Genomic DNA, 101,091 nt, shown 5'->3' with positions numbered 1-101,091 from the left:
AAAGAACCACCGTTCTTGTACGCTTCTTAAGGAGTGGTTGACTGGGGAGAGCGGGTGGCGGCACGAGCGGAGAGAAAGGGCTTCTTTATCGCCGCCCCCACCGCCCGCCTCACTCAAGTATAAGCCGAGGGCAGCTTTTTCAGCACAAAAAATGTGCTGAAAAACTAGGCTTATACTCAAGTATATACAGTATATAATTCTTGCCTTGTAATTATTAGACTTCACAAAATTCTCCTGTGTGTTTTGAGTTTTATACCTGAATCTTTCAAGGCCAGCAGTATTGCTAACCTCACAATTTGGAAACCGTGAAGCATTTCCTTAAAATATATGTATATATATCAGAAGACCTGAACAATATTGCAGTTAGATAGCACAACCAGTTTTCTATTAATTTTCCTCCCTGTTTTACTGCATATGCACCATACATTTAAAGCATATTCCTCCAAAGAATCCTGGGAGCTTAAATTTGTGAAGGGTGCTGGGAATTATAGCTGTGTTGAGATAAAGTGCAGTTCCCAGGAAACTTTTTCTGGGTGTATGCTTTAAATATATGGTGTGTACTTCTGAGAACATGAGAAGTGGAGACATTAAAAAGTCAGAGGCGCCCAAGGTGTAATGAGTCTGGTGAGCTTACAAAAACAGCCCACAGCAAACAGAACCCAAAACAGGTATCAGATTTTGAGTAGCAAAATAAAGAACCTCAACCCACATAATACCCGACAGATTCAGGGGATGCCATTTCATGACATTTGGCCTGATCAGATAATGACAGGTGTTCTGGACTATTCCCAAAATTGCTTCTGCTACTCACTGTCACAGCAGCAACCATCCTCAGGTGGGAGCAAGTCAGGTCATTCCAGGGTTTTCCAGCCAGATGGTCTCAAAGCCTAATACAGAAGAACTTTGAATGTGGACTTGAGCAAGCAGCAGATGGGAAGGTGACCAAGACAGCATCTGAGAACAAGCTCCTGCTTGTAAACTGGCACTCATTACACAGACAAGTGAAAAAAGAAGGGCAGAGTCCAGGTAGGGGAGAAGGAGGTTGGACAAAAGCACACAGAGCAGGAGGTGGAGCTCATTTCCTGAAAAGCAGCTCTTTGGAAGAAGGAGTGCATAGGTGGAATACAGCAGTTGAGAAAACAGCTATGCCATCTAGGCAAGGTGGCAATATTTTAAGATGCTGCATTAGTACTACACTGTGGGAAATGAGAGTTGCCTCCTCCTCAGTAGGATCTGCTGCCAAACACTCCCAGAGAATCCAATTTGATGGAAGTTCCAGATTGCTGTCTTGGGAGTTCAGAAGTTTCTCGGTAATTTCTAATGAGGCTTCTTCTCTTTGCCTTACTTTTGGTGTTCCCCTGAGACTGGTTGTTTTCATGCTCCAGTGGAATTCCTCACCCCCACCTCTTTTGAAATGTGCTAAGCAGAAATTCAGCCAGTGAAGCTTTTCATAGATGCAAAACTGGGGAAAGTTCCAGGCTGATGCATCCCATGAGATGCATGGTTCTAAGTACATGTCCACTTGCATTAGGAACAGCATGGGAGGGAAGCAGCTGGAGGGAAGCAATTCACAGCAGGAAAATTAGTGACAGGGAAGGCTTATAATGCAACACTTCCCACCTGCTGTTTTTCTGCTAAAAATGGGATCATCCCCAAGCAGTTTTTCTTCAGAAAAAAAGTTGTTTCCAGATGAAGGTTTAATATTGCAAATGGATTGTTCAGCCAGCACAAACTGGTTTTAGGTCAACAAGTTATTTCAACTTACCAAATTACTTCCTGGAAAGGATAGGTCCAGATTAAATTGGGAAATATGGGCTGGCATTTTGATGCCAACAGCATTATGTGAACACTTATCCAGGCTAGCAGGGTTCAAAGGGCAGTGTAACCTCAACAAGCCCAGGTCAAGCACAGGGAATCAATTTAACAGCAACGGAGTCCCTGAAAGAATCCTGGAAACTGTAATTTGTTAAGGATGCTGACCTCGCAGAGCTACAATTACCAGTATCCTTAGCAACTGCAGTTCACAAGATTCTCCATGCATGTTAACATGGTATAAGAATGCTTTAAAGGTATGGTGTGGATGATACAAACTGATCTGGAGACTGGATCAGACAACAGTACAAGGACAATAGTGCAAGGTCAAATTAATTACAGTGGTACCTCGGTTTACGAACTTAATCTGTTCCAGAAGTCCATTCTTAAACCGAAACCGTTCTTAAACCGAGGCACGCTTTCCCTAATGAGGCCTCCCACCGCTGGTGCTCTTCCACCGTTCAGATTCCGTTTTTAGACCGAGGTAAAGTTCGCAAACCGGGACACTACTTCCAGTTTTGTGGAGTTCATAAACCGAATTGTTCATGAACAGGACTGTTCTTAAACTGAGGTACCACTGTAATCACTTTTACAGTCCACTGATACTCAAACAAGGTACAGTCAAACCTTGGTTGTCTAATGCAATACATTCCGGAAGCCTGTCCAGCTTCCAAAATATTTGACAACCAAGGCATGGCTTCTGATTGGTTGCAAGAGCTTCATGCACTCAAATGGAAGCCACATCAGATGTTCCGTTTCCGAAAAACATTTGAAAACTGGAGCATTTACTTCTGGGTTTTCAGCATTCGGGAGCTGAAACGTTAAATAACGGAGCCGTTCAACAGACGAGGTTTAACTGTACAACACAGGCAGGAGGGGAAATTATGAACATGGTGCCAAAGTACCAGGAACCAGTCCTGTTGGCAGCAACAAGGCGGCTGAAGAGGGAGGCCTTTGTGGTTTCCTAGACCACACCCTAACCACAGTTACTGGTAGTCAAGGAGTTCCAGGGATTCCTTACTCATGAGCCATGCAAAAACTCTGGGTCTATCAGTGCATGCTATGATATTGCTCTTCAGGCCCAGGCCTTTTGGCACCAGCGTTCTCCAGAATTGAAGGGTGGATCCAACACTTCCTCTGACAGCTTCATGGGTTCTTCAGTAGGTACCCTGGAAGGCCCCTCAAGGGGATTCTCAGCACTCAAACCTGTGGGGTGCCCAGTTTGGCCTCTGATGTGTCAGTGTTTAGTACCAGGTCAGGGCTAGGCATGACAGCAGCTAAACTGACCCAGGTGAAACAAATTCGTTTCTGCTCTATGGAATGTCGTGTAGGAACCACAGCTATCGGTCAAGTCAAAGCTTGTGCAAAAATGCCATTGCTGAATCACCAAGCCTGTCGGTGTGAAAGTTGCAGCCTGCTTGAATATTCTTGCAAAGGTCTTCCCATTCGGTACTCTCAGAGACAGAAAGAGGAAATTGCACAAGACACAGCTTGGACTTTGATATACTTTGCTGCTACAAGCAACTGCATTAGCCAAGGTGTGGCTCACACACAAGCTTCCTTACTGATAGTCCTCCTCCATATTGGAGCAGCGTTGTAATTAGAAGATTTTAGGCTCTGGAGACTTAATGGTTTTACAGCCCCAACCCCACCCACTTTTAATGGTATTGCGTATTGCGTAAGTCACTTCAAAATTTGGTAAACAAGTTCTCAAAGGAGAAATAGTTCAAACTTTATCTAACTTGAGAAACAGGAAGCCTCCTTGTCTGCATCTACAACAACAGCCCCTCTGCATGCCAAACATGGCGTAACCCAAACCAATTCATATTTTCTCAAAAGGCACGCAAAAGAAAGATGGCTCTGAAGCAGAAAAGACTTAAATATTAGTCCCATAGTGCAGATGTGAAAGAGAGAAATACTCATGCCTAAGGCCACCTAGGAAGTCCTTGTTAACAGTTGTTAAGAATGCACCACCTGACTCTATATATACAAGTTAATGACTCCCAAAGAATTAAATACTTGTGGAGTGGTGGGGGCGCTAGGTCAAGGATGGACCGGAGGAGGGCACCAGCAGCTACGGGAGGTCCTTGGGACTTAGTTCAGGAGATCTCAACACCACTGTGGTACATCATAGGAGCTGGTGGAAGAGGGACCAGTGGAAGAGCAGGAAGACAGCACGGAACACCAGGAATACAGGGAAGAAGAGATCACACAGCCTTCCAGCATAGAGGGAACTAGAACCGTGAAGGAACATGACTCTTTGCCATCCCAACTCTCTTGAGAGCCAGGAGGAGGATTAGGAGGGCAGAACAACTGCCATGGCTAGTACAAAGGAGTGCAGGATTGAGAGCACATGACTCACCACCTGAAACCAATTAAGAGTCAACACCTGGAACCAAAGAAGTCAAAACTCAGGTGGTGAGTCTCTGCCCCCAGCAACTAAGGGCTATATAAGAAGAGAGAGAGTAACTTACCAGGGTGGATGCTTGCTTGACATGAAGGTTGTACAGGAAAGGGAGACTGGCAGAGGCAACAGTGACAGAGGGAAGCGGGGAGAGTATTGCCTGAACAGCAGAGGTGTACGTGGGTCATGCCAGGAAGTTGCTGTGATGCCAGACAGGAGGAGGATGCGAAGGCAAGGTGCAATTGGGGAAAACCATTGTTGCCAACATGTAGGGACCACCCATGTAGCTAGCTGGTGTATAGGAACCACCAGTTATGCTGCTGGGACTGAGAACATCCCCAGGATCAGCATGACACATAGGCTGCTGACCCTCAGCACAGAGTGCCTGTGGGACACTGCTTCAGGGCACATAGCTATAAACATCACTGTTATTTTACGTGTGCAAATACAGAGTGTCACAACTGCAGCAAAGAAAATATGTGTATTTTACGGGATGTGTAAAGCTACAATCTGCAAACATCTAAGCTTATTAGATAAAGGAAAGATCTATAGCTGTTAGCCGCAGCCCTCTGCATACCGACACATATACAAAAGCAATTAAATACACTGTAGACATAAAATATGAGCAACAAAGCTTCCTGGTTCTAATTTCATTTACAGAGCAAAGCTGAAATAAGTCAGAAGTTACTTCTGAAGCTTTTCCCTTTGTTCAAATCAATCACCTTTACAAGGTTGTTGTAAGGATAACCGCAAGATAATGTATCTGAAACACTTTGAACGTTGAAAAACAAGATACAAGTGCTAAGTAATGCCAAAATGGTATTTGTTCTTACTGGACTTCAAACCCATGTTATCAAGCCAATAGATGGAATAATAGTTTGAACAAATAAATGGATTTTAGAGAAAATGGAGCAGAAGATTGCATAGTCTCTTTGCCCTTGCATAGAAGACAAAGAAATAATTTTTTTAAAAAAAGGAGGAAAGGTACTGTATCTCAAAAGAAGTGTGTATTAAAAATCGCCATTGAAAGTTTATTATGAGTTGCCCACATCTTAAGGCAAAGAGCATTATGTTTAAGAGGGATAAAGCAAGAACTTGGATCTCATCTCATCTACTCCTACACTTATCTTTATCCTTTAGGTGCAGGCAACAAACAGAATTGTAACCAGGTCTACTCAGAAAGAACTCTAATTGAATTCAATGAGGTTTACTCCCAGGTCACTGGAGTTAAGACTGCAGCCTAAATGAGGGTAATGGATGCCCATTTCAGCAAAATTTATGGCATTTGCTAGACAAGACATGTGGCTTCTTTTTTTAAGTCCTAAGACAAGGCCTGGGAGCCTTTGGCCCTCCAGATGTTGCTGAACTACACTCCCATCATCTCTGGTCAATGGCCATGCTTGCTAGGGCTGATGGGAGTTGTAGTCCAGCAACATTTGGAGGGCCAAAGGCTCCACACCCATCATAATGGAAGGTCAGGCCAGTTTTTCTCCTCATTAAAGCTGTACCTCGGATTACGTACGCTTCGGGTTACGTACTCCCGTAACCGCACATGCGCAAAACACGTTCGGGTTACGTACAGCGACCCTGAACCAATTAAGTACGTAACCCGAGGTACGACTGCAGTTGGCAAACCTATCCCCATTAGGCTGACTGCTTTAAGATAAAATGTAGCTGAATGCTAGTGAAATTATTGCTCTTTAGGTGCCCTGGGTTACGACTTTATATATCTTTGTACTCTCTCAAATGAGGTTTTGCTTACGCTTACTACTTTTGCATGAACCCATACGGGGAGGTGGTGATTAAGCTAGAAAGGAAAGTCATACCTGTTTAACCAGTATAAGATAAGATTCTGCCCCTAAGTAGCTCCTCAAAAATGTTTGAGGACATTTCATCACAATCGGATCTGGGGGGTTGGGGTCGCCCCCTTCGTTGCTCACTTGGTGTGTGCAGCCCTCAGCTGCTCCCTCATGGATGCCTTTCTGTTGTGTGATGATATGGTGCTTTCATACAGCTGTATTAGTTGTCCCTTCCTCAGGAGGAATATACTTCCTGAAGCCAGCGATGGCTCGCTATGGCTAGCAGAGACTTGCAGTCAAATATTTTCCCATCGGTATGTAACTTTGTTTTCCTCAAAACTTGCAAAGTTTGTTTTAAAAAAGTACTTTGATATGTCCCAATCAGAACTAACTAAAGTTCTTCATCCCTTTACAAAACAAACCAATTCAGCTCACATTCAGTTCACAGTTTGAGTCCAGCAAATTTTCTTTCTTTCTTTCTTTTCAGCATTCAGAATGTTACCAAGCTGCTGCGCTTAAGTATAAAAGGTAAAGGGACCCCTGACCATTAGGTCCAGTTGTGGACGACTCTGGGGTTGCAGCGCTCATCTCACTTTATTGGCCGAGGGAGCCGGCATACAGCTTCCGGGTCATGTGGCCAGCATGACTAAGCTGCTTCTGGCGAACCAGAGCAGCGCACGGAAACACCGTTTACCATCCTGCTGGAGTGGTACCTATTTATCTACTTGCATTTTTACCTGCTTTTGAACTGTTAGGTTGGCAGGAGCAGGGACCGAGCAACGGGAGCTCACCCCGTGGCAGGGATTCGAACCGCCGACCTTCTGATCAGCAAGCCCTAGGCTCTGTGGTTTAATTCACAGTGCCACCCGCGTCCAGCGCTTAAGTATACTTAAGACTAATAAAATATCAAAACTCACACGCAGTAGAATGTGAATGGTTTAATATGTTTTCCCCAACAATAATGATCTTTGGGCTTAAAGGTCCAAAGAATCTAAACTCTAAAAAGAAAAAAGAAAAACACACACACACACACAACCACACATGTAAGAGAATGAATGTGAATATGAACTAGATATTGTACAAAGTGCTACCAAAAGCAAACCTAATTTATGTTTGGTTCACCTGGCAATTATCGGGACTACATGTTCAGTAGTACCGTAGTTCAGATTTTTGAAGTAATTCAGTGAACTTTGTTAAACCAAACAGGTTCGTTCCAAGCACTGATTTTCCGCACCTCTGCAGTCAGAGGCACCTTTTGAGATTTTGAAAGCTCTGTTTCCTTGTAGTTGCACCTGGACTTTCTGTAAGGGGAGGAGTTATTTATATATTTAGTTGAATTTCAACTCTGTTCCTTGTTTGTTCTCATCAATTGTAATCACTGAAACAAACAGCCTGGTGGATTCTTTTGCACAGTTCCAAATTCCATAACCTTTCCAAGGCAGGTCTGTAAGGCATTATTTTCTTTACTCAAGATTAATCCACATCCGGAATAAGTATCAAGGTGCAAAATAGTTCTCATTCCAACATGAGAATAATCTAGTTATAGCTAGCCAGAGACAACACTTGAAAAAAAAAGTTTGCACAGTACTTGCTTCTGACTTTACAGGGTTCACATTTCCATGTTTTCTTTAAAATTGTCAGGATCTGCACCATGAGCAGCTGTTTGGGCTCTAACTTTGATGAATTGGGCCAGATCCAGCAGGCCAGTGGTAGAGCAACAGGCCTCATTGTGGTGCAGCCAGATCCCATTGAATCAGCAGCTTCTGAGTCGGGCGCTACACAGCTGGGATCTCCAGAGTCTCTAGGAACCATCTCCCTCCACACAAGAAACCCTCATCTTCATGTTGAACTGGTAGGGTGGCCATGTGTTCTACTTTCAAATATCTTGGGCAGGCCCTGATCTTGCCATAGGATTGCCCCAACAGTTTATAGTACTTCCTGATGCCAGCTATGGCTTCTATGGAAACAGGAGGGGGAATTAAGCACTGGAACATCCACTTGCCTGATTACTCTGCTTCAAATCGCCTCTTTCTGAACCTGATTTACTGTAGTAGAAGCAGACACTGGGATTGTGTTACATGGATTTGCTTATTGTAGTGTGCAGTTTCCTCCTCTTTGTAATAACTATTTAGCATCACCTGGAAAAAGCTTAATAGTGGGGTAGGAGAGCTGGGGGATAATTCACATCTGGCAACCAATGTGTCCCTTTGGTTTTAGATCGCATATAGGTAGATGAGTCTGAAAAGCCTGGGACACAAATTTTCATGGCCCTCTATGGTGGCCCATTTACCATAAGTAATGTACTTTGCTTTAACTCTGGAAATGTAAGCCTCTGATATTTATTTTGCTCTAGCAAGCTTAGTTTGGTTAGATTTGCATATACACTTCCAGACTTAATGGAAGATACATTACTTTTGGTAAATGAGGCACCATAGCTGCTAAGAGGGCCGTGAAAATGTGTGTACCAGGCTTTTTATGTTTGTCTACCCATATATGATCTGAAACCAAAGGGACACATTGGTTGCCAGATGTAAAAACTTTTTCCAGCTCTCCTACCCCACTATGAGGAGAGCGAGAGAGAGAGAGAGAGAGAGAGAGAGAGTACATAACATAACATATAACATATAACACATAACACATAACACAAAAATGAATATTTGGCAACACTGCAGCTTCCAGGAGGGCTCAGTCACCAACCTGTTAGAGGCAGCTCCGCACCTTATCTTAGTTTTGGTTAGTACTTTAAAAGTTTTGTTTTCAAATGTCTGAGTTTGCTGGGCTGCAGTAAGCAGCAGCTGCATTTTATCCAGTGCTCCCCCCCTTCTCCATTGAGGATTCAATTAACAGTCGTACTTTGATCAGTTTTAGCTGCCGTGAGCTCACACCTATAGTAAGAGCTGCCCTCTGCTTTTAAACAATTACAGGTGAAACTCGAAAAATTAGAATATTGTGAAAAAGTCCATTTATGTAAGCAATTGTTTTCATTAGCTACTGGAGTTTAATATATGAGATAGACTCATGACATGCAAAGCGAGATATGTCAGGCCTTTGTTTGTTATAATTATGATGGTTATGGCTTACAGCTGATGAAAACCCCCAAGTTGAAATTGTTAATTTGGGGTTCTCATCAGCTGTACGCATTAATCATCACAATTATAACAAATAAAGGCTTGACATATCTCGCTTTGCATGTCATGAGTCTATCTCATATATTAGTTTCACCTTTTAAGTTGAATTACTGAAAGAAATGAACCTTTCCACGATATTCTAATTTTTCGCGTTTCACCTGTATATATTTTAGCTGCCTGTGCCTTATGCTTTATTTTATTTTCAAAGCTGTGGAGCTATTTGGTTTCTTCTTCCCCCACCCTTTCTTCTACTCTCTGGCCAATGAACTTAAAACGCCCCAGAGAAAGGAGTTCCCACCACTCCTTGGAATGTTTACAATCTAAGCTTCACAAAGCATTTACTCCTTTGATTATAACTACCGAGAACCTACTTGCTGAGACCTGTGGAGGAGGTGGTGAACAGGTGGTCAGAGCTCCAGACTGATGTGTGGATCTGTGGTCTGGTTGAAAAGGAAGAACACACGTTAAAATTGTTGTGAAAATGCTTTCTTAAACAATCATTTTGAAAAAAGCATTGAATTTGCTGTAGCTCACAGTCGCCATCTAGTGTCACAGTTGTATATTGCACTTTGCAACACATTCAAAACGTTTTACAGTACTGTGTTTGCAGCTGTGTAGCTGAGTCCCCAGAACACGGGTGGTGCTGTGGTCTAAACCACAGAGCCTAGGACTTGCCGATCAGAAGGTCGGCGGTTCAAATCCCCGCAATGGAGTGAGCTCCCGTTGCTCAGTCCCAGCTCCTGCCAACCTAGCAGTTCGAAAGCACGTCAAAGTGCAAGTAGATAAATAGATACCACTCCGGTGGGAAGGTAAACGGTGTTTACGTACTCCTCCAGATGCAAGAGGAAATGCACCCCTCCCAGTAATCCACACAAGCACCCTCCGATCAGTTGCCATGGTAGCAGACATCCTCCTAGGAGTTTTCTATTGTTCTTCCCCAGTGGAAACTTTCAATGTATATTGCACCCACCCTAAATCCATTCACCGGTTCCTGCCATCCCTCCTGATATGTAAAACTTGTTTACCTGTATGTAAATCTCACTAGAACCTCCTCTCTCCCCCTCCCTTCTCTGACGTTTCTATGATGTATTTCGCTATGTACTCTGGGCAATTGCGGGAACTTTTAAAAGTCCGGGACACCCTTTGTTCGGGGTTCGGATCCTCCTGAACCTTGTTGCGCAATAAACTCCTTTGCTTTTGCTCCAATCTCCGGCTGGTCTCCATTGCCTCCGCAGCGAACCACGGGCTTCCTCCGTAGGACCGGGAGCTGAGCAGCCTCGACCCGGTAATTCCCGTAACAAAACACTAGGACTTAAACCCGAACTGGCCTGCTCCATACAGGCAAAATCACTCCTTTCATATGGTGAGGTCCTATAGCCCTGTCTTTTGCATTTATTACTAATTGTTTCTCCTCTGATTGATAGGCCTAAGCTGAGGTAACAGACTTAATGCATTTCTTCCTGAACAATTTGTTTGTTTTAAATTTAATTTTTCTAGCTATAGCACTTGATTATATGTACGTGTGTGTGTGTGTGTGTGTGTGTGTGTGAATGTATCTGTGAATATATTCTGTTAAATGACACTTAAACAAAAGCGCTAAAACAATTCCAACCATTTCCCTGCCCCCTATACTAAACAGCTTTAAATTGATGAGATTTTTAGACCCAATAGGTCAATACCAGATGATAGTAAACCTACAATTCCTGTCTTTAATAGATTTGACATTATAGAAATAGAAAGGCCAGAGCCCCAAAAATTATGTCAGGAAAACTAATAACACTAATGATATCAATCATACAAATTGAAGTGGAGAGGAAGGTTTTAAAAATTCCACCTCTTCTCCAAGTGATAGGGTACTTCTTGCTGCACAATGTAATTTGGTGGCTGCGACAATCCAAAATATTTTTAAAGAGCTCTGAAACATCTGAAACATCCCAAATAATGTAAACATCCTGCTATCTGTGATAGCTCTACATTCCCTTCCCAAGCCAATTACTGAGAAATGGGACAGTATTGAAACATCAAATAATAATGCAGTTGGTCAACCTTTCCAACTCCGCATAGTCAATAATGCTTCTCCAGGCTAACTAGGTACATCTAACCATTTATCCTCACAGGAATACATTCAGGAAATTGCTTGCAAAAATGTGTTAATAGTCAAAACCGCATACAAAAATATGTTAAGAGAAATCTGCACTGAAATGCTGGTGAATTTTCATGATTATTATTATTTAATTGCAAATTGCTGGAGAACTGATATTTAAACCAGAAAAATTAAAAATGTAGGGAACAGAAAGCCCTACACATGCAAATTAACAGTTCTACTCTTTAGGGTGCCATCCACTTCATTCTTCTGCCAGTCCATTACTCAGTAAGCAGCATTCCATAGCCACTGAGCATGCTTAGCCCTCATTTGGCTGTTTGATTCCCCCCTAAAGATGTTTGTGTTATATTATTTCTGGAAACATTGAGATTCCCTCTGACCTGCCTGTTCTTATCTCCCTCTTGTTTATGAGTGGTGCCACTCTGGTTACATAAAGAACAGTGCCTTTAGACCATTAGAAACAGAGGATTCCATTCCCATCCCTGCACTTACCAGTATTTTGCAAGCATATTCAGACACATTTCATTCTGTTTGGGGCTCCAGATTGTAATCCAAAAAATCCAGTCTCACAGAATCAGCTTCCAAGGATGGCTTCTGAAGAATTTGCACCCGGTGGAGTATTTCAGCAAAACACAAGGATGCACCTCCAGAAATCTATCCATTATTTTGTCTCCCCACCATTCCCACTTACAGGGAATCACATGAAAACAGCAGCGGGGATATCTGGTGAAGAGAGCAAACCCTTTCATCTCCATTTGGAGGGAGAAAGCAGGTTATATACATTATTCTTGTTGGGTCTCTGGACCGTAATAAAGATTTTATTTATTATTCCATCCTGTTTGGGATGGAAGGCGTAGGATTTAAGTTCTCTTCTAAATAAATGACCAAGTAGCATCTTCCCTAAATAATGTGATGTGCCAAATATGGACTTTGAGTGCCTTTGTATGAACCTGTTGGAAATAGAGAAAAATGTAGATTTGCTACAAATAAAATCATTCAATCGCTAATTCCATCATTATTATTTTTTAAAGACGCATTAAATTATAGCACCAACCACTGCCAGGCAACTCTGTTCAGAATGCAAATCTCCACAGCTGGCCAGTGCAAGGGTCATGTGTGTTGACAGAGGAACCTAATGGCTTGTGTGCGTGCAAAGCAGGAATCGGTAGCCTTGGTAAGCAAAAACAACTTTCAGTCACAGAGAAAGTGCACTGCTGCTCATAAATCTATTGAAGCCTTGAGTAAACTGCTACAGTAGGTTACATTTGTATTTCTTTACTTATTTACGGTATATTAAATGACACCAGGCAGGCGTGTAGAATGTGAATGAGTGTTTTAATATGTTCTCAGTTCATTGCTTCTTTCATATTTTGAACGTTTTAAACAGTAGTTTTGGGGGGATGTGGGTGGCGCTGTGGGTTAAACCACAGAGCCTAGGGCTTGCTGATCAGAAGGTTGGCGGTTCGAATCCCTGCGATGGGGTGAGCTCCCGTTGCTCGGTCCCAGCTCCTGCCCACCTAGCAGTTTGAAAGCACGTCAAAAGTGCAAGTAGATAAATAGGTACTGCTCCAGCGGGAAGGTAAACGGCGTTTCCATGTGCTGCTCTGGTTCGCCAGAAGCGCCTTAGTCATGCTGGCCACATGACCCGGAAGCTGTACACCAGCTCCCCCGGCCAGTAACGCGAGATGAGCGCCGCAACCCCAGAGTCGGACACGACTGGATCTAATGGTCAGGTGTCCCTTTACCTTTACCTTTAAACAGTAGTTTTATGTGGATTTTTTACTGATTTTATTTTGTTGCTTTTGTAAGCTGCTTTGAGCTGCTGCTGCTGTTTATTAAATTTGCAAACAGCCCTTCATTCGTAGATCTCAGGGTGGTTCACAGCATAAAAATACAAGATTAAAAACACAAAATACATAATAAAAACAAAACAATAATCCTTCCCCTCCCACAATAAATAAATAAAATAATAAAGCTGTTATTCTACCTAAAAGTGGCATACAAAAGAGGCAATTAAAATGTTGATGAAAATCCGTCAAGAAAATAAAATACAACAAATGTCAAAAGACCAGCAGAAAACAGGAGCAAAACCCTCAACGAAGGAAGAGATTAGCTCCCTTAGGGAGAGACTTCCACAGCTTGGGGGCTAAAACCAATAAGGCCTCGTCCTGCATTCCTAACAACTGCACTTCTGACAGTGTTGGGATGTGAAGCAGGACAGTTCTAAAGGTATCAGCAGTGAGGCAGGATGATGTAGAAGCGGGCAGTCATTTATTAAATACCCTAGTCCCAAACCATTTAGGGCACAGTGGCTAGCCTGTGGTCGGCCAGAGGTGACTCAACATCAGCCTCAACCAGCACGGACAACTGTCAAGGATTATCTGAGCTGTAGTTCAGTAACATATCACCACTAACCTACAGTCCAGGTTAGCCACCCCTGGTTTAGGGCTTAAAAACTGACAAGTAGCACTTCAATTTGGACTATGAAACAAACCAAGGACCAACAGATATCAAATAATAGCAGGATAACACTTTCTGATAAACAGGCAGCTGTTAACACTCTGGCCATATCATTCTGCACTAGTTGCACTTTCACTTCAAAGGCAGTACTTTGATTTAAAAAAAAAATCTTTTGCAGATAATGTTGGTGCTAAGTTGCAATGATAAGCATACTTATTAAGGCATCCTTTTTCAGCCTTAGGCCCCCAGATGTTAAGCAAACCTGCAAGGATGACTTTGCAACAGTGTGAAGCTGGAGTGTGAAATGACAGAGAGGGAGACTGGAATGGAGTATCTTGAAATAAGGCATTGACTAGCTTGCAGGCACACTAAACCGAAGCACCTCATCTGGGAAAAGTATGTTTCTGTACCACCTTTCTGTTCTACGAATTATTTGTAAATATTATGTGCAACAAATTGAGTCATATACTAACAGCATTGCAAATCTGTCCTGAAGGATTGCTAAACCTTTGGGTGTAGGCTGTGTTGGAATGAAAAACTGTTAAAATACAAGGTAAAAGTTACAATTTTTTTTTTATGTGACTTGCTTTATGACACTATTCAAGCCAGCGCCCTCTGCTGTCATCTCAGACATTATACCTGTTTCATACACAGGTGTCCTAGTAATTAGAATGCAGGAAATTGTTTTTCCCATGAGTGAAGTCTCTCAACAAAATCACGGCTTGTTGTTGGCTGTATTCTCATGCATTTCAGCTTCTTCTCTACAGTACGGTATTGAAAGTTGTGGAAGCTTTGCAGCAACTTTGCAAACCCTTTTTAGAATGCTAATAAACACCTTTATCTCCTTTTAAGGCCAGTGCATTTAGCCTGTGCTTCAGTTTTACTGCCTACTCCACTTCTGTTGCTGGAGAGTTATTTCCCTCAGCCACAGTCCAGCTTTGGAGGAAATTACCAGAGGGTGCCTTCAGGAGTGGCCCAAGACCAGGGCCTTCTTAAGTAAATCCGGTGCCCTGGCCCAAAGATCCCTCCGGCGCCCCTTGCACTCCGCTGGGCAGGGCCAGGCGCAGCGGGCAGCTGGAGGGCGCAGAGTGGCGGGTGGGGACGCTGCCAGCTGTGCTCCACCTCTGCCTGCTCGGCCGAAGCGACAGCACAGCACTGCCATCCAGGGAGCCCTGGCTGCAGCGCCGACGGCTCGCCGATGGCCTCCCCGCACCTGCAGCCCAAGAAGAGGTGGACTGGAGGGCGCAGGCGCCCTCCTCAGGCTGTGGTGCCGTAGTGCCTTGCACCAGTAGCCTCAATGGCTAAGATGTCCCTGCCCAAGACATTCTGCTGCTAGAGGCAAAGGCACTGGAGCTGCCCCCCACCCCTTGTCACTGCCTGGCGGCCACTACTACCAAACATTTGCTGCTGCCTGGTGCTCCGCTCCTCCACTGCTACAGCCACACACCTACCCACCCATGGCTATGCGCCCTTGACGCCAGCACACCAAGGCTTCCCCAAGCAACCTTCATGCATCGGAGGAAGCAATGCAGTAGAGGAGCAGCAGCACCTGGCAGTGGCAAAGCAAGGGTGCACAGCAGCGATCAGCAGTTGGTGGCATGTGGCAGCACCAATGCCACCCCTGGGATCCTGCTTTCTTGAGGCCACAGCCTCACTGTGCCTCATGGAGAAGCTGGCCCTGGGTGCCTTCACATTTTGTCTCAGGTGCAAAGTTATAAGGCACCAGTGCACCTGCAGCCTTTATGGCAAATTGGGCTGGGGAGCTGTTTTGGGTGGGATATTTTTGGGGGTGCAATTGGCCATTTAGAGGTTTCAGTTTGTTTAAGGCTTTTTGCCCCCCCCTTTCCCTTTTGGTACTTTTGGAGTTTGGCAATTTTGGTAGCAGTTGGCTTGGCAGGGGTTCTTGGACTTGTTGGGCAGAATTTTTTGTCACCAGGCACTTTTTGTTGTTGCTGGACAGATGTTTAGCATCTTCTGCCCTCTAGGTACTTTCCCCCCTTTTTAAAATTCTGTTTTTTATTAAAGATTTTCTTGATTCACAAAAGTATTTGCAGTGTCTCTCTCTCGTGTTTTTTTCCAAGTAACATTTTTACAAATCAGTTTCATTTGTTGAGACATTAGGAAGGAAAAGGGGTAAGGATGTGGGCGGGAGAGATGGGTGGAATGGGGTGACTATGTTTCTATTTTACTTAATTTATGTAGGGTTTGGTGTCATCATTGCTTGTGTAGGTTCTCTGTTGTTCGCTTGTGTTCCTTTGGTGGTGAGAGGTTGGGGTTGGCTTAGGGTGTGCTCGTTCATTTGTGGTTGGCTGTGGTGGTCTTTGTTTTCATGTGTGAGTGGGGTGGGTGGGTGTTTTGGATCAGGTTAGTCATATTGATTTGTATGCTGTTGGTGGATTTTTTTGTCTTTGTCTTGTTGGGCTGTGTGTGTGATAAAGGGGAACCATACCAGGGTGAAGGCGTCTTCTTCTATTTGTCCCTCTAGGTACTTTTAACTGTTTGTTTTGGGTCTGTGGGTTTTCAGGCTTTTAACATCTGCTTTATCATTGTGATCTTAACTGCTAGTTCATTTCCTCTGCAATTTTGAGTTTCGTCCTGCCACTCTTTTTATATAGTCTTACTGTTAATTGTTCTTTGCAGTTGCAGTTGACCTTTTGCTTTGGCTCCTCAGAAGAGAGGGCCAGCTCGAGTACAAGCAGCCTCATTTCCCTGTTGACTTTTTCGTGGGCTCTATTAATCCCCAAAGGGTCAAAACTATGTGACAGAATTTCTGACCAGACAATTTTAACATCAGTCGAAATGAGCCTGCGTCTGGGTGGACAGACATACTATTGGGCACCAACATCCTTTAAAAGTAGTATTGAATACGAGCACTTACCTGTATTCAAACTAGGCTCGTACACAGCCGATTCCACACAGTTCTTCCTACCCTTGTGGTGCAACCACTCTCTGCCTAAGCCTGAACTGCTACAATATTCAGAGTAAAACCAGCCCCCTTAGAAGTGCTACACATTAATCATGCGCCTTGCAGCTATCTGGAGGAATGCACAAGGTTGCTGTATGCTTTGCAAAGAATTGTAGGCATGCCCATTTTCTTCTTTGTAATCATCCTGGTGTTTCTGTGTAGTTTTCAACAAGATGATTTCAAATACACCTTCTCCCCTCAACTAGATGAAATAATTTTTACTGTTAGCAGTTAAACTGCAAGTAATTAGCTTTGTCATTTGTACTACTGGTATTTCTTGTAGTTTTGTAATTACAATTCAACTACATGAAAAATTAGTTTCACTGCTGCCCATCACTGGATAATCACTGCAAATTCATTTTTGCTTAGTTTTGATGACTTCACATATACAGTACTATGATGACTGATACAGCACTTAAAAAAACCAAAATAAAGGGCTTTTCATAGTTGTTCTTCTAGTGCTATTTAAAATGTAGAAACAACATAAGGATCTAGTTTTACTTACTTTTTCAGATATCCTAAACCAGGGGTGGGGAACCTATTCCGCTCCTGACATTACTGGACTGCAACTCACATCAGTTCTAACCATTAACCATGTTGGCTAGGACCAATGGGAGTTAGTTCAGCAATGTCTGAGGGCCACAGGTCCCCCGCCCCTGCCCTAATTGAGCAGAGATTGGCTGGCAACACCGGTCGGATGAACCCCAAACTGTACTACTGCTAACCTGCACTCCAAATCCAGCTGCAATAATATACCTTCATTGAACTCTGCATTACATTGTTGTTGAATGTTGCAGCACCATGCAGATAGAACATTAACTGGCTGGAAAAACCCAGCCAGATGGATGGGGTATAAAAAATAAATTATTATTATTATTAGAGACCTGCAGAAATCTGGACTGTGTTCACCTAAATGCAGCATCATCGGTACTTAGTGAGGTGGTAAAGAACAGTCCCCAAAGAAGGCCTAGTGAAACTACCATCTAAGCACATAGCAGCCACATTTCCCCCCACCAGGGTTGCAATGGACTGAGTTGGTTGTCTGTTAACAAAATATATTACACTAAGCATTGGTCAGGAGCTGGTATCCAACTGTCACAACTGAGCAGTTTTGATTGATAGTCAAAACACAAATAACCAACAAACTCAGTCCAAGTTAATACTGTCATAAATTAGCATGAATAGATGGGGAAAGTGCAGCTGCTATGGGCTCAAATGGTCATGTATGTCCCATCAGATTACATCTAGGTAAACTGGCTAAAGTAGTTGTGATTTACTCCACTGATGCGAATAATCTGCCATCAACCTCCAAGAACTCAGCCTAATTGTCTTATTGCACTAAGCTGAAGAGCAGTCTTTCCAAGGCAGCATTCACTACTCAGAATTGAGTAAGTGGCAAGCTGCAAGTGGTCCAGATGCCATTTCAGTTACTGTTCTCTACTGTAGTAGCAATTGCGTTGTATGATGTAGTTCTACATCAAGCCTTGGTCACTGCATTGTCCATGAATGGCTCAGTGTAAAAAAGGGTGTGCTGGCAGAGAGAAGGAGTGAAATTGTTTTAGCAAATCTGTATTTAAAATGTGTTGTAAGACTTTAACACCTTTTGAATGAACACCATGAATTACTGAGAATTACTGTGCAGCTGAATAAGAGGATTCTGAGCAAGTGCAGTGAGAAATAAAACACACACATTTAAAGCAATAGATGGTGGCGACAGGGCTCTTGAAAAGAGAAATAATTGAATGCTGCTAACTCGAAACTGCTATCAAGATGAACAGAAAAATGGAAACAACATACCATTTTACTTTCCCGGCTGTTAAATACGAGGAATAGGTAATAAGCAAGTCAGACCACATTTGTGAATGGTTTTTATCAATGCACACATAAAATGCATATATTTGCACAATCAGAAAAAATTAACATCTTCAGTCAAAACACTGGTGATGGAAAAAGCAGTTCAAGGAAAAAAGGAGAGATCTGTTAAGTCAGCTATCGAAAATGCAAGCAAGTAACTAGCATTATCTCTTCACAGTCACTTTGCTAAGAAAGAACTGAATCTGTATTCATAATTTCAGTTTTAGGCTGAAATTCAATGATTCAGAGGAATGATGTAAAGTCTTAACTTTAAAAATGTTTATAGAACTAAACACACAATGGTCTTCCAAGTCAGTCAAATGAGGGATGCATAAGAGAGAAAGTGAACAATCAGAACTCCTTCAAGATTTCAAGAAATTATTTGGTCTTGGTAATCTTTTTTATGAGCTTCTTTTAATGTTCAAGCCAAGCCTATCCTCTCTCATGGCAGTGTCTACTCATCAAATACAGTACTCCACTTTCTGAAGACAGAAAGAAATTAAAGACTAACATTAAGGCATACACAGAGCTACGCTGTCTGCTTTTGTTGAATTAGAATCAGTTTACTTGGACTTGAATACGTGGAATGTTGGCACAAAACTAAAGCAGTAGTGAACACAGCTGCCAATCTCACTGATTCTGTTAGGTCCTTGTGACTTGCATTTCCCTTACACGCACACATTCTGAAATGGCTTTTAATTATACAAATTGAAAACTGGATAAATCCTCCAAATAATAAGTAACAGGTAAAATAAGGGGGTTGCTTTATTTGTATGTTATGTACAGAATACACTTCTTGTATTATGATGGGGCAAGTCAAGACAAGAGCTATAACCTCCAAATTATGCTCCCCCCACCTGTTGAAGATGACTTCTTTGCTCTGAACCAGATGGACAGAACAGTCTGGATTTCCTAAGTTGGTCACACACAGTTAAAAAGTTTAAAACCCTACAGCCAAGTCAGCATTAACTTATATGTCTTAAGGGGGGGGGGGATTCTTAAACAAAAAGTGCTAAGAAAAGTCTTACAGTTTTATGAGGATTAATAACAATATAAATAGAATGAACTGAAAAGTACTTTGTTGTAAGTATCAATCAAATTAAGCTATTAGGAATAAATGCAACAGGTGCCATTTTAAATTACTATTCTGGAAAAGTGTAGTTACTGAAAACATGCAATTTCCCAAAATATTATTAAAAGAACTACCTTCCTCCGTATATTTGATGACTTAAGCAGACCAAAATATCTGACTGACAAGTTGTGAAACAGATGGCCTTTGTAAGCGTATATTAGATTACTTACAACAACTATCAAGTTAAGTGGTTTTCTTCTGTTTGTAAAAAAAATTAAGAACTATGTTATAAAGCTGTTTGGCTAAGCTGCATCTGTATATTTCAGCAAATAAGGAAGAAATGAATGCTATCAAGATGGTGTAGCAGCCAACATAGAAAATCCAACTGTCTGCACAAAATTTAGTCCCAAACTACAGCTGAATTAAGATTGTTCATGTAAAGGCCTAGTATCTTGCTCCTCCTCCTCCTCTTCCTCTTCCTCCTCTTCACAATCCCCTTCATCCGTTTGCTGGTCAAGTTCCTCTTTTGTGATCATTTCAAAATCATTTCCATTGCCACTACTGTGCTGGGACCGGTCATCCTCCCGCCTATCACTATCTGTGTCCGAATTCCGCTCTCCGCCAGAAGCTTCTGATCCCAAGCCTCCCAGTGGATCAGCTTTGCTGTCCTCATCTTCTTTTTTCTCACTATCAGATTTCTCCTCACTGTCAGATTTTGGTTGCTTTTTGGATTCAGACTTCTCATCTTTCTTTGAATCAGCTTTTGGTCCTTTGTACTCATGTGTATACAGGGGCCTGAAGGAGTCAATGAAGCCAACGTCAGCAGTCAGGTTTGGCAAGAACCAGAAGTGATGTCTTCCGCCAGTTATCAGCCAGATGATAAGGAAGAGGATGCAGCGGGCTACAAGAAGAAAATATACAAATGTCTTAAACAGGGTATTTACAGAACACAGAGCTACATTTATGTTTGCAAATGACAAAATGCCTGAACTGGCAAAACAGAAAATTCTGAGTGAGAAAAATTAGGTAAGCCACTGCAACCTTGGGCCCCACACTTAAGAGGCAGCTCAGGAATTTAAAGGGCTCCGGGTTCTCCCACCTCCAATTATTTCCCAAAAATTGCTTTCCATATCTATTAGTTACATTAAAATCAAGAGTTAAAACGCAAACTCAACTGCTGAGTTCTAATTAAGGGCCTGACATTCTCAAACTGCTTCACCACTTGTTGAAAATCTGTATGGTGTACATTCTCTACCGGCAGATAATGACCAACTTTGGTTGTTGGCTAATAGTTCAAGCTACAAGGTAAAGGTTGAAAACATTAAAATATAATAATATTGAGTAAGCATTCCCTTTCGATTCCACCAACAAGCAATACCTAAATGGTTAAGATGCTCATTGGTTTTTGTTTACTTACATTTCTAGACCACACTAAACCCCACAGGACAGATAACAAAACATGCATTACACATATACCATATAATAAAACATTTAAAATCAAATTGCATCATCACCAAACAATTTTAACCCCTATTTTTGCTTGGCTGCGGATACTGCAAGCCAATGAGGTGGCTTAAGCACATTCAAAAGGAGACTGATTAGCAAGTCTCTAGAAGAATGAAATTACGCTGCTGGGAGTAAGCCCACAACCACTCTTTACGTGCTCTTGAGAAATAGACATATACAGCAGAACCAAGAGGGAATTCTGAACAATCAGTCAACACAACTGGAAATATAATAGTAATAGTAATATATTAAGGTAAGCAGGGACCAAGACATTTATAAAGTTTTGGAATCTGAGAGACTGTAGGTATGTGGAGCAGATGCAGGAATATCTGGAATAAAACCTGTTTCTAGAGAACCATTTCAGTTAATTGTATTTACTGTTCTGTCTGTGCTCAGTAATTTAATTAATTTGCACACTACAGTCTCAAGAATGTTAAAGGGGTATCATTCTGTCCCTTAACCTTTTCCCCTGCCTTATACATTATACATATATATGTTTTCTTCTAGCTTCCTTTTACTACCAAATATAGATTCAGCAGTGAATACTTTCACTTAAGTAAAGGAACTGCTTGTAGCCAGTGGCAGATAGTTAAGCATAAAGCTATACAATCATGTGCCACCCCATATAAAACATGGTTCCATGAAGTGATCATATGTGCAATAAAGCATAGAATGCTGTTTTTATGCTGTAAATTAAGCCTCACAGCAAAGCCTCACAGAATACCCCTTCTGTAGGTTTAGCACTTCTGTCAGTAAGGAGACAAAAAGTCTCTCATTGAAGCAGTAGTCACTGCTGCAAGAGCAGTCAGAGGAAATGTAAGAAAGACTTCTGTACAGGGACTGGTGCACTTAGCTTCTCCCATGAGACAGAAATGGCAACACAAACATGAGAACTGCTCCCACTGTGTGAAAGCAACCAGAATGAATGCACACTTGCAGTCAGCTTTATTACAAATGGCACAATGGTGACATATGGTGGCCACCTGGGAAACATTCACATGGCGCAAGGCAAGTCTATGAGATACTTAAATCTGAACTGTGAGAGATGGGGAGGAAGAGAAGAGGAAACACACACTTACCAACAGCCAGGAGGAGAATACTAGCCACAAAACATCCCGCACCTACGCTCAAATAATAAACTCCTACTCGCATCTCTGCAGGCCAGAGTGGGAAGAGAGTTGCAGCTATAACAGCAGTCACTGTTAAAAGAAAGACAGCACAAGCATAAGAAATACTGGGAGCTTTAGGACTGAAATAAATGCAACAGCACCACTCGTAACTGCTTGAACTTTAATTTGGGGGGATTGTTTTGAGCCCTTACAATTGCCTTGTAAAAGTGGGTGCTGTGTCCTCTACAGGATATGGGTGTAATCAACTGCAGTGTTTGTCCTGCCCAAAACATACAATGACAATAAAGTATCTAAAACCAATTAACATCTATTGGAACTTAACAAGCCCCATTTATTTCAATGGGAAGGGGGGGAATTACCCCTGTGAAAACCACAGATGTGCTAAGAGGCAGACCGTTTGTTGGGTGGGTTGCCAGTTTCACCCAACAGTGCTCACTTACTTACCAAGTATGAGTCCCATGGCAAATGTTTTAAAATGAACTGGGTCATAAATCCACACATATACCTGGAAGGAGAATGATTACGTAAGAATTAAACCAGTTTCTGAAAGCAAATGTTTATGAGGAAGCTGATTGGAAATAATATATTCTGCTTGCAATAGTTCATCACTGTAGCATGTAGAGAAGTCTAAACATTTTGTCCGTGACCTGAGACAGCTTATTAATGGCCTGAGCTAAAGTCTTGTTCTCTGTGCAATAATAAATCTATTTATTTTATCTATGCATTGCAGCGGGTTGGAACAGATGAGCCTCAGGTCCCTTCCAACTCTACAATTCTATGATTCTATGTCTGGGGCTGTGCAACTTCAGCCTGCAGATGGAAGTTTATATCCTTTAATGTTCCTCCATACAAAAAGTTGCTGGCATGTAGACAACTGTGCATCAGGAAGAAAACGGCAACCTTTCTCCATGACAACTAGTGCGCTCTCTCCCTCCCTTCTCCTGTACTAGAGTATTGCATTGTGAGGGAATGAAACTCAGACACAGGTCTAGTTCCACAAGGAGAACTAGGTCTAAGTATGGTTATTAGCACAGATCTGAGAACCTGATCAGCACTTCTCTGCAAAGTGGGATGGGGATGAATGTATAGGGGGGAAAGCAGGGCTGGGTGAAGATGCTTCTGCCTGCCCATCACTGTTTCTGCACAACACCCATCTACCATTGTTTTCTGAAACAAGAGCAGTAAACATACATCTAGGATCAAAATGGACCCGGGGGGGGGGGGTAGACAGAGAAACCAGTAGGAGAACACTTCAGTCTCCCAGGACATTCTATACAAGATCTCAAAGTAGCTGTCATATTACAAAGGAATTTCAGAAATAGACTAGAAAGGGAAGTTGCTGAATTGTAACTAATTACCAAACTTAAAACCATGGAGAGACCTGGTCTGAACAAAGACATTGGATTCTTATCTCATTATACATGACAAAGCTATTTTTAGCCATCTCATCTCACCCCTTGCTTTTTCCTGTAAGACCAATTGCAGTTGTTAACAGTCGTCAACAGGTTTTCCACACCTATCAGCCAATCACCCATTCCCACCACCCTTCTGCGTAATCCCCCTCCCCACTCTCTCACTATATATAAGGGTCTGATGACTTCTGTTTCAGTGTATCTGAAGAAGTGTGCATGCACACAAAAGCTCATACCAAGAACAAACTTAGTTGGTCTCTAAGGTGCTACTGGAAGGATTTTTTAAATTTTGTTTTGGGGGGGGTAGTGTGTAGGGTAGAGAGGTGTCACGTGAAGAGCTACATCTCCCCTGCAAACTGCCTTTCTCTTTGCAGAGAAACAGTGGTGTGGTTCCACCACCAAATGCTCAATTAGCCTTATAACAACATTTGAGATTGCATAAACCCACAATGCACCCGTGATTTGAAGGGCAGGCCTAGAGATGCAATCTACTGAATCCAGCCACAACAGGTAATTCTTGTCATGGCTATGAAGAACAATTGGAAGGTGCTGTTCCTTATTTCAAGCAAGACTAATGGTCCACCAATGGCAGCAGCTTTTCAGGACTTTAAGGCAGCAGTAAACCTGTGCTTCTGAATAAGCGCACACTTTTTGGGGCGCAATAACCAACAGTACCAGGACATAAGAGTTGTCCTGTTAATTCAGACCGAAATCTATCTAGCCCTGGTATGGAATTTATGCATGTTGTGATTATGTGATAAGTAAACTAAATATGAAATCTTAACAGAAAAAAGCCCTTAGATTATGACTCCTATTTTATTTAAAAGATTTATATCCTGTTCTTCACCTAATGGTCTCAGAGGAAATTACACTCAAGTAAACTACATCACAACAGTGTCTCCCAACCTAGTACTCTCTAGATGTTTTGGACTACAATTACCATCTACCTCAACCAGCATGGCCAATGGTCAGGGATTTGATTGATTGATTGCACCTTTCCTTCAAGAAGTTCAAGGTGACATATTGTAGTCTGAAACAGTTGGGGGCACCAGGTTAGAGAAGACTGCAGTAAAACAACAGAACAGAAATATACAGTATTTTAAAAATAAAAAAATAAAACCAAGAATTCCCCTATATTTATTTAACAGAACGTATAAGCCACTTGATTGTAAGAAATTCCCTAAGCAGTTTGCAAAAATATTTTTTAAAAAAATTACTGATAAAAACAGCTAAAACAGGTATTTTAAAACATTACCAAACACTCATAAAACCAGAGCCGATGCCTCCAATTCTGACCAACTACATCAAGATAAATCTAGTCAGATTAGTGGATTTCTCCACATTTTTATTACTGGTAAACATTATAGACAGGAAAACATTTCAGCAACAGAGATTATTCAAATACTGTACCTCATTTCCATCCAGAAAAACCTGATCTTCATGAGGCTCAAGTTTGAATTTTCTCTTTGTCTCCTTCTTCTTAGGCGTGCCAGGAGTCTCATCCTAATGACATATATTGGAAACAATTGCCAGTGAAATGGTGCTCATGAGAACACCTCATGTAGCTGGGATACAAGAGAGCCTTCCCTTCTGCCTTTGTTCCCACATACTGATTCGAAAGCAACATTGAGGATAAAGACATGGTTCCACTTCAGACCATGGTCTTTGGACTGAGATAAACCTTTATAACTAGGCATTTCCTTTTAGGGAACCTCCATTCTGTGTCTGTCTGGCAGCACCATTTGCCACATGGGACCATGTTGGACAAGTCATGCTCACCTGCCGTTCAACCTGATGTCATATATGACATCAGACAGAGAGGCAGGTAAAGGTGGGGCCAAATGAGGCTTTGCAGGCACCACCAATCCAAGGTGCCTGTAAAGCCCTTTCTGCAGCAGCTCCAAAGCACCTGACAACCAGCAGGTTGTCAGACACTTTTCAAGCAGAGTTTGGAATGCCCCTTGTGCTACACTTCCCAAGCACTGGGTGTCGAGTACATGGACAAAGGAGCTATGCAACCTCCCCTGAAAGAAAGAAAAATTGTCCCATAAAGAATTACAACACGTTGACACTTAATCTTCTAGAGATAAATTTGACAGGTGGGTAGGCCCTGCCAGGACTGGAGATACAAAGATCTTATACACTGAACTGAAAAGGTACCCCATCCCAGCCTTAAATCCATTAAAATTTTCCCACTGATTTCAGTTACATGCAAATCAAGGAATGCAACATTGACAAAAAGCTAAACATTTTGTTAAAATTTATTATTTAGTGTTATTGAGCACTCAGAAAGAAAGATACAGACGCCAATTGTTCTGACTGATTCTCTTTTCTTCCTTAGAACACAAAGTTCTAGAACAGGCTATTTATACTTTAACCTCCTCTTTATTAGACTAATTCCCCCCAAAGATCTTAACTCAAACATGCCTCTATAATATGTGTTATTTAATGTGCATCTTTTCAAATAAATTCTTAAAACTTTCTTGCCTGTATGTCTGCCTAGCTTCTTACTCTCCCCCTTCTCACATTCCTTGCCCTGGCACATCCCTTTGCGATTCCCCAGTAACATTCCATCACTATGGACTGAAAGACAGCCGGGGTGCCATGAATTCTTACCTGTGCTATGGAATCTCTCACGTATGTGTGTTACAAAAAATAAGTGCACAATGTAGCCAAAATTAATCCCCTTTTATTTTCACTTATTTCAAAAGGAAAGATTTAAGCACCTGTTAAAATATTTAATTAAAACCAAGGACTTTTTATATGCTGAGCTACAGCTGAATGCTGTTAATTATAATTTACAGATAGTAAGTGCAGAGACAAAAAATGAAGCACGCTCAAAATAACTACAGTTAGCTCACAACTTGCACTCATTTAACTTGTGCACATTCAACTTTACGTGTTTGGCAAATTTTAAAATAAATAAATAAAAAGGGGCTGAAAGTGGGTGGGTGTCTGGGGAAAATATATTTTAGGCAATACCACCTGCCAATGCACCCAATGTATTTTGACTATACACAATTTTGGCTTTACATGCTATCCCCAGAACATAACCCCCACATAAGTTGAGCCTTGCTTGTACAGTATTACAATCTGGTTTCCAGTCTAGCTATAGCCCTGAAACTATCTTGATCATTCTAGCTAATGACCTTCATCAGGAGGGACCGGAGGAGCACAACCCTGTTGATTCTTGACTCTCCAATGTCTTCGATACTGCAGACCATGGCATCCCTCTGAACTGCCTTGCCTGAATGGGGCTTGGAGACACGATGTTACAGTTGCTCTGGTTCTTTCTGGAAGAGTGAGTCTAGAACATTGTGTTGGGAGACTAATCACTGGATGAGCTCTGCTAGAGTTTGGGGCTGGCGTGTCACCAAGATGCATAGAACACACAGTTCTGCTTCTCGTTTCAATCTACTAATCTCAGAAAGGCAGTAGAAACCTTATCAGGCATCTTGGGGCAGTTATGGGACAAATGAGGTCAAACAAATGGAAACTTAATCATGATAAAATGGATATATAGTTTGGAATCTGAATAGAGGTTTGCAAACAATTTTAGACTGGGTTACCCTGTCTCTAAAGAATCAGGTATGCAGTTTGAAAGTACTCATGGATCCAGTATTACCTATGGAAGTATAGATGGTAGACATGGAGGGGGTGGGAGGAGAGGGAGTTATTGGTTTATGGGTTGGTTTGTGGGTTTTTTGTTCTTGTTTTTATTATGCATTTTTTATTTTTATCTTGTAATTTTATGTTGTGAACCACCTTGAGATCAATGGATGAAGGGTGGTATACAAATTTAATATACAGTAATAATAATGCTTTTTACCAGCTGCAATGCTGTCTAGAGAAAGCGTCAGCTACACACACAACATTAAGGCTATACTACTGTAATATTATCTACATAGGGCTGCCTCTGAAGAGAGTCCAGAAACTTCAGCTAGTGAAAAATTCAGCCACCAGAATACTTGCCAGGGCATGGGGTGGGGTGGGCAATACGACCACACCACACAAACTTTGCATCAGTTGCATTGGTCAGCCATTCATTTCCAGGGTCAATTTAATGTGCTGCCATTAACATTTAAAGCCTCAAAAGGGTCAGGACCAGATTATTTGACGGACTACCCAAACTCACAGGAAGCTGCTCAGGCCCTAAAATCAACCTTAGAGGACCTGTTCTTGCCATTGAAGACAATCACATTAGTCAGGAGCAGGACCCTTTCAGGAACGATCCTACATCTGTGAAATGTCCTGCCCTGAAAAGTCTGCTTTGGGCCCCTTTTGTATTGCCTTTAAATGGCCCCTAAAGTGTCTTTATCTTGTCAAGTTTTCTATTGATTTTCCCGTGACAATCCTACCCCAGATATGATTTTATCTGTTGCTAGTTTATTATACTACAGTGGTACCTCGGGTTAAGTACACTTCAGGTTAAGTACGCTTCAGGTTAAGAACTCCACTTAAGAACAGAAATCGTGCTCTGGCGGCGCAGCGGCAGCAGGAGGTCCCATTAGCTAAAGTGCTGCTTCAGGTTAAGTACGCTTCAGGTTAAGAACAGACCTCCAGAACGAATTAAGTACTTAACCCAAGGTACCACTGTATTTGTCAGTTGGTTTTTTGAACATTTTTATTGTAAGGGGCTATATAACGATTTGCCCTAAAAGGGGTGGGGGGAATAAATAAAACTGTAAAAATTAGGTGAATAGGTAATTATTGTACAGTAATTGTGGTTCTTATTGGGCCAAACGTTACTCAAGCAGAAGGTTGCTTGATTTCCCGTACCCTCCTTCTTAATGTGCCCCAAAAATGATTCTCTGTAAAACCAGAGAACACTCAAAATAGGGTTCACCCTGGATTGTTGTGCTGGGAGGTGGGACATGGCCAAAAGACAGAGAGAGCTCACAGAAGTGGAACTGCTTTTGCCCAATGTCTGATGATTTCCCCATCTGTAACCTTCCACATAACATCCTAATTCTGAGGGTTCCCTGTCCACAGGAGTAGCTTTTCCAGGACACAGAAAACAACAGTGAGGAGAAAGGGTATAAGAAAGCTAGGCAGTGCAAAAGGTCTTTTACTCATGAAAATTTGGAGGCAGCTTGTTGTTCTAGTACAAGACAAATGGAGTCCAGTTCTCTAAACCTATCTGTCATTTGGTATACCTCACTGGCTCAAATATAGGTTGTGAGATTCATAACTTGTTACTTGCCAGATTTCAGTTGAATGGTATGAATCCTAAGATATGTTCTCTGAAAGACATTCACAGAATGACCGTCTCCTCTCCTCTCCTCTCCTCTCCTCTCCCTTCCCTACCTTGCACCCCCTAAAAAGCTTATCTGAAGAGTTGGTGGGCCCTTCTAAATAATGTAGTTTGTGATGTCTGGGGGTCTTCTGAGGGAAGGGGAGAATCATCCATAATCTGTTTTAGATCCTAGAATAAGTTAACAAAGTTCATAGAAGGAAACCATTTCCAGTAGGATAGCCATGATAGTTGATTGCAGCAAAAACAACAAAGCCTTGAGGCACTACATCTGCTCTGACCCATCACATAGACTCACAATTTAAGGATTTACACCAGGCATTTCTCAGATTACAATACAAATCCAATGGAGTGAAAGAGCAAATCAGCAAGGTCAGACTGATACCCAGAAATAATCAACTACAGGACAGATGAGGAAGAGAAAGCAACAGACCACCATTTATAGCCACCTACAGCTCCCAGATATAGCCACTCAAGCATGAATAATCTACAGCCCATTGCTTCCTTCTCACAGGTCTTGGGTAGTAGGCCTGTTCTTGCTTACACACAACACCCATAACAACTACTCGTCAACAAGAGCTCATATAACAGAACACAAAAACAGGAACCAGGCCCTGCAACTAACCAAGATGCCAATTCTTTTCCCATACCTTCTCTGGCAACAGTATTACAGGACCTAAAATAACAGCAATAGTTCGTTCACCTGCTCATCTTCCAATGCAATATGTCATCTGCCATCAATGCCCTTCTGCATTCTACATAGGACAAACAGGCCCATCCCTACACAAAAGAATCAATGAATACATATCTGACATAAGAAATGACAATATTCATAGACCAGTAGGAGAATGCTTCAATCCACTAGGCCACTTTGCCAATGATCTTAAAGTAGCCATACTCAAACAAAGGAATTTCCAAAGGAGGCCACAGCATGAAACAGCTACATTATAATTCGCATGATCCTCCAGACAGCTTGGAGGGGGTCTTCTGCACACAGCAGGATGGGCAACCTTCTTTCCTTCCACAAACCTCTTTAGCTGACTTATCTTCAGATTCATGCTATCAATTTTAGCAGCTGAATTTTTTTTCAGCTGACTGTTGCATCTTTTGCAGAAATACAAAAAACAAAACTAAAAAAAAACCAACCAAAAACCTGTAGGGAAAAATTCTAAGGCCCAATAAGGACTAAACATTCTCAGTTGACTAGATGAAATGTAGTGTCATGGAAAAGGGCATGGCTGACATCTGAATAGGAAAACTCCAGGAAAGGAATATGTGTTTCAAACAAATTGTAAACTCAGTTATTTTATGTAACCTTCCTGGGTATATTGTATTTCTAAATAAGAGACCTTGTATTTTTAATGAAACTGATATTCATCCATGGTTAAATTCACCCCAAGGATTTCAGTTTTCCTTAAACTTAAATCTGGAAATAATACTAAAAGAGGTAGTTATCAAAAAAGTAACTTTTTAGAACTTGAAACTGTTTACAGTATGCATATGGTGCATAAGCACACATATTAGTATTTATTCTTGAAATTTAATATTGAACCTAATGATGAAAAAGAGCAAAGGAAATTATGTCTAACCATGTCTACTGCCTCTTCCCAAATTAGAGTGCTCCGACAGAAACACATTTATTCATATACACATTGGGATGAAGATTACTGTACACTGCAGAAAATACTTCTCACATATCTATTTCAGAAATAAGTAATAGAAAGGGCCACTGGAACCTACTGAACACCTTTTGAGCATCCCAGAAAATTCACAGAACTATCTCTGTAATACTAGTCTAATTAAATGTTTTATTAAGCATATCTATTAATATGACAGCAAAAATGCTAAAACTCTCTTGAGTGTGTACCTTGCACTATGTATTCTTTAATTTCTTTTAGCTTTTTTCACTTCTTCCTGTAAAAATAAGTCCATACTGTTAATGTCCTCCACTGAACCTGTACAGTTTTTCTCATCAGGAACTATATTACAAAAAAACCCCAAAGTATTATGAGAAAAGCTATGGTAAGTAAAGAAATCCAAACTAGAAGTCTTTAACATTAATCTTTAACATTAGTTCTTTGCAGTTTTTAATTTTCTGTCACTCTGAATGGAATGCTATTTAATCCACTGTTTATATTATGGTTTCATCTCAGCTGGACTTGGGGATTTGCACTGACCTTTTTGCCTTCTTCTTTCTCACCATCCTTCTTCTTTTCCTTCTCTTTCTCCTTCTTAGCTTTTTCTTCTTTTCCACCATCTTTTTTGCTCTTTTTCTCATCTTCTTTTCCACTTTCAGTCTTTCCTTTCTCTTTTTCCTTTTCTTTCTTTGCATCCTTGTCTGGCTTCATCTTCATCACTTTTAGAGCTCGGTGGAAAAACTGTTTCTTTAAAAGTCTTAGAAGAAAAATTCAGTTCATGCTTAATTTGGGAGTCCACTGCTAAAGTGGAGTCATATGGTAAAGTAAACTCAAACTACTACTTTGATAAAATAAGCAATCCATTCTACAACTATGACCAAACAAACTCTCAAGTCTACATCACATTTGGCAGGTTATTAAGAAAGATGGCAGGAGGAATCTCTTAAATAAAAATTATTTTTAAAAAACAGTCATTAGAACAGTGCCACAGCTTGATTAGTCCTTGAAATTTTTGTAAGCTGCCCAGGAAATAGGATTAAAGAGCAATATAAAAATACTTGCCATACATAAACTTATTTTCTTATAAGCACAGATTTTACATATCAATGTTCCCTATCAGTTGCCATTTCACACTGGATATATGCACGTTATTAATTTTAAAAGTGACAAATGGTAGATGACAGTGAAAATTAGACCACTATTTCCAACACATTTTGACAATATGGTCATACCTCGAGTTGCGTATGCTCCATGTTGTGTATGTTCGACTTTTGGACCTCCGTGACCCAGAGGTCCTTCCCAGAGCGCGCGCAACGCGCGGGTGCACAGAAACATTCTGCGCACTTCGCGCATGCGCAGAAGCACAAACACGAGCAAACTTCTAGGTTTTTTGGTTTTTTGGGGGGGGGGCGTTTGTGTTAAGCATGCCCGTGTTACGTAGCGCGATCCGGAACGGATCGCATGCGTAACACAGGGTACCACTGTATACCCTAACTCTCAGTTAAGCCCAAGGGAACTCTTCATAAAATGCTAATAATAAAAACCAGTGAACTTTAACATTTATAGGCAGTTTCTGCTATTTCTACAAAGCATAAAAATAAAATCTGACAAGGTAATAAGGTCTTGTTGCTGAGTTTTTGGAGTTCTGCAACTACAGTCACAAAGTAATTTTCAACTGAATGTTGTAATTCAACTAGAATAATCCTAGCTGCATAGGCTGTTGGGATATGGGTAAAGCCATACAGTAGTAACAGAGACGAAAGACAACTATGAGGTTCTATGGTTCCATGGCTAGTCCCGATATAAAAAGATTTTCTGATTACCTGGACATAACACAATGAAAATACATTTTAATTCATTCTGTAACATTATATTTAGGAGTATTCATAGTGTTTACAACAACATTAAAACAACCAGGCCTACCTGTTGCAATAATCAACTACAGACTCTCGAGTGGTAAACAGGGCTTCTTCTCCTTTCTTGGCTTTTGCCCACTTAGAATCCAGAAGGCAATCCACAGCTTTGGAGGCTAAAAAGAAAAACACACCATATCTCTCACAAGAATGCTACACTGGAAAAATGTGACCAGTGCTAAAGAAAATGGAAATTTTGGAACAGTAATAATTTTATTCCTCATTTGATGACCTGTCGGTCTAAAAAGCTCACCCACAGTAGAACCCAACAATTTTTGAGTCCAAAGAAAACCTAGGGAATGATTTTGATTTGACTAAGACATTTTCATTTTTCTTTTTTTCTGGCTTCAGCCTGAATAAACCTTGTACACATAAATCCAATGTCTGGAAGTATTTGAAGCCTTTTAGTTTTGACCAAATTTCTATACTCTTGAAGGAATGGGAAGCTGAGGGCTTTTTATTTGAACCACACACTGTTATGTCTACTCAAAAGTAAGTTGCACTGAGTTCAGTGGAGCTTACTCCCAGGTAACTGAGCAAGAGGTGCAGCCAAAAGCTTCCATCTGCTGCAAGTGATTATGAAGATAAACTGCTTAGTGGATTAAGTAGGCTGAGGACATTTTGTCAGAAAGCAGAGTACCTCCTCCATATCTTTTTTATTTTTCTAACATAAAAATGAATTGTTTTACAGACTTGCTGCCCTGTGGTAGTTAGATATTCAGGGTCCTACACAGTGCAGCAGTTCCACAGAAGTACAGCTAGGATATACATTGTAGTATTAGATACAAGTTGTCACAGTTAATGAGATGGCATCAATGGTTAGTATGGGAGAAGGCAAAACTATCTTGTCTGTCATCACTGTTGTTGTCATAAGAGGATACCAACCATCAGCAATCCATTTTCCACTGGATTATTATGACTAATACCATAGGAATATTATGTTTCTTGTGTTATCATCACCGTCACTCACTCAGGCTTTCAAATCTGAATAAAAATAAACACAGTCTGAACCAGAAACTTCTACACTCTGTGGAAGATAAAGATTCTACTCCTACCCTGGAGTTCAATGAGGTGAAGTGCAGACCATAAAATGCTCTTATTAAAAAACAAAAAAACAAAAAAATTGAGGAGGGGGGAATCAGGCTGTGATTAGTTTTAATCAGATTCTCATCCCCACTTATCTCCCAGGTAAAAGCAAGAATAAAAACATTTTCCTCCAAGTGCTACAAATATTGACAATCAGGTTGCCACATGATTTGGATAATATTTAACCTTACCAATGAAGTAATCCACTCTGTGACCCATCATATTGGTAGACTTGGTTGGACAGTTGAAACGCAGGTATTTAGCAACAGCCTTTTCCTCCTTGAATGGTTCACCCACCTCCTTTAAGAGAAAACAGAGCAAATGCAAATTTAGCGCAGAAAGCTACAGTATTTTAATTTGTACTGAAATTTTACAAAGCTCCTCAACTCACTTTCATAGCGTGTGAAACACGATGCCTCAGATAAGTACATGCTAATATTTTGTAAATACCTCATTATCCACGAAGACTCTTGTGAAATCTTAAAGACTAACAAATTTATTATCACATAATCTTTCAAGGGACTACAGTCCATCAGATGCATGATATAGGAAATATAGGAAATTTACCTCCCAAGACCAAATAGTGTTGCCTTGTAGTTTAGAAGTTAAGAATGGGTGCCCACATCAATTTTTGTTAGTGCGACACTATTCTAGATTCTTGGCCTCTATCAGCAGGTCAGCATGCTAACACAACAGAAGCAACCACAAGGTGGGAACAAAGCTGGCAGAATATTTGAACACCACCATGCTTTATTTTTTGACATAATTTATGTACCAGAGTGTCCAAATGAAGCTGGTTGATTGTATTTAGAAACTTCAAAGACTGGGAAAATGTTGGGCAGTTTTCTAATTTGGTGGCTTTGGAGAAGTGTAAAGAAATGTGATTCTGTCATCCCTAGATGTGTTCCCCTTGGGACACAGGTTGTGCTGTGGTCTAAACCACTGAGCCTCTTGGGCTTGCTGATCAGAAGGTCAGCAGTGTGAATCCGCGTGACAGGGTGGCTCCATTGCTCTGTTCCAGCTTCTGACAACCTAGCAGTTCAAAAGCACACCAGTTGATAAATAGGTACTGCTGCGGTGGGAAAGTAAATGGTGTTTCCATGCACTCTGGCTTCCGTCACAGTGTTCCATTGTGCCAGAAGTGTTTTAGTCATGCTGGCCACATGACCCGGAAAGCTATCTGTGGACAAATGCCAGCTCTCTCGGCCTGAACCGAGATGAGGGCCACCCCATAGTTGCCTTTGACTGGACTTAACTGTCCAGGGATCCTTTACCTTTACCTTTTATACTCCCCCTTAATGAATGGGGTAACTGTGCCCCTGAAGGACTAGGTGCGCAGCCTGGGAGTCATTTAGGACTGACAGCTGTCCATGGAAGCGCAGGTTAATTCTGTGTCCAGGGCAGCTGTCTACCAGCTCCACCTGGTACGCAGGCTGAGACCCTACCTGCCCGCGGACTGTCTCACCAGAGTGGTGCATGCTCTGGTTATCTCCCGCTTGGACTACTGCAATGCGCTCTATGTGGGGCTACCTTTGAAGGTGACCCGGAAACTGCAATTAATCCAGAATGTGGCAGCTAGACTGGTGACTGGGAGTGGCCGCCGGGACCACATAACACCGGTCCTGAGAGATCTACATTGGCTCCCAGTACATTTCCGAGCACAATTCAAAGTGTTGGTGCTGACCTTTAAAGCCCTAAACGGCCTCGGTCCTGTATACCTGAAGGAGCGTCTCCACCCCCATCATTCAGCCCGGACACTGAGATCCAGTGCCGAGGGCCTTCTGGCGGTTCCCTCACTGCGAGAAGCAAAGCTACCGGGAACCAGGCAGAGGGCCTTCTCGGTAGTGGCGCCCGCCCTGTGGAACGCCCTCCCATCACAGGTCAAGGAGATAAACAACTACCTGACATTCAGAAAAAAACCTGAAGGCAGCCCTTTTCAGGGAAGTTTTTAATGTGTGATATTTTTGTATCTGTTTTTTGTTGGAAGCCGCCCAGAGTGGCTGGGGAAATCCAGCCAGATGGGCGGGGTACAAATAATAAAATATTATATATATTATTATAAAGTAAATAGTCTGGAAATGATTGTGGAATCTTCGGTATTGAGGGCTTCCCAGGTGGTAGCACTAATAACAGGAGGCCATTTTACCAGCTTAAGACAGGTAAGCATATTGAGGCCACTTCTGTCATATAATGCCCATTGAAATGTGTTCTACGCAAGGCTAGTTTGGAAAACAGTTCAGAAGTTGCAGGTGGTTTGTAGTTTACCTGACAGGGACACGTTGCAAAAAGCATGTCACTCCTATCATTGCTCAACTTTACTGGCTGCATTTTTGCTTTGGGCATGCTGGTGATTGTTTTTAAGGTCTTCATCTGTCTAGCTTAGGTCCTACATCTCTTTAAGGGCATTTCCTGCCCTGTTTCTCCATGTTCACAGGGAAAGCTCTATGTCCCCTCAATTTAGGGAACCAAAACTGTGAAGGTGCAGAGCTTGATATTCTCTGTGGGGGAACACAACATGAACCATTATTTGATCCCTATAATGTTGGTCCTTTAGTAATAAATGAAAACCCCAGCTCTTACAAAATGCTAATTGGGTGTTTTAATTGCAGTTGCTTTTAGTCTAGTTATAAATTCTTTATTTTGCTGCACTGGAAACTCATCCAGATGGGCAGGGTATAAATAATAAATTGTTGTTGTGGTGGTGGTGGTGGTGGTTTCTATTAACTGCTTCATTACTCCAGATGGGTGTTTTATTTAAATTATTTTATTTGATGATTGTAGCTTGAAATCGGTTTTATTTTCTGCTTTGGTGTGTGATCTTTTGGCAGTAATGCAAGCCTATAAATGGCTAATAAATAAATAAAAACCAAAAGGGCTGTAGCTAAATGTTTTTGTCAAAAAGTTGTGATTAGGGATTCTTAAAACTAACAAGATTTTAAAACAATGTATTTAGCTCTGTTTTCTACCTTTTAATGTTTCACCTATAACAAGGCAGCTAAGTAGTAAGAAGGAATGGAAAAAACATGCAAGCTGGTTAAAACACATACACACTTGCTAAATAATATAAAAAGTTATTGTACTGGACAGTTCCTGTTTGGTTGAACAAAGTATTAAAATGAAGCAACAACCACGCTGAAGCCACAGAACATTCTCCAACTGCTACAAGACAGAAAAATCATGTTGAGCCTGTGAAGCAAGTTTATTGATGACACAGCTGTTTCTTCCCTTTTTGCAAACAGGTTAGAGCGTCCAAAAACAGTCCTGCAAAAACTATAGAATGTTAAGAGAGATAAATCCTGGAAATTTTTGCTAATCAAACTAATGGGTAAGAGGGAGGAAGGGTTAGTTTCCAAATTGCTTAAAGTAATTTATGGATCTATGGAACCCCTTAAAAAGATATGGCACAAAAATTCTTCCAAATGATTGGAATAAAACTTGGGAATCATTAACCTCAAAATCTGTTTCCAGTTTTCTTGGGGGAAATGCCTTAACACTATTACACAGATGGTAATAGTGTCAAAAATATTTCCTTCTAGATCAACTAATTGTTGGGAGGGTTGCAATAAACTTGGTACTTATTATCATTCATGGTGGGAATGTTAGTTGGTACTATTTTTGGAATGTAATTTTGACAGAAATGACAATTATTACTAAAAAACAAACAAACACTATTCCATCTTGTCGAAAATTAATGTTACTGAATGTTTTTGATGATACCAATGTAACTATATTGTCAAAACAACTGGTCTTATACAGTACAGTATATGATCTTGGCAGCATGAATAGTAACTGCAACTCAATGGAAAACAGTCAAAAATCTTAAACTGGACACTTCATACCAATCATTCTGGAATACAGTTATAATAGGGGGGGAAATAACACATAAATTGACATTTCAATAAGGACTAGAACCTTCAGACACTTTTTATATGATCTGGCATTCCTTTGTGACATATACAGAGGAACCTTCATTTTCAAGACAACCCTTGTCACAAGCCTGGCAAATCTGGTACTATAGAGCTGATGAAGTTGATGGTCTTTACTTGGGTTTTGTTATTTTAACTTATTTTACATGCCTACTTTATAGTTTTGTTTTTAATATTTTAATTTTTATCTGTTATAATTGTTTTCTCTGTTTTATATAAAATTATAAAATGAAATAATAAAAACCAAATAATAATAATAACAACAATAAAAATATTCTTAAAAGAATGTCTATTGGATAGAACTACCGTATATATGAACAGATGCAAAAAGCCAATCCCTCCCACTCCCCATAAAATTACTAAAACCAGCACCTCATTTCCACATAGATCAGAAGGAAGCTGCGGGAAGAATGGGACCGTGTCCTCTGGACTCTCATCTTCATATCCCCACATGAAATCTTTGTGCAGAAATGAACCAGTGGAACAAAGTATGTCCAGATGAAACCTTAACCACTACACTGAGCAAAGAAGGCACGTTTGCTCTGAAGTCGTAGCAAAGACAACAGCAGCAGCTGCTAGAAACTATTGGGAGTCTATTCTTTTCCCTATGCAAGCCACTGCGGGTAAGGAAGTAATGTTATGCAAATAAGGAAACAATGTCATCATATCTTAAATTCTTACACGTTCACCTTGGTATGTTAAAATCTCTTTTTGCAAGAGGGCTGTTTAGCAATGGTGCAATATGATAGGCTAACTCAAACAATAGTCGTTTCTGTAATGTGCTGTCTCAGACACTTAATTACACTTGCTTGGAAAATATTGTTTGTACGTCAAAGGTAGGCAACTTGTTGTGCACAGAGGCTCACATTAGAAAAATACAATTAGCAGCTTTTTCAACATATTCTAAGTTCATGTAATTAATAATATGATAGACTACTAACTACCTACTTAGAGAGCCAGTGCAGTGCAGTAATTAGTATTCAACTAGGACATACCTATCAACAACCTCAGATATGCTGATGACACAACCTTGATGGCAGAAAGTGAGGAGGAATTAAAGAACCTTTTAATGAGGGTGAAAGAGGAGAGTGAAAAATATGGTCTGAAGCTCAACATCAAAAAACTAAGGTCATGGCCACTGGTCCCATCACCTCCTGGCAAATAGAAGGGGAAGAAATGGAGGCAGTGAGAGATTTTACTTTCTTGGGATCCATGATCACTGCAGATGGTGACAGCAGTCACAAAATTAAAAGACGCCTGCTTCTTGGGAGAAAAGCAGTGGCAAACTTAGACAGCATCTTAAAAAGCAGAGACATCAGCTTGCCAACAAAGGTCCATATAGTTAAAGCTATGATTTTCCCAGTAGTAATGTATGGAAGTGAGAGCTGGACCATAAAGAAGGCTGATCGCCGAAGAATTGATGCTTTTGAATTATGGTGCTGGAGGAGACTCTTGAGAGTCCCATGGACTGCAAGAAGATCAAACCTATCCATTCTGAAGGAAATCAGCCCTCAGTGCTCACTGGAATGACAGATCCTGAAGCTCCAATACTTTGGCCACCTCATGAGAAGAGAAGACTCCCTGGAAAAGACCCTGATGTTGGGAAAGATGGAGGGCACAAGGAGAAGGGGATGACAGAGGACAAGATGGTTGGACAGTGTTCTTGAAGCTACCAACATGAGTCTGACCAAACTGCAGGAAGCAGTGGAAGACAGGAGTGCCTGGCGTGCTCTGGTCCAAGGGGTCACAAAGAGTTGGACACAACTAAATGACTAAACCACAACAACAAAAGACCTACAAGACTAGAGTTCAAGGGGGGGGCGGGCTGAAGCTGACTTGAGCATGAAGCTCACTAGGTGTTAGGCCAGTCACTATCTCTCAGCCTAGCCTAACTCACAGGGTTGTTGTGGGAGAAATGAGAAGGTGGAGAACCATGTACAGCACCGTGTGCTCCTTAGAGAAAAAGGCATTTGGTATGGAATAGGACAGCGGGTGACGCTGTGGTCTAAACCACTGAGCCTAGGGCTTGCTGATCAGAAGGTCAGCGGTTCAAATCCCCACGACGGGGTGGGCTCCCGTTGCTCGGTCCCAGCTCCTGCCCACCTAGCAGTTCGAAAGCACGTCAAAAGTGCAAGTAGATAAAAAGGTACCGCCCCAGCATGAAGGTAAACAGCGTTTCCGTGCGCTGCTCTGGTTCACCAGGAGCGGTTTTGTCATGCTGGCCACATGACCCGGAAGCTGTACACCGGCTCCCTTGGCCAGTAATGTGAGATGAGCACTGCAACCCCAGAGTCAAGACACAACTGGACATAATAGTCAGGGGCCCCTTTGTTCTAGTTAACAATTTCAGGATTGAACTGGTTTGGCTCAGGCCCAGGGTAGATCACCACTGCTCATCTGAACATATAACCATATGTAATTAAATTTCATCTCTTGCATTACTTACTAAAGCCCATATGCAAGCAATTTATTAGAGATTTCTAGGGTCCAATCAACAACCTATAAAGAATCAACAGGACACAATGTCCACCCTATAGATATATTTCCATATATATTCTATCACAAAGTTGCCTACGATACCACTGTACTAACAATATTGATAGTTCATCTCACAGAAACTGCATAGAAGGCTGCCTGCACATTTTGCTCCACAACTTATTTCTAGGAAGTCTCTAGATACCTTTTTTTTAAAAAAGAAAAGAAAAGAAAAGAAAATTCAGCAACTGGAAGCGGGTCCAGTACATCAGTACCTCTGTGTCTGCCTCTCAGCAGCACTGCATGTAACAGATTTTGCTTGAATCGGAAAGTGGCTTGTCAGCAGACCACTTGCACTTACCACTTGCACACAAATAGCAGTGCTTATGGCAAGCAGCTGAATGTAGGTGATGGTTACAGGGGACATGGTCAACTGCACCAAGGGCACCTGATCACATCTCTAAAATGGAATGGAAAGATAGGAAGAAGAGCATGTAGCTCCTTTCCTTGTCCAAGCAACCATGGCCTACTTTTCCAGGTGACAATATTTTGGTCCTTTCAGGCTAATAAGCATCAGTGGCGGAGCTTCATGCTCCGACACCGGGAGCAGGGAGCAAGTGGGGGTGGGGATGGCACATGTCCTGCGGCGTGGTACGCCACCCAAAGGGGCGTGGTGCGTGTTCTGGGGTGGAGCGTGCCGCTTGCAGGAGCATGGTGCGTGTTCTGGGGGCGTGGTGCGCGTTCTGGGGGCAGGGCACACTGTCTGCGGGGCCGGGGCACCCAGCACGGGTGGGGGGGCAGCTGTGATGGAACCCCACCGGGATTGCGCTGCCCTGATAACTGCGGAAGTGTTGTGAATTTGAGGCAGAAATCACGTTGCCTTGGCTTCTCCAGTCTCTTATCAACAGAAAATAGCTACCCACTACCAGTGTTGCCTTTGTTTGCCACAGCTGTTTTTACAGTTTCTTCAAAGAAACTTGAAGCAAAGGTCAGTTTAACATAGTTACTCATGCAAAAAGCTGGCAAGCACAGTTTGTTCTTAAGAGCTTTTTTGTACTAACTTCCCTGCTTGTGAGATGAACTGCCCTCCAAGAACCAAACTAACTTAAATGACTTGAGATTTCAGTCAATCATGTTTGTAAATCATATATCCTGTTCTTTCAAGACAGAAATGAAAATGTCTGAAGTTTAAATCTTAACTGAAGATGCTCAATATATATGACTAATTTTTGATGGGATGGATTTTTCTATGTCAATTAATGGCAGTGTGGCCACAAATGTGACACAAAGGGAAACTTCAGTTTTCATTAACCAAGACCATCAGAAGAGTATTACAACACCAGTTTTTTCTGTATTTATATAAATAATTATACTAATACAGAGATCTGTATTTGTTTTACTTCTATGATTCTAATACATCTCTCAGTCACTGTCCCTCTGGTGCTACTGCTCCAGGTGTAGCTATTAAGAATTTATGATAGTATCATTCATCAGCCTACTATTCATTATGATACCAAACAAAATATAAAATTGATATATATATTACAAACCTTGAAAAGAGCAACGTGACAATCAGGGGTGTATAAAACTGAAATACAGTACAGTATAAAAATATTAGAAAAGTGGCAAAAGCAAATGGCGTAATCAGGGGCAAAATTAGGTCGGCTATATTTCATCCAGGTCAAAGATCTGGTTTGGCACCCCTATATGTATGTATTTATGTACATACATGCACAAACAGGCTGGGAGTCTCAATGGCATCCCTGGGGGGGGGGCAGCTAGCCCCCTCCCCAGCTGTGGCACTGGACATAATTCAAGAAATAGTGCTACTCTCGAAGAAAAATAATTGCTGTTACTATTTGATATAAACTTATCTGAACTAGTTTTTCCTCATTAAATAAATTTTAAACCATCCAGCACCCAAACAAAATATATTTAGCAAGAGATGACTGCACAATGTATTACACACTAAACTAGCATATTACTAATAAAACATATGCTAAGTATCCAGAGCTGTCAATAAATGTTTTGCATGAGATCAATGTCCTGGCAATCAAAGATGCAACATACTCATACTGTGACACTAAAGCAAAGGTCCGTAAACATTTGCAAGAGATTATTCCAGCTTTATCTAGGAACAGTTTGTGAAATGTTATCTCTGCTGGCATGTAAAAACAACAAACAGTACTGTATTTTAAAGAATCTTTTCAAATACTGAAGAGCTTCTATCATCTAAATAATATACAATATTTTTAGTGTTAATTATGCATAACTCAGCCTTCAAACTGTCCTACAGCTTAAACCTTCTTTAGAGTACAGTATATATTAATGGGGGAGGTGTTGAGAGAAGCCTCACATTTTGGAGGCAATGAGGGGGAGGGAATCTCAGAATTTTTTTAAAAAACAAAACAGGAGGAAGAGAGGTATATAGTGTGTCTCTGCAGCTCATTCACAATCTTTATGGTTTGGTGAATAGTTTTACCAAAGCCTCAATGAAACAGGATGGTAGCTGTCAAGTTGGCCATGAATATTTTAGAATACATTTCTCAAATATTTGTTGGCATAATTATTACAATCACATAAACATTATGCTTAGGCTGCACAAAATTATAACTGCCAATAATATCATATTCTTGTTTTTGCCAAGAGTTGTTAACTGTAAAAACAATGGTCCATCTAGTGTTAATATTCTTTATAGACTTTGCATATTCTTACCCTGCACACGACATAAGTTAAACTTTTTTCAATATTGTCAGTACCGGTATATAGGCCTCCCCACATTTGAACAAGTTTTGGAAGATACTGAATTAAATAACCTTAACAAACATAGCACAGCTTCATTGACACAGATACTTTTAAAGATATATTTGTTCACCACAGAGCACATAACTATGTGGCATACCTAACATATGTCATCTATTGCAGAAGACTTTATAGCATAGCTTTGAAGTGAGAAAAACTTCCCTTCCCTTCCTCTCATAATGAGACTACCAAAAATAATTACTGCAGTTGACTGCAGAAAAAGTGACTCATTCATATGCTGTCACTACATCTGGAACATCCAAGAAGAAACACTCTTTTAGGTGTGTGTGAGGATGCCTGTGAACCTAAGGGCATCGCAGAAGATGATAATGAATACAGGTCATGTAAATGAGCAAGCGTGCTAGAATTAGCAGGACTGAGCAGAAGTGAAAAACTGATATTATAATGCAACAGGGTGGCATCCACTAGCATGCAACAAGCAAACGCCACATGATGCAGAGGTGATTAAACAGCATTAAATATAGTGCTCACCAAATAGGAAATTCTCACAGTTACAGGTTGTGTGATAACCATGCATGCTAAGTCTATATTTTAGATGTATGTGAAGTAGATAGCCTACTATGCTGGTGTAAAGAGAAGACAGTATATTGGGGAATTCCCTCAGGGTTTCACAGGTACATATGGCAATGAAGTGGGGGTTTTTTGGGGGGGGGTTCCATGCCACAACATGGTGCAATAAGGGTGTGGGTGGGTGGGTGTGTAGACAATTAACAGGGGAAAGATGATTGCAAACAGCTGTTGTGATGGTAGAAACGTTTACTGTATACTGTTTGTAGGGTGAGCCTGGAAAAGAGTGCTGGGCAGCCATTTGTGGGAACACTAGGCTTCGAGCCAAATACCCAAGAAATGCGAAGGGATGCCCCTCTGCGGAGGGAAAACCACCCGAACCGCAGAACAGAAAGGGGGAAAGGATGCGTCGTGGTGGGAGTGTAGGTGGGGCACTGTGAAGACGCACCCAAAAAGAGCACGGCGGGGAGGCGCAGATGAGAGAGGGGCTCGCTAGTGGTAAGAGTCCCTCGGGCCACAGCGCCTGGAGAAGAAGCAGCTGTGTCCTGGCGTGTGGAGCTGGGGCGCCCCATAGTCCTGTGATGTGTCACCATCATAGGGACTGTTCTGTGTGTGTGTGTGGGAGGAGGTGTTTGGTGGGGTGAAAAGGGCAGATGGACATCCTGGGCTGAGGAGTATGGAGCTACTGGAGGGTGGGGTGGGAATGCGGGACTGGGGCGCCTATCCGTCTCCCACTAAGGAGAGAGGAGCGAGTGGAGGGGGGGGGGAGAAAGAGAGAGATGCCCTGAAGAGAAGGGGAGAGCAGTGACGTAGCTGGCCCTGTGGCGAAAGGAAGATGGAGGGGGGGGAGAGAAGAGAGGGAATAAAAGAGGCCGTAAAGAAGGAAGGCGAAACTACCACAAGAGGCACTGAGGGGAGGGGGACTCCGTGTGGAAGGCGGGGGGGACGGAGATAAAAAGGGAAGCGGTTCCCGCCGGCGGTTGGCGAGGAGAGGAGCGAGCGAGGTACCTGAATCCGCTTCCTGTGTCTCCTCCGCTCCGCCATGTTGTCCCCGTCTGGTCTCCCGGTGACGTGGGGCTGAGGCGAGCGCGGGGAGGGGGGCTGGGAAGAAGAGGAGGAGGAGAAGGGGGGGCAGATTTTGTCTGTGTGTGTGAGTGAGAAAGAGAAGCACAGACACAGGGATGGGAGGGGGGAGGGGAGGGACAGCCGGCCGGCAACCTCGCGAGAGGCCGCGCGAGCTATTATGTAACACGAGGGGAGGGGACGATAAAGGAGGGCGGCGAGCCGCTTGGCGTCTGCTGGGCTCTTTCCCGCCCTCCGGTTTTCCTTTCGCGCGGGAAGGGAGGGGGCGTTGAGGGCAGAGGGGGGGCAGGGAGGGGAGCAACGGGGTCGCTGAGGGATTGGGTTGGAAACTAAACACGATGCGGCGCTTCAAAAAAAAAATTGTGTGCGAGAGACTTCCCCCCCACACACACTTCTTATTGCATGTGCCGGGATGGGTTGGTGTTGAATATGCCTGAAGGTGTGAATGACCAGGTGGGCGTCAGTCCCTGAGGAGAAGCCGCTGCTCCCCACAGCAACTTCCGCTCGGGGATGCTGTGTTATCGCGTCGCCCTTCGCGGTGTTTTTACTTGTTTTGGTTATTAAACCAAATTTGTATGCCGCTGGCTACTGGAACAAAGACTTTGAACAGTCCAAAAATGCTAATCGAAGTGTAGGTAAAAGCAAACGAATTACATTAAATTATTAAAGCATAACTGCTAAAACTAGGCGTCAGGGTTAAAGTTACCATTATTTGGTAGGCTTGATGGTACAAAAATCCCAGTACAGGAGAAGCTGGAATAAACAGGATGGTGCATAGTACACACCTGATCCTAACTCCTGAAGGAGCGGGGCTGCTGGTGGCTGAACCTTTAAAATAGCATTTGACTTAATACCACTCTTTTTGCCAGATCTAAGGCAGGGCTTGCCCACCTATGAGGCAAGGTGAGGCAAACACCTTGTGTGGTGGAAACCTGAGGGGGCCCCCCTCTGCCAACCCCTGATGCTGCCAGTGGAGAAGTGGCAGGGCCTGCCCACCCATGAAGCAAGGTGAGGCAACCACATTGGGCAGCAGGATCCACAGGGACAGCAGATCCTGATGTAGGTGTTCGCTCACCCCTTCTTCCCTTGAAAGGAGGGGATGCCATTTTGTGGTTTGCCTCAGGTGCAAAAAAAAATGTGTTTGGCCAGCCCTGAAAAACTGCTTTCAGCAAGATCTCATAGAACTGCTACAAGATATTATCACTGCTGCAGCTTCTCAAGTCTCCCGTGGCGTGGGGCATCTTCACATTTCACCTCAGGAGGCAAAATGGAATGGGGTGCCACTGACATCATAGTACCCAGGTCACATGAACTTCCTGCTCTCTGTTCCCAGTCCCACCAAACCTCCACAACACCTTGCAGTGCTTATGCCAGCTTAAAATCAGCAGGGCTTGACTCATCTGGGATAGGGAAAATATGTCAGTGTATCTCTGGCAGAGCCACAGTTAAGAAATTACACCAGCAAAGCCTGGCTAACCCAGAACCTCTCAGCTCGGAGATCTGCTAGATCCTAAACACTGTGTTGTAAATCATCTAGGATTTTTAAAGAAAGGGTGGTAAAGAAAAAGTTACAAATAAATTACCGTAATATTCACAGAGATGATATAGTTCTGTTATCCTAGCCATCAGGTTTTTGAACAAAAAACTTGATTTCTCTGTAGAGGTTTTCTACAACAATAGAATATCTATCCCATATAAAAGCTTATTCCTAACCATTGCAATTTATTGTAAGAATGTTCACATTCTAGAGATGTATTGTTGGACAGGAAGGAATATAATGCGATAAGAATTGCAGGTTTTTAACTGAAGCAACAGTTGTAACAGGGGAAGTGGTTACAAGAGCTTACTCAAGTAACTGATTAAAACCCAACAACCTTGTTGAAATATCTGTCTAGGTTAGACAGTGGAAATTTACGTTAAAAAGTACTTGCTCTTGGTAATGCCCCAGAGAATAGTAAACATATTTATTGTTCTCAACTTTGGAGAAACCACAAAATAAATATTCCACAACTGTTAAAAATGCACAACTATGTGGTGCCTTACAGGTAAAAGGTAAAGGGACCCCTGACCATTAGGTCCAGTCGTGTCCGACTCGGGTTGCGGCACTCATCTCGTGTTACTGGCCGAGGGAGCCGGCGTACAGCTTCCGGGTCATGTGGCCAGCATGACTAAGCTGCTTCTGGTGAACCAGAGCAGCGCACGGAAACGCCATTTACCTTCCCGCTGGAGTGGTACCTATTTATCTACTTGCACTTTGACGTGCTTTTGAACTGCTAGGTGGGCAGGAACTGGGACCGAGCAACGGGAGCTCACCCCGTCGTGGGGATTCAAACCGCCGACCTTCTAATCAGCAAGCCCTAGGCTCTGTGCATGCATATAAATAAAGTGTAGTTTGCAGCTTCTGTCTTGGTGTTACTTGACCACTGCATATAATGCTTGCCTTGCTGTTATAGATGTTGGATTAAGGTTGGGGCTGTGGTATCCCCTTTAGGGTTGTAGCTTTGTGGTAGAGCACCTGCTTTGTATGCAGAAGGTCCCATGTTCAGACCCCAGCATCTCCAGCTAGGGTTGGGAATACCCCTAGTCCAGGCATAGGCAACCTTCGGCTCTCCAGATGTTTTGGCCTACAACTCCCATGATCCCTAGCTAACAGGACCAGTGGTCAGGGATGATGGGAATTGTAGTTCGAAACATCTGGAGAGCCGAAGGTTGCCTATTCCTGCCCTAGTCTGAAACCCTAGAGAGCTGCTGCCAGTTAGTGTAAACAAGCTGAGCTAGATGGACCAATAGCCTATCTCAAAATAAGGCAGTTTCCAGTGTTCCTAAGTAAGCCACTTGATGCCCATTCCTTTTTTGTTGTTCAGCCGTTCAGTCGTGTCTGACTCTTCGTGACCCCATGGACCAGAGCATGCCAGGCACGCCTATCCTTCACTGTCTCTCGCAGTTTGGCCAAACTCATGTTAGTAGCTTCGAGAACACTGTCCAACCATCTCATCCTCTGTCGTCCCCTTCTCCTTGATACTTATGACTAATGACACATGGTTCTTATCTTTCCTGTATTTTTACTTTTCATGTAGACTTGACGGGCAGAAAATAATTGCATGTCCTTGCACACAACTCCCAAGATTTCTAAATGCAATTTCCCATGAAAAGAAAACATTTGAAAAGAAGAATGGAAGATGAACCTGTTTACACAGCCATTTCTTTGATCTATTGACCTGAGTCACCTGTTTCAATTGATGTATTGTTTCAACTGGATTGTTTTCTTGCATATTTTAAATATGGATATTTATATTTGAATGTATGTGTAATTGGCTTTATACTTGTAAACCACTTAAAAGCTATTTCCACATTAAGCAGCATACAAATTTAATAATAATAATAATACAAATCTTAAAACTCTTTTTCAGAGAGAAAGAAAAGTTTGTAAATCAGAGGTGGGAATCTTGTGGCCCTCCAGATGTTGTTAGACTCTTAACTCCCATTGGTTCCAGCCAGTATGGTCAGTGGTGATGAACGTTATAGTCCAAAAACATTTTGAGGGCCACAAGGTTTCTTATTCCTGCTGTAAGTAGATCTGTATTCAACCTCCCTTTCCTCATTATTTCATCATTATTTGGAAATAATGAACCAAAAACCTTTTATGAAACTTTTCCAGATAAAAAATTGTTACTTCAAAAGCAAAGGAAAAGGTAAAGGTACTGTTTTGCTCACTCTTCCATGAGCTCACTTTTCCATGAGCAGCACAATAATTGGGTAACTTTTGTAGTGCCAATTTCCTTTCACAGAGAGAGCCCATGTTATGTTTAAAATCCTTGTAATAAAATAGTTTTGTTTATATCTACAGTTCAGAGGGGGAAATTATTATATAGCTGGCCACAAAGCAACATTCTTTGAGACCCTCAAGTCTAGCAAATACAGAAAACATAAGCCACTAACTGTAAGTAGCTCAACCAGAAGCAAAGAAATGGCATGGTCATTATAGACAGGTAGGGGACTAGCAGAGGCTGAATTCACAACTGATAAGTGTGTCCTGTTCATTAACAAAAGCCTTGTGAACAACCTAAGGAATAATCCTTATTTACAGAGACAAAGACAAAAGATGTACCACTTGAAATAACAGCATATATCCACAAACTAAATAAAATATTAGAATTGTCAGCTACAGTAACTTAATAGCATATTTACCCATTTTGAGTGAACAAATGCACTTATCAGTTGGTGTTTACCGGCAAAGCCACAGTGATGTTGCTGGCAGATGCAGTGATGTTGCTGGCAGATGCAATGATGTAAATACAAGGTGGTGGTAGACTGGATTGTTTAAAAGAACAAAGTCTTCATATGTTGTAATGTCTATTCACAGCTCACTTCCAGCAGTTATCCTTATGCAACTTTTTTTAAAAATGGAAGATTTTTCTTTTTAGGAAAACAAAATATGTGGACTGCAGTTTAGCTTGCTTTCTCCTGGTGGGTTTCTGTTCATTTTTCCAATGCCATTATCCTTCTAAAGCTTGTGGGAAATGCTTGTAAAATACATCACCATTTTATTGTTTTTATTTTTATCCTAATTATTTTGCATAGATTCACAGAACTTTTAAATGGCCAGTGACAGGAGAAGGCTGAACCAATTATTGACACACAGCAAATCTGAACGTGAATCAAATATCCAGGGTAAAAATTGTGGGTTCACCAGACAGAAGGTGTCCTTGTTTGTATCCTTAGAACGTCCCTTTTGTTTGTGAAAAAGGCTGCAGTGTTGTGTAAGGTCCTGCCCCCACTTGCCCTTAGCACACACACCCCAGGAACACTAAGGACAGTAGTGGAGCAGGAGGCCAGCAGTATACAAAGTTTCCCAGCCACCCTTTATTGAGGACTTAGGAAAACTCCCTTGATGCATTCATGTTTACTAAATAAATTGCACAGATTTTAGTTCTTTAAAAAAATAAATTTAATAAACTGTAGTGAACACAGGTTACTTCACATTTCCAAAGTTTACACTTTTTTCTTTTTACAAATCCACTGACTTCATTATACTGCCTGTTCTACTGTGTCTCTTGCTTCAAGGTTTCTGGTAGTTGATCATCTGGAAATCAGTCTGAGCTCCAGCTACATCAGATGTATTTTCCCTGCCTTCTGCAACAATCTGTTCAACTGTTTTTGAACTTTCAGGGTCCTGGGAGCAAGGACTGGTAAGAGCATCGTGAGGACTGTTGCACTGAAGAGGCAATGGTATATCTGGAGGAGGTTCAGAAGTCTTGCCCGCAGCAGATGGAGTGGGCATGGACAAAGGAAGATTCATCATGTAGAATACATTGCCCAGACGCCGGGACACCTTTAGAGAGACAAGCAATTACAGTAATTACTTTTAAAAATAATGATTACCAGTATATTTGATGCCCAGCTTAACTTTACACAATACACATACATTCTATAGCAAATTGTCCACAGGACTGATAAGGACATGACATTTGGGCCTTCTAGGTCTGGGTGATCCAGCCATTTCATGGCAGCAAATTGGACTAGTAAATTAATCAGGGATGTCTTCCATTGACTCTCCTTATCCTCCAAATCTAGGCATGGCTGAAATGCTTTGGCACAATTTACACTGAAAAATGAAAAGTGGCACTTAATAGCGGCGGTGGAGCAAGCCGTTTGGGCGCCTGGCACAGGACACTCCGTGGAGCCTCCAAGGAGTGTGCCTGCCTCCCACTCAGCCGCCCTACAGCTGAAGGGGAGGTGGTGGGTGGACCATTTGGGGCAGCGTGGAGCCTGTGGGCACCCAAGCCACCACGTCACTCATAGGAGAGACACGTGGCTTGGGCACGCTGCAGGCCCCGCGGTGAGTGCCACCTGCGGTTTTGTCAACCCCCCCCCCAGTGGTGACACCTGGAGCGGCCCATCTCCACCACACACCCTTTCCTCTGCCCCTGCTTAATAGTTGGGTGTTTTCCTTCTCTGCAAGTACTGCCATTTATCATGCTTGGAGCCAACAATAGTGCAAGTCATGGATTTGATCAGATAAAGTTAAAGAGAGGAAGGGAGAGAGAAGCTGAGGAGACAATAAGAGCTGCACAATGATTAAAATGAAAAACAACAGTACCGGTATTTCAAGAACAATAAAGTTAATTCAAACTGAAAGAAGATAGGTATGTAGGATGGACTTACACTAAATCTTAACAATAAAGTTAATTCAAACTGAAAGAAGATAGGTATGTAGGATGGACTTACACTAAATCTTAATTGTATAGATAAAAGGGGAAGTAGATTTTTATTAACTTTTTTTCTTTAAAAGAACAGCCAGAGAAATAAAGGCCAAAGTAAACAATATTTTACTAGTCTGGGGAAGGAAGGAAAGGGGGAAGCTGCTTCTTTTAAAAACATTTACATGTCTCTTTTTTGGTTTTGGAAGTCAGTTTAATCATATGCGGGCTACCAAATGTGTATGCTGCATAAAAGTTAAGAGTGCAGTCTTAACACACATACACACAGCCAGTGTTGATGACATTGGCATATACTGTACAACATGCACATTGTGTTGTATAAATGGGAGGCATATTGGATTTTCGCTCTAAATCCTATACATCCTGTACCTTTCCCAGTTGTAATAATCTGTTAAACATAGGTTTTATTGTTAATCATGTTATAAATTGGATTTTTAGTCAATTTTACTGGACTAGACTAATTTTAACTATTCCAACACTGGCTTTGCAATGCATGCTCAGTGATGTTTCAGTCTCTAGTTTAAATATTTCTAGCTAGGCTTGCTATTAAAATTCAGGGCAGTTTTTCAGGCTTATTTTGTGAGTCTTGGAATGCTCCTGGATTCTGAACTTCATGTTGTGCTAGTGACTCTCTGGGTCTCTTGTTCCACTGTTGCACTTCCAGTTGTGTGTGGAAACAATGAACCAAGAGCATAGAAGCTGTTCTTTAATCATATCCTGAAAACCTATTGTGGGGATGCATGCATCTCAGTGTCTGAGCCAGATGTGGATATTGCTAAGATACCCTCTGTATTCTCAGTAATATCTCAGCCTTTTTAAGCATACCTATCTAGTCTAATGTCCAGTTACACTTTTAAACAGCAGAGTATGTTGTGAATTTAAAATGTTATAGAAATAATTTCCTACCTATCATTTGGGGTCAGGCAGAGAGCTCAACACAAGCCACAACAAGAGAGTGAAAATGTTAGACATACACACATTTTCTAGGACACACCTTTCATTCAATATTTTGATTTTCACTATGTCTACTGGCTATACCTGAGACCGAATCTTTAATGCAGGTCCAAGTTTTAATCCCATTGTTTCCAAAAGATGTTCTTCTGTGAGTAGTGGTAAGGTTTCTCCATCAATGGCATGATCTTTAAATATCTTTAACAAAAAGTAAAATGTGGTTGGTGAAAACACTTTTCAGTTTTTCCACATTGTGGCAATTACCAAATCAAAAGTAGCAAAAACATGCTCTAAGTAGAGGAAAATATATTTGTTTACCGGTAATGATACATCACAGTCACCAGGCTTAATCACCAACACCCTTTTAATTATTTCATCAGTGTGCCAAATCCAGAGTTTTGGTATTGCAGTATTTCAAATGCTGTCCCTATACGTGTGCAACTCTACACTCAGAGATTCACCAAAGTCTGAGTAGAAATAGTGCCGGAACATTTCATTTTGACTGGATTTTGATAGGTAAAGTTCCACTTCTAGATGTGGGAGATCTTAGACTGACAGCCAAAAAATAACTTAATTTCACTGATTACCGGTAGTTTATGTTTTGGATTTAAATTGTAACTTGTCCAAATCTCAACAATTAGTTTTCCTGGAGTGTCACTTTGAGAAGCGAGTGAATGGAGGTGGCTAGGCTATGCCAGAACTCACAACTTCTATTAGAATTGTAGAGTTGGAGGGGGCCACAAGGGTCCAACCCCCTGCAATGCAAGCATCTTATTAGTAGTCTACCAGTACATTTTCTTGCCACAGGCATTTCATTCTCTGTGCCTCTTGGTTGGTGTCCATTAGAGGTATCCTTCAGAGAGGAATTTAGCCAATGGTTCCCTGGTTACCCCAAAGAGAGCCAATGTAATGCCTTCCAGATATTGTTGTACTTCACCTCCCATGGTCTCTGAGCATTGACTATGCTGATGAGAACTGGAGTCCAACAACATCTGGAGGGTACCACATTGGCTACCCCAGACTTTCAATGCTCCTCTTGCATGGAGTTCCCATTGGTCTCCCATCCAAGATTTTGACCAGGTCTGAACCTGCTTAGCTTTACTAAGGATGCAGCATCAGGTACTCTTTGATCATTTGCTGTGCCAATGTAAATAATGCTTTAGCTCTTCACACTATTGGAACATTTATTCCATGGCAAGTATTTCTAAGTAGTTTTTTTAAAATTTAATTTTTAATCAAAATATACAAAAATGTAGGGGCACAATTCTGCAAAACCTGGATTAAATTAGGACCCATAAATTTCAGAGGGCAACTTAAGCCTGTTTCACACTCTCCCACTGAAACCAATGAGTCTTAAACATCTTTGTTTTTGTCTGAACCTTAGCCAACAATTTCATATTTTAAAACCATTGATCCCTTTGTAGAAGATTAAACAAATATTTAATCTTTATGACTACCTGAATTGAACCTATATTATTCTTTTAAGGGGAATGGTTTGGGAAGGGAGAGACCGAAAGGAAATATCTTTTTTGTAACTCCCATTGAATCTTATGAGAAGTGAATGCAACTGGATTTTCCTACGCTTTTCTTCCTTTTCCTTACAGTTCTTACACCAGAGTTCTTTTTGTTGTTAGTGAAGTTTGTTGGTTAAATAAAAGAAGTCCAGCCTCCAAGAACCATCATTCCCATTAAGAAAACCTCAGCTGTTGCAATAACCTGTGCATAATCTGAACATCCTGGAAGGCTGATGATAAAACTGTATACGTCTTCAACAGTCCATTTGCGGATATCTTCAATGGCAGAAATGTCTTCTCCATTCAGAATCAGGCTGGAAGTGGCTATGGGAATGGAAGCAAAAATAGTTTGTGCATTCAGTGAGGGGCAAGCAAATCAAATCCTAATGTGCAGGTTTTGAATTTATGTTGTACACTAGAGGTTAAATTAGATATTACACTGAAGCTGTGTGTAAAGTAACCACAACAGCCATTTCTCTTCAGAAAAATCTTGGAACAAGATGATTTGCAGTGGAGCATGACGACAGGGAGGGGGACTTAGTTCTTCTCCTGACTTCTGTTTTTGACCCCCTCAGGGTTCCAGGATTCTGCCTTCCCTTTTCTGGTCATGCTTTGAATAAAATGGGTCACTGCACACAGTGCAGTGTGAAATGCAGGTAGATTTAACTTACCTGAAGGTAGCAGTGGGTTGCTGGGTACAGAGAAGCCATATGGCAGAGCAGAGAATGTGAACGCTGATGGATAAGTGTACTTCTCATCAAAGGCTGTGCAAGAACTGTTGGGATCTTTCTCGTTTCCGTTGCTGCAGCCATTTGCTTCGCTGGGCATTTCATGGCTGCTAGAGTGTTTCCTCAAGCCATGCTCATATTCCTTATCATTTTTGGTGGCTGCAGCAGAAGGCTCTGCTTGGACCTTGTTCTGTTCATGCTTGCTCAGCATCTCCACTTCTGTTTCTTTTTTGTCGTCTTTCTCTTCTTCAGCGGTTGCGGAGGAAGGGTCTATGCTCTTGTCCTCTGCTTGGCTCTTGATGCCATTGGTGTTACACTCGGTGGCTTTGTGATTCCCAGCTCTTCTGCCAGGCCGACGGCCTCGCTCTCTTTGCAGAGTGCTGACAGGTGGGTATGGGCTGGTGGCCATCACCATGGTGTTGCCGTGAAGTTCGTCGAAAGTAGTACGATGAACGTACAAGTCGTTAGGAAGATGGCCCTCGGGTACCCTGTGCCTCCCTCGGAAAGCAACTGGGCTAGCCGGCATGCCGTGATAAAGAAAGGGGCCTTCCAGCCCCAACAATCCCTTGCGGTGAGCTTTCTCTATTTCTTTTTGTTGGAAAAGGGCATTCATTTCCATCTCCATCCTATGCAATGAACATGGTATAAGCAACAAGGAATGCATAAAAGGAGACGAACTATTTAGCCTTCTCTGCTCGAGGCCTTGAGAGAGCCACTTTATATACAGTAATGCAGCTGTTCATGTGAGCTCAGCATATGGTTTGGCAATCACATGATCACTTAACCAAAGCAGGAAAACAAAGAGTAGCTCTCATGCTTGAACGTTGACCCAACTTATATGCCCCCTTCCCAACTGAGCATGCTTCATTTCCCCATGGAGGAAGCTCAATGTGCATAGGGCCCCCTTCAGATTAATGCAGACTCTGTTGGCCAGGGAGCATCACTGATATATGCTTCAGCATCTAGGGGGGAGGCTAGCCCAGTTGTGCCTGAGAGCACCTTCATGGATTCATACTGAATGCCTGAAGAAGAGTCATGTTGAACCTCTTAACCAATTCCAGCCCACAAACCCAATAATACTGCTTAGCTGACCTCATTCTGAGGATAGACTGCCCCTACTTTTGTAGGAGGGATTCAAGTCCATACTGGAACTTTAGGTTTGTGCAGTTATAGTGTGCTGTCACTGTAAGAACAACAAATTCACTTTTTAAAAAAAGCCCAGGAAAGTGTTGGGGAAATGCTCATAAATGTGTGGGATGAACAAATGAGTAACAAGAAGACATGTAAGCACCCAACAAGCAAATCAAGATGAATAACTGCCCCATGAACAAATCAGAACAAATGTTCAGTAAAGACAAGACATAGTCTCAACACCATGTAAACTTTGTGCAAGCAAACCAGGATAAATACCGAACAAACAGGTTACAAGGAGAACATAAGAAAGCCTGCTGGATCAGGCCAATGGCCCATTATTCCAGCATCCTGTTCTCACAGCGGCCAACCAGATGACTGTTGGAAACCTGCCAGGAGGTCCCAAGTGTGAAGTATGAATAAGTGTCAAAGTGTTATAGATGCCCACTATCTTAATTCACTCTAGTAGGACAGTGAAGAAAACTAGCAGAAAAATTAAGAAGCCTGCCTTTCCCCATTATTACTCCAAGTTCTATTGAAATTACTCTACCTGGCAATATTTTGTTTCTGAACCAATTCCTGCCGTCTGGTTACAGCTTCCATGGATTCTGGTTGGAGGAAACTATATCCTAAAAAAAAGGGTAGATGGTTAAATATTATTAGTTGAATTGTTATGTCATGTAAATGCAGATTAATGCACGCAAAACAAACGAAGAGGCAGCTATTGGAGAGAAGAATAGCTACAACATGTGACCATGCAGTGATGTGCATTAAAAAAAAAACAACCCTCAAGGGTTTCTGCAAAAGAAGCAGGGCAAGTGAATCTCACTTTGCTGAATTTCAGTTGCAGACTCATTCACTATCTAGCAAACTTCCTGGCACTTTGCTGCCAAGGTCTGTGTCACACCACAATCTCCCTAGCATTGCTATTTACAGCCTGCACCTCATCTCATGCAGTGCCCCAGATGAGGGCTTCATTCCTGGGCTTTGCAATGGGGAAATCTTAAAACTTAGAAAAGTTAAAACTTAAAAAAAGTTAAAAACAACTCTGCTGTCTTCCTCTCAAAGTCCTGACCCAGACATTGGTGAGGAGCATTTTCCCTGGCCACTAAATACCAGTTGCTGGGAATCACAGGTGGGCAGAATGCTGTTGTACTCATGTCCGCCTTGCAGGCTTCCCACAGGCATCTGGTTGGTCACTGTGAGAACAGGATGCTGGACTAGGTGTGCCACTAGCCTCACCCAGGAGGGCTCTTCTGATGTTCTTAAGCTCCTCATTTCCTGGAGAACTAGTTTGACATTATTAACAGGCACCACAACCTGAAGTACCGTATATTTTACTTGTAAAGAAGTCCCACTGATTTCCAATAGAATTTGCTTCCAAGTTAAGTGCTTGTTTGGATTGTAGCATTTAAACACAAAAGTTAAGTGGTTTTCCCCACCCTTACCCCCACTGAATATTGTGAAATTTATGGTGCATAAAATAATTTAGTGCAGCACACTGGCCACCAGATTCCACAGTTGAGGTCTGCATGCATTGCCAGGTTTCAATCCAAATCTTGCAACAGCTGATTAACTAATTGGTGAGATGTGCATAGCTTTGCAGCTATGCATTAAAGAGTAGCTCTGCATCATGGAATCATAGAGTTGAAGCAAGATGTAAGCTGCCTTCATTTTCATTTTTACATGTACCAATAGCTGGTTTTCCCTACAAGTTTGTTTTTTCAGTCTTGATCCCCCAATGTAGAGGAAAACGTGGGCAGGAAGGAACTGTTTCAGGGCTTGTGTCACCTTGCCATATTCCTTGGATTCGCAGCCAGCATGGCCAGTGACCAGAGGTAATTCAGCATCTGGAAGGCCACAAGTTGCCCAGCCGAGCACTACGACAACCGTTATTGATGGGTGAGAATGCCCCAGCCATCATTGTCTCTTACCTGCCCCTTGGTAAACACGGTTGGATAAAAGGTTTGGCATGCTGGCATGCTGTGGGACCGAAGGGCCAAGGTGGGAAGCTACGTGAATCTGCCTGGGATCAGCTGGTGCCAACATCTCAGTTGAAGGTAACAAATCTCTAGGATGGTAAAGAAGTATCTGGTTAAGGCAGGGACATCTTTGCAGCAGTTATTGCAGAGGAAAACTATTCGGTTGATAAATTTATCTAACATTAAGAAAAGTTTAAGAAAAACAGGATGGCAAAATATTTTGCTGCCGTATAAATGGCACACTAATTGGCAAAATAGACCAGACAGCCTATTGTTACTCATTCGGTATCCAGAGCCCTGGAATACAGCTATAAGTAAACACTTGGCAGAGCCACTGCCCCTACTGATGAGCAGATTGCCTGCCGATGGACAGAGCATGACAAGAGTAGAAAGAGATAGTGCCACAGCTTACAAGGGTGGGGGGAGAGTCTGGGGGGGGGGGGGAAAGGACCAGGAAAGCTTAAAGCATTTTTAGAACTGCCAATCAAATATATGCTATTTTATGCTTAGACATAAAAAGGCTGTTTTTTTTTAAACCACCCAGTGCTTATACTCTGTAGAAAACCAATGCATATTTAAAGGCTAATTTATGTTAAGTATGCCAGACTCACATTTCTTACCCACCACCACTAACATTGAGTTGTTAGAATACCCCTGCTCCCTTCACAAAGCTTCCAATCCCAGCATTTCTTGGCAAGAGGGATCATTGTTAAACAATTTTGAGAATTGTAGCTTTATAAGAGAAATTGTGGGGAGAGGGTTTCCTGACAACTCTCAGTAACAAACTACAGTTCCCATAATTCCTTGGATAAGCCAATGCTTTTTAAAGTAGTATGATACCGCTTTAAATACATGGTGCAGATTGGACCTTAGTATAGTCTTGAGGTCAGCTTTTTCCATCCAGGTGTTCTCCAGATGTTTTGGATGACAGTTCTCATCCATAACTAGTATAATCATTCTTTAAGCATTATGACAGCTGCAGGCAGAGGATGTGTTTTTTCCTTCATAATTAATAGTTAATACAAAGCCTCTTTTAACAGTTGAAAGAGAAATACCTTTCCATGAACCGAGGCTCAAACTGTGCAGGAATGGCTTGGATTCTCTGCTGACCTGCTCCCATTAGTTGTGGATTTACTGCCATCATCTGGTTTCTCATTATAATCTCTTGTCGCTGTCGCAATTCTAACACAAATCAAACCATGTATCTTTGAGTAGATGCCAGAAATGAGAGTCCAAACAGAAAATTATCTGAAATAGTATATTCACCCCTTATTTCAAGGTTCTAAGAATTCCATTGCTAACTTCAGCTGATAAATTTATCTAACATTAATAAAAATTGAAGAAAAACAGGATGACAAAATATTTTGCTGCCATATAAATGGTATTTTATGGGATTAATTGCAATCAGTAAAATAATTTGCAATTTCCCCCACTTTTCCACTTGGATATTGTTCTTGTGCAATAGATATCAGTGTGATACCGCACATAAACACATAAATTACACATATAATTTAAAAACAAAGTGAATTTATAATGAAATGTGGATAAACCTTTAAATAGGTGGAGTAGCATGGTAGCTATTGCTCTCAATATCAACCTGCTCTCGTATGAATCACCTGCCTCATGCCAGAGTGCTGGACCCAGTGGTGCTAATTTTTTAGTCTTCTATTCTTATGTGAATCAGCTGGCTCCCACAAGCATCCCAGTGTTGACCAGTAGGATGTTGGAGGGTGTGCAACAGAAACTACATAATGAGGGCACATCTTTGGGGAGGGAATTTCACAACCTAGGAGCTGCTCCTTCCCAGTTCACTGCCTCCCCTCACTTATGGGGTGGTAGAACTTCCAAAAGGGGCCCTTCTGCTGATCTTAACACACAAGAGGATTGCTAGGGAAATGGGTGGTCTTTGATATATTTGGGGCCGAAGTGTTGGTCAGTATTCCATCTTACCGCCTGCTGCCATACCACTTGCTAACCGGTATAAATGTTTGTCTTCCAAGGTTCCCTGTTCCCCAAGGACTGACATTTTTCTCATGTGATCTCGAGGAGTCATGTTATGGAGGGATGCAGGTTGCTTTTCCACTAGTTATTGGTGAAACTGGTAAGAGCTGAGAGAAAAATAAAAGAGAAAGCATGATTTATAATATCATAGAATCATAGAATCATAGAGTTGGAAGAGACCACAAGGGCCATCCAGTCCAACCCCCTGCCAAGCAGGAAACCCTTTCAAAGCATTCCTGACAGATGGCTGTCAAGCCTCCGCTTAAAGACCTCCAAAGAAGGAGACTCCACCACACTCCTTGGTAGCAAATTCCACTGCCGAACAGCTCTCACTGTCAGGAAGTTCTTCCTAATGTTTAGGTGGAATCTTCTTTCTTGTAGTTTGAATCCATTGCCCCATGTCCGCTTCTCTGGAGCAGCAGAAAACAACCTTTCACCCTCCTCTATATGACATCCTTTTATATATTTGAACATGGCTATCATATCACCCCTTAACCTTCTCTTCTCCAGGCTAATAGAACAGATATGTTGTAAATATCAATGATACAGGAGAGGAATATAAAACTGTACAGGTCTTCCTTATCTACCTCCCAGGTCCTGCCAGAATGAAATCAGCTAAGAATTCTGGAGGTACCATCTATGTATGAAAAGTTATTTTCAGACCCAGTGTGCTTGTCATGGTAAGAGGAAGTATAACAACTTGAACAAACAAGCAGGCTGGCATTGCACACTGGTCAAATTTACGTATGGTATTAGACTGCTCCTTTTTCCAAAGCTGTGAAGAAACAATGAGAGGCTGGCTTAGTGTTACATGTGAACCAGCGCTTATGGTTTGTTCCTCTCCAAGCTTTGTTCTTGCCATAGGCCTCAGGTTGGCAACTGTGGGAAACAGGATGCCGGACTATATTGTGCCAGTCCACTGGGCCATCTAGCCCAACAGGCAGCAACTATCTAAGGTCCCAGGCATGGGTCTCTCATAGACCTCCAGTACAGTTGGTAGGTACTGAAAATGGAACCTTATGCATGCAGAAGAAGGAATCTTCCCTGAGCTATGGCCCCTCTAGATAAGAACTGTGAAATAGCTAAGAACCTTGAAGCTGGTTTTGTGTAAAAGAATATGCACCAGCTGTCCAAGACTGCATTTGTGTAGGACTCTCTGCTGATCCTATTCTGTAAATCCGGACCGTACAGCACATTATAGGGATGAAGACAAGTTAATCTCTGCTTTTAGAGTTTTACCCTCAGCAAACCCTTCTTGGCAGCAGGCAGAACCACTCACCTAGTGCTAATTCTGTCTCGGTTTATTAGGCAAAGGGCTGGAAGGGCAGAATCTTTATGGACTAAAAGCACTTCCATACAGTTAATCATGTTATGAGAGCCCAAAAGTGTTTGTGTGTGTGTGTGTGTCCATTCTGCGCAGAGGGTTGAAGAAACATATTTTTAAAATAAACAAAAGTCTAAGCTCTTCGTCTGGTGACATATGTTCTACTGTTGAAAATGCTTATTCTTTTCCCTTCAATTAACTTTCAGTTTTATATGTACAGCCAAGGTCCATCCCTGAAACCTATTTAGAATCTTTAGCGCAAGGGAGCATATTTAAGTGCTAACTCAGGCTTTGTATTTATATAGTTGTAGGTTCAATCTTTGTGGCTCTAGTTCAGCCAGCCTGATGCCCTCCAGTTGTTTTGGACTACAGCTCCCTGGTGTAATGTAAGTACAGTGGAGGCATTATTATTATTATTATTAGTCTTGGGAAAGGAATCTTGCTGTGAACAAGATAATGAATTTGGTGTGTTCCCAAAACAAAAGGGAGCTAATGTTGATTAGAAGATAAAGGGCAGATCCACACCATACGTTTAAAGAACATGGCTCCTCCTCAAAGAATTCTTGAAACTAGTTTTCTCCTCCCAGAACTACAATTCGCATATACTTACCAAGCTACACCTCCCAGGATTCTTTGAGGGAAGTCATGTGCTTTAAATGTGTGTTGGATGTGCTTTAAGTATATGGTGTGGATCTGTACAAAGACAGAAAGCGAGTGAGTGAAGCCAAGAATCATAGCATGCTATGGTAGATTAGGTAAGAGAGGGACAGACTAATTTTTTCTTGTGATTACATTGATGGGAAAGAGATTAAGTAGCTTCTTCAGAAAATTCCCTGTAAGATAGTGGGGATCAACAGAGAATATGCTTTAACAAAAGCCCCAGAACTCACTTCTGCACTTATCCCAACCTCATCCTCATTCATGCCTTCTCTCAGAAAAATACTTGAATTATTATGATGTGTATTTCCATACAGTCCTATAACAAAGCACTCAGGGTGGTTTACAATAAAAAGCAGGGGGAAATACGATTCATACAAATTGATCCTCAAGCCATAAGATGGAGTTCTTGGTTTTAAATTGGCTTCTGTAGTTAGTAAAGTTACATTGGTTTAAATTAATTGGGTTGAATCCAGACTTGAATAATGCTTACAGTAGACACATCACAATCAATGGGATGTAAATTTGTCATGATCCAGTCCAAGGATTCAAAATTAACTGACTTGTGGAAAGGTTGCTTGTCTTGCACCCCACTAATAGCATCACCATGTAGAGATAATTACAGCATTGCTAAAAATTAGAAATATAAATTCAACAAGCTATTATTTTGTTTATTTGTTTAAAACTTCTATGTCCTGCCTTTCCACATTTGGCCAATCCCATTTATAAGATTAAAAATAACTCAAACACAATAAAAACAAATAACAATTTTAAATTAATGTCAGTTATTCATAAATATTAGATGATGATCTGAACATTACTTCTGGTGCCAGATTCCATATGTAAAACAACCACTTTCTCAACAGGCAACATTAAAACAACTGGCATTTTTATTACCCTGATGTTCCATATAAGTTACGATCATTAACCATTGTATATACTTACAGCAATTGCCAAGACCTCAGCTTTGAAACTGGGGAAGATTGCATGAATATCCAAGAGTCTGTGACTTCGCTGTGGATCTGTTCTTCAGGCTGGTTGTGTCGCTTGGTTGGCTTTTAAGACACATTGGGATTAGCCCATCAAAAAACTCTTAACTAACGATGACTTTGCTTTAAATACAAACTCAATTTATCTTGATTAGCCTTCATCCCTGCGTTTAAGCCCTCCCCACTCTGACATCACAGGCCCTTCTCCCAGACCATCTCTCAGGAGGTCTGTAAAAAAAACAACGCATAATTACTTACAAGTAGCACATTCCACTGAGCTGATAAACCTATTTTAACATTTAACCTGTTAAGCTGGTGTTAGTCTTTAAGGCAATTGGTGCGTCCTCTGAAAATCTGAATCGTTCCTGAAATTATGCACTTCGCAACAGAAAAATGATCAGAATTGTTCTGACTGTTATCAGTCCACAATTGATTTTTTAAGAAGCTGTTTACTTGTGCCACATGACAGGTCTGTTGCCCCATAATTACTTATCCTGTTGGGCTGGAAAGATTAAAGTGCTGTTAAGCACACTGTGAGGCTAACAGACGGATCAGATGTTTATACTGCTCAAGCTCACAGTTTACTCTTTAATTCTCCCTGTCAGTTAGTTAACACCTCTCAGGCTTGAACTGAGATGCTAAGGGCCTCTTCACAAGTTATCCATTTATTAGTGAGATGTAGGGAGGACAGTTCAAATTACCTGTTCCAGGTAGCCTGAGACATTACAATTAGAACTGGGGTGATTAACACTGATAACACTCCCTTGTCTGGTTTCAGAGAAGCACTCCCTTGCCAAGGACCTATGACTTGAGGCTGCAGTCAGTTGAAGAAAACTTGGCCCAGCCCACGCAAGGCTAACTCTGCCCTGATCTCTCTTTTCTCAGTACAGTATTCACTAACTGAAGTCTGGCTTTGACCTTTCCCAGAACAGACCTGCATACCTTGTTATATGCCACTTCCTATTATTACTGTACTTGCTCAAACTTCTTCTGCATGCACCAGATTTGCATGGGAATGATGCATACTGCTTCACTGCCTGTACCTTGGATTTGTAATCAAACATTCTCTAAAAAGAAGATTAATCTACTGGGTCACCTGTTGTACCAGATGATGCTAGGCCTGCCCTCAATTTTTGACATCATGTGCCCCTGACTCCCTAAAGCAGGGGAGGGAAATGTCAGGCCTGGAAGCCAAATTCAGCCCTCCAGACCTCTGCCTGGCAACACCCCTTACTGGCTCTGCACCATGCCCTCTTCAGGAATTTTTACCTGGCTGGAAGTGCTGCTGAAATGTCATCATGTCTATTGCTTGGTCAGTTGGAGGATGGACAGGTGTTTGGGTGTAAAATGTAAATCACTGTATGAGTCTGTAAGAGTAACAACCATTGCTCAGCCTTGTTTTTCCTCTGGCCTCTCCCACCAATGCCGTGTGGCACTCAAAAAGTTGCCCACATGAGAATGTAGCCCTTGAGCTGATGTTGGTTCCCTGTCCTAAAAGGCTTCTATGCAAATTTGGGCCCCATAGATTCATTCAGGAGAATGTAGCCTAGGGCTTGCTGATCAGAAGGTCGGCAGTTTGAAACCCCACGACGGGGTGAGCTCCTGTTGTTCGGTCCCAACTCCTGCCAACCTAGCAGTTCGAAAGCACATCAAGGTGCAAGTAGATAAATAGGTACCTCTCCAGCAGGAAGGTAAACGGCATTTCTGTGCACTGTTCTGGTTTCGCCAGAAAGCAGCTTAGTCATGCTGGCCACATGACCTGGAAGCTGTCTGCGGACAAACGCCAGCTCTCCCAGCCAGTAAAGCAAGATGAGCACCGCAACTCCAGAGTCGTCCGCGACTGGACCTAACGCTCAGGGGTCCCTTTGCCTTTACCTTTTAAGTTTGCTCCAAGCATACACACCATCTTGGAATGCATCTAATTGAACCACAAGGTGGCATTCAATGAAATTTTGCCCAACGTAGACCCATTGAAATCAATGGACCTAACTTCGTTGCATTCATTAATTTTAATGGGTATACCATGGGTAAAACATAACTGAATACTTAGGGTTGCCATATTTCAAAAAGCCTTTTTTAAAAAAAAAAATGAAAATAGCAAAAGATCCAGGACAAACCGTCGCCTTTAGGAAATCCCCCTTGGCCGTCACTTATGTCTTTGAAATCCCGGTAATGTCCAGGAAAATCTGGACATATGGCAGCCCTAGAATACTACCCATTGAGCTCAGGGACTGCTGTGGCATGCCTGGTATGGGTCTGATGCTTTGCACATCCTGAGGAAAGTGCAGGGATTGGGAGGGCAGCGAGAGCGAGGAACTCATCACAGGGCCATCAGCAGGCACAGACGCCTCTTAGGTCCAGCACAGATTGATGAAGTCATTGCCAAGGTCCAGTAGACTCTGGCCTGGTAAAACAGGGAACTTAGGCTGGTTCCTGACAGAAACTATCATGGAATTCAGTGAGAGAGAGGCATTACCCTTCCACTACCAGCAATTGGGGGAGCAGGGACTAAATAATAAATAATGAAATGAAGCCAGTAGTTTTGCAAATCCACCACCAAATACTGGCAGGCAGAGTGGAACCCAGAGAAGTTCTTTCAATACTAAGGAGATATACTTCTGACTGGTCCCAGTCAACAGCCTGGCTCAGGGGTATGAAGTATCTGGCCTTCCAGGTGTTCTTGGGCTCCAACTTCCAACTAGCTCAGCCAGTATGATCAAAAGTCAGGGATGGTGGGAATTGTAATCCAGCAGGAGGGCCACAGATTAGCCACCCCTGGCCTAGTGGCCACTTTTTGAACTAACCAAAGTTTCTGAATGGTCTTCAAAGGCAGCCCCATGTACTGTACAACAAATTACAGCAGTCAATCCTAGATTATACTGGTGCATCTATGACTGGACAGGCTATCTCCACCCGGGAGAGGATGCAAGTGGTTCTTTGTTGCAGAGGCTACCAAGCTTACCTAGGCTTCCAGTGTCAAAGCTGGATCCAGGAGTATGCCCAGCCCTATTAACCTGATCCTTTAGGGAAAGTGCAGTCCTATCTAATACATCTTGAACACCATCTTCCTGAACAAATAGCTACCAACAAAATCCTCATCTTCTTGGGACTGAGTTTCAGTTTGTTGTTGTTTAGTCGTGTAGTTGTGTCCGACTCTTCGTGACCCCATGGACCAGAGCACGCCAGGCACTCCTGTCTTCCACTGTCTCCCGCAGTTTGGTCAGACTCATGTTGGTAGCTTCGAGAACACTGTCCAACCATCTCATCCTCTGTTGTCCCCTTCTCCTTGTGCCCTCCATCTTTCCCAACATCAGGGTCTTTTCCAGGGAGTCTTCTCTTCTCATGAGGTGGCCAAAGTATTGGAGCCTCAGCTTCAGGATCAGTCCTTCCAGTGAGCACTCAGGGCTGATTTCCTTCAGAATGGATAGGTTTGATCTTGTTGCAGTCCATGGGACTCTCAAGAGTCTCCTCCAGCACCATAATTCAAAAGCATCAATTCTTCGGCGATCAGCCTTCTTTATGGTCCAGCTCTCACTTCCATACATCACTACTGGGAAAACCATAGCTTTAACTATACGGACCTTTGTCGGAGTTTCAATTTACTGCCCTGTTTCCACCCCCATTACTGATTCCAGTCACCTTATTTAATTCTAGATGGTGCTTGGGATCAAGCTGCTTGGCAACAGTGGCCACAATGCTCTTAAGTTCAAACATACATGTGGGTGGGAATGTCAGGCAGATGAGCTTTTCTGGAGACCTGAATTAATTGCTTCTTAACAGCCCAGCAGGACTTGCGTGCTTTTCTGTTTCTTTTTTACACTCCCTACGTTAATTCTTGTCTACCTTAATTGTGGTATTCTGGTTGGCGTGTGCAACAGAGTTGCTGCAAAAGAGCTTAAAATCCAGTTTTTATCATTCTTGGATCTTTCCCGTAGCTTTTTTTTTTAAAGGTCACTTTGTTCTAACATTCTCTTCTTGAGACACCAGCCTCTGTCTGAAGATCTGGCCATTGCACTTTATTGCTGTGCCAGACCCGCTTTCCATATATTTGCATTTGCTTCCTTAATGTTTTTCTTTCAAAAGTGCCAGGGCATTTTCTTAGTTTCTAGGGACACTTAGAAAATACATTCACATTTCACTTGAAACTATGGAAAGGGACAACATCTGACATCTGCTCAGCACAATCACTATAACCTAGTTCAAATCACTAAACCTGCTTAAGGTGTCTTAAAACCTTTCTCAAAAAGTTCAACAAAATCTTTACCCTTCTGGTTCATTGGTGAAAAAGAAGGACCAGAATCTCTGCTCTACAATACTGCCCAGGGCATTTCCTGCTAAGGGAGCAAAAGAGGAATGTCAGCTTCATGCTTGGCTTGTGTGCTTCCAGCTGCATCTGGCAGGCAGCTCTTGAGAAAAGGATGCTAAACTACCGTAGGTAGAAGAAGAAGAGAAGAAGAGTTTGGATTTGATATCCCGCTTTATCACTACCTGAAGGGGTCTCAAAGCGTCTAACATTCTCCTTTCCCTTCCTCCCCCACAACAAACACTCTGTGAGGTGAGTGGGGCCGAGAGACTTCAAAGAAGTATGACTAGCAGCTGCATGTGGAGGAGCGGGGACGCGAAGCCGGTTCACCAGATTACGAGTCTACCGCTCTTAACCATTACACCACACTGGCCCACTCCAGCTGGGCTCCTTTTATGTCAGGGGTGGGGAACCTCAGGCCTGAGAGCAAACTATGGCCCTCCAAGCTTCAGGACTCTCCCTCATCCACAATGTGCATGGGGGGGGGGTGGAGAGACCAGGGCCACAGCTAGTGGCTAAGGGTTAAAGCCCCCCTAAACCCAATCAAAGGATTCAGATCTGGATAGGGCTTGGTGGACTATCTATTTTGGGAGGGAAGGGATCATGCACTCAAGTCAAACCTTGTGATTAATGTCACATGCAGTCTGGTCCTTAAGAGCTTAAGTCAGGGGCATCCAATATTTTAAAACAATTCAGTGTTAACACTACAAAGTTCTAGTAATTCTCTAGTATTCTATCTGTGTATTTTTACTGTGATCTGTAAATCCATATATTAATTATATTTAATATTCCTCTATTTAGTTAATGATTCATGAACTGGAAATAAAGTGATGCTGGCATTAATATTCATCATAAGTAATATTTAAAATGTGACCTATTAAACAGCCACGGCAGTGGAGTTTTCCTTAATCAAGCCAAACATCTGTATTCCAGATGGAAGCATCAGTGATCCTTAGTCATGATGATTTTAATTAGCCTCTGGCAATTAACGTAGCTTGCAGGCCTTGATTGAACTCATCAGATTACTCATTCATGCAAATGCTTCAGTGCAAGGGGATTACTTTTGATATATTAAGGGCTAATGTAGTGTAGGAGCTAACAGGCTGAGCAATGAAGCTGGAAATAAGCTCTTTCAAAACTTGCCTTGACTGTAAACTCAAGATATGAGCCTCAAAAATACCCCCAATGGAGGTAATAATATTGACCTACTTTACATAGTCATCGTAAGGATTAGTGAAATAATGACTCAGTACAAATCATGGCATAGCACAAACACATATGAGAGCTCAGGTTCCTGGAGAGATCATGGGCACTCTGTTCCTCCTCTGGTTCTTAAGACGTCCCTATTTTCCTCAGAAAAATGTTGGAGGGTATGAAGTTATTCAACCCCCAATCTAACTGAAGGCAGCCTATATAAGAAAGTTTTCTTAACGTTTAACGTTTAATTATTATTTTTAATATGTTGGAAGCCACCCCAAGTGGCTGAGGCAACCCATTCAGATGGGCAGGGTATAAATAGTAAAAATATTATTATAGCATAGGATGTCCCTATTTTCCTCAGTGACATGTTGGAGGGTATGTCTGATACTATAGAGGGCTCTTTGCCTTTGAGCTGTAAACTCTTATGATGAGATGGCAGAATTGAGTGTCTTCTTGGGAAGTACCACCTAGGCTGGACTAGACTCACTACTAAACTGAAAAGGAAATCCTCAAAATAATACTTCATGATTAAGTGCATGCAATATAGGATTTCGGTGTTTGCAAATCCTTTTTTTCAAATCAACTTGTGGCATTAATCCTCTAATGGCATTATTCCCTTAGACTATATGCCAGATTAAGGAGTCATGATGAGGCAAAGTACAAAAATCCACGCTAATCTTTCAAAGGAGGATGCTGCGTGGGATGCAGCTAACGAGGTTGTCCCCATTAAGGGTCGGTCCGTCTTCTGTCCACCTAGTCCCTTCCCCTTCTGGGATATCATGGTGATGAAGTGGAAGGAATATATTTGTAGATGGTGTGTACACAAGAAACACCCAAGCAGTTCCGTGGCCAGAATCTGCCCTCCTTGAAATCAGTCATTAGTAACTTGATAACTTCCATTGCAAAGGCTTCTGTGCTTTGTACGATGTGAACGCAAGGCAACTTACGAAACCTGTTTCCTTGTCATGCATTTGGAAGCTAGGTTTTCTTCTGAAAATCACACAAGAAAGCACAAGACCTTATCATAGTTGCAAAGTTCAGCACCTGAGTAAAACATGCTTTTGGAAAAAGAATGTCCTGCATGTCTTTGAGAAAGGAAAACAGTCACTAGCATTCCCTTTCTGACTATATTATTCCTACAAAAGCATGGCCTGATAACCCAGATATACCCCCAGTCTTGTTCCTCTGTAGTGTAAGCAGAGGTGAGTGCTGCAATGCCTAGACCACTATGCTATCTCTAGCTTGTAGAACACACCATATAGCGTCAGACCATTGTTCTATCAAACTCAAGTGTCATCCACAGCTGATGGTCGGAGCTTCCAAGCACAGTACAATACTAGCGTCAATTATTAGGTTTAGGGCAGGTGTGCTTGGCCCAAATGGTGTCATGGGCCGAGTGTTTAGGCATCAATGCTTCCAAATAGCAGCTGCTGGAAACCACAAGAGGGGAGAGTAGTATAGTGTGTGTCATGCTCTGCTCACTGGCTTCCCATAGGCATCTGGGTGACCACTGTGAGAGCAGGATGCTGGACCGGATGGGCCACTGGACTGATCCAGCAGGTTGTTCTTATGTCTGGCAGGCTTTCAGATGGGGTCTTCCCCCAGCCCCACTTGGAGATGCCAAGGACTGAACTCGGGACGTTCTGCATGCAAAGCAGAAGCTCCACCTGTGAGCTACAGCCCTTCCTCAACAACAACTCCAACAACCACTGCTTTTTAAAGGTTCCACAATTATATGGGGAAACAGCTCCCTCACCATGATTTCATTTCTGAGGCTGGGGCATCTCCTCTTGGACAGCTCAATAGTCTGCAGCTTCTGGCTCAATATTAACTGAAGCAGTGGGAAGGGGCAGTTAACTTAATTGCCTTCCCACTGCACCACTGCTGGAGCCACAGGCTAACCAGGCAGTGCCTCCTCAACCAGAGATGAAAAGGTCTGGTGCTGCATGAACCTGGTGGCCAGGTAGCCCACTTCCAGTGATTAGGTACCAATTTTCACATGCAAAAGAAGAAGAGCCGTAGCTCAGAACAGGTGCAGGCAAAAGGTCAATCCCTGACATCTCCAGATAGGACTGGAAATGAAATTCCTGGTCTCAAACTCTGGGGAGACACTGCCAGTCAGTGCAGACAATATTCTGCTGGCTGGACCAATGGTTCAATGGACCAGTATAAGAAAGTGTTTTGTGTTTCTGGTTTGCTGCGATATCATACAAGGCTGCACATTTTAGTATTGCTGCACATCTCATCTTTCAAATGGTAAAGTTCTGAGGATTTTAACATCTAGTACATACTGTGCTAGCAAAGTTGTGTGATCACCATTTCTATGTGAAATGCAGAAGATGATACCAGCTGAATGAATACAGTATACGCCACAAAACTGGAGGCATCAGAAAATAAAGAAAATAAGTACACCATCTGTTAACCAGGCCTGTTTGGAAGGAATGGAGGTCTCTTGGAGATTCTTGCAAGAGATTAAGCCAAGCTTGAGGTTCTGAAGACCAAATACAGCTACCCACTCCCTTCAGTATTTTGCTATTCCATAACTCTGTACATCACCAGAGTTAACTTTTTCTTGTCCTGTGTGTTCACACCCTTTGTATATTTGCAGAATGGTGTATTTACCCAACATCACCCGTCTTTCAACCAGTGTGCTATGTACACACTCCTTCATCAATCCATCACCTCTTGGTTGCTCTGCACTGAAATCTCTCCAATACTTTGGCACTTCATCCCGTGGGTGCGCATTGCAAAAGTGCACATCCAATGAGTTCATCTGATGTGCTACTCCCATTTTTTCCTGAATCTTCAACAAGTGATACTTATTTTTTTATTCTTAGATTCAAAGACAGATACATTTTTGCATTGCTATTATTAACAATTCCATTTATTAGGCATTTGCTATGTAAAAAGCTTTTAAGCAGCTTACAAAGATTTAAAAAACATAAAGCATAACACGAAATCAAAAAGAAAAGAAAGGGGGGGACCCAATATATTACAATAAAACCATACAAAAATCCCTAGAGCAGACCTGTTAAAACTGCAGCAAAAGCTTTGGCAACAAAAAATGTCATCCAACAAATCACCTCTCAAATGCCTGGGAGAAGAGATAAGTAAATACCTGGCAGCAAAAGGATGTTTATGCTGGCACCAGGCACATCACCTCACTGGGGAAACCATTCCACAAGCAGGGAGCCACAACTGAAAAAGCCTTGTCACCAGCCTCCAAACCTTCCTCAGAGAGGGCACCTAGAGGAGGGCCACAGATTAACATCTCAGGGTCTGGGAAGGTGCATAACAAGACAGAAGCTCCAAAAGATTTTGCCTTCTAAAGCATCCGTTGGGCAAGAATTGTTCCTTTGTCTTTGAAAAAGCACTGAGTTTAGATACTATGGGTCTTGGCCCTTGGACAAGTCACTAATTTCTTAGCCTCAATTCTGAATCTGTAAAATGATCTGTTTAATAGGGATTTTGTCAGTACAGTGATATGCGAAGTCACAGAAAAATAAGAATGGTAACATATGGTGTTCTTAAGATGTATTATGTGAAAACCTAATGAAAAGTTTTGTTTTTTAAAGGAATTTTGTCCATGCAAACATAGTAGAAATGACGAAGACCTTTGTAAATTTTAAAATAAATAATGTGCTACATTAATGGCAAAAGTATTGTGGCCAGAAGAAACAGAGCATTTTCCTGGCAGATCACTCTCTTCAAAAGATTTTGGCAGATTTCATTGTGAATCCTACCCTAACTATGAGGACTAACTGTGAAGACTAAATCACAATAGGTATAAGATATTTTTGGGAAATGAACACACTGTAATAATATTGCTTCATAGCTTTATCTCCACAGAAGTATGCTAGCTATTTGATCTCTCGGCTTTTCCCAGACTCCATCAGTGTTACTTTTGAAAGGGAACACAAGGATCCTTTTTTTCTTCAGGTAACTTGAGCTATAAAGTGACTCAGCCCTCCCAGCTGCCAGCAATCCGTCACATGTAAGAGTCTCCGGTATCAAAGTCTACACAACTACTTCCTCTTTTCTCTTCGAATGATCCTACCCCACTACGCAAAAAAAATGCTGACCAGACTGTTCAAATGAAATGTTCAAGGAGGTAGTCGGGCAAAACCATTGAAAAGACGCATCAAAGAAAAAGTTATGGTAATGCTTTCCACCGGACCATCATCTCCCTTGGAAATACTTTTGAACTCTGCACAGTTTTTCTGAAGAGCATATGTCCCTGCTTCACCATTGCACCAAATCAAGAATTTTGCATGAGAAAGCTACTATAAGAACAGAAAGTGTCCGAAGACAAGCAATTGGAACTGAATCAAGAGCAAACTCAAAGGATGATCAGCATCAAAGCTGATTTGTTTCATAAGCCATTAAAATACTTGGAAAGGTAAAACAACCTTTCGATTAAAAAAAAATGGAAGCTGAAGGTAGGTTGTTTTACTGTATCTCTTAAAAAAACCCTGGCAATGCTTATTCTGTTTTATGTATTTCAAGATTTAGCATACTCTGTCCCAAGAACTCAGGGAGCCATGCTTAAAATCAGGTGCAACCAACAGATCAAAATGCTCAGTAGTTAGCAAGTATAAATATTGTATGACGGGGTGGGGAACCTCTGGCTCTTACGCCAGATTTGGTCTCAAAACCATGCCCACCTTCCCAACACCTGACGCCATATGTGACTTCAGGTATGCTGTGGGTATTGCAAAGGAAGAATCAGGAGCTTAAAGTGAGCTCTTGATCGTTCCTTTGCCAGAACAGGGTGTGCTCCCACCCCCACCCCACCCCACCCCCCTTCAGTTCGTTTTCAGAGCCTTAAAGAGCAGTGTGGGGCTGTTTGCAACAGGGCTTTCAATCAACCCTGCATTGCATTTTGAAGTCCCAACAACCCAGGCTTCGAAGCACAGTATAACATACACCACAATGTAAAAATTTCCCAAACTTAAAGATAACTTTGCCTTTAAATACAAACTGAATTTCTCCCTGTCCTTGGTGCTCGTGCTTTTATTTTGGTTATATTGATATGGTTTCCATAAATGTTTTGTTGTGCTTAAATGTATTTTTGTTTGTGAACAGCCCAGAGATCCTTGATGATTGGACAGTGTAGTCATACAGAAAAATAAGAAGAGATAGCTAGGAAGTAATAACTATGTACATACTATAGCAGGAGTTGCAATACATTCTGAACTTTCTCTTACGATGAAGTTGTGTGGGGGTACATAGTACACAGTGCATGGTCTTCTCTACATTGTTTTTAAGGCAGTGCTATCCGAAACACAATTTCTGCCTCTTTTTCTCTCTCTCTCCTCGGAAAGGCGCAAAGTGGACAAGCACAGAAAAGGCTGCAGGTGGCTTTTTTCAGAGATCCCCATTCAACTTCTTTAGAAGTCAGACCCAGAAGAAGAAACCCTCTGCTGAGAAAGGGGGATGTGAACAGTACCAGGGCTCAGACTACGAGGAATCCAAAGAGGAAAGTGGAAAAGGAAGCAGAGGACACAAAATGAACGATTCCTGTTTAGAAACTCAAATGGTGGAGCAGATTTTCCCTGCACCAGGTAATAGTGATAAGAAAGTGCACTTGAAGAACAGGGACTGTCTGCCCAGGGGGCCTGTGCTCCAAGAGTAGCTCTCTGTGAGTGAAGACAGATGTAACATTGAAACATCTGTGAGTGAAGACAGATGTAGCATTTTCACCCACCATGTTGTCCCAATGTTTCACAAAAGGGATTGTGAGGAACTCCAAACTGGGTGAATGGGCAATCAATTGGCAAATGCAATTCCATGTAAGCAAGTGTACAGTGGTGCACATTGGGGCAAAAAGTCATTTCACATATATACTAATTTAGTGTGAACTGGCAGTAACTGCCCAGAACAAGATTTTGGAGTCATCCTGTGCAGCAGCTGTGAAGGCATTTTCCATTTTAACGATCATTATGAAAAACATGTCCATGATCTACCAGGAGTCTCCTGCACAATCAGAAGCATGGTTTGGTTGGTTTTTAGCAAATGTTGGGATTGTTGAAAGCCATTCATTTCAGTACATTCCCATTGTCTTGGCTCCACAGACTCAATGCTGTGTCTGCAAAAAGTCCAGAATTTCCTGGGGAAATTGGGCAAACAGCCCTCTAGTAAGGTTTTGGACTTAAATAATTGTGCATTAAGTACAACAGATATAATGGAGCTGGGTGAGTATACATTTTGATACGTATTTTTTCACCCTAGTAATGGCTTCAGAGGCGTTAAATACTTGAGCGCAAAGGCCTATGGCACAAATTTACATAAAATCTACATGAGATCATTTGTATGCATATATGAAAATTTAGGCTCACTTGCAAAAGGGAAAGCAAGCTTCGGCAGTCAGGGATTTACTCTGAGCTGTGGTATGCCAAAAGGATTTCCTGAGCTCAATGCACAGTGTATGGAGACGGCCCTCTGCCCTAATCACAATCTGTTGGCAACAGCTATGGGTGTTTATTTATTTAAAAATATAGCTCCTTAATATAATCAAAATATCTAAACAATTACAAAAGTTGGTAGCCCCTGCAAAGCCTCTTTCAGTCAAATCCTGGCCATATCTGCCCCCCACAACACACATGGCATTATATAAGAGTTGACCCCGCAGACCAAATGAGGAAGGCTGGTGGGTGAAGTTTGGTCTGCAGGCTGGTGGTTGTGTACCCCTTCTTTGGTCACCTCTCTGCTGCCACCTGACTTCCCAGGTGCATGGAGGAAATGAATGGATTGGAGCCATCTTAGCCTTAAAATATCAACCCCCATCCCCTTCTTTGCAGATGTAGGAGCAGAGCTACACAGAGTTACTTGTAGTAGTACCTTGCAGCTTTTTGTATCTGCCTCAATAAACATTAATGTGCGCACACAGTGCAGTCATGCCGCCTTCACTTATATCAGCAGTGGTTTATCTGTCACTCTGCTTTTCCCCCTAGTTGCCATAATACATTTGCTGCCAGGCCTGGAAGAGATTGATCTTTCCTGGAATGATTTAATAGGAGGGACATTAAAGTCTCTTACCCTTCCGTTCAAATGTTTGCAAGAGCTGAAAGTCCTCCGACTGAACAACTGCAGACTCACAGCCACGGATCTTTCGTTTTTAGGTATCATCCAGTAATTGCATACCGGTAACTTACTTCCAGAGGTTATGACAATGGGTTATTTCATTAGAGATCTAGGTAAATTCTAATCTGGATTGTGGAGACCTAGTCCTGACACTGGGCTTGTCCACACTTACCTTTGTCCCGCTCTTTCCAGGCACAGGTCCACGCTTAAAGCACCGTGTTGATTTTTTTGCACTGGAATTTTTGCAGCAAAACCCCTCTCTTCAGCCCTCAGTTGGAGTAAGTGTCAGTTCTGGTTAACTGTGGATTGTTTGTTCCTACTGAGTGTTAAAAGAGCGGGTTTTTGTGGGGAAAGCTCTGGAGCAAAAAAAAAAGGGGGGCACTCAAACACTTTAAAGTGCAGAGCTTTAAAGCTTTTAAAGAGCTTTAATGTGCAGACTATGCCTGGAAAGAGCAGAGGGAAGGTAAATGTGGATAAGCCCTAAGGCTGCATCCAGAGACTATGCAAATATGAGCTTGCTGAAATAGGGCTGTAACGGGGGGGGGGGAATTGGTGTGGGGAAACCTGTGTATGTATGTTCCTGAAATTATTACATTCTTGCATGTTCTTAAACCAAAGTTTAAATAGTGAAAGAGTCAGCCTGGATAGCTCAGTTGGTTAGAGCATGGTGCTGATAATGCCAAGGTTGCAAGTTCAATTCCCATATGGGACAGCTGCATATTCCTGCATTGCAGGGGGTTGGACTTGATGATTCTCAGGGTCCCTTCCAACTCTATGATTCTATGAGTTCTACGATGCAATCATTATTGTCTTCTGCATCTTCAAATCAATGTATAAAATGGTACCAAATGCTTATTTACAGGGGAAGCACTTGAAGTAATTCCTCACCTTGAAACACTAGATTTATCATGGAATACCAACATTGGTGGGAAGCTTTTTCTTCTAATCCAAAAAATCCCCAAAGACCATAAACTCAAAACACTAAAAGTGATGGATTGCAGTCTAACTTCTGAAGATGGTGAATCACTAGGTAAGAGCCCATGGCATAGTGATGTAGCAGCTTTGAATACTGTTTTAGCATTTTATTTAGATATCAAACCAAATACCGCTTTGTATAGAATCAAGATTTTAAACCTGCTGCACTTACTGTGGATTTCAGGAAGTAACTATAGTCAGTGCTTTTTTTTTTCAGGGAATACTCAAGGATATGCAGTACTGGCACCTCTTTTTGTTATTGTTAAAAAGTGTGGTACAGTGGTACCTCGGGTTACAGACGCTTCAGGTTACATACTCTGCTAATCCAGAAATAACGCTTCAGGTTAAGAACTTTGCTTCAGGATAAGAACAGAAATCGTGCTCTGGCAGCGCAGTGGCAGCGGGAGGTCCCATTAGCTAAAGTGGTGCTTCAGGTTAAGAACAGTTTCAGGTTAAGAACGGACCTCCGGAACGAATTAAGTAGGTAACCAGAGGCACCACTGTACTTACTGTAACAACTTCATGGTGGGTATCGGCCCCAATTTTTCCAGGGAAAAAAGAGCACTGACTATAGTCATGCATAACATGGGAACCGGCAACATATTATTTCATTGGTTTCTTGCACTAGTGATTGAGATGAAAGCATTGTTTATTTATTTGATAAAATCTACATACCGCTTGATTGTAGTATGGTGTAAAACATCAAAGCACTTTGCAAGAAATATTAATATTATAAATAAGAAACTATTAAAAACAATTTAAAACATTTTAATGTAATGAAAATGAATAGCACGATATAAACGACAAATTGCTAGGGAGGTGTATCAAAAGCTATGGTTAGTTTGATCAAATCAACATCTGAAAAAAATTCCCTTACTGGTTCAACATTTAAATGAGTTTAAGCTCCCGTTGTCATAATATCACAACAGTTCAGTCCCAGCTCCTGCCAACCTAGCAGTTCGAAAGCACGTCAAAGTGCAAGTAGATAAATAGGTACCGCTCCGGCGGGAAGGTAAACAGCGTTTCTGTGTGCTGCTCTGGTTTCACCAGAAGTGGCTTAGTCATGCTGGCCACATGACCTGGAAAAACTGTCTGCGGACAAACGTCGGCTGCCTCGGCCAGTAAAGCAAGATGAGCGCCACAGCCCCAGAGTCATGCACGACTGGACTTAACTGTCAGGGGTCCTTTACCTTTGCCTATAAGGCAAATTAACACTCATTAGCATGGGGAAGGAAACTTCATATTGGCATGTGTTGTCTGATTTGCTTTTGAGAAGCAAAGGCAGTCTCTAAAGATGTGTAAGGTATTTACTGGTTCATGTTTGTCACAGAAGGTGTGGGATAACCTTTTTCAAAACCTGAAGGGGTTAAATTTTAAAATGAGATATGTGTAGCATCTCTTCCTTCCTCCCTCCCTCCGCCCCCTTCCCATTAAGAGAGAGATGCATATATAAAGGTTTTGTAGTTATTCTGGGGAGTCCAGACAACATCCAGATAACTACATCTTGGACATGACCTTAAAAAGGATATTTAGAAACTGGATAAATGAAGAATCTGAAGATAAATAGTATCTGAAGAAGTGTGCATGCACACGAAAGCTCATACCAAGAACAAACTTAGTTGGTCTCTAAGGTGCTACTGGAAGAATTTTTTTGGGGGGGGGGGGATAAATGAAATTATTGCCCATTTATTCATCATGAGGCAAATAATATTTCCTTTTTCGATTGGATTTAAAACTACCTCCTTGTTTTGTTTTAAATTCAAAGTGCCCTGATTTCCTAATAATAAACCTGTTTTTAATTTATTACATTTCTCTTCAATTATCTGCTCTGAATATGTTGTGACCAGTTCACCCCCTGGCTTCTTTTCAGCTCAGCAGCTCTACAAAATCCACAGCCTTGAAGTACTGGATCTGTCAATTAACAAAAAGATAGGCTATGGCCTGGAGAGTATTGCCCAGGAATTAAAGCATGTCTCAGGACTGAAAGTACTTAATCTGAACAGGTGTGGGTTAAAACTAGATGGATTCAAGCATTTAGGTAAGTTGGTTGGCATCTGTCTCCTGACCAGCATGGGGTAGTGGTTAAGAGCGGTAGACTCGTAATCTGGTGAACCGGGTTCGCGTCTCCGCTCCTCCACATGCAGCTGCTGGGTGACCTTGGACTAGTCACACTTCTTTGAAGTCTCTCAGCCCCACTCACCTCACAGAGTGTTTGTTGTGGGGGAGGAAGGGAAAGGAGAATGTTAGCCGCTTTGAGACTCCTTCGGGTAGTAATAAAGTGGGATATCAAATCCAAACTCTTCTTCTTCTCTTCAGGAGACGATGCAAGAGTATGTCTTCAGGGGTGAAGCACAGGTGATGATTTGGTAGCTGGGACTTTTAATAATGATACTTAGCATGTGCACAGAATTTCTGACTGTTCAGATGCATTATCTTCTTGCAATCCTTACAGCAGCCCTGTAAGGTACATGAATATTATTCTCCATTGCAGGGGGTTAGACTAGATAACCCTTGAGTCCCTTCCAACTCTAAGGTTCTATTGCAGATGGGAAATTGAAGCTGTGTACACAGTACACCTTTAAAGTACTTGAAGAACATTTCCACCCTCAAAGAGTTTTTCCCCCACAGAGCTACAATTCCCTGCAACGCTTAACAAACTACTGTACTCAGAATTCTTTGAATGTGCTTTAAATATATCCTTCCTGCATATGCATGTCAACATCTATAATTGGAAATTTTGAAATAAATGTGAAATACACACACACACTCAAACTCAAATCCAAATTTGGGCAAAAATGCTAGAAAAAATATTTTCCCAAATGTGATTCAGGTCTACTTATCCCATCAGATTTTGGGCAGGATTATCTAAGTGTAATTTGAAAACATTTCAAATTAAAAATACCCAATTTGAATTTTCTAATTGCCAAATTTCAACATCATTTGATTTGATTTTTTAAAAAATTGCCAGCCTCTGCCAATGAAGAGAAGGAATGTGCAAAAGGACTAAAGGAGGCTAACAACAGATTTCTAAGGTGCTACTGGAAGGAATTTTTTTATTTTGTTTTAACAGATTTCCTTGATAGCAAATTGATTATTGACAAGTTGTCTTCCTGTGCCTATTTTATTTCAGCCAGTGCCTTGCAGCACCTGCTGGAACTAAGAGAATTAGATCTGTCATGTAATAAAGAGATTGGAGGAGGTTTCAAGTACTTGGCAGCTCATTTGGCCGAGCTAAGGAACCTAGAAATCCTGAATCTTCATCAGTGTTGTATTACAGAAGAGGACATGACTGTTTTAAGTAAGATATTGCAGAATCATTTAATCGTAGAATCGTTTTTGCAAAATCATTATGTGGAACATTTAATTGGAAGATTATCTTACCTTCAATCAATCAATCATCTCTCCCACTAGCTCAGAAATACCTCTAGCCCTCCAGATGTTGCTGGACTACAAATCCCATAATATCAGAATGTTCACTAGCTATGTTTGCATGCGCTGATGTGAGCTGGAGTCCAACAGTATCTACAGGACCACATAAGGAGCACATCCTTGGGGATCCATTCTGTGGACATGACCAAACCAGCAGTGTCTTTGATTAAAGTTACAGCAAGTTTAGCCAACGTGGTGCCCTCCAGCTGATGTTGATTAACAACTCCCATTGTCCCTCACTGTTGGCAATGCTACATGGGATTGAAGGCAGCTGAAGTCCCACAATATCTGGAAGGCTACTACTTGGCAAAATAATAGGTATTATAGTAAGCAATATAAGCAGCCCAGCCCAGTATAGTCTGGCACCAGCTCTCTGGGTTCTCCAACATATTTTCTAACTGGCTTCTATGCCTAGGTACACCTTGGTCTTCCCCCTCCCCACTGCATTTCAAGTCACATTTGCACTTGGGTGTGTTCACATTGGCACCTTGGATTACAGTGACATTGGCTTTTTTGGTGCATTCTACAGTGCTTCCCCTCCACCCCAGCTTTTTCCATCAACATGGCTTAATTAGTGTCAGGATTTCTGTTTTGTGTACAAACCAGGAGGCTACAATTCTCTGAGTTCCCTGAGGAGTGTTTGGGGGAAGCTGTGGCTGTTTAAAGTGGTATGATGCTGCCTTAAATGTATAATGCAGATGGGGCCTAAGTATATGTTTGGTGGTGGGAGCAGGGTTTGCCCCTTGTGTATGTGTGTATATATAGATATACAGTACACACAAACACTTCTGCAAACTTCAGAGTTCACCCAAACATTACGATATCCGCTTGTTGGTGTGACTGTTTTGCTACAAAGCTGTTGGCACAGTCTGACGAAGTTCATCATCTAATGGAATGTAATTAGTACTTCTAAAATATGGAGACAGCAGATGGCATCTGTGAAGAAGTAGTGCCTGTTCTAAGCTTGTGGCTGCTGCAACATGTGGGTGCATGATCTGAAAACAACAGCAGCAAAATTATTTTTTGCTTCAAAAGTATATTCATATTCAAATTTATGCAGATTTAATCAATCAATTGGTTAATATACTAAAACTGATAGTTTATTGGCTAAGGTTTCTTTAATTGAGTGGCATCACTGGATTTGATGAAAATTTGATCATTCTTCCATTCTTCAGTTTTCAAATAACATAGTATATTAATATTCAAGAAAAGGGGGTGGTAGAGATGAATGGAAGGAAGGGACATATTTGAATATTTTCAGCTCCTTTAGGTTGATTGTGGAGTTGATGTTTACTACGATGCGGCTGTACTATCCTTTGATCATTTTGCAGCCCATATAATTCCTCTTTTGTCGAGTCTTCAGGACCTGGATTTATCATTAAATAAAAGCATTGGGAAGTCTTCCGACCACCTTCTTAGCAGACTCCGTTTTTTACCAAAACTGAAATCTGTGCTTCTCGGCAATTGTTCTTTACAGCACAATTCATTTGCATCTTTAGGTAAGAATATGCCTTAAAATGATTATAGCTTTCCTTATCTATGTCTCCATCTTCCCAATCCACAGGGCTAATAATATTTCAATTGGGCATGAATGTCAAATGGAAAGAGACAGTAATTCAAATGAACATTCCCTAGAATATTAATCACCAGGAGGTGCATTATAGGACCATCTACTTTCATGTCTGATATAATCAAATGTATGGAAAGGGCAACAGAAGTTCAATTTCTATGCAGGAGAATACATTGCATTGAAGAGCTTCTCAGTATTGGAATAACATCCTTCCATTAAAGAGCTTTTGCTAGACATAAACCAGTATAAGATAATACTTAATTGTAGTACTGTATTCTCATTCTCTCATTCTCATTCTCTTTCCCAGATGGCTTTGCTATTTTTTGTTTATTCATTATTCATACAGTCACTCAAGAAATTATATCCAACTCTTCAAATAGGTTTCTAGTGGCAGCTCAGAGTACTAAATCAAAAGTACAATGAAAGCTTTGAAAAACGTAAAACACTACAAACCAAGAGCAGCATCATGCTTTGCCACTGTCCAAAGAATTTCTTTCAACCCCTTTCTTCTAGTCTCCAGACTCCAAGAGCTATATTTTTTGTGATCTCAAGTCCTGCTGACAGTTAAATTATAGAAGTTGGCAACTTCTTTTCTTTTTCTTCATTTAACTGTGTCCTGTAAAGCAATACGAGTGCTTTCTTAAGACATAATTGCACCGTTTATTGATTCCTAAATTAACAAAAACATTGCTCCGTTGTCAAAAACTCCGTAGGCTTGTTCCTATCTTTGTTTTGCCTACAAGGCTGGTTCTGTTTGATCTTCCTATAACAAAGCTATAATAAAGTTGTTCTCTTATCCAAATATCTGTATTGTGGAAAAGGAGCAACACAGAGTGAAAATTAGGCACATCCAAGTCCCATTAAAATCAGTGGAACTTTATGTACATAGGTAATGCTTATCTGTGATGCAGTTAACACAAGCACACGTAACTTCCTCTGGATTATGCCCACGATGTGTACTTCATATGGTGGTCACTTGAAACTGTACCCTTGGCAGCTATCTACAGAGAAGCTTGTCATGCAAACTGGGATATTTTCTCTGCATCCTTTTACATTTGATGCAACAAAGAGAAAATCCCTTGGCCTTTGTGACAACCTGCAGCTGGATGGAGACTGCTAATACAGATGCAGTCTTTACACTGGCCATTGACACCTGAGATGTGTGTTTTCAAGACCCGCCCTATTCTTTTGACTGTAACCTGATTTAACTGTTCTGAATTCTGAATTTTAACTTTTTGTAACCCTTGATGGGACCTCTGCATTGTGGACGCTTCCATGTGTTTGTAGAAATCTTAATTTCAAGAAAAATATATATGCAGTTGTTTGTATCAGATAGATTTTAGCACACACTTGTGGCCAAAAGTCTGCGCACTCTTCCTTGAGGATAACTCCCATTGAGAGCACAGTGGGACAGTTCCATGCATACACATATATGCTTAGGTTGCACATCCCTCACTGAAAGTAATTGGAGGTTGAATGTACTCGACATTGGATGGATTGTATCCCATGTCTTTTTTCTCGATGTTTGCACATGGTTTAGGGGAGGTCCCTCTTAGAAAAGTATAGGAAAAGCACATTTCTGATTGCCAATATAGAGCCCAAATCACCAGGGAGGTTTGCTGCATAAGTAGCTGTGCATAAGCAGTTGTGTTGCTGCTCAGCTCCTATTACCGGTAATTTCAGATGAACTTTTGCAGGTAGGCCTCCTGGTTGTGAACAGAGAATGCTTGGAGATACATTGTGCAGCTCCTCTTGGCACCCTTGCTGCATGATTTTTCTCAGGAAAAGCTCAGTCGCATAGATTTGCTTTAACCACAACAATGTGCCCCAGCACAGCACTCTACTTTTCCACTGGAATAAATGACAACCATTTATATGCATGGCAGAATTGCATTCAACGATTCCAGGGGGAAAGGAATCAAACCTGCCCTTTAGGGTGACTCCTAGCTGCTGAGACTCAAGTCACTCGAACTTCACAGACCCATTCTGGGTTTTGTTTCTTGCTAACAGTGAAGTGTGACAGAATGTTGGGAGAAGGGGGGAGAGAATGTAGTATACGGTCTGATCTATTTCGAAGATACGCAGCTGGGTGCAGAGGGTTGAATGGCGTTGGACCAGGCCTATTTATTTCAGTAAGCACAAGATGTTGTTGCTAATCTTTTCAGCCGATGCTGCCCTTCACCTTCCTGAACTGGAGATATTAGACCTTTCTTGGAATAAATGCGTTGGCGGGAACCTAAAGCTGATTTTGAAAGCGCTAAACCTTGGAGCTGAGATCAAAGTGTTAAGACTAAGCAGCTGCAGCTTGGTGGATGAGGACCTGGGTGGCCTTGGTTGGTATAAAATTGTATTTCCCTTCTCCTTAGTACTCCTTGTTTTCAGACTACACGTCAGAGCTGACTTGTTCATTGGACATGAGAGACTTTTCCACAAATGGAAGGAAATCTGGCCAGTAGTATATTTTCAAATGGGATATTTCACCATGCCTATATGCTTTATAGTGGACTCAACTCAGTGGACTATTGATCATGGACCAAGGTGGGAGATATGAAATAAATGTATTTTACCAATGCTTATGCAGAGCAAATAATGCTAGGCGATGCTCACTATAGGCTTATTTATTACAGTATTTATTAAATTTGTAAGTCTCTTTATCTTGCCCAAGGCAACCCAAAGCAACTTACAACCAAACAACCCCACATAGGTACATACATTAAAACCAAGTGGTGGAAGAAATGCATTAAAAACATCCCACCTACTTCTGAAAGGCCACAGATAGTTATAGAGGAAAGTTTTTGCCTGGCACCTAAAGATATACAGTCATACCTTGGTACTCGAATGGCTTGGCTCCCGAACAAATTGGCTCCCAAACTCCGCAAACCCAGAAGTAAGTGTTCCAGTTTGCGAACGTTTTTCAGAAGCTGAACTTCCAATGCGGCTTCTGCTTGAGTGCAGGAAGCTCCTGCAGCTCCTGCAGCCAATCGGAAGCCGCGCCTTGGTTTTCGAACGGTTTCGGGAGTCAAATGGACTCCCAGAACGGATTAAGTTCAAGAACCAAGGTACCACTGTACAACGATGGCGCCAGGCTGGGCAAGCGTCCCTGGGGAGAGCATTTCACAAGCTGGGAGCCACTGCAGAAAAGCCTGTTCTCGTGCTGTCACCCTCAGGACCCTCTGGCTTGTCCACACAATGCACTGAACATATATACAAGCTGTCTATGCATGTACAAGTGTTTATGTGATAATATGTACACTTGTTAATTTGTACTGCTGTTACCGTGTACATACGTACACAGATTCTACACCCGTTGAACATTTCATGTGAATAAGTATATGAGTGTACAACTTACCTTTGGTGAACACAGGTACACAGGCTTTACACTCATCCAATGTAATGCATGAACACCCCTAAATCTTATTTTTCTCTACGATTTTTCTCCTTCCACTCCCTTTTTTCTGATACAGAAGTCCATTCGCCACCACTTGAAAGCATGTACAGTATACTTTGCAAACCAATGTTACCTACTGATGAACTGGTTGCTTCTTTCAGGCCTGGTCATCCAAGCTGGGCACCTGGCTCAACTACAGGAACTGGACCTTAGTTATAACAACCAGATCTCTGACCAAGGATGGGCAATGTTCTATCAAGACATAGTTGGCCTTGAGCAGCTTTCCGAACTGGATGTCAGCCGTCGTCCGTCGTCACGTGGCAACTGTGGCGAATGGCTGGGCAAACTTTTGGCAGCACTGCTGAAGCTGCCCCAGTTCACGGAGCTAGGGCTACAAGGCTGGGTTCTTTCCGAAGTTCAGCAAAAGCAACTGGAACATTTTAATCGGGACAATGAACGAAATGTTCGCTTTGATGTTTGGTATGGAGCATGATGTTTTGTGCCAGTGTAACAATCTATAGCTGGTGGCCCAGAGGCTCAGCACGCAGTTCCTGTAGCCTTACCTGACAGAATGCAGTTGGGTAGAGAGAGAAAAGGACCAGAGTTGAGAAACTGAAGCCCTGACCTCAGTGAAAATCCTACTCAGCCCTGCCTTGGGAGTAATTTTTCGCCACTTAGGACTTGCCTTGCTGGACCATTTTTCCCCACCAAGAGGAGTTTGTGGCTTGAGCAATAGAAAATACTATGTTGATCTGTGAAAATGACTTTCTGTGAGTTCTTTTCTTGCTTGTATTTATTCCCCTGGCCCTTTAAGGTATCACAGAATGCAGTTATTTCTTCTTGCCCTTGCCTTTGTCCTTTTCCTTGCCCTTGCCCTTGTCTTTCCCCTTTTTGTCTTTCTCCTTCTTCTTCTCTTTCTTCTCTTTCTTGCCTCTCCTGATCATTTTCAGGATCTCGCCAAAGGCTCCAATCCCTCTGCGCACCATCAAGCCACGCCACCAAGCCTGGACCTTTGAGGGGAGGGAGAAACAACCACATAAGCATTAAAATGGGGGGGGAAAAGCAGCTGTTTGTAGGGATGGGAGAAGAATTAGCTCATTTTGTTCTTACAGCAGACAGACCAATTTGATGGCTGCAAACATGCTACCAGATTGGAGCACAACTCCTGCTTCTCTGGATGCAGTTTTGGTGTGTGAAAAAAGTACACACACAGAAATAGGTATTTTACTGCCAAAATGCATGTTATAGAGGTATGCATTGGGGGGGAAATATATTTTAGGGGAAAGGCATACAATAAGGAATGCAATTTAAACTGAACTTTTCGTACATTCTTTCTTAAAATGCACAAAATGGAAGAGACCCAGGGCTTTTTTTCAGCTGGAGCTCACCAGAGCTCAGCTCAGGCACCTTTCAGGTGGGCACCATGGCCCCTCTAAGAGAACAAAGGAGAAGTTCATGGTGAGCTCCAGCACCTCTTTTTCTAGAAAAATAGCACTGAACAGACCTATAATTAAATAATGAAACTGAAATGGGACAGACCTAGGCTGTGCTGTCCATTCCTGGCTAATTTTTTTCCAGATTTCAAATGTTGGCACATAAAATGGATGCTGTGTTCCTGCTTTCCTCCCAAGGCTCAGCCATGTGGACAGAAAATCTCTTGCAGGAATTCTTCTGGAACCACTCCCCCCTTTTGCTACTCCCTTATACCCCATTTGGACTCCTGAATTAGGAGCTCTCCAGAGTCAGTAACCTCTGTGCTTGTCCTCTCCAGAGAACTGTCCTCCTCAACATCATGGACCCAACACATCCCTATGTTGGGCCATCAGCAGAGCCCTGAGGGAATTAACCAAGAGGAGGGGGTATGCTGGCTTATATGCCAGGGGGCTACCCCTTTAAAAGTAGTCCTAGAGTTTGTAGGAGCCAGTACTGTAGGCAGTGTTTGCCAGCCTCATGCCCTCCATGCTTTGGGCTAGAACTCCCATCAGGTTGTTCAAAACACCAGATTAGCAAAAGCTGCCATGTTCACTTGGAGCTCTCAAAGGTTCTGCTGCTGCCTGCCTGCCTTTTCCCACCAGCTTCTTCTCAAGGTCAGGAGGAAACTACTCTCCTACCTGACCAGACCTGCTCCTTTCCCCCTTGTTCATTTCTCTGTTGCGCCGCACATTCCCCACACTCCTCTAATACCAAGTCATACCAATGTACCGGGAGATAATGCACACTAATCAGAATATTTTCCGGTGGGAGTATCTGCTACTTTGCTTCCACTATTTAAAATCCTGTGGCCCACCCACAGTTTCACTGAATTGTCATTACAACATGTTGCAGACCCATGTGGCTTTTTGTGTGTGTTCTCTGTACCGTTATGGTCAAGGCCTTTTCGTATCTTTCATCTCGCAAGTACTGCATGGTGACTTGCAACCCTTGGCTAAAGATTTCCACCGCTGGGAACATCAGAGGGTTTCCTTCAAGTGTCAGAACCTGCAGTTTCTCTAGCTTATCCAGATTCTCCGGGACTTGAAATAACTGATTGGAATGAAGAAATAGCTTTTGCAACTCTAAACACAAGAGAATGATAAAGGTGAATATGATGTATAAGCGACATCCATTTCATGTTTATTTGCAAGCTAACGTTTGGGTATTATTATTATTATTGTTATTGTTATTATTATTATTACAAGTGCCAAACTACCAAGGTTTTTCTCTTTTTCTTTAGTTGACAATAAAAATAGGCTCAACTGAAGTAAGGACTCTAGATTCCTTATGTATCAAGTAGCTTAGAGGACAGCTAGGGAAGCTGTGTTCCCTCCAGATGTTGCTGGACTTCAACTCCCATCAGCTCTAACCAACACAGCCAATGCTTGGGGATGATGGTGGTTGTACAGCAACATCTGGAGTGCCAAAGATTGCATAGGAGGGTAATCCCTGCTATGAAGAGGGGCAGAAACAGAGGAACATGGTAGCCCATGAACACCACGCATTAAATGAGACACGGTCAGCAGGGCTGAGAGAAACAGTTGGCTCACGATCAAACTACAAAAGGGCCAAAGCTAAGTGGTAGAGCATCTGCTTTGAACGCAGAAGGTCCCAGGTTCAGTCCTCTGCATCTCCAGACTGGATGGGGGAAACCCTTGTCTGAAAATCCAGGAGAACCACTGCCAGTCAGTGCAGACAATACTGAGTTAGATGGATCAGTGGTCTGATGGTATAAGATGGTGACCTGTGCTTCCTATGGCTTGTAACTCCCAATTACTTTTGATTTTACAAAAAAGCGGGTTCAGGAACCGCCAACCAAGTTTGGGAGAGTTAACATGGGGGGGAGGGGTTAATCCTTTCCCCCAAACAATTTCCTTATTGATAATCAACTCCTGACCTAAAGCTGTCATTTGCCCTGATTGGAAAAATGCAAACACAATTGTGTGTCTGTAAGGCCCACCACCCTATTCCCAGTTGTGGCAAATGGTAGGTGTTTTGGGGGGGCGGGGGCACTGATTTTCAGCAGAAAAATTCAATAATAAATGTAGTTACAGGTGGGTAGCCGTGCTGGTCTGCCATAGTCGAAACAAAATAGAAGAAGAAGAAGTATCTGAAGAAGTGTGCATGCACACGAAAGCTCATACCAAGAACAAACTCAGTTGGTCTCTAAGGTGCTACTGGAAAGAATTTTCTATTTTGTTTCAATAATAAATGGTTAGCCCACTTGTGCTGTGATCCTAGTCTGGATTGAACCTGCTTTTTGTAAAAGAAAAAGATGCTGGGAGTCACTGAGTTTGGCCTTAATATAGACTGCATCCCGTCCTGCCTTGGGAGAAAGCACTCTGGTCTGTGTTCCCTCTGGGCACCTCCAAACTGTCAGTATTTTGTGGGAGGGATTCAGGTGCATCCCAGGAAATAGAGGTTTGCACAGTTAAAGGTGATTAAACTGCTCAGTCATCCTAGCACAACAAACCCACTTAAAAGCGTTATGTAATCCTAGCACCACAAATGCACTTTTTTTACAATTAGGCTAGTGACAGGGAAATGCACAGAATAGTGTGAGATGAATGTATGATTAACTGGAAGACATATAAAAACAGTCCAAGCAAATTGGAAGAAATGCTCAATAAAGACCTACAGAGATCCCTTCCTGCATGTACACAACATTGGGACAGGTTGTGTTCCGTCCACATGGGAATGGACCTTTCTCCTTACGGTACAGAAGACTGGCTAGCAAGTGTGTGTGCAATGCCTGGAGGGATTTCAGGATGCAGAGGTGAGGGTGAGGGGGGCAAGGGGTGAACAAAATCCCCAGTGGTCAAGGAACTTTTCTGTGCTCTGTATAGGTCTAACACAAGTAGTCTGGCAGAGGAATCCTAGCCCCAGGCAAAGAGGGGGGTTGACGGGGCAGCCTATTCACCACCCAGACACATGCCAGCTAGGAGAGAAGGTGTTTGATGGGAGGCAAAACCTTGCTGTTTGATGCTAGCCTGGAGCTGATGGAGCTATCAGAATCAGATTGGGTTTGATGTCAAGTGATAGCCGTAGAGTTCTCCCCTGGAACACCCCTTTTGAGGCTTTCCGTAGGCCTACCACCAGTGGGGATCCTATGAATGGTACTTCTTCTTGCCCACACTTTTGGCAGGTGGAACAGGGAGTTGTGCACTGGAGGGGTGAGCCTGCTTTTATCTATCCTTTTACCCTGTAGTTCGCATATGTGATCAGGTAGCTCTATAAGATAGTTGTTGTGAAGGTCAAGTACTTCCAAGTTTTGCAGCGAGCCTATGCTTGAAGGAAGATACTCCAAATCATTGTTCTCAAGGTGCAATTCTTTCAGGTTCTGTGGGAGGAAAATACACATAATTTTCATTTTGAATATATATTTGTGTAGAGACTCACCTGTGTTCTCTGTAAGGTAACTTACAGTTTATGGAATATAACCTACCACCCTTTTAGACAGAGAAGGCATCTCCAATCTTTTTTTCTTCTCCATTATTTTTGCAGGGGAAGGGGCTATGTAGCTCAGTGGTAGAGAATCTGCTTTGCATGCAAAGGCTCCAGAATCCATTGCCAGCAACTCCAGGTATGGTTAAATAGTTCCCCTGCCTGAAACCCTGGAAAGCCTCTGGTGGTCACTGCAGACAATACTGAACTAGTAGATGGACCAATGGGTCTGATTCAGTATAAAGCAAATTCTGATGCAACCATGAACAGTGCACACACTATATCTTTAAAGAACACTCAAAGCACTTTCTTTCCCTCAAAGAATTCTGAGCACTGTAGTTAAAGCATCACTGTGAATTTCAAATATGCATTCTAGTGTATACAGAGCATCTCTACTAGAAAATGCAGTTTGTGTTCTTCAAGCATAGATCCAAATCAGCTATTGGACAAATCCTCTCAAATCCAACAGCCCAGCCCCCCTACTTATGTTCTCATAGAATCATAGAAGGGACCCCGAGAATCATCTAGGCCAGTGTTTCCCAACCTTGGGCCTCCAGCTGTTTTTGGACTACAACTCCCATCATCCCTAGCTAACAAGACCAGTGGTCAGGGATGATGGGAATTGTAGTCTGAAAACAGCTGGAGGCCCAAGATTGGGAAACACTGATCTAGGCCAACCCCCTGCAATGCAGAAATATGCTTTTGGCTTGACTTGGTAAGTTTTGCAGTGCTGGCCTCTATTAAGTGGCAAAATTTTGCATCCCATATTTTGACAGCTAGCTGTACAAATGCCCCAATTTTTAAAGACCTTGCAAATAGGCAGTGTTGTGGGCAGGGCCAGGGTGAGGAGTGCCCAGCTCGCTGCTGCCATGCCTCCGCCATGGGCACACCCTACCTCTTCTGCTACCATGGGTGCCCCTGCCGACTCAGGGGCTCCTCTGCTGCCTCTGCCTCAGGTTTGCCCCACCCTCAGCTCCTCTGCAATGGAGGAGGCAGCCAGGGTGTGGCAGTGGTGAGCTGTGACTGTGGTAGGGCTCAACCACAATGGAGGGGGCAGCACGGGGCTGGGGTGGGCTGCATCAAATGGCGAAGCATCCCAGGCCGGCCCTATTTGTGAGATATGTGTGTACCAGATTGCAGATTTCTGCATGGCATGGAAGTCTTTCTAATCTTTCTGGCTTCAGCGAGACAAAGTGAGGCGGTTGCCTCAGGCAGCATATTCTGAGGGGCAGAAAGTGGTTGCAAATGTATGCCATGTGGTCTACCCTGCAGCTCCTAAGCTAACTTGCTGCCCTGGGGTGAAGTGGGGGACTCTGCTCCATCATCAGTGCTGAAGTAAGACTCAAATACCAGTCTAGTCAGTTTTTGTGGGAAATGCACCACTTTGTTCTTCGCCTCGGGCAGCAAATAGGCTCTGGCTGCTCCTGTCCTGGAGGAATGCTTTATATCCCGTTTCTAACATCTCTGGGCCAATCGAGACATAATACCATCAATAACAATTGCACAAATTGCTTTTTAAAAAGTAAATTGCAGATACAGTAGGACTGGGTGCTGATCCAGACCAGAAACCTGACATGGAGTGGATGGAACGCCTATTTCCAACGTGATTGGCTGTCTAAACTTCCAAGCTGCAAATCATAACTCAGAGTTTAAAGGCCAATGGCAGAGGCCCAAATCCTGAAATGTTCTGTGATTGGATATCATGTATTGAACCAGAACATAGGAGCTCAGAATCCTTAGTCCAGACTCAAGCTCAGGCAAACACAGACCACTGAATACATAACACTATGGAATTGCCATTAACCAATTTTGCGTTACACCACACCCCCACGGCAGCCCTTTTCTGTTATATCACACATCCCATGGCAACCATTTTGTGACTCACTCCCACAGCGCATTCTTGAAATCTCAAATGTGCCCACTGGTCTGAAAAGGTTTTATGTTTTATGTTGTCTGTGTATTCACGTACATATATATTTCTTTGGGCAACAAAGGAGGGCTACTTTTGAAATCTGAACCTTGCTCATTTTCTTACCTCTAACTTACTGATGCCTTCTGGTATTGCTGTAAGCTTGGTCCCCTGGTCTTGCCCCATGTATAGTTTCTCCAGCGATCCAATTACAAATATTTCTTCCGGGAATGAGGTGAACTTGTTGCCGGTCAGACTGAGGCATTTCAGCTTACCAAGCTTGAGCACTGCTGGAGATAGCTTCACACAAAATTTATTCAAAATAGGAATTTTGAAACATATATATAGATTTCTCAAACTGCAACACTCCACTACAAGTCAAAGAAATGAGTGTTATTATCCTCCCACAGCAGGGTACAGCAAGCTGGGTGCAAATCTTCCTGTGACAAAACCCCAAACTCCTTTTAGGACAAGAAGTGGGAGTTCTGCTGTTTGGGATTCCAGACGCAAAACTCCACACACACCCAACTGTCAGTATATTCCATGCCCACTGGGCTGGTTTTGCAGGGATGAGTGTCTCCCTAGATGGCTTCTCCACCACCACAAGACATTTGATTGTAATTGGGCAAACCTTGAGTTTCCCCACATTTCCCCAATTCTTATTGTTTTATTATCTGCATGATTTCTTTTTATGTACAGCACTTAGAAATGCTAATCATAAAGCGATAGATAGATACCGGTAGATAGATAGATAGATAGATAGATAGATAGATAGATAGATAGATAGATAAGAATGGCTGCTGATAGCAGGACCAGCAATGGGGGAACTTAGATCACTATTAGTATGCTGAAGTGGGACAAGCAACCAAATGTTACAAAATGGACTGCCCCTGTACAGAATTCCAGCTATCCAGCTGTCTCCTTTCCCCCCACCCCATTATCAGTTCCCCCTGAACTTATCCACATGCATGCACACAAGGAGTGCCAGCTTGGCCCCACGACTGGGTGCCCAGAGCCATGGGTACCATGCAGCATGCATGGCCCTGGCACCAAAATTTGTAGGTGACCAGCCCCTTCAGGAAGTTGGCACATATGATGCACATGTACAACCAACCGTCAAGTCCAGGGGTCAGCAACCTAAGGCCCATGGGCCACAGGTGGGCCACAGGGGTCATTTAACCAGCCCACAAGCTGCCCCCAAACCGAGCCACCTGCTCGGGGAGACCCCGCACGCTGCACTAAACCAGCGGAGCACGGCACCGGAAATCGCATCTGCGGAGATGCAGACGTCAGTAATCGTGGGCGCATGCGCTCACTTGCTCCAGCTAACAGAGGGATCTCCACTGGAGTGAACCGGCCCAGGCAAGGTAAACCTTGCCGACCCCTAGTCAAGTCAATACTATATCTCCTGCCCACAGAGCATGCTGTTTGAGTTCTCCCCACACCCACCTACCCCTTAAGACCCCACTCCTCAAATACTGGGTTTGTCCAAGCCTTCAAATCCTTAATTCTGTGAAGATGAAGGTTGGGAAGGGCTCACCTGAATCTCTATGAGGAGCCCATCCCACATAGGTGGTGCTGTAATAATAGGGTATCTCAGAGTCTAATTACCTGCTTAGAGAAGCCAAGACTGACAGAAGTTCAGGAAGTGGATTGCCTGGATTCAGGTAATCCGGAAAATAAACAGGCATGCAAACATTATTTAAGAGAGATTTCTAAAAGCAGTTTACAATTTTTAAATTATAAACTCCTTGGTCTAAGGCCTTTTCTTCTTCTTTTTGCTTGTATCACTCTGCAACACTACTCCAGGGATGCTAGCAGAATGGCTCCATCCTTCCCAGCGAGTCACATCTGGACATTTGTCTGCTGCCAACATGTGTAGTTTTGCCCTGGTGCCCCTGCTTTTTTAAATAAGGTTTTAACTGAATTTCAACTCACTCTACTTACACTAGTGAGTCATACCTCACATAGTAAATTGTCATCAAGTAACAACACTTCCAGATTCTCCAGCGAACAAATCTCTATTGGAAACACCTCTAGGAGATTTTCACTTAGATCTAGTATTATTAAGCTGGTTAGCTTGGCGAAAGAAGGATGCAGTGCTTCCAGGGCACAATTTTTCAAGTAAACCACAATGAGTGACCTCCAGCGGCGAATCTGGCGCGGAAAAGTTGCTAGGCTATTCCGAGACAATGAAAATTCCTTCATCTCTGTCAGTTCCTTAAAAGATCGTGGAAGTTTGCGCAGGAGGTTACTGGACAAATCAAGCACCGATAGGTTCAGGCATTTACTCATTGTATCGGGTAAAGATGCTAGGCTGTTAACTGCAACAAAGAACTGGGATAATTTTTGCAGGGAGGAAATCTCTTCAGGAATGAGGCTCAGACTATTTTCTTCTAGATCTACTATTTCTAAATTAGAGAGATGAAAAAGTTCTGGTGGGAAATTTTCAAATTTGTTCTTCTTTAGATAAATCTCTTTCAGTTTGGTCAAATTGACTATTTCCTTGGGAAGGCAATTCAGATTGTTGCTAGAGAGTCCTAGCAATTCTAGATGATGGAGGTGTTTGCAGATTTCCACTGGAAATTCATCCAGGTTGACATCATATAATCTGAGCTGGCGAAGTGCCCTCAATTTACTAATGATATTCAGTGAGCTCAGAGGGAGTGGATTACTGCTTAAATCCAAGCTCTGAAGACTTTTCACTTCTCCAAGTTCCTCACATAGGTCTTGTATGTTGTTCTTATTCAGATAAAGGACTTTCACATTTCTAAGACGATTTATACTTTCTGGGATACTATTGATTATATTTCTCTCCAGATGCAATTCCTCCAAGTCTTCCAGTTCAAAAACCTGCCATGGGATGGTTTCCAGTTTTTTGTTGGCCAAATCAACAAAAAAGATGCGGTCTGTGATCTGCACTGGCACCTCCACCTCCTCTTTGGGTTCTTCATCTGCCAACCTTTCCTCTATTGCCCCTTCAACACCAACAACAACATCATCACCAACATCAACATTAACCTCTTCTTGTGTCTCTGCCACCTTATCCTCTTCCGGAATGGTAGCACATTTTTCAGAGAGTTGGGTCACTATTTCGGTGGTAACAAAACTCTTGGAGGTAGCAATCATTGTAAACCTAGTTTTGGCTGCAAAAAAAAAAAGCCAGCGAAATGGAGACATTCCTTTAAACCACGTTTTATGAAGAATAAACAAAATATGATGTTTTCATTCATAAATCCCAAATATTTCTTGAGTATGGGGCAGTGGGCATGATGTTTAGGATATGGTGCTGAATCCAGGAAGATTCAGGTAGGATTTGAATCTCTTCCCAAATGTTGGGGATGTTGTGCTTGAACTAGTGTTGTTGTGGGGAAATGGTTGTGCGAGAAATGTAGGAGGATTTTTTGGCACTTAACCTACTCTTGAGCTGAAGTAAAAGAATCTAATCGCATGAACTTAACCAAATCAAGATTTTTGGGATATATTATTATTACATGCTCCCTACTTTGCGGAGCAGTGAAAAGTTCCAAACTCCTTGAGTTTTGGTTTCCTTGGGAAGGGAGCATTTTTGTAACATTGGGTGCCCCTCCAGGTGTCTAGTTTATAGTGCGCTCATGATAATTTGTGGTCATGAAGGTATTGAGGTAGTTATATGAAATCCTACTTTCAATACCATCTGTCCCTACAAGAGTTTCAGGGTGGATATATTCTGCTTTATTTCCAGTCAGTGCAGGTCCTATAGCTTCCTGCTGAAATTCTGTAAACTTTCCATACCACCAATGTGTGTGTTTTGTCCTGCTTTTGTTGCATAATAGTACAAGAGTTCCCCTCCAGACAGCAACAATCCAGTAACATTGGGGAAACATCACAGATCCCGAAAGAGAGATGTATACACCCCACAATGTCTCAACTTTCAGCTAATCTCCAAATATCTCCTAACCATTCGTTCACTCTCACTGAGGAAATGTCAACCAACCATTCTGAACCATTAACTAACAAAGGAAGGCCCACAGTAATATTTAGTAGGTTTGTTCCATGTTGTGACTAGCAGAAGCAGGATAAATAAAATATATCCAAACAAACGAACAAATAAATAATTATTTTTTCTTTACTGATACAGTATTGTGAATGATGAGAACAAAGAAAGTGGCTTCCGAGGCAGTATACCTACTTTTGAGCCACCCTACTGTATAAAACAGCAAACAATGGCAAGGAGGAGGAGGAGGGAACATGGCTGATTGCAAACTTGGAATGATCTTCAAATAAATTTTGCTCAGAGTAGACCCCACTGTAACAAAATGGACTCCTAGCTCCTCTAGTCTCTTGAGTTTTATTGGCGTAGCTCAGAAGAAGGGCCTTTTGCCCAATGCAACACCACTGCAATTAATGAGCCTGACTGGGATCCATTAATGTTAATAGGTCTTCTCTGAGTAAAACTTAAGTTGAATGCCACCCTTTTTGTATTGGGAGCTGTAGTTTGTTAAGGGTGCTGGGAACTGTAGCTCTGTGAGGGTTGAACTAGATCCCAGGATTCTTGGAGGGGGGGAGCCATGTGTTTTAAATGTCTGATATGGGTGTGACGCTGGGAATCACTGGCAGTAGTATCCAGAGGTTGTCTTCCGCCCCAGTTTCCCCTAACCGCAGTTTCTTCCTGAATTCTGACTCAACTGTCAAAATTCAAACAGGGAATGAATGTGATTTGTTCACGTACCTCTGATGTCATAAAAGTACTTGGGATGGATGGCTCTGTCTGATCTTCAATAAGCAGGCTCCGATATGAGAGGAAAGGAGAGCTGTGAGGAGGAGAGGCTGATGAGCTCATGTTTACCTCAGATATCATAATAATACCACCACCACCATGGACAGCTTCCTCTTGGAGTTGGCCTCAACCTCCCAGGTAACAGTAAGAGCAGGAGCGGGGTGGGGGGGGAGCTGTAGGGCCAGAGAAAATTTGATATATAGCAACCAAATTGCATCCTGGCAGCGGCATGACGACTGGCAATATGGTTCAGTGGGTAGGGCCTTGGCCCACGGAGACGTTGTCTAGATCCCGAAACTCACTGAGTGGCATTATGTAAAGTTGTGTTTTCCTAGCCTAATCTACCACATTGATTTCCTGGGAGGAATGGGAGAATAACCCTCCATAATGAGAAGGCGTAATCTTCTTGTTGTTTTTGCCTGGCTTCCTTGCTTGTACAAAGCCTCCAAGCAGCCTTGCATCTAGCGCCTTGAAAACAGGTCCAGTTATTACAAACAGGAAAGAAAGCCTTACATAATTTAATGTTACAGGTAGGTAGCCATGTTGGTCTGCCATAGTCAAAACAAAAAAATAAATAAATAAAAATCCTTCCAGTAGCACCTTAGTTGGTCTCTAAGGTGCTACTGGAAGGAATTTTATATATATATATAATTTATTGTGATCTTTTAACAGCTGCCAATGTATTACACAACTTTTGTTGGCTATTTTATACCTCTTGTCCAGGTTGTCTCAAGGGCAGGTTCCTCTGTTTACCCAAACCTGATTATACTACTGAGCACAGATAATTAATTAGCATACTGTTTAATTCCAAGACAGGTCCATGTTGGAGGCACAAACGGATCTGCAGCAGATCTGCTCCATACATTTAAAGCATATCCAACCCACATTTTAAATACATGGCTTCCGCCAAAGAATTCTGCGAACTGTACCTTTCTCCTCACAGAGCTTCAAGCCCCAGCACCCTTAACAAACCAGAGCCCCCAGGGATATTGGGTGGGGGGAAGTTGTGTGCTTTAAATGTGTGTTGGATATGGTTTAAATGTATAGAAGGAATCTGTGCCCTGGTGGCTGGCTTTCATAGCTTTGCAGAGGAAGAGTCCCCAATCAGAAAGAGACACCCTGTGTCCAAAGTTTTGCTGTTTGTTTACCAGATTCATAGTATGTCTTCAGATTCATATTATCTTGCAAGTATCCCCTATTGTTTTGTCTAGATTTGCCTGGAATTTTATATTGACAGCTACAAGCTAGGGCAAGGGAAAGAGGAAAAATTATTCAGTGGCCAAGAATAAGTGGCTGCAGTGGCTTGCACATCATTTCACTGCTGCTTCCCAACAAACAGATGCATCATTAATAGTGCCAAATAAAGAAATATGGACAAACGTGTTAAATTGGCATAACTTACAAGGGGTGCAGTATTCAGCTTTGGACTTGAAAGCATAGCCTGTAACCATCCTCAGTTGGCTTTGCACAGCAGACCCCCCATCTAAAACGTCAATAGTCTGCAACAATGGGTTTCAAACTTTTCCAGAGGACTGACTTCTTTGGATGTTTATCATAGAATTGTGTGTTGGAAGGGGTCCCGAGAATCATCTGGTCCAACCTCCTGCAATGCAGAATTCCTGCCCACAACCATCCCAGGGTGGGCTCAAACCACCAACCTTTTGGTTAAGAGCCAGACGTACTAGCCCACTGCGCAACCCGAGATCTCTATAGTTCCTCAATTTGAAAATAAGCAACCATGGACAAACTTCATGATGGGCACCTTGTCTGTTGTTACTGATACTGCCTTGGAAGTGATGCTTCCAGCGCATGAACTCAATGTGCTCTGTAGGAATAATTCACAGAACCTTCTGAAGCATGTAGGGCAGGAATGGGGAACCAGTGGCCCTTCAGACAGAGGTTGTTGTACTTCAACTTCCCTCAGCCCCAGCCAGCATGGCCAATGGTCAGGGGGTTAAGGAGAGCTGTAGCCATACCAGTGCCAAATGTATTGCTTTGATTTCCTTTGGACCACATCAGCCAGGCTGGGGGGTGGGTCATGTCTAAGGCTAGGCAGCCCAGAATCTCCATACACACTGCCCAGGCTTGCACTCCACACAGGTCACTTCAGGCGCTGCGATTCTCCTGCAGATTCGACTTCCCACACATGGTTTCCAGACAGACGGATGCCAACAAAGAATGTTCAACAGCATCTAGAGGGCAACTGGGTTCTGGTCCCAGGTGCTGGGGCTCAAAATCCAGCCCTTTCAGCCTCACTATCTGGTCCTTGGGGTTCTACCCATTCTACACACCCTCCTGAGCCACACCGCTCACCTGCCCTGCGGAGAGCCAGTGTGGTGTAGTGGTTAAGAGCGGTAGACTCGTTATCTGGGGAACCGGGTTCACGTCTCTGCTCCTCCACATGCAGCTGCTGGGTGACCTTGGGTTAGTCACACTTCTCTGAAGTCTCTCAGCCCCACTCACCTCACAGAGTGTTTGTTGTGTGGGGGAGGAAGGGAAAGGAGAATGTTAGCCGCTTTGAGACTCCTTCGGGTAGTGAAAAGCGGGATATCAAATCCAAACTCTTCTTCTCTTTCTTCTTTGCACAATCAAGTATATTTGACTGCTTGGAATATTTATTTAGGGGATAGAGAAGGGCATGCAAGCTTGAAGAAACTAGCCTACTGGGTAAAAATCACATTTGCTGCTTTGCCCACTTTCCCATCTCATCCTACCCCCTGTCCCGGCCACCTGCCCCCCCCACCCCGGAGGGAATAGGGTACCCAGAGAGAAAAAGGCTAGTCACCCCTGCCTTTGAAAGTCTTAAGGACATGGGCCCAGTCCTTTATGTTTTATAGCAAGAGTAGTTTGGAGGTCAGCCTCTCTCAACCTCACAGCACTTCTTTCTAACCTCATCTGCTTGGGCTGGGCGCTAACTCACTAATAAAGGAAAGGCACCCTTGTACATGTTCAGGGACACCATTTAGCTTTGCTTTCCATGTGCAGGGGGCTCAGATGCCACCAACCTTCGCCAAAGGAAATGCATTATGAAGGAAAGACGTCTCGGATCAATGAACATACGAAGCTGCCTTGTAATGAATCAGATGGCGGATATGGCCCAGTATTGCTTGCTTTGACTGGCAGCAGCTCTACCATGTTCCATACAACGAACATTTCCAATGCCCGGGGATTGAATCTGGGATCTTCTGCATGCAAAGCAGATGCTCTACCCACTGAGCTATGTCGCTATCTCATTATTTTGCTAATACTTTGCATGCTTTGCAAAGGACACCCAGGGTGTAGTCGCGCTGTGGTGCTTTACTGAGTTCCAACGGAGCCCGAAATCAGGCGGTCGCCAGGCCCTCTTGCTAGCTACCTTTGTAGGGAAAGGTGGGTGGCGCGAGGTCCCTTCTTACCCGGGATTTTGTAGACTGGAACTGTAGGGGCGCAGGCGCATTCAGGAATCCCCCGGGACGCAGGCGAAAAAAAAAAAAGCGCGTGCCCAGTCACTATAGCAACCGCGATCGGGGCGGAGTTGGTTGCCTTGGGGCGCGCGCTCTGCAAAAAAATAAAAATAAAGAAAAAATAAAGAAAAAGCGTCTCGGCGGCAACAGTAGCAGGAGGTAAGTGGCGCAATTGGAGAGGGTTGCGGTCTTAATCCTGGGGTTTCACGGTTCCCAAAAGGCGCAGTGGGTGCAAGGCTCTGGGCAGCGGTGCCCTCACTTTTTGCCCTACGATCGACAAAGCGGCATAGGATTTACATAAAGAGATTATTTTTCTTCAAGCAGCGTCGGTGTGCAAAATCTGTGCGCTCTTACTCAGAAGTACTGCTTTTAGTGGGGTTTGCTCACAGGCAACTGTGCAAAGGATTGGCTCCTGTGGGATTAATCTGAAAATCGTTGCCACGCGGGATTCCAGTGAAGTACAGTATTAGAACGGAGGGCAATAGTTTTAGTTGGGAGCTGCTATAAATTTATTTTCAGGTTTTGGGTGGGGATTAAGGAGAGGAGATGATGGGGGTATCTGTCATCCTGTGGGTGGCCATCAGTTGACAGAATAGAAAGTGACCTGGTCCTCCCTGGCATATTTAAACGAAGGGTGCATGGGGAGAGGGTATTCCCACTGTTTCTGTTTACAGATAGGGCAAATCCTGATTGAATGGGGAAGGGTACAAGCTGGTATCCTGATACTGAAGACATTATTGTGTGGATGCTGAGAGAAAACTTGTGTGCATGAGCTGTACCACAATAAACACTTGTCTGGAAAAACCCTTTGTCAACAGGGTATCCAGTTGTGCACAGGGCAGGCAGGCAGCCTGAATCTTTTGCTTGCCGACTTGGAAGCAAGTAAAGTACAGTACTATCAGCTCAAAGGGATTAACTGGGATCATTTGACCCCCAGTAGTGGTCCCTAGTAGTGTTCCTCCCACTCCTTCTCTTTCCATGCTCTAGGACGTGTAACCCTGAACAAAGCTACTTAGGAAAAAAAAATCCACTGGAACCAGCTTGTGTGCTTCAAATAATTGTGTTCAAAATTGGTCTGTTAGCGTTTTGTTTATATGGATGAAGAAGCAGGGGTGCCAACTTGAATAAAATATTGGGGGGGGCAAGTAAGCCCCGCCCCACATAATTGATCCCATGACACAGCAGACACACACTGTTTGAATGGCAATACCCATCAACTTTGATTGGGGGGAGCCCCTTAAAATATTGTATTAAGGGGGGAGGAAGGGACCCTGGCTCCTATGTGAAGAGGGATTAGTAACTGGAAGCAGCATTTGCATGGTCAGCTTCAGGGTTACCCAACATGGACAAACAGGTCAAACCTTACGCCAAAGGATAAATGGACATAAATCTGATATCAGAAATCACAAGACAGAGAAACCAGTAGGAGAACACTTCAATCTCCCAGGACATTCTATAAAAGATCTCAAAGTAGCTGTCTTAATACAAAGGAATTTACGAAATAGACTGGAAAGAGAAGTGGCTGAATTGCAACTAATCACCAAACTTAAAACCATGGAGAAACCTGGTCTGAACAAAGACATTGGATTCTTATCTCATTATACATGACAAAACAATCTTTAGCCATCTCACCCCTTGTCTTTCCCTGTAAGACCAATTGCAATTGTTAAGCGTCAACAGGTTTTCCACACCTATCAGCTGATCACCCATTCCCACCACCCTTCCGAGTAATACCCCTCCCCACTCCCTCACTATATTTAAGGGTCTGGTGACTTCCGTTTCAGTGTATCTGAAGAAGTGTGCATGCACACGAGAGCTCATACCAAGAACAAACTTAGTTGGTCTCTAAGGTGCTACTGGAAGGAATTTTTTATTTTGTTTTGTTTTGACTATGGCAGACCAACACGGCTACCTACCTGTAACTCCAACATCCCTGGTTATTGACCAAGCTGGCTGGGACCCACAACGTATGGATGGCACCATCTTGGCTACCCCATGTTTACTTCCTCTGGGGTGATTATGCCCCTGGATGAAGCAGTGGGCGTGCACACAAAATAAATCTGCCGCCAGGACTTTAATGCCCAATTTGTATCGGAGAGATGCCACTAATCGGGCTGCATAGAAAAGCAACTCCCTTGTTACGTCTTAGGGAAAGGAGGGAAACTGCATTCTCTGTTGGAGGCTGCATGTTGGCATGGGCAGGGCCACTGCATTCTCTCTCTCGCACACACACACAGCTCCTCCCAATTTGTCTTTCTCTCTGCCGC

General features: G+C 42.4%; 4 protein-coding genes and 2 long non-coding RNA genes across 9 annotated transcripts; 3 read left to right on the top strand and 3 right to left on the bottom strand.

The window, feature by feature from the left end:
- Nucleotides 1-6,259: 6,259 nt before the first annotated feature.
- On the top strand, nucleotides 6,260-14,273 carry LOC117047466. The gene is made up of 3 exons (XR_004426686.1): nucleotides 6,260-6,329; nucleotides 12,279-12,501; nucleotides 13,943-14,273. It is a non-coding gene; the product is annotated as an uncharacterized LOC117047466 (long non-coding RNA).
- A 4,251-nt stretch (nucleotides 14,274-18,524) lies between these two features.
- Nucleotides 18,525-44,430, bottom strand: SEC62 (SEC62 homolog, preprotein translocation factor). 2 transcript variants are annotated; one of them, XM_033150644.1, is made up of 8 exons: nucleotides 44,276-44,430; nucleotides 33,728-33,836; nucleotides 32,461-32,566; nucleotides 31,078-31,294; nucleotides 25,057-25,149; nucleotides 22,679-22,739; nucleotides 22,184-22,303; nucleotides 18,525-20,499 (listed from the first exon to the last, which is right to left on the bottom strand). In XM_033150644.1, the coding sequence occupies exons 1-8, from the start codon at nucleotides 44,309-44,311 to the stop codon at nucleotides 20,021-20,023; spliced, it is 1,221 nt and encodes a 406-aa protein (XP_033006535.1). In that variant the 5' UTR covers nucleotides 44,312-44,430; the 3' UTR covers nucleotides 18,525-20,020. The 2 variants fall into 2 exon arrangements, with proteins under 2 accessions (XP_033006535.1, XP_033006534.1); XM_033150643.1 differs by lacking the exon at nucleotides 44,276-44,430 and adding an exon at nucleotides 37,835-38,005.
- Nucleotides 44,431-49,386: 4,956 nt separating this feature from the next.
- SAMD7 (sterile alpha motif domain containing 7) lies at nucleotides 49,387-58,955 on the bottom strand. The gene is made up of 8 exons (XM_033150642.1): nucleotides 58,828-58,955; nucleotides 57,933-58,059; nucleotides 56,830-56,966; nucleotides 55,446-55,524; nucleotides 53,708-54,390; nucleotides 53,239-53,360; nucleotides 51,610-51,720; nucleotides 49,387-49,682 (listed from the first exon to the last, which is right to left on the bottom strand). The coding sequence occupies exons 1-8, from the start codon at nucleotides 58,928-58,930 to the stop codon at nucleotides 49,410-49,412; spliced, it is 1,635 nt and encodes a 544-aa protein (XP_033006533.1). The 5' UTR covers nucleotides 58,931-58,955; the 3' UTR covers nucleotides 49,387-49,409.
- Nucleotides 49,616-53,299, top strand: LOC117047465. Its single transcript, XR_004426685.1, has 2 exons — nucleotides 49,616-49,705; nucleotides 53,127-53,299. It is a non-coding gene; the product is annotated as an uncharacterized LOC117047465 (long non-coding RNA).
- Nucleotides 58,956-71,661: 12,706 nt separating the features above from the next.
- LRRC31 (leucine rich repeat containing 31) lies at nucleotides 71,662-84,438 on the top strand. Of its 3 annotated transcripts, XM_033150638.1 has the most exons (10): nucleotides 71,662-71,790; nucleotides 72,676-72,915; nucleotides 73,426-73,545; nucleotides 74,305-74,472; nucleotides 75,297-75,464; nucleotides 77,280-77,447; nucleotides 78,540-78,707; nucleotides 80,170-80,337; nucleotides 82,574-82,741; nucleotides 83,958-84,433. In XM_033150638.1, exons 1-10 carry the CDS (start codon nucleotides 71,778-71,780, stop codon nucleotides 84,287-84,289), a joined length of 1,713 nt encoding a protein of 570 aa, XP_033006529.1. In that variant the 5' UTR covers nucleotides 71,662-71,777; the 3' UTR covers nucleotides 84,290-84,433. The 3 variants fall into 3 exon arrangements, with proteins under 3 accessions (XP_033006529.1, XP_033006530.1, XP_033006531.1); XM_033150639.1 differs by lacking the exon at nucleotides 73,426-73,545 and having other exon boundaries at nucleotides 83,958-84,438; XM_033150640.1 differs by lacking the exon at nucleotides 74,305-74,472 and having other exon boundaries at nucleotides 83,958-84,434.
- Nucleotides 84,439-84,577: 139 nt separating this feature from the next.
- LRRIQ4 (leucine rich repeats and IQ motif containing 4) lies at nucleotides 84,578-93,652 on the bottom strand (the record flags this gene model as incomplete). The annotated part of the gene is made up of 5 exons (XM_033148189.1): nucleotides 84,578-84,806; nucleotides 86,155-86,351; nucleotides 88,471-88,609; nucleotides 90,749-90,922; nucleotides 92,585-93,652. Coding segments are annotated over 5 exons (1,758 nt in total), but the record flags the coding sequence as incomplete, so codon positions are not given.
- Nucleotides 93,653-101,091: the final 7,439 nt, after the last annotated feature.

The sequence above is a fragment of the Lacerta agilis genome, chromosome 5 (genome assembly GCF_009819535.1).
Source record: "Lacerta agilis isolate rLacAgi1 chromosome 5, rLacAgi1.pri, whole genome shotgun sequence".
Classification (NCBI taxonomy): Eukaryota; Metazoa; Chordata; class Lepidosauria; order Squamata; family Lacertidae; genus Lacerta; species Lacerta agilis.
This window is presented reverse-complemented; position numbering and strand designations above follow the sequence as displayed.

What these genes read in the sequence shown, in the direction of transcription:
- SEC62 (XM_033150643.1), bottom strand. Translation starts at nt 37,915, where the DNA reads ATGTGGGGATATGAAGATGAGAGTCCAGAGGACACGGTCCCATTCTTC. An exon ending in CTGATCTATGTGGAAATGAG is followed by an intron (nt 33,837 to 37,834) that starts GTGCTGGTTTTA and finishes TTTCTCTTAAAG; the next exon opens with GAGGTGGGTGAACCATTCAA. An exon ending in CAGAGTGGATTACTTCATTG is followed by an intron (nt 32,567 to 33,727) that starts GTAAGGTTAAAT and finishes TTTTCTTTTTAG; the next exon opens with CCTCCAAAGCTGTGGATTGC.
- SAMD7 (XM_033150642.1), bottom strand. Translation starts at nt 58,930, where the DNA reads ATGACTCCTCGAGATCACATGAGAAAAATGTCAGTCCTTGGGGAACAG. An exon ending in CCGTGTTTACCAAGGGGCAG is followed by an intron (nt 55,525 to 56,829) that starts GTAAGAGACAAT and finishes CCTTTTTTTTAG; the next exon opens with GATATAGTTTCCTCCAACCA. An exon ending in CAGAAACAAAATATTGCCAG is followed by an intron (nt 54,391 to 55,445) that starts GTAGAGTAATTT and finishes TTCATTGCATAG; the next exon opens with GATGGAGATGGAAATGAATG.
- LRRC31 (XM_033150638.1), top strand. An exon ending in AGATGGATTCAAGCATTTAG is followed by an intron (nt 77,448 to 78,539) that starts GTAAGTTGGTTG and finishes ATTTTATTTCAG; the next exon opens with CCAGTGCCTTGCAGCACCTG. An exon ending in TGAGGACCTGGGTGGCCTTG is followed by an intron (nt 82,742 to 83,957) that starts GTTGGTATAAAA and finishes TGCTTCTTTCAG; the next exon opens with GCCTGGTCATCCAAGCTGGG.